The following is a 144,179-nucleotide window of genomic DNA, read 5'->3' as shown; positions in this document are numbered from 1 at the left end:
TTGAGCACATTTCCCCACAGCCATCTTATAAAAAAATTGCCCAAATTTTCCCGTAATCATAAATTGTTACTTTTATCTGCATATTTCTAATCCATTTGTAAATTATCTACTTTCTTGTATTTGGTATCTGAACCAGATCACATTTTAATTTTTCCATATGAATACCTAATTATATAAGATCTCTTAAAACATCTTTCATTTCCCTCCGATTTTTTTAAAAGATCTATTTATTTATTTCAGAGAGAGAGCATACATGTGTGAGAAGTGGGAGGCACCCGAGGGAGAGGTAGAGAGAGAATCCCAAGCAGACATCCTGCTGAGCGTAGAGCCCAACACAGAACTTGATCTCATGACCCTGCAACCATGACCTGAGCCAAAATCAAGAGTTCGATGCTTAACCAACTGAGTGACCCAGGTGTCCCTATTTCCCACTGATTTATTTGCTGTCCTTTCATATGTTAAGTGTTTACTTCAATCTACTTTTGAATATTCTATTGCTACTCATTTTATATGCTAATGAATTAATTTTCATTAAGGGGACTTTATAAAATATTTTAATATCTGTTATGTCTATCATTATTCAAGCACAGCATAGGTTTTTTTCACTCTTCAATTCCAGTTTTATATCATTTAGGAGTGTTTTATAGTTTTTCTACATATATATTTTAGACACTCTTGTTAAGTCTATCATGCAAAAACATTTTTAAATGCTCTCTGTGAATCTAATTTTTATTTTTAAAGATTTTATTTATTTGACAGAGAGAGATCACAAGTAGACAGAGAGAGAGAGGAGGAAGCAGGCTCCCTGCCTAGCAGAGAGCCCGATGTGGGACTCAATCCCAGGACCCTGAGATCATGATCTGAGCTGAAGGCAGAGGCTTAACCCACTGAGCCACCCAGGCAGCCCTCTGTGAATCTAATTTTATAGTTCAGGTAGAGACATACTCACCAGTCAACAGAGTTTTTTTGCAGAATTTGTGCTTAATGTTGAGGTATGTAGCAAATATTGAAGTCTAAGGTGAGTTAAAAGTGTAAAATTAGTGGGATTGTTATAAGTGCTAATATGAAGAAGTATAAAATTTTAATAAAGAAAAAAGTGAATCACAAAATTAGACTTGCTTTTAGCAAGATGGTGAGCCACAAGTTCAGAAAACAATGATTATGTTTACTATTAAGGCAGACTTGGGTCTTATTCATTGGTACAGTAATTGGCACAAATAGGCATTCAATAAATTTTTAAAAATCAGTTGTACAATATATGCAGATGTTGTATCTACATGACCAACATTAATAATCAAGAGAGGAAGAAAAATGATTGATAAAACTGAAAAACAAAGTTTTTGAGTGTATGACTATAGGGAAGGTCTTCAGTCCCCTGACCTGTAAGCTTTATGGTGGTTATAATAAAGGACAGAATAGGAACCCTAAGCATCATGAAAATAATATCATAATATATTTGTTATAAGCAAAGAGTGGTCTTATATAGTTCATGAAATTAGAAAGAGAGTAAAGAGTATGACTTCTCCACCGATCACAGAAATCTTTCTATAATAATAAAAAAAATCATATGGCAATGTATTTCTGTCCTAACTTCCTTCATCGCTGTGATAGTCTTCTGTAATTTGGCTTAGATAATACTCTAAATAACAGAAAACTGAGTTTAATACAGCATTAATTTGACCTAATAAGATTTTTCTTATTATCATATGATACAGCATGAAGAAGCAATGATGTAGCAAATAATTACTTACCAACAGTTATGCTAGGCTCTGAGGGTCCAAAGATGAATAAAATGAAAATCCCCTAAGAAGATCACAGTCTAATGTCAAGGCAGGCATATTTTTTCTGCAGATTTATTTTTAATAACATGAAACACTCTTTTCCCCCTAGCCCCAATAAATTCACTAAGAGGAAAGCTGTCTTCATTAAAAATATCAATGTTTACATAATTCCTCATTAATGCTTCACAAATAATAGAGAGAATTAATGGTGTGTTTTTCTGCATATTTCAGTTGTGAATGATAATCACACAAAACAAAGCAAACCAAAATAAACAAACAAAAGCAGCCAGTATGAAAAGTACGGATGAAATCAATTCACAGTTTGATAGCACTAGCTTTCCCTGCAGTCTTTTTGCATGTACTATAATATATTTATGGTAAGCACTTGTGATAACGCCAGCAAAATTTTTCCATCTTACTCCATGCTTAATTTCATCTAACTTGTTTTATGGCAGTGTGCTGAAACACAGTGAAGCTCTGTTTAAACCATTTGTCTCTGTTTCTCTTTGCAGAATGCCAACAGATTTGTTTAAACCAAAACAAAATGCATAAACAATCACGTCTTCTTTAAGCTAACTATACAACCTAAATTCTAGAACTTATTTTTATAATATACTGAAATTTAGTAATTAAAATTCTGATTCTGGTCCTAGCAACTTCCTTTTATATTCCTTTTTTCTCAAGGTGAAGAATGCTTACTCATTTTCTTTAGGTTGTTGTGCTGAATATTGTTTTGGCTTTATAAATTACATGATGCAAATATCCACATTATTGAAAATAAGGTAATTTCAGGTCAACAGCTAGTTAAACGTGGCATTTTTACCCTTTTTTGGAGTATCAAGACCTATGATGTGGTGACAGGTCCCTGATATATTTTTCGATTTTGAGAGCACCTGTAAAATTTTTCCTGTTTGAGTTACTAATACCAAATTATTTCCCACAACATTTAGTTGAGTCTACTCCCTTTCACGTCTGATTTGCTGACAAGCAGTGTCACCCTAAGAAATACAGAATCTCAGACCCCTCCATAATTACAGAATCAGAAACTGAAGATCCTAAGGTAACTAATACACACATGAAAGTGAGAGAAGCATGATTTACTGAGAATAAGGTGATGAAGGAGATATCATACAAGAATGGTTCATTCCTGTATTAGTTCTTACTGCTACTAGGTAGGGATGGAAAGGACTGGGTAATTGTTGCTTTTGCTTAAGAAGAAGAGCTCATAGAGTCATATTATTTGGGTTTAAAAAGACCATAGATATTAGATAATCAGTAATCTTATTTTTACATGAGAAAACAAAAGATATATTATTTTTTCACTTACTGGTACTGTCATTGGTATTTTGAGATAGCATAATGCTTACTTACAGATACCAATGTATATGGATTCATGTCAGAATTGTAAAAAACATATTTCTATAATGATGCTATAATTTGTCCCAAAAGGTTTTAAAGAATTTACAATGATACACAAAATATAACATCATATGTAAAATTAAAATAAAAGAAACAAGAAAAAAGAATGTAATGCCTGGACATACAAAAAAAATATAGCTAAGAAAAACATGTCATATTTAGGTATAAGATTTTTAGTTTCAAAGAAACAAAAGGAATCTGGTTAGTTAGATGAATTTACTGCAAAGATAAGATCAAGACAAACCATTTACTAATGAGAAGTATATTATTCTTTGTACAAATTGCAGACAAATTTCTCTGCTGTGTAATAAACAACCTCTTCAAATTATTCTTAACAGAGGCACAGGTAGAATGAGTTTCATGAGACTGTGTTTTTTTTCTTATAATGGCACTTAATATCAATTGGCAATATCATGTAGAATTACATTTTGAGTAAACAGTTCTGTTAGTAGGCCAGTGAGATCTGAATAACCGGATTTTGCTGATCTGACTGCAACCAATGAGTAAGTAAATTTCAACTATAGAATGCTTTATGGAAATTACTTTCTCTAAATATTGTTTGAATATAGCTATTGTTTTTGTCATCTCAAGTACAACTGGTGCACATAAAACTTTGTTTGCATACTTGTTCACTCTATTCCTCGGGTTTGCAGGGAAGAATAAATATTCCTGGCAACAAATCTTGCTACACACCCTAAAGGAGATAACAGAAACTTCGGAGAGAAACAAAATTCCCTCCAGTGATCTAAACCACAAATATTCCATTAAACATTTACTCACCTATTTTCTAAATTCCTCTGTTACAAATAGTAGAATTGCAAGATAATATTCTTCACTTGTAAAGGCAAGATCAGTTCTGATTGAGTATAATAGAGTCTCATTGATTAAGTATAATAGGTCTCATTGTATTGACTGTAGTTCCACTGGACTCTACCAAGATCCATGGGTCTCCTCACCTAGACCTAGACTAAAGCAGCGACTACTCTCCAGGCTTACTAGCCTCGTGGTAAAGAGGAGGAGCACAAGAGAGCCAGAGGAGAATCACACAATCATATTTACAGCATCCACTCTGATGGGGCAATGTTGTTCTATGACTGACCATCTTTTTGGCCAAAGTGTGTCATCTGACCAAGCCTAAAGTCAATGAAACAGGAACTCACAAACCTATAAGATGAATTATAGGTAGGGAAAACACACTTCTACCTAATTTCTACCTAACTTGTACATAACAGAGTGAAATATTTTCTATTCAAAGGAACAATAATTCCTGAAGCTCAGCAAGGCTGGCTGGGAGTCAGGCAGCATGGATTTGAACCCTTGATCAATTACTGTGTTAATTTGGCAGTTATTCAAAGTTATCTGAAGTTTAGCTTTCCTTCTGCAAAATGAAGATAATATTCATCCTATGAACACTTATGATGACAGTAAATCACTGATTTTTGTCTCCCTTCTTAACTTCATTCAAAAGTGATTAAAAGGTCTGAGTCTAAATTCATTGTTTTAGAATTGAGTTCATCACAAATGAAAACAATGCTTTCTCAAAGATGTGCCAAATGGTAAAGACATTGTAATCTCTGAGTACTTAGGATATACACTTTTTCAATCATGCCAACCAATTCCCGGTTTTTGTTATCATTGAAACTTGACTAGTGAATATCAACTAGTGAGTATCAATGCAAATCAGTGGTTTTTAAAAACTGATTGTAGAGTATTGGAGTATTATGCTAAAAATATACAAAACTGGTAGAATTCCTTGGTTAGAAGATTTTTTAGAAGATCAAAAAATATTTTCTGTGTCTTTCAAATGTTCAATTGTAGATTTCATAATATGTTTCTAAAATGCCCTCTCTGTTATATAAGGGTTATTCTTTGAAAACAGACTTATAATCTCTTTTGTTATCACACTCACACTGCAGAGCAGTTTTAAGTTTCATATTTTTTAATATTATGTTGCACTCTCACTGTTTATACTTTATAATCTTTGCTAACCAAGAGCTCTTTCTAGGGATAGTAGTGTTCAGCTTACTTTCTGTCACTGTTTCCTTTTGATTGCACTGTTCATATTTTCTCTAATCTATGTTTTTGTGCAGAGATATTTTTATGCTACTTTTCTTTTTGGTAATGTTAAGTTAAAAACTACATAATATAATTCATGACTCTACGTAGAGTATATAATATATGTATTTCATATCTTACATATATATTGCATGATTGTATGATTGCAGAACTTTAGCTATTTATGAATCAGAGGGTTTCTCATAGATAGGAGAAGAAGGGTGTGGTTGTTGCCCCCTGTCCTAGTTCAGGTTGCTATAATAAGATACCACAGATTGGGTAGCTTAGACAACAGATACTTGTTCTCACAGTTTTAGAGACTGGTAAGTCCCAAGATCAAGGTACTGGCCAACTTAGTTCCCAGCAATGGCCCTCTTTCTAGTGGAGATAGACTCCTTGCCTTAGATGGTGGGAAAAGAGATCCTCTCTCTCTTGTATTTTCTTTAAAGGGCAATAATACCACTTAGGAGGACTCCAATCCCATAACCTAATTAGCTCCCAAAGGTTCCAGCCAAATACCATTGCATTGGGGGTTAGATATTCAACGTATCAATGACACTAATCAGTCCATACCACCTACTTATTAAATATGAGTTAAGCTTAATTTTTAAATTTTAATTAAACATATACAAATAGATTGTCCAACTTTATCTTTCTATTTTTTATTATATTATGCTCTTCTAAAGTGCATGTAGGAGACCAATAGTTAAAGTACAAACACAAAGTGCTACGAGAAAAACAAACAAAACACAAGGGTAGTCAACAGTGGAAAGATGATCCGGAGACAACTCCATCCCAAAAGTCTGCTTATGCAGCATAATTTAGTTTGACCCAGTCTCCTGTTGCACAAGAATTTCACAGATGTTCTGATTTCCAACTTCCTAGGTAGTCTTCTATACACCTACGCTAACTATAAAGTAAATCAGCATCTCTTAAAAATTTAAGTTCGTCCATCAATGAACTGAAACTTTCATTTAAAAATCACTCTTTTCTATTTTTATAATAGTCTATTTGAGATAAAATCCTAATCCATAAAATATATCCATTTAAAGTATACAGTTCGGTGGCTTATAGTATACTCACAGAGATGTATAGCCATTACCACTGTCTACTTTTAGAACATTTTCAGCACCCCAGAATGGAACTCCATACTCATTTGCAATCACTTTCCATTATCCCCTCTCCCAGAACTTGACTATTTGCTTTTTTGTGTATTAACAATCTATTTTGCCCTTATTGATTTGCCTACTTTAGATATGATATCAATGGAATCATACAGAATGTAGGTTGCTTTTTTTTTTTTTTTTTGTATTTGGCTTTTTTCACTTAACATGTTTTCAAGGCTTGTTTATGTTATAGCAAATTTTGCTAGTATATTCCCTTTTTGCTGAATAATATTCTATTGTATGGATATACTGAATTTTTTAATCTATTCATCAGTTCATGGAAATTTGGGATTTTTACACTTTATGACTACTATTAATAATGATGTTGTGAATACCTGTATACCAGTTTTGGTATGTTCATGTCTTTAGATCTCTTGTTTATAATCCTTGGAGTGCAACTATTGGATTTTATGGTAACTTTCTGAGAAACTGCCAAACTGATTTCCAAAGTGGCTGCATCATTTTACATTCTCACCAATTATTTATGAAAGTAAAAATGTTTCCTTAATCTTGCTAACACTTGTTATTGTCCAGTTTTTTTATTATTATAGCAATCCTAGTGGATTTGAATTATATCTCATTATGGGTTTTTTTGCATGTCCCTAATGAATGACTAATGATGTTGAGCATCTGTTCATGCGCTCATTGACAATTTGTGTATCTTCTCTGGAGAAATATCTGTTCAAACCTTTGCCCAATTTTTAATGTTCAGCTGTAAGACTTTTTTATATATTCTAGAAACAAGTTACTTGTCATATATTTGACTTGCAAATATTGTCTCTGAATCAGTGGACTGTCTTTTCAGTTTATTAGTAGTATCTTTTAAAGCACAAAGATTTTTAACTTTGATGAAGTTTTAATTAATTATTATTATTATTTTTTTGCTTCTGCTGCTTTTGCTTTTGGTATTATATCTAAGAAACCATTGCCTAATCTAATGTTTCAAAGATTTATTCCTATGGTTTCTTTTAAGATGTTTATAGTTTTATATATTAAATACGGTCCATGATTAATTTTGAATTATACTTTGCATACATGTGCTGGGAATTTGGTTTTATTCTTTCGCATGTGGATATTCAGTTGTCCCAGCACTATTTGTTGAAAATACTTTACTTTCCCTTATTACATTGTCTTGACTCCCTGTCTAAAATCAACTGAGCATAAATATGAAGATTTATTTCTGAAATTTCCACCCATTTTTATTACTCTGTATGTCTATCCTTAGGCATGTACCTGACAGCCATGATTACTGTAGCTTAGTAGAGAGTTTGAAATTCCACAGGGTGAGTACTCAACTTCGTTCTTCCTTTTCAAAATTATTTTCACTATTTGGAGTTCCTTGAATTTTTATATAAAGACTAGAAAATTTCTGCAAAAAATATATATATAGCTGGGATTTGGATAGAGATAGTGTTGACTCTGTAGATTAATTTGGGGAGTATTGCCATCTTCATAATATCAAGTTTTCCAGTCCATGAAAAAAAATAGGTCTTTCCATTTTTAGGTCTTCTGTAATTTTTTTTCACAATGGTAAAAATTGTAGAAATTCAAATACTTTTCTATATTGACTTATATAATGTAAAATTACATTTAAAGGTTTTGGCTTCATACTAGTGATCTTCCTCATGGGCTATTACCTTTTGGAACATTTAATTTAAAAAATCTAATTAGGAAGACCATTTTAAAATCATTTCTCTTTATTAACAACAGAAATATATAAAAATTCAAATTTTTTTCATAGTTCAGTATTCTTGGTTCAGAACTCTTGATGAGAAAACCGCCAAACTGATATATTACTACTTAGAAAGCTGTTATAAGTAATATTTAAGATTAACTTTATAGTGCATTTAAAAAGAGGACTATATGGCAGGAAATTATATGTCTGATTATTTTAAATGAGTATTTTAATTATATTTTGTAGAATTTTAAATCACCACACTCAATCAAGACATACTCATGTAGGGGCATCTGGGTGGCTCAGTGGGTTAAGCCTCTGCTTTTGGCTCAGGTCATGATCTCAGGGTCCTGGGATCGAGCCCCGCATCGGGCTCTCTGCTCAGCGGAGAGCCTGCTTCCCCCTCTCTCTCTGCCTGCCTTTTTGCCTACTTGTGATCTCTCTCTCTCTCTCTGTCAAATAAATAAATAAAATCTTTACAAAGATAGTCATTTACAAATAATTTTTTGAATTACTATACTTTTTTCAGTAAATAAGGTGAACATGACCCATATAATTTAGATCGCTCCACTAATAGAAGGAGGAAAAAGGAGAATTGACAATCAGATTCATTTACTCTTGGCAATATTATGGCTCTTCTAATATTATCCTGCATTGTTTCTAAAATTTGGAAACTTTATGGTTAGGGCTGCCACATTTAGCTAATAAACATATATGAGACCCAGTTAAATTTGAATTTCAGATAAATGAGAAATAAGTTTTTAGTATAATTGTGTACTACTTCATGGGACAAAATTATACTAAAAAACATGTATTAAATTCTGAGATCCAAATATATCTGATCATTCTGTTTATTACCTGGCAATCCTATATACAGTATGTGTTCTAATATAGACTTGATAAGTAACTGGATAGATTTTAGAAACTCAATAATTATTCAAGATTGTTCTTTAATAACACACACTGACTTCCATTTATTGATTTCAAGACACATAAGAAAGTTTGTGAACTCCTACAGACCAAGATTTTATCTGCACAGTTCCCTTTAAGAAAATATTATATAAAATTATTTTCAATTCAAAGATCATTTAATGCCTTGCAATACCAAATGAAATTTGGCACTTTACAAGACATACTTTCTTAGTTAATTATATAATTTAGTCAATTCTTGTCAATTTTACATCATAATCTTCTTCATCTTTATTTAACTGAATGATACAAGTACTTTTTCCCTCATTAAACGGTGATGAAGAAACTGAAACTCAGATAATTCCTCAAGGCCTTATAGTTGCTGATACTACAATTAAATGCTGACCTGTCTTATTTTATATCCTATATGTTTCCCTTACATACTTTTTATGCTTTTAAATGTTTATATATGGCTACACACCTTTATCTAAATGTTATAAATATTCATCATGTCCTTCATTTTATGCATGCACACCTGCATTTCAAGATATTATCTAAAACTAAAATATACTGATTAATTTAACATTAAAAAAATTTTTATTAGTGAGTCCTGAAAAATACTATACATACTTTATATTTCACTAATAATGATTCAGTCAATTTTATTATGAAGAACACTAAAGAACAAAATTGCCTTGTTTATTATTTTAGCCCTTCTAGAGACATTTCAAAAGAATAATTTTTATTATTTATCCTATAATATGCAGTTATTCCTTGACATAAAGACATCTTAAATGATGGCAGATCACTAATTAAAGTAGAACCTTCAATTTATTGTATTTGGTATATTAATGCCTTTATGTTCTTTAGTATTGCTCCAAGGTAAAAGAAGCATTTATATTCAGGACAGTTTATAGATCCCAGCTCTCTGGTACCTAGCAAAGTGAAATATAAGTACTGCTCGTCATTTATTGGATACAGGGTTAGGTTTTACTAGGATGACACAAACTGCTTTTCTAACATAATTCCCCTGCAGTGATTTAACCAACCAAAAATATCAATAAATCATAAATGAAATTTTGCTTTAGGCTGAATCTAGTTTAATCATATTTTTGCCTGAAAAAAATCTTACTTATAAGATTTGGGGTTATCTACTATGCATATATTATTGGAAGGCATCACCTACTAACCTTCATGAATCTATAATACATTTTCAAAGTGTCAAAGTGGAAAATGAAGGCTTTTATTATCTCTTTATGAAATTGGCAGGTAACCAACATGACAGATAAATTATACATAAAAAAACTATAATAATCTATAACTATCTAGGCTCCTAGTAATTTATATTCCAAATTTCCAATACTTGCTACCATTTTTTGCTAAATCTAACAGTCTCAGCCTCAGGTTTAGCCAAAGGCAAAGCTGTGAGGTGTTTGAAATTTGCCTGTACAATTTTCAGCCTTCCTCTTTTATACTCTTCTCCCAGAGTAGCACATCTTCATTCAGCTCTATCATGTTTCCTAGGCTAAGTTTTTAAGACACTTTGCATACTATTTTCATTCTTTACTCAAAATTATGTGCTACACATTCCAGAATTATTTATAACTTGATGTCTGCTTTTTTCATTTATTCAACATAAATTGAGTAGACACTGGGTGCAAGTCACTAATGCCAAGTTCTAGGAACCAAAGCTCCTTTAAAGAGCTCATAGGCTATTGGCTACATAGAAACAAAGACAAATAAGAAACAGGAGATATCCAAGAATAATACAAACACCATATTTTTACCTAGCCCACAGGGTGCCATGCCTTCTTGGTTATATTGCTAATTCCCTGGTAACAGTTTCTCAGAGCTTGTGCTATTGCTTCTTGTCTTCCAGCAATTTGGAGAGTCCAGGGATCCATCGTGAGCTTTTTCTCATCTCTATCTACACCTTGATGCTCTCATACTTTCCAATGGATTCAAATAAGCTGATGGTCTTCCAGATTATCATCTCCATCCCTGAGCTCCTCTTTGAGTTCCAGACTAACATCTAAACTTCTACTTGGCATCCACATGTTTTGATGCTTAAGAAACATCTCACATTTAATATGTAAATTACAACTCTTAACCTCTTCCTTTGCCTCCTATTCCCTGCACCAGGCCTTCCCACCAAAGGTACTGTCATTGCCTTTATCCTAGATGCTCATGGCAAAAAGCTATTCCTCTTTTTATGTGCTACCTTTCAACCAATCCTTCAGCAAATACTACAAAACTGTACTGTTAACTCTATCAAGTTTAGTTCTTCCATTTCTGATTTGTTTTGTAAGCCATAATGATTTTTTTCCCCTCAACTATAGTAATGGAAACTACCCTAGACTCTCATTTCCACTCTGTTCTGTCTTCCTATAATGTATTCTCTACCACCTTGAATGTAAGATACTTAAAAGGAAAAGAGATCATGAGTTGCTTTCAACTCTCAGAATGTTAGGTCACACTTGGAATAACATTTGAAGTTTGTAGCATAGCCAAAACACCCTATGTGAGCAGACCTTTGCCAAAGTCTTTAAGTTCATTTCCTAAGGTCCTCTACCCTGCTCACCAATCCAATCACACTGCTCTTTTTGTCATGCCTTGAACACATCAAATATGTTTCTGCCTTAAAGCCTTTGCATGCACCATTACTTTTCCCTAGAATATCCTCTGTATAGTCACTTGGTTATAGCCTGGTATACTCAAACCATTTAGGTATATTCCTTCACCTATCACTTCCCTATTGAGGTCTTACTGGACCAGTAACAGTAAGAGACTTACTGTGTCTCTTCTGTAAATCAACTCTATTATCTCTGTCCTATATATTTTATTCCTCTTTATAACATTTATTCATGACATTAATATAAATAGTTATTTGATTATGTTCTCTGTCCCTGACAACAAAGTAAGTCCCCAAGAGGCAGAAACACTGCTGTTCTCTCAATACTTAGAGAATAATTGATAATATAAAATAACTCTCTCCTCTTTCCTATGGCATGTCACAAAGTAAATGTTTGTGTCCAATATTTCTATATTTCATCTCCCACTTTTTCAAATTCCAATCTGCATTTTGTCCCTCCACTCCATTAAAATACCTCTTGTTACTCTTTTTTTTAATTCAATTTAATTTAATTTTATTTATTTTTTTTTAAGATTTTATTTATTTATTTGACAGATCACAAGTAGGCAGAGAGGCAGGCAGAGAGAGAGCGAGGAGGAAGCAGGCTCCCTGTTGAGCAGAGAGCCCGATACGGGGCTTGATCCCAGGACCCTGGGATCATGACCTGAGCCAAAGGCAGAGGCTTTAACCCACTGAGCCACCCAGGCGCCCCTCCTCTTGTTACTCTTAATCTCACAAAACAAACTGGCTGCGGGGGTGGGGGGGATGTGAGGGGGGAAGGGAGGGGGTGATTGGGTTATGGACATTGGGGAGGGTATGTGCTATGGTGACTGCTGTGAAGTGTGTAAGCCTGAAGATTCACAGACTTGTACCCCTGGGGCTAATAATACATTATATGTTAATTAGAAAAATACCTCTTGTTCACATATAAGAGAATAGGAACTTTCAATCATTGTCAGTTATAGAGACAATTGGTAAAATCCTTCTGGAGACCATTTTTGCAATATCTTATCAAGTTTTCAGTGGATCTATGCTATAGCCAAGAAACTCCATATCTAGTTATATGCATCAGAGAACATGTAAGGAGTCATGTGCAAAACTGTTCAAAGCAGCATTATTTGTAATGAAGAAATACTGGATATAAGTGAGGTGCCCATAATTAGAAGATGAGAAAATACATTTTGGTATATTTCCATATTTATGTTTAGCTGTTATAACCCACTAAACAAATCTATATGTATCCTCATTAGTATCTAGGGAATTTAATATTGGGTGAAAAACTCAAATATAATAACTCATTATTATATTTATAGAAATTGATAAAAATTGAAAAACACCTAGTAAACAATATTATATGTGCAGTGTGTATGTGTGTGTGTGTGTGTGTAGTTAAAATATAGACATGAACTGGATAATATTTTCATGGTTAAACCACTGAGTGAAGAAAAGGACAAACCCAAAGTCTCTCTACCTCCCTCCCTTTTGTGCTCAGCAACAATTCATAAATCAATATTCAACTTCCAAGTCATTTTTAAATTTATTAAGCTAGAACTTCGTAGGAGTGCTTTACAACACTGACTCCATCTTTGGCCTTCCATCTTGTTGATGCCTGTGCAATGACCTTCCTTGGGTCTACATTTTCCAGACCCTGAGGAGGGTAAGGCATGCCCTGATTAGAATGTAGGAAGGCTTGTTCAGATCTTACCTAAAGTGGCACACAGAAGGCTCCACTTTAGATAACTAATAGAGATCCTAGTAGAGATCCTCTAGGACACAGATGGCGCTACTTTACATAACTACCCTGTGACCCCACCACCTTGCCCCCTTGCTGTGTAAAGGCTGGGGACTGATGTCCAGACTTGGAGGAGAACAGCTGTGTGGCACAGCTAAGTAGCATCTCATTGTTTGTCTGCTCCCCACCCCCCAAATCTTCATATTGAATATTTCAAATATTTTTGTTCTGATTTGTTGCCTAAGAAATCTATGTTTTGATTAAGTGTGTGTCATATAATAGCCCGTGCTGTGATCGCCCTTTAATGTCTATTGTATAAAGATAAGATGGGTCTCATAAAATGATTCAGATTATGTTCCCTTTGCTTCTATGAACTTCCTTAAAATTGCAAAATTCACTGGTGAACTACATAATTCTCAAAGTTTCACTGGGGGGGAGACTTTATTTTATTTTTTTAAAGATTTATTTATGTATTTTTAGAGCGAGACAGAACACACACATACACATGCAGGGTTGAGGGGCAGAAGGAGAAGGAAAGAGAGAATCTCAAGCAGAATCCCCACTGAGCACAGAGCCTCACGTGGGGCTTGATCTCACCAGCCTGAGATCATGACTTGAGCCAAAATCAAGAGTTGAACACTTAACTGACTGAGCCGCCCAGGTGCCCGTGGGGGGAGATTTTAAAATAATATTTCAATTACTTAACAGTTATAGAACTAATTAAATTTCCTATTGCTTTAGGTGTCTCTTTCAAAGTATTATATTTTCTAATATGAGTCAATTTAATTTGTAAATTTATTTTCATAAAAGCATTTATAATCTATGTATTTTGGAGTACAGTTGATCCTTAAACAATAGGAGTTTGAACTATACTGGTCCCTTATACACAGATTTTTTTTTTTTAATGCAGTAGAGTTCTGTAAATGTGTTTTCTCCTATGACTTTCTAATAACACTTTCTTTTCTCTAGTTTATTGTACAAATGCAGTCTCTAATACAAATAACATATAAAATGTGTTAATTGACTATGTTAGTAGTAAGGGCCCTGGCCAGCAGTGGGCTATTAGTAGTTAAATTTGGGGGGAGTCAAAAGTTATACATGTATTTTCAACTGTGTCAGGGGTGATAGTCCCTAAACCCCGCATTTTACAAGAGTAAATTGTATTTCTTTGTTTATTGATATAATATTTACATCCAGTAAGATCACAAAATTCAATATGTATAGCTATGTGTTTTACTCAGGCATACACGCATATAATCTCCTTAGACACTAACACACTGAGCATTGTCATCATTCCCAGAAGGGTCCCTTGTGCCCTTTGTCAGTAACCACTATTCTGACCTTTAAATTCATAGATTAGTTTTGTCTTTTCTTGCACTTCTTGAAAGTAGAAACATACCCTAATGTGTGTCTAGCATCTTCTGCTCAAAACAAAATTAAAAAAAAAAATCATTCATGTTGTGTGTCCTCCCTGATTTTTCTTTTACAATATTATTTCTGGTTTATGTAAGCCTCTTCTATTTTCATGAAAGAAGGAAAGAAAAGAAAACTTTCCTTCTTTTTCTTTAAAAGAAAAAAAGAAAAGAAAAAAAATCAAGAGGAAAAGGAAAAGGAAGGATGGAAGGGAGAGAAAGAGAAAAAGAGAAAGAAAGAAAGGAAAAGAAAGAAAAGATACAAAGTGAGATAATCTTCTGAGATGTTGAATGATATTGCTTCACACCTCAAAATACTGAGTCTTCTAATATAAGAAACATGGAATGAACCTCTGTTTATTTGGGAGTTATATAATATTTCTCAGCAATATTTTGTTTTCAGTACAGTTTTTCCAACATTAAGAAGATTTATTTCTAGGTTTATATTTATGTCATTATAAATGGAAATTTTAAACATTATCTTTGCCATTTGATCATTTGGTTGGATGGAAATACATATATTCTTATTATATAAATTAATAATTTTTTTCTACATAAAAAAATTTGAAGTATTAATAGAAATATTACTTTTTCTTTCACCCAATATAGCAACAATTGTCAATCATTTTTTAATTTTTCTCCTGTTTTTTTTTTCCATGTTACCCATTTCCCAAAATGCCTTGAGAGTCTTCATTCATTTTCCCTCTATTATTCACAATTTGAAATCCCCCTGGCTTAGATCTCTTCCCAAAACTATAATACCCACACTTTTCAATATGTCAGAAAAATGAAAGAGGCTTTTATTTAACAGGACCCATTTAGCTTAAAAGGAAGTTGTAGATGTAAATGGCATGCTTTCTAATACAATTAATGAAACAATATTGTGTCATATTTTACTAAAGTGATACTTTACTGAAATCTGTACTCCTCAGAAAATATCTATTATTATTATTATAATATTTTAAATTCCTGAAATATTTTTAAAAATACTGACAAAGAAGTATTACCAAAAAGATTTGAGAAATGTTTTTGTATAAGCAATCCCTTTTTTTTTCAATATACTTAACACACAATATTCCATTAGTTTCAGGTGTACAATATAGTGATTCAAATAGGTTATATATTATGCTATGTTCACCACAAATGTAGTTCCCATCTGTCACCATACAGTGCTACTACAGTATCATTGACTATATTCCCTATGCTGTATCTTTTATTCCCATGACTTATTCACTATGTAACTGGAACCCTATATCTCCTAAGGAACAGAAATTAGTGAAAGAGAAGTTAAGTGGAAAAAAAAAAAATCAAGGAGGTTGTAGAGAAAATTCTCCCATTGGGAAAGAGTTGGATAAAATGATTAGAAGCCAAGGGGTTATGGACATTACGGGAGGTGGGGTGTGCTGTGGTGAGTGCTGTGAAGTGTGTAAATCTGGCAATTCACAGACCTGTACCCCTGGGGCTAAAAATACATTATATGTTTATAAAAAAATAAAAAAATTGAAAGCAAAAAAAAAAAAAAGATTAGAAGCCAAACTAATTCTAAGATTTAAACATTCATGTCAGTCTTTTGTTTGTATGCTTACTTTTTCATGTCCCTCATTAGATAAGTTTATCACAGAAGGCAAATAGTCTTCAGTTTGCCACTGTACTATATTTTCTTAAATTTCATATTAGTGTTACATGAATCCAAGGAGTTTATTATATCTTGAGTGAGAAATCTTTTCTTAAAACAATCTATTCATCTGTTAGGGATTATCTATGCTTTTATAGAACCAGTGTACTAGTTCGTTAAATTAAATGCATGTTAAATAACATTACTAATTGTAACAAAAATTTGTTTTCCTCTAGGAATGAGCAATATACTTCATATTTTAGGTAATAACTTTTGTATGTAGATGATACTGTGGAGAATTCTCTTAGGTTGAAGTGTCACATGGGTGTCTCTACATGTTTTAATTACATTGCACAAATACTTTATTTTTTTTTTAAGATTTTATTTATTTATTTGACAGACAGAGATCACAAGTAGGCAGAGAGGCAGGCGGGAGGGCGGGGGGAAGCAGGCTCCCCGCTGAGCAGAGAGCCTGATGTGGGGCTCGATTCCAGGACCCTGGGATCATGACCTGACCCGAAGGCAGAGGCTTTAACCCACTGAGCCACTCAGGTGCCCCCAAATACTTTATTTTTAAATCATGACTGATATCACAATTCCTTTTTTTATTATCATCTTTGTGTGTAAGATCTGATTGTGTATGATTTTTCTAGTTCACTTGACATTCATATTAGCACAAATAAAGGCATCCTGAAAATGCTGCCTTCTTGTATACTTAATGTCTTTCAGATTTGAACACTGCTGATTTTCTAGAAATCCAATATTTTCTTATTATGCTTGATAATAAAACTCAATACTTAAACATATTGAATATAAGGTTTTAGAGGGCAAAAGCCACTTATGCTATGTATCACCCTGCATGCGTTTACACATGCAAACACACAATGTACTTGGAAACCACCCCCACCAAGATGTTTTTCCTTGTTTTTTTTTTTTTTTAAAGATTTTATTTATTTATTTGAGAGAGAGAGAGAGAGAGAGAGACCAAGAGAGCCAGCAAGAGAAAGAAAGCATGAGCAGGAGAGAGGGAGAAGCAAACTCCCCACTGAGCAGGGACCACCACATGGAGCTGGATCCCAAGACCCTGGGATAATGACCTGAGCCAACGGCAGATGCTTAACCTAACCGACTAAGCCACCCAAACACCCCTGTTTTTCCTTTTTTATGAAAGGAGAATCACTTCCTGTTTCAAATTCAATATCTTCCCATATGATTACCAGAATTTTGGGCTAATCATTCCAAGTTGAATGACCCTTCGCTAATGCTCACAAGTTTCCTTTTTCAGAAAGATTGTTTTTTTTAAATATGTGGACACAAGGGATTCAGACAAATATTACAGATTTAAAAATATTATTTCAGATTGGACGTAGATGTCCTTGATTCATTCCTCCTTTCATTTATATTTCATTTTATGTTCATAAAGTATATGGATATCTATACCTGCCCACCCATAATAGATTCAAGCAACAAATAAACTTTTTCATAACTTCTATAAGTGTATGTGTTTGTACATATATATTGTTGTGTTTAAGAGGCAAATTTTAGAGGAAAAGAAGTCACCCCATGTGTACACATACTCTAAAATTCTGCCTATATTCCATTTGCTTCTATTTCCTCTCCTCCTCTTCCTACCATTCTCCAAGAAGAATAACACTATTTCTAATAACTATATAGGAATTATTTACTAAATAATACCTTAAAGTAACATAACTGATTATAATTTTGTCCCATTTCTGCCTGAAATCAACTCTTCTAGCTTTCAAGTGATTAATCCTCATTAGATAGTAAGATTTATTCTAGCATTCATGGCGATGATCATATTATAAAATTTTTTAAAAGGTACTTTGTAACTTCAATGTTAATTCCATTTTGTTAGAAGGAGAAAAATAATCCAGATTTGAAGTGAAAGCCAATTGTCTACAATTGTTATATATGATTGCATGTTTGGTTTGAGGGTATTCATGAAGTATTTTATCATGATGATAAATAGTACAGATGATTTTGTTTAATTTCATTTTAATCCATTATAGACATTTAATCAAGGACATAAAAGTAAGGTGGAATTTGCCTCATTAAAATCATTTCAGAATTGTGCTTTTTTGGGAGGACTGATTCTTGGCAAATTTGTAATTATCACTTACTCAGACCTTATCATTATAGTCACAGTGATATGTGATGTAAACTTATCTGGATCATACAGGTTAATGTATAGAATAAAACTTTCTTTTCAGTATCAGTAATTTCAAGCACCCTATGAACATTTTTAGTTTCTGCATTACCATCTACATACTTCTAAGGAGTAAAAAAACAAGATCATTTATTATCTCTTGGGGAAAGTAGCCTTATAAAACTGACTTGATTGAAACAAAAGACAAAGCCCCAATTAAATTGTCCTCTCAGTATTCTCTAAAGTTGTTACACTTTTATTTTTTACTATAAATGACCCTTTCTGACATAAAATACTTCTTTCCTTTACTTATCTTCTATTAGTTATCGGTTGAGGTTTAATTTAAAATAAAGGAATACAGTAGATTCTAGTGTTAGATGGTAGAGAATTAGGGATGTAATACTCCACTTGTCTTTTCCCTGATGTGTGACAGAAATGCTCATGAAAATAAAAAGTATACAGATATACTGATTTTTTTAAATATTAAGTCTACATCAGTGTTGATAGTTTTCTTAAGATATTACCAAAACAGAGATGTATCCCTAAAACAAAATGACACAAATATAGAAGAATGTCTACTTTTCTTTGAAGAATTCCATCAGTTAAACACTAATGCCATTCTGTGCATTATTTTTTCCCTCAGGTGCAGATTCCGCATGTGGCTTAATTAAGCTTATTAATTATTCTGTTCATATGTGCACTTATTAATCTTTCTGCCTTTATCTATTAAATAACATATTGAGACCAAGTTCAGCATATGGAATGATTTTTTTTTAAATATCTGTCGCAGCAATACCTGTGTCCCATAGCTAAATAACCAGATAAGAGTGGCCTTATCCCCATGAACACTAGAATTTTCCATTACTCTTCAGATTAAATTCATGGTACATTATTTCCTTGGTCTCCAAGTTAATGAAAGTCTTTGGAAACCTTTACAGCAGAAAGAAAAGTCAAGAAGATTCCATGCATGAGAAGAATTCCAATTGCCATTGCTGATTCTAAGTTGCAGGGACCCATGTGCAAAGACTGGAAAGAAGCTTCTTGTAGCTAAGCGAGGTCTCTGGCTGACAGCCAGCAAGAAAATGGGGACATCAGTCCTGTAACTGCAAAGAACTGAACTTGGCTAACACACCTAAAAGATTTGCTTTTTCTCAGACCCTTCAGTATAGGTGCAGCCCTGCAGTATCTTGATTCTAGCCTGGTGAGCCCCATGTCAGATTTGAAAGCTACAATAATAAGTGGGTATTGTTTAAGCTGCCAAGTTCATACAGTTTGTACAGCAGTGATACAAAACCAATGTAGGCAAATTTAAAAGAAGCTCTAAGGAGAGTTTAACAGTATTTCTAATTGTCTTTCTACCTTTAAAGAAATGCACAAAATAAGTTCACTAGTAAGTTCCTATTCCCTTCCAAAATTCCCTTTTGGAGGAGTAATTGAAGTTTAACTGGTTTTATTTCTCATATTTTTTTGTCAACACGTCAAATTCATTTGGATTTTTGTTTTCTCTTCTGCGCTGTTCTCTATTGTTTAATCATTTTTCAGTTTGTACTGTTAAGATTTTTAAATTTTTTTCATTTATCCTCTAATGGTGGGCCCTTGAAATTGGCTGTTACAATGTAAGTGTTAGAAATAAGCTCTAAATTAAAACATTTTATCTTTTCTGTATATATCTGATAATATTAGCAACATAACTAGAATAAAATTTGTATATTATCAAATATGGATAACCAGTATTATTTAACTGTATTTATTTAATTTTTATATGGCTCGATTTTCATTCAGTATCTCACAGATGGAATAGCACCAATATGTGCTCTTACATTTATATTAATTTGGTGCCCATGACAGGGAAATTGAAATGAAAGTACAGAATATAAAACTCAAACTGTTGCTCATTGCCTTATGTGATTGTTATAGGAATGATTTTTCCTTTAGTGTATTTTGATACTTGAACAAGAAAAAGTGTAAAAGTGTATGGTTTATTGTTTTAAAGGAGTGTTTCACAGTGATCTGGTTTGTACATTAAGTCTTGTAGATGGTGACTTTATCTCCTATCACTTACAAAGACCTGTTATTTTTTAGCAAATATTTGAGATCTGAAATACTCTATAAGAAAGTACCAGGCTGACAGAAGACTCATCTATTCATGTATTCTCTTAAAATATAATATAATAAATGCACACAAAGCCTCTTGGTTATTTGTTGTCTTAGAAACAATCTCCATCACTTCAAAGAGAGTGGCAAATTTGTTATATAATGAGATATACTCCATTTCTCACTTCCTTCTATCAGCCAACCATAATTCTTTTCTCCATTACTACTTTATAAACACTTTCCTATTATTAATGAAACAAAAAAGACATACTAACTAGAAGAGAGGAAAGAAACTCAGATTTGCAATAATTGAATTTGTGCCACTACTGGCCTTTTAGAAAGTCATTTACCAGGTGAGAAAGTCATTTCTATTATGTGCTGTTACAATGCCTATGAGATTCATTTACATAGAATCCCTTGACACTATTATTACCCCTTCATCTTGATAATAGAAATGGTTCATTGTTATAGATAGTAGTGCAGAGATGAGTATTTACAGCTTCAGCATTTACTGAGTTGGTCTTCATATATACTATTAAACCATTCCTTGGAATTATGTGCTATATTTAAGTGAGTACATTTTTGTGTATTTGCTAATAAAGTTTTATCTGCTCTTATTTTAAGTTCCAGTTCTAGCAATTTCAGAATAATGGATGTAGCTGAGATTGCACTTTACACAGCAGTAAGCCAGCTGCTGCCACTTAAAGAAATATTTAATAATATAGAATATTATCATTTGGCATAATAAGAAAACATAGTTTACCATTCTACACAATAAGATTAAACTTGGTCCATATATTTAAAATACACTCTGCTTAAAAATGAATAAAATTATCTTACATTTACCCTCATAGATGTGAAATTTCTACTCATTGTGGGCAAGTAGATATTTTCATGGATGCTTAAATATTTCTATGTTTAGCCAATTATTTATTTAAAAAGCTGGAATTCTCAAACCTTAGTGCATATACACAAACTCTTTAAGTGATATTTATATTTTATGTCAAACTTCATGCTCTTCCAGAAAATGTGGCTAAAATGTGCTTATGCTTTTTAGTGCATAAATAAAAGATATCTGGGGGTGGGGGTTGGGGGTGGGGAGAAGCACTCATTGCATCAGTATGTTTTTTGCCAAGGACTCTCCCTGACTTGGGTTTAGTTAGGCTCCTCTGAGCCCTCTTCACTACTAGATCTTGACATTAGGCTTTTGTTTCCTAGACAAATCCAATTCTAGCAGGAATCCTATTTGTCAGTTTAACAAAAATTCCACCCACTCTTAATATCTAATCATCCAGTATGCTTTCAGGAAGAATCCTGTTAAGTTGGTTTAGGAAGAACCCCACCCACCCTTGGATGTCTCTTCTTAGTAATTTCCCATCCATTGAGTCCCTTACCCTCTCACACTACTCTTTGGCCATAAATTCCCATTTGTTCTTGTATCTGGAGTTGAGCCTCGGATGTCTCCTCTACTGCAACAGTCTTACATAAAGTCTTCCATTTTAACAAGTGTCAGAATATTTTTTCCTTTAAGACTAGTAAACAAAACAAAACAAAAACAAACAAACAAACAAAACCAGTGAGATGTAAATATATAGAGAGAAAGAGACTTAATTTAAGGAACTGGCTGATAAGATTCTGGGGGTTAACAAGTCAAAAATCTGAAGGGCAGGCTAGAAAGATGGAAATTCAGGAAAGGGCTGAAGTTGAGGTGTTGAATCCAAAATCTATATGGCAGATTGACAAAATGCAAATTTACGTAGGATTTCTACATTATAGTTCTGAGGTAGAATTCCTTTTTGTCCAGAAACCTCAATTTTTGCTTAGAAGGTCTTCAACTGATTAGATAAGGCCTACTCACATTACTGAACATAATCTCCTTTACTTAAAGTCAACTAACTATAAATGTTAGATCTATAAAACACCTTGATAGCAACATTTACATTACTGTTTGACCAAACAACTGGATACCATAGGCTAGCCAAGTTGACACATGAAATTTACAATTACAAGCTGTTGTGTTCCAAACATAAGGTCACTGTGCCAAAAAAAAGTGTATGAATAATTAAAAAGTATATCCCAATTCTATTTAAATATGGAATTAACATCCTTTCCCTTGTCCCTATCAATATTCCATTATTCATGGATATTTGACTAATTCTTAACTGAAAATGATCTTCAAATCCAGGGTATGACCTAGTATTTCAAAAAATTTCATGAGTAAACATTATATAAGACAGGAAGGTAGATGATTCATTCTTTCCAAAAATGTTGATAGACACACTGCTCTCATCTTATTCCCAAGTAAGCTGTGTTTTTATAGACAAAACACTCTACTGAAGCATTCTTAGGTTTTAATACTTGGAGTGTCTCAAATCTTTTAAGCAGTCCATGGGCACAATTTCTGGCAATATTTATACCACTCACAAATGCCTTAGGGAAAATCATGGATTGCAGGGGCTTTCTTGTCTGTGTTAAAGTTTCTGATTAATGCTTTATCATTCTAAAGAAAGATGGAAAATGATTATATAATCTGTGTCCAATGACTAGTAATTATTTTATCTACTTTAATATTTATTCTTGTGAAAGATTTATTTAGAGTCTGACAATTTCTATCTAAAAATTCAAGATATAGTAGAAATATATGACAAATAATTATTAAACTCTTCCTTCTTAGAAAGAATGCAAAATTTCAGATCAAAGAAATGATTATACTAGGAATATAAAGGTCATAAAACTCCACTCAATCAAAGTCAGAGCAAAGGCAGACACAAAGTGGCAGCTAGAGAATATGAGGGGTAAAACATGCAGAGAACGAGGGTGGGGGGAGTGCAGCAGGAAAGAACTCTGAAAGCTTTTCAGGAAGAGCAGACAGTTCCCATAGTAACAAAACATAATGTTCTCTCAATGTAAAAGATCCTATTTTGAATGTGTTATTGGTGATTCAAGTGAAAAAAAAAATGTAGTTTAGAGAAGCTGGCAGAAGAATTTACATACCACAAGTCCAGGAAGCTATGAGTTGTTAAGAATACACTTGTAATTTCTGCTTTTTAGATTTGTGTTCATATAAGATATTGATATTTAGCAGTGCAACTGATTCAGTCCATGGGGGCTTATCAGTATCAGAGTAAGAATGACAATTAAATTAGCAGTCACTTCACTTACCAAACCTTGTACATCACAAATGTGTCCATTCACAAAAAAGAACCCCTTTTTTTCTCATTTGCACATGGGCTTGTAGTAGCTCTGTGTGTGTACGTACACTTTTAAGCACGTGTATTTATTGAAAGAGAGAGACAGAGATATAAATGAAACTTTTATTTAAAAACATATATGCCAATATAGGAAAAGAAAGTTGTTACAGATTTGAAAATTATTCAAAAATATTTACTTTGGCTATCCTCCACCTATGGGCAGAAGATATATCTTAAAACTTGATCCTAAGAATAGTCATGCTGTTTGCATTTCTCAGTAGACTATGGCAGGTGTAAAGTGACAAAGGCTTAAAAATATGTGTAGTACTAATTCCTCTTAAACCTTTACCATCATTCTAAGAAAAACATGTACTGTCTAGCCTGTTGATACAAAAAGTATAAGAAAAATACAGATCAGATACATTTCAATTCAGCCCATCTTGGGTCAACTAACCTCCAGTTGAATTTGGGAGTGTTTTGTTATGTATCAATAGTCAACCATTACTAAAATTGGCAACTAGAAATGGAGAGCTGTGATAATAAAATCCTAAAATAGGTAGAACCGGCTTTGGAAGTGAGAACAAGTGAAGACAGGAAAAGCATAATAAAACTATTACTGGAGGCCTGAAAAACAGAAATCTGTCTGTTTCACCAACAGTAACTAAAAATGTACTTAAAGAATTGAGGTAGATTTTTGCCAGGCAGCATGTTGAAAGCACGAACTAGCTTCTTTTGGCCACATATTATTAGGTTCTATAAGATGGAAGTACACTCAAAAAAACAACAATAACAACAAAAACAGGCCAATTTACAAGCAGAATTTAGAAAGAAAACTGTTCAGTCTGTTTTCTATTTTCTCATTTAAAGACTTGAAAGTCAACACTGTATTCTAACAGAAAGGACAACAATGAGCAGACTGAAAAATCAATAACCTTCCTTGTATCCATAACATGAGAGAGAACACAGGACAACCCACTGCCCAAAAGACTAGAGAGATAGACAAGCAAATATAAGGACTCTTTGCTTACTGGAGCAGGGATTCACATGTGGAAACCAGAAACAGCCACAGGAATCAATGCCAGGTAAGGGATAACTAAACTTTAATCTGTATAGTGTTATTTGAGAGTAGACTTGGATGAGGTGTAAATTCATATGTATGGATCCCAAAAATCAAAAAAATTTTGAAAAAGAACAAAATTGGAAAATTCATACTTACTGATTTTAAAAAATATTTAAAATATACAGGAATCAAAATGGTGTATGACTTGCACAAAGACAGAAATCTAGACCAATAGAATAACATAGAAAGCCAAGAAATGAATCATTATATATATGGCCAAAAGACCTTCTACAAGGCTGTGAAATGTAGTCAATGGGAGAAAAAACAGTCTTTTCAACAAACAGTGTTGGGAAAACTGATTATCCACTTTCAAAATAATAAAGTTGGACCTTTAACTTACTTCATGTGCAAAAAGTAACTCAAAGAGAATTAATGACCTAAACATAAGAACTAAAACTATAAAACTCCTGAAAGAAAAGATAGAAGAAACCTTCATGATATTGGACTTAGCAATGATTTCTTGGACATGACATGAAAAACACAGACATAAAAAGTAAAAAAAAAAGAAAAACTAAGCTACATCAAACTTAAAAAAATATTATGCATTAAAAGACACAATCAACAGAATGAAAAGGAAACCTATAGATTTGGAGAAAGTATTTGCAAACCACATATTGGAAAAGAGGTTGAAAACCAGACTATATAAAGAACTCCTATAACCCTACAACAAAAAATGAAATAAACTGATTAAAAAAGTGTATGGGATTTAAACATACATTTCTCCAAAAATTGTATATAAATGGCTAAATGTATATGAAAAGATACTCAACATTACTAATCACTAGAGAAGTACAAATCAAAAGCACTATCAAATATCACCCAATACCCATTGGGTTGGCTACTGTTAAAAAAAAAACAAAACAGAAAATATCTGTTGGCAAGGATGTGGAGAAAATGGAAACTGCATGTGTTCATGGGATTGTAAAATGGTGCAACCATTTGGAAAATAGTATGAATTTCTTCAAAAAAATTAAAAATAGAACTACCTTATATTATAGCAATCCCATTTCTAGGTTTACATCTAAAATAATTGAAAGTAGTGTTACAGAGAGATATTTGTACATCTATGTTCATAGCAGTACTATTCACAATAGCCAAGAGATAGAAAAAAGCCCCAAATATTCCTCAGTGGATGAATGGATAAATAAAATGTAATATATATATATATTATATATATATATATTATATATATATTTTGGATATATATATTATATAAATTATATAAATAAAATGTAATATATATATTATGGCTATATATATTATATATATGGATATATATGGATAAATAAAATGTAATATATTTTATATATATATAAAACAGAGTAATATTCAGCCTTAAAAAGGAAGGAAATCTTGATATATGCTAACACATGGATGATCCTTGAGGACATTATGCTGAGTGTAATAAACCAGTCACAAAAAGACAAATACTATATGACTCCACTTATATGAAATATCAAAAATAGCCAAATTCATAGAAATGTAAAGTAGAATGTGGTCATCAAGGATTGGAGAAGAGGAGAAAAGGTGAATTGTTTAATGGGTACAGAATTTCAGATTTGCATGAAAAAACTCTGGATATCTGTTTCATAATAATGGGAATATACTTAATAATATGGAACAATGTACTTAAAAATGGCAAAAATGGCAAATTTGTGTTATGAGGGTTTTATTAACAAATATATATTTACATACTACTCTCAAATAACACTGTACAGATTAAAGTTTAGATATCCCTTACCTGGCATTGATTTCTGAGGCTATTTCTGGTTTTCACCTGTGACTCTCCGCTCTAGTAAGCAATGACTCCTTGTATTTGCCTGTCTATCTCTCCAATCTTTTGGGCAGTGGTTTGTCCTCTGTTCTTCTTTGTGTTATGGATCCAAGGAAGATTATCAATTTTTTCAGTCTGTTCAGATACACTACACACACAGGCTAGTAAGTTGGCCCTAGGACAGAGAGATGAACAGAGTAAGGCAGCTCCAACTAAGGCAGCCAAGATCAGCTGTCCCCAGCCAAACTGCTGGTTAGTTAGCAGTAATAAATAATTGTAATTTTAAGATGATAAATTTTAGAATGGTTTCTTATACAGAAATTATAATCCAATCCAGAAGGAAACAAATTGAGAATTACTTATGACACAGATTTACATAATCTCAGGCATATAAAAGAATTACATAGGAAATTACAGATTATATAAAAATAATTTATTTTTTTCTCTGCCAAATTAATCATCAAATTGATTACTTTTAGGTGTTTATGTACCTTTTATTCACTTAGGTATTTATGTACCTTTTATTCACTTTATTTTAAGATATTCAATTTCAAAATATGACAAATTTTTCTTATCTCAGTATTATTATCACGGTAGATTTATGAACTCCTTGGGATTTTTATGACTATTTGAAGTTTAATGAAATGAATATAGTTATCAACTAGACCCTGCATAAAGTTTTGGATATATATTTTTGAACAAACTGAATAAGCTTAATGGTTGTATGGGTCTTTCATTATGTTTGGTTAGACAATAAGTAAATGACACACAAATATATTATTAAAATATTGATAAATTCCACAGCAAAGGAAACAGTCAACAAAACTAAAAGACAACTGACGGAATGGGAGAAGATATTTGCAAACAACATATCAGGTAAAGGGCTAGTACCCACAATCTATAAAGAACTTCTCAAACTCCACACCCAAAGAACAAAGAATCCAATAAGAAATGGGCAGAGGACATGAACAGACATTTCTGCAAAGAAGACATCCAGATGACCAACAGACACATGAAAAAGTGCTCCACATCACTAGGCATCAGGGAAATACAAATCAAAACCACAATGAGATATCACCTTACACCAGTCAGAATGGCTACAATTAACAAGTCAGGAGATGACAGATGCTGGCGAGGATGTGGAGAAAGGGGAACCCTCCTACACTGTTGGTGGGAATGCAAGCTGGTGCAACTACTCTGGAAAACAGCATGGAGGTTCCTCAAAAAGTTGAAAATAGACCTACCCTATGACCCAGCAATCACACTACTAGGTATTTACCCTAAAGATACACATGTAGGGATCCAAAGGGGCACAAGCACCTGAATGTTTATAGCAGCAATGTCCACAATAGCCAAACTCTGGAAAGAACCTAGATGTCCATCAACAGATGAATGGATAAAGAAGATGTGGTATATATATATATAATGGAATACTATGCAGTCATCAAGAGAAATGAAATCTTGTCATTTGAGATGACGTGGATGGAACTAGAGGGTATTACACTGAATGAAATAAGTCAATCAGAGGAAGACAATTATGATATGATCTCCCTGATAGGAGAAATTTGAGAGGCAACGTTGGGGATTTGGGGGGTAGGGAAGGAAAAAAAGAAACAAGATGGGATCAGGAGGGAGAGGGAGACAAACCATAAGAGACTCTTAATCTCACAAAACAAACTGAGGGTTGCCAGGGGAAGGTAGGGGGAGAGGGTGGTGGGGTTATGGACATTGGGAGGGTATGTGCTATGGTGAGTGCTGTGAAATGTGTAAGCCTGATGATTCACAGACCTGTACCCATGGGGCTAATAATACATTATATGTCAATAAAAAATTAAAAATTAAAAAAATTAAAAATAAAAAATATTGATAAATTCTTCCAAGAAAAAAATAAGATTTTTGGAGACAATATAAGAAGGCAAGCCTAGGGATAGATGAGGAAGGCTATTCTGAGGACTGTTCTATTCTGTAATAGAATAATAATATATATTATTATTTTTTATCATCTAATAGTTATTACATATTGAACTCTCAGTATTCTTAGTATGTACTCAATATCATTCTAAGTATGAATTAAACTATTTAGTTTTTTAAATATTTTTATTTATTTATTTGAGAGAGAATATGAGAGAGAGAGTGAGAGAGTACAAGCAGGGGGGAGGGACAGAGGGAGAGGGAGAGGGAGAAGCAGACTCCCTCCCCTCTGAGCAGGGAGCCCCATGTGGGACTAGATCCCAGGACCCTGAGATCATGACCTGAGCCCACAGCAGATGTTTAACCAACTGAGCCACTCAGGCATCCCATAAACTATTTAGTTTTTAAAACCTATGAAATAGGTATATTACTGGTTTCATTTAACCAATAAGAAAACTGGGATAAAAATACAATAAATAACAGCCTAAACTCTCATAGTTAATAAGTGATAGAGCTTGGATTTGAACCCATGAAATTTGGATATGAAAGTTAAGATCTTAAGGGTTAATTGGTACTTTTGATTACTGAAACTGTGTGTGTGTGTAATATATATATATATATATATTACACATAAATGCATGTATATATACATAATACACATATACACCCTGATTAATTCAGACCTAATGAGAAGTTACCATGTATTGTACTAGGTATTAGAGATCTATAATTATAATTATATTATATTAGCTAGGCAAGGATGTGATGGAGAGTATTAAAGTAACATAATTCCAGCAAAAAGATAGTAACATGAGCAAATTCCCAATAAAGGAAGAACCATGGAGTGATTCTGAAAGTGAAATAAGGGCAGCATAGCTATGGAGCTATGGGAAGAAGAGTTCTATGAGATAAAGCAGAAAATACCAACAATTTCTACACCATTTACAAGGTCTGAAGCCATGTTTAGACTTTTGGTTCTTATACATATTATACAAAATGGAAAGCCATTAAAGGATTTTCAAAAAAATAGTGATAGTAATATATGTTTCTGCAAACTTTACAACAGGTGCTTTTAGTTCAACAAGTCTAACTTCAATGGAACTTCATGTCTTCAATATACAAATGTGATAACTTTTAACTATTTGTCACATTCCAATTTATTCAACATATTAATCATTCTTAAAGTAATTTTTTGGGTGGGGAGAAGAGGGAAGAGAGAGAGAAAGAGAAAATCCCAAACAGGCTCCATACCCAGTGTGGAGCCCAGTGCAGGGCTTGATCTCATAACCCTGATACGATGACTTGAGCCAAAATCAAGAGTTGGATGCTAAACAAATGAGCTACCCAGTTGTCCCTTAAAGTAATTTTTTACCATCTCTTTTATGTGTTACTTTTTAAATTATGACATAGTCAAAATTATACCACATAATTATGTGATATAAATTTTTATTTACTTCCTGAAAACTTTGCTCTTTCTGGAAAGTTAGGATTATATAATATGGGGCATATTTTTCCAAAATTTTCCTTTGTTCTTGGAAATACCACAATGAATTCTGAGCAAATTCTTACAACTTGATTTGACTCCTGACTCTTTCAAGGAGGGGGCAGGGACACCACTCAAAGCACCTTTTCTATCCACAAGAACAGGGAAGGATAACAGTAACAGAAAGCAACAAGATTAGCACAGGCATTCTTCTCAGACCGTCCAAGAGTTAAGGGCAAAAGCAGCGTCTACCCACCAAGGTTTCCCATTCCGCTTCAAGGTTTGAAATCTAGGAGAATTTGGGTTCTGGGCTAAACTAATGTTTGCAGAACACAATGGTTGTATTAAACCAGATCTTAAAGGCTCATCTCACCCATTTCCTTGGTTTTCTCTCCCCAGATAAGCCTTAGTGTCTGGCTATCAAGGATTTATATTCCACCATATACTCTCCAAAGTTAAAATAGTCTCAAAATCATGATTTTTGAATGAAAAGATCAAAGAATAACTGATTTGACTATTTCAAAAATGTAATACAGGAAATCATTTGTTTTAATGGTAACAGAAAGGACTTTGAAGGGTCTTGCTAATACTCTAGTTTAAATGGAAACAAAATCCTTTCTGAGTATTACCTGTTGGTTGGAATTAGTCACATGTTCCTGCCTAACACCACAGCAGGCTATAAAACTTATCTTCCCTTTGGCCCAATGAAACCATTGGCTAATTGAGGTTAAAAAGCATACTGTCCTCCTGCCTTATTCATCCATGTATACACATTGACTATATTGGAGACTGGCAGGAAATAGGTACTTACCAACTTTAGGTTGATTGAATAAATGTATGGATTAGTAAAAGAATCAGTCAGTCTAGACTCAGATTAGAGGCAAACTGCCATCGTCTTTCCCAGGTCTTACAGTGATTTATGAATGATTAAATTAATATATAAAAATTTCCTTGTCCAGTATAATAGAAAGTTGTATTGTTCTGTAATAGAAAAGTCAGAGCTTCCCAATTTGATAGTTCAAAATAAAAATGATGAATAATTGGGTTGGAATGGAACTGGTGTTATACAAAACTGGAGAAGTAACACATTGAAGAGTTCTTTCTTAGAAATTTAAGTGATCCCTCGGTCAGTAGGAACAGTAATAGCTTTTTAAAAACCCGCTGTGGTTGAGAATGAGTTGGCCATCCATGAGTGGTTACTAGTGGTCTTTCTCACAACTACATTGCACTGACATTAGCTATACCCTGTGGTGGTAGATTTTGCAGAGAGGTCATACATGGGACACATTTGGTAACTGAAAAATCCTACCACCTGTGGAGCTAATCTCTATGATGCAGGTTTAATTGTTAGATTGGCATTTCTTTTACAAGGTGCATCTTACCAAATGATCTTCCTTGTTTCAATATTGTTCTCATGCCTTTATTATTCATTTATTTTATTAAAAAATCCTATCAAGAAACATAAAATAACTATAATTATCTCATTTCAGTTTCAATACCTAAATGCAACATCTTTATCTTTAAAAAAACATATTTCCTAATGCATATTCATTTAATTTCCTTATTTTATGTTAGTAATATGGCATACATTAAATCAGTGTTTACTTTTCCCTGTTTAACTTGATTTCTTTCCTTATCCAATGATGTTCAAGACATGAACAATATTAACCTGAATTAGATCACATTGAGTCTCTAATTTCATTGTTTTTACTTCTCCTATAGTATCAAGTTACTTATGTAATGTCATTATCTGTGATTGTGATGGAAACACTTATCTCTTCATAGCAGAACAATCAGCATTTACAACCAGTCTCATAAGACAGCAGTGCTCAAAGTATATTCTCGGGGCCAGGAGTACCAGTGTTAGGAAGGCAAATTCTTGGGCCATACCTCAGACTGAAAGAATTTAAACATCTAGGGGTGATGTCCAGAAATCTGTATTTTAAAACATCCTCAGACACACTGAAGTGTGAGAACCACTGCACAAGGGGAATATAATTTTAGCATATTCTGTTTCAGCAAAATGTAGCAAATGCTTTCTATCCATTTTTTCCTCTTTTTTGGTGCTTTTAAATAATGTCACTTTATGTGGTTTTAAATAATATTATTAAAAGGCCAAAGCAGAATTCTTATAAAAGCAAGCAGAAGCAGTATTTGAATCATTAATGTTTAACTTAGGATACAACTAAAGTATTTTGGGGTGTCTAAAAAATGACATACATAGGTCTGTCTCTTCCTTTGTCAGAACAAAATCACTGTGTATTCCAACACATCAACTAAATCAGTACCTTAAGACATATTTGTAATGAATAAATACCTCCAATTGTATATTGGGAATGAGAGAAATGTTCCAGGCACTAATGAGGCAATTTTAAAGTTGACCTTCAATAGTATATTTTTGTTAAGAGTGATATGCACCACAACCTGAGAATGAGTCAGATATTAAATCAGAGTCACACAAAAGAAGAATGAGATAGATTACAGTTATTTATCTTCATTTGTGCTTTAGGTATTTCTGTTGCCCTTTAAGGCATTTATCTAATGGATATTCTCTAAATAATAATTAATAATGGTAACAAATTGTGCCTGAATTCACTGTAGATAACTGAGCCCATGCCATAATATTAATATTGTAGTGAAAGTAAAAGGTGTTCATTTGAGGGAACTCTATTCAAACGAATAGGACAGATCCATAGATGTGTAATTACCAAGGGTAAAGAAGTAGCCAGTTGCAGAGAATATTTGGAAAGGAATTGGCGGTATTGGTAAGGTACCCTAAAGAACTGTTATAAGCATTTTCTTTACCTCAAGCCCTTAAATCAATTTTATTTTCGTATAAAAAGATATGGAGCTCATAAAAAATTAAATCATTAATAATTTTACAGTGGCATACCTGACAGTTCTGACAGCCACATGTGGTAGCTTAGAACTATATTCCTTTGCTAGCTAAAATATTAATAGAACATTGACTAACTATCTCTTCCACGGTCTATAAGGCCCAGAAGTTTTTATGAAATCTGGGTTTGCCTTCAGGGGATTTGGTTTAGTTACTATACCAGCAGGTAGTTTTTGTATATTTGCTTTCTGAAGGATGGATAATTTTTGAAGCAAAGGCAGAGAAGTCCTAATAAATCATATCTTTATGAAATATTCATTACATCTGTATATTCTTTATAAGGCTTCTGTCAGAGAAATTAAAATAAAGAATGATTAAAAAAACATTTAGTAGCAAGTTGACAAGGTACTTTATAAACCTAGAGAAGTTTTGACTTCTAACTAGAAAAGTTTTCAAAAGAAATTCTGCCCCCTTTCATTAGACAAGTAGAGTAAAATGGAATCAAAAAGCAAAGGAGTCCTAGAAATAGCTAAATTGTCTTTTTTTTAGAGGTAAATTATCTTGTACTACTCTGACATTACCATTTTTACCAGAGGATTCATAATGTTCACTGCTTAAAACTAATGATTTGCTGAACACAAAAGATTAGTAAAGGTAGAGCAGAGATCCAAAAGACCCTCAGGTCAGGCCGAAAGAAGCAGGCTTATATGCTATATCCATGTGTAGTGTTAAGATATAGATTCTGGGGGCGCCTGGGTGGCTCAGCGGGTTAAAGCCTCTGCCTTCGGCTCAGGTCATGATCCCAGGGTCCTGGGATCGAGCCCCACGTCGGGCTCTCTGCTTGGCGGGGAGCCTGCTTCCCCCTCTCTCTCTGCCTGTCTCTCTGCCTGTCTCTCAAATAAATAAATAAAATCTTTAAAAAAAAAAAAATATATAGATTCTGGAGTCTGACTACTTGGGTCCAAATTTCTTCTCTCAGAAGTAACTTAATTTCTCTCTGCTTCAATTTCTCACTTGTTAAATGAGACTGTTATTAGATGCCTAGCTCACGTGGTTGTTTTGAGTATTAAATGAATTAATATATGCTAAGTGATAATAGAAGAACAAACATATTGCCATTTTTGGTTATTCTAAGGGATAAGAAGATACACAATCCAGGAATTCCAGATGAATTGATGACTATGCTTGTTTTGTTTTCATTTTGTTTATTTTAAGTCTTATAAGTAATCTCATATGTATATTTATAATATATAAATATATATATTATATACATATAATACATATATAGGCTTACAACACTCATGGCTTTTGGTTAGACAGAGATGAAATGCATTACACATGGGCCACTCCCACCCTTTGCTCTAAGATCATCTCAAATGGCGAACCTATGGCCTAAAGTCCCTAGCTGTGTGAAATAACACTATTTTTTGCTGGATGGTGCCAGTACATCATTGCCCAGCTTTTAGCCAGACCCTCTCAGAGGATATGTACTCTCACGGATGCAATTTTCACATTCTTAAGATTCATTTCTGGATAATTAATGACTGTCTTACCGCCACTCCAGTTTAAATAGCTCATGTGCAACCTGCTGAGAAACTCTTTATTTGGGCATAGAAATTAATGATGCAGGCCATTTTATTTCTCCCAAGTGCAAGGGTCTATGAGAAATAAAAGGATAATGCTGACAGACAAAGTAAGTTATAGTATCACACCATTGTGGAATATTTCAAAAAGCTCCCGTTGTCTTAGCAGTGTATTTGCTTCTGACAGTTCATTGTAACTGTAGCATAGTTAAAGGCAGGAAAAAGAGAACCATTCTATAGCTAAAAATTAAGAATATGCTTATTTAAAGCAGAATTTTATATTATACATAGAATTTGGCAAACATATAAAATAAATTCTCATCTCCTTAGAAAAAATGGAAAGGTAATTTAAGATAAAAATCCTCTATTTCATACTATTTCTCCAAATTTGACCCCAAATTATCTAAAGTTGAATCAAAAACATAGATGCTGCAGATAGGAAATTCTTTCCTCAGGTTCACAGCAAGCTGCAAGTATTAATGCATAATACCCTGAAATTATCACAATACAAAGTTATCACTTTGAGTGGCAAACAACATCCAATCTGAAGCAAATGAAAATACTATATCCTATATGCTATTTCAGTCTCGTTTTCTGGCCTTCTATTAGGCTTAAAGTAAAAGGTGAAGGAAGTGGGTTTTAATAGGAGCCATTATCCTAAATTATTAGGGAGGCATGATTGAGTGAAAAACACTGAAGCTGGGACATCTAGTTCTACACCATGATTCCTAACTCACTGCACTATATTAGACAAAACTTTTAGCCATAGTTATTTTATTCCAAAATGGTGACTTTATAACTTACAATACTGAGTCAGTAACATTTGTGTGGCTCCATTGTGTCTTAGGCATTGCCGTAAGTCCTTGTTAGACTATATTGAGTATTAAATAACTTATATCCATAACCTTTGATAATAAGGTCAACTATACATTCATTAGCCCAGACCTATGATTATCAATTGTCTTCTCCCATATCATCAGATCACATGAACATCGGTATGTTCATTTTGAACCTACATAGAACACACACTGAAGGAAGTATTTAACTATAGACAACCTGTGTTTCGGGATGGGGTTTATACCGATTCCTATACATAAATTTCTAACATAAATTTCTAACATTACTAATGACACGATCAGACTATTCTCTCATGTTAATTCTATGACTTGTTCAAAGGACTCAATTTTACAATTAGTCTCAATTTTTTTTTATTCGTGAGTTCTTAATGAAGAACAAAGTTATATCTAGAAAAGAATTTTAATATAAATTAAAGATCATTCATTTTTCAATGATGCTTAGAAATCTGACAGTTTAAATAAGAAACATTAAGGAAAGATATTGACAAAAGCATATTAATTAAATTTTAGTTCAGTTCTTAACATTTTCATAATCTAGTTCTTAAAAAATGAATATAGATTCTAACTTTATGAGAAAATCTTTCACACCTTGAACTATGCCAGTGTGAATGGCTTTCTCTTTATACCTCTGAACTTAGAGTAGGAAGAAAAAAAATATATATTTATATACATATAAAATTTCACTAGTTAAAAAATTAGCTTGTTAATATATAGCTTATGTTGCAGGTAAACTTATCACTGCTGCTTATTTTGATGGACAAAATGAGAAATTTTCACTGGCATTTTCATCTTAAGTTATCAAACACAATTTTAGACAACCCTGTTTTCCTAGATAAAATTCACGGGTCTCAGCACAGATATCTAAGAAATACTGGAGTTTTTCAAAGTTACATAGTTATATTTAAGACATACATATACACAGATGATTATTGACAATGGCCATTATATTTTAGGTAAAATAGGAAAGGATTCTGCTCCTTGTCTTCATAGTAAAAGATCAATCACAAGCAAGTAACTAAATTTTTATTATATAGAGTTTAATTTCCATTCTTTTATTTACTAATCTTTTAAAAAACAGGCCCAGGGCGCCTGGGTGGCTCAGTGGGTTAAGCCTCTGCCTTCGGCCCAGGTCATGATCTCAGGGTCCTGGGATCGAGCCCCGCATTGGGCTCTCTGCTCGGCAGGGAGCCTCCTTCTCCTCTCTCTCTGCCTGCCTCTCTGCCTACTTGTGATCTCTCTCTGTCAAATAAATAAATAAAATCTTAAAAAAAAATAAAATAAAATAAAAAACAGGCCCATAGGTAAGTATATTAATGCTCAAAAGAAACAGAATTTCAATTCAAGGGAAACAGATCTTTGTAATATCAATTATCAGTCATTATAAAGAACAGGTAATATAAAATGACAGTTTTTTAGTATTTACTTCTATGACTGTCAACATTCCTTCTAAAACACAGTGTGTACTGTAAGCATAAGTCCAGACGGCATCCAGCACATTTGGTTTAAGACCCAAGTTCATAGTGAGTCTATCTCTCACCAGCCAAAGGCTAGTTGCTGAGGTCTGCCATTGCGCATATGTTCTCCTCAGCTCCCAACTGAGAAAACATGCCCCAAAGCGTTTCCCTTCCTGAGATTATATTAAAATACCATACCTGTGCTACCAGCATGGGTTCAAGTTGATTATTGTTCTAGATCTGTGACTTCCCATTTATCCTCCTAAAGATATAAATGTGTGCTTTTCAACAGGCCACATAACACAGGAACTGAGAAAGACAAGATTTAGTAACAATAATATACATAATACTCTACTGAGATTGAATTGAAAAACCCACATTGAGCTCTCTTAAAATATATGGAGCAGAACATATAAGAGAGGCCAAAAGCCCAAGTGCACACAGGCACCGCCGCAGTGGTGTACCCATCTTTCCTAATACTGTCAACGTCAATAAAACCCAAGTTTCTGGGAAAGATTTGCCACATTATATCTTGATGTACATTTGTTTTTGTATTTTACTCTAAAAGGTAAAATAACACTCTGTGAGATTTAAAAAATAAGGGGGGAAACATGAAAAAAACCCTCAAAAATAATAAAAGTGGCTAAAGTTAATTGAAATGAAGGATTTTTTTTTTTCCTAAGTACTTGTACACCACTTCAAGCTGAAAAGCATCCGGGAAGTTAACAACACATTTACATTACTTGAATTGTGACTCTGACCAACATTTCCATGTTGGAAGACATATTTCATTTAGGAGGCAGCTTATTTGATTTTTGAGAACTACAACTGATAGAAAATTTAGACTTTATACTCAACCAGGATCCGAAGAGCTATCCATAAGTCTTAGTAGCCCATCTCAATATCCAACTGCTTTATCACATAACATGATTTCAAATGCCATATGACCAATATCATGTCACTGTACCACTCTTCTTTTTTAATTTTTATTTATTTATTTTAATTTGTACCACTCTTTTCAAAGCAATCTTTAATGAACTCCATTGTAGCCCATATTTCAGGGTTTCCAGATCTTTCACCAATTATCAATTGCATTTAATAAACTTAATTTGTCAAAGTTCATCTTATACTGTTTCAAAAATTGAATTTTCCCTCTTGTATTGGGAGATAAATATTCTTTCTATTATAGGGTAGTTTATTTTTTATTTATTACCAGCACATGTGCCCCCTAAATACCATCTAAAGCAATGAGTTCTCTAAAACTAGAAGTATTCTATAGATCTTGATATAAAGTTGGGTTCAACTTCAACTAATCGCTTTTAAGGTGTCTTTGGGTATCTGTACTGTCTAAATTATATGTATTAACAAAAAAGAAATGAAAAACAGAGCATGAAAGCTAAACAGTGTGGTTTGGGTTTCAAATGTATAGACACATAGATAGATAAATAGATAGATAGACTTTATTTATTTATTTGACACAGAGAGAGGGGGAGAGAGCAAGCACAAGCAGGGAAGTGGCAGGCCAGGGAGAAGCAGGCCCCACTGAGCAAGGAGCCCAATGTGGGGCCCAATCCCAGGACTCTGGGATCATGATCCAAGCCAAAGGCAGCCACTTGACTGATTAAGCCACCCAAGTGTCCCTATAAATATATTTTTTTTATCTAAAGGTATAGAATTAAATGTTTTGTTTGCCTGTAGCACTTTCAAAGCAAAACTCTCTTCAGAATCAGCTGAGCCAGCCTGAGGCTCCAGTCAGTATTTAGTAGCTAGCTAAACTCCCTTTTTTCAGGTTCAGGTATTATAGGCGCGTAAGACTTCTTAGATATTACTTTAGAATGAAAATATTTATTTCATATTCTATTATGATAATTAATGAGATAATTTATATGGACTACTTTTAGAAATTTGAATACCATATGCAGATATTATTTCATATCCTTTGTGGAACCAAAGAGGCATACATAAATAATACAACCACAGAAATATTATAGTTTCATATGTTTTTGTTCTCTGACTACACTGTCCAATGTTTTAGAAAGGAGGGAGGAGAAATGTAAATCCATTTTTTAAAAATGCACTTTTGGAATAATCAAGTTATAGAATAAATTTTCCACAGTTTATTCAGAAATGTAAAAGGAAAAAAAGTAAAGTCAATGATTGATTCTAGCTCACGGCATGATATAGTCTATATGTATTTTCTATAATTTAAGGATTTCTCATCATCTTTTTTTTTTTTAAGATTTCATTTATTTATGTGACACAGAGAGAGAGAGAGAAAGAAGAGAGCAGGGGAAGCAGTAGAGGGAGAGGGAGAAGCCAGCTCTCTACTTCAAGCAGAGAGCTTGATGCAGGGATTGATCCCAGGACCCTGGGATCATGACCTGAGCCAAAGGCAGATGCTTAACCCACTGAGCCACCCAGGTGCCCCTCTTCTCCTATTATAAGAGGGAGGTGAAATCAATGAATCAGTGATCAATGAATCAATCACTTACCAATCAAATGAGGTAAATGATCCGCAAGGAGACACACACCAGAGATACATGGGGATGCAGCAAGGTGTATGTCCATGGGCCAACCTTGTGAAGGAGAAAAGTGGGAGAGAAAGACATTCCATATTTACTCTTCCTGCTTTCTTCTCACTTTAAGAGTCTAGTTGAAAATAATTTCTCTATGTAAACTTTGAGGGAAAATCAGTTTTGGATTGTGTTACTAACATTTTACCAAGTGCTAAAGCTCTGTCTGAAATGAAATACCCAAAATAAAAGATACTATTTTTATAGTTTAATCTCATGAGGTCAATTAATGCCTTCCCTCCAGACTGACACTTTGAACATTAGCATTAACACTGCTGTCTTTAAACCACCCACATGTACAGCAGATTGTTGATGGCTAATAAAGCACAATGTTCAGCTGCTGCCTGAGGGCAGGATTCAGAATTGCCATATCAATGCATAATCACATTTTCATTTTTTAGAACAAGTTGCATTACTTAAAAATTAAATCACTTTCATTTCTGTCATTTTAATATCTACATTAGATTTATGGTTATTTAAAAACAATATATTATCCTGTTATATATGTTGTAAGTAATTAAAATTCTTGTAACGTGTATATAAAATTTAAGCTCAGAAGGATTATTGTTTAGGAAACAGCTAACAATTAATTATAGGAGTTGGCCAATACCTATTACTAAATGAAAGTTTACTTAAATTTATTGGTTTGTTTATAACCAAATCCTCCTTAAGAGAATAACACAGATAGGATCTGCCACTATTACACATATAGGATAGATATAGATAGATAGATGGATGGATAGATGGACGGGTGGATAGAACGATGAGAGGGAGAGATACAAAGTGTATATTGTATTAAAAATCCATAGTCCCAGGATCCCTGGTTGGCTCAGTCGGTTAAGCATCTGCCTTTGGCTCAGGTCAGGATGGCTGGGTGGCTCAATCAGTTAAGCATCTGCCTTTGGCTCAGGTCAAAATCCCAGGATCCTGGGATCAAGTACCGCATCAGTTTCCTTGCTCAATGGGGATCCTGCTTCTCCCACTGCCTGACCCTCCCCCAATGTTTGTGTTAGCTCACGCTACCCTCTCTCTCCCCGACAAATAAATAAATAAATAATTTTTTAAAAAATCCATAGGCCCTTCTTTTTACAGTGAGATGCCTTCTACTTGAAGGTCCAAGTTATATTTTCTCAGTAGTAACCATGAAATCTATTCTAAAAATATTATTTATATTAATGATAAATTTACTCAATACACAACAATCAATGTTCTCTGAATAATCTTTCAATACGTTGATGTCTTGGGAAATGTGAACGCACATACATACTCCTAAAAGAAGTAACTTTTGTGATATTTTAGGAAGTAGAAGTCATGGATAGCCAGTGAAGACAGACAGAACATTCTAATGCAAAGTCCACAGTTAGAGGAAAGGCATCTCTGGAAAAGAAACAGTTGAGTAATTGAAAAACAAAAAAACTTAAAGAAATCAAAGGGCAGACAACGAATAGTAATTATTACACAGAGCAACATAGAGAATAAATTGTTTTTGTCTTCTAATTGGAGTATGTTACCCATATTCATTCAATGTAATTATTAAAATATTAGGATTTTGACCTGGCATTTTATTATGTGGTTTCTATTTTTTTCACCTGGTCTATTTGTTTTTCTCTCCTGTTTTGTGTCCTTTCAGATGAGTCAAATATTTATTATTATTTCATTTCACTTTTACTTCTATAGCATGGTAGTATTACATTCTCTTGCTATTCTTTTAGTAGTTTTATTACTATACAACCTTGCCATAATAAATCTAACAAAAATTAGTATGTTTATCCCTTCTTGACAAAAAAAAAGATGGTTATAGGAGATACTTTAAAAATAAAGATACAGAAGGTTTAAAACTGAAAGAATAAATATGCCATCCAAACACTAACCAAAGGAAAGTTGATACAGTTATAATGGTTTCAGAATACTGATTATTCTGTGAAGGCAAGCGACTGTTGGAGGGCACAAATGGGTATCTGAGGTAATGGTAATGTTCTTTTCTTGAACTGGGTGCTATTTACATGAATGTGTTAGCTTTGTAATAATGCATGGAGCTATACTCCTAGGAGTTGTAGTATTTATATATAGATATAAAATATGTTTATAGAGATACAAAATACATACCTACATATGAAAAAGGTATAACATATGAATACATAATATATCTACATGTAAAACTGAAAAAATAAAGATAGATAATACCAACTTTGAAGAAAATGTAGGCCAAGTAGAAGTCTTTTATGCTGCTGGTGAAAATGTAATTTGGTGCACCTCATGAGAAAACAGCGTATAAAGTTAGTATAAAGCTGAACAGACACATATGTGATGACCCAGCAATTACATTCTTAGGTATGCTTGCATATATACACCATAAGATATGTAAAAGTGTGCGCTTGATGGCACTCCTTTTAATACTATCAAAATGGAAGCACCTCGGTGGCGCCTGGGTGGCTCAGTGGGTTAAAGCCTCTGCTTTCGGCTCAGGTCATGATCCCAGGGTCCTGGGATCGAGCCCCACATCGGGCTCTCTGCTCAGCAGGGAGCCTGCTTCCTCCTCTGACTGCTTCTCTGCCTACTTGTAATCTCTGTCTGTCAAATAAATAAATAAAAATCTTTAAAAAAAAAAAAAAAAAAATGGAAGCACCTAAAAAAAAAAAAAATCCACAGTATAGTAGATAAATAAATGTGATAAATTTAAATGCAATAACTATGGAATGTTGTAAATAAAAGAATGGCTAGAATCACTACTAAAATATCATGAATAAATCTCACAAATATAATGCTGCGTAAAAGATGATAGTCATTAAAGAGCCTGCAGTGTGTGATTCCATCTACATGGAGTTTAATAAGAGAAGTGAATCCATTGGTCTATCTCATTTTGAAGTGAAAATAGAGGTTTCTTTAGGGTGCAGGAATTTGTGATTGGAGGAAGGTAACTAGTAGAGGGAAGCTTTCATGACTCTGGTAAGTTTCTGTTTCCTGATCTGGAGGTTTCATGGAGATATTCACACTTTCTACTTCACTGAGTTTTATACTTATGATCTGTGTGTGTGTGTATCTTCAATATAATATTAATACCATCACAGTATAATTCAGAATTTCAAATACATTTGAATTAGCTATTCTTTTTGGAATAAGAAAATAGAGATGATAGAAGTATATATACTTATCTTTACTCAAAAAAGAAATTAAGCTTATATATCTAGGAAACAATATGGTGTAAAAAAAAAAAAAAGGTCATGGACACATCAAATCTGTATATTTATTTATTTTTATTTTATTTTTTGAGAGTGAAAGAGAGAGAAAATGAGTGTGGGGGAGGGTTCTGGTGGGAAAGTCCCAAGCAGACTCCCCACGGAGCCCAGAGCCCAGCATTGGCCTCAATCTCATGACCCTGAAATCATGACCTGAGCCAAAATCAAGAGTCTGACACTTAACCTACTGAGCCACGAAGGCGCCCTGAAATTTGTATATTTAAAGCAAGGAAGGAAAACAATGAATTTCTGGAAAGAGGACTTGCCATCATTTAACTATTAATGATATACAAAAAAAAAAAATTAAGTCATTAATCACAAGCATTTTTTAATACCTATAATATATTAGCATGCACTGGGAACATAAACACTTAAAATATGTTTGTGACTTCAAGAAAGAGTTCAGTAGGAAAACTGACACGTAAAGAAGCAATTATATCATGATGTTTCTATTGTTATTAAAACTAATATATACATGATTAAATATATATACATATAAATGCAGAATCATGGCTGTTGGGGCCTCAAGAAGTCAGAGGTGATTTGAGAGGGAAAGCAGTTTTCTTCCCCACATTTTGAAAAGAAGTAATCAGATATTAAAGCATTCCAGGAGTGAAGAATGGCAGAGAGTTTTGAGAAACCATGATGTGAGAAGATGTGTAAGAATTTTAATAAAATTACAACATAAATATGGATGTGAAGAAAAATAGTGAACATAATGTCAGTTTATATAACTTCTGAAACATTTATGTGAACAGATTTAACATCACTTTCTGTTTATCCATGCTCAAAACTAAATTACACTATTACAATGTGTATAGACTATTTCAGCCAGATTGTCTCTCTACAGTCAAAATAATCTAGGGAATTCTGTGATTTGTTGCACAATCCTGATAACTTATATAATGGAAGTAACTTTCTGGTTTTCTGAGAATCAGCAGAAAACTACAATTCAACTATTTTAATTAATGGTTTTCCATAATGACCTCCTTAATTGTAAATGGGAACCAGAACAAATACCTAATCCAAACTCAACAAATATTACTGAGACGATAAGGATGATGATGATGATGATGACTGATGATGACAATGGATATAAAAACAACTCTTACTGTGAGTTTACTGGAGTCCAACCACTCATTACTCTCATTACTCTCATTACTCTGCTGTGTGAGTGGTGGTTACAGATGCTGAACATCTTGCCCAAGTTCACACAGTTGTACAGGGACAATTTTGAATTTAGCTATTTTTGACCCCAGTGTCTATGCTCTGACTTACTACATTTCTCTATGCCAGACACTGCTAATTCTGCACTTGGAACACGATTTTCTAAAGGTCCCATCCCAGAACCTTAAGTATTTAAGATATTTCACTTAAACATTTCTTTTAAAACTAATGTTGGGAAATGCTGTATACTCTAAATTCTCCATTTGCATATTCACAATGCATCTTATCATATTAAAGCCTCAGTCATATCCTTATTTAAAAAGCCTTTTGAACAGTGTTTCACCGAGACCTCCCAAAATTATTTGATCATAGGATTATTTGTATTTTTTAAATATGGTGATGTCTTAAAACCCTGATGGTAGATGGTAGATGATAGAAATGGTATTCCCAAAGAACAGGGGAAAAGCTGTGTTTCAGAAGTCAAGGTAAAATGATTAAGCAATACTTCTATGGGGCGCCTGGGTGGCTCAGTGGGTTGAGCCTCTGCCTTTGCCTCAGGTCATGATCCCGGGGTCCTGGGATCGAGCCTCACATCGGGCTGTCTGCTCAGTGGGGAGCCTGCTTCCTCCTCTCTCTCTCTCTGCCTGCCTCTCTGCCTACTTGTGATCTCTCTCTCTCTCTGTCAAATAAATAAATAAAATCTTAAAAAAAAATGATTAAGCAATACTTCTAAGTAGAAATGTGCATGTTTCCAAACATAATTTATCCTTTACTCCAATTATGCAAAAAGCAAATATATATATATATATATATACATACATATATACACACATATATGTAATGTTTGTGTGTTTTGTGTGTATATGCATGTAGAAAAATAACAGTAAAAAATTATTAGCACTTAGTAGAGGCTAGAGCTATTTCATGAACTTTTATGTCAATATATTTAATAATTATAACAACCTGATAAGGTTATTATCACAATTTTATCCTAATTTATTATCATCCTAATTTTACAAATGAAGAAAGCACATAGCAGGGTCAGATTTGAATATAACCAATCAAGCACTAAAGCTATGCCTTTAAAATAAACCAACACTTTACCCTCATTTTATGTATTATAAACTTGTGGAAATTTACATATATTAAACCATCTAATTGGAAAAAAGTTGTGAGGAAAGATTAATAATAAATATGTGACATGAGCAATTTACAAAAAAAGAAAATGTCACTGAACAAATAAAAGTAATCTCTCTATATAAAATACAGAAAACTCAAGATATCTGATTTTATTTTATTTTTTTTTTTAAAGATTTTATTTATTTATTTGATAGAGAGATAGAGAGCACAAGTAAGCAGAGCGGCAGGCAGAGAGAGAGGGGGAAGCAGGCTCTCCACTGAGCAGGGAGCCCAATATGGGGCTCAATCCCAGGACCCTGGAATCATGACCTAAGCCGAAGGCAGCCACTTGACCAACTGAGCCACCCAGGTGCCCCAAGATACCCGATTTTAAACAGATTTTAAGAGCATTTTAAAAATTTAGACATAATAGCATACAGTAAAGTACACAAATATAAAGTTTAAAAAACATATGACCATATACTTGAAGGTGGACAGAATATATGACCCCCCCCAAAAAATATGCCTTTTTGGCATAAAGATTATGCTGAGCTAGTTGTTTTAAAGAAACTGCAGACACAGGAAAAGCTCTGAAAACTTAGTAGAAATTACTGTTTTATGAAAGACATTTACATTTATAAGGACAATCCCCATTTGTAAGGGTCTTCCTTTCTGTACCAGGAAGAGGAGATGATGCTAAATCTCTAGAAATTTATCCGTGAAGAAGGCAGGGTCTTAAATCTGTATAACTATATCTTCTTTTGCTTTATTGCCTGAAAACCTTCCATAACTGCCCCTCTGTTCTCTTGCCACCAACATCTATCGCTAGCTGGAGACAGTATCCAATGTGGTAATTTGAGCCATTTTGGAGAGTTACTCAGTTTCCTTGGTGCTCTCCCATGTATATAGCAACTATAAATGTTTTCACACTCTTGTCTATTTTTCTCCTGTTAATTTGTATTTTATTATGGGGTGGGGGGAGGGTCTCAGCCAAGAACCTAGAAGGGTAGAGGGGAAATTACTTTTCCTCCTCAACATACCCAACATCCCAGTAGAGTTATAGAGCATTAACAGCACCATAAAAGGTCTTCTTGCACCTTTCCCAGTCCCTTCCCTCCCCGACTATAGGCACCCACTATTCACTTTACAATTCTTATGGTGTAGTTTTACTTGTTCCCAAACTTTTTTTTTTTAAAAAATGGAATTGTAAACTATGTACTCTTTGGGGTCTGATTTATTTTCTTCAACATGATGTTTTAAAAAATGTTTCCATGTGTTTATGTATGCTGGTGCCTTTCTTACTTGCTATTGCAGAGAAGTATTCCTTGTGTGAATAACTCACAATTTGTTTACTCCTCTCTGGTTGATGTAAAGCTATCAAAAGCATCCTTGTATAAGTCTTTTAGCAAACATATGTTTTAATTTTTTGTATAAAATTATAGTTGCTAGAATTCAGACTTATATATATTTAACTGTTTTCCAAACTGTTTTCCACAGTGACTATAGAATTCACATTTCAACCAGTAATGTGTGAGAGATATAGTTGCTCTTTATCCTATTCATCATTTGGTATTGTTTTTATTTTAGAAATCCTACTAAAAGTGCAGTGGAATCTCATTCTAATTCTAATTCACATTTTCCTAATATGTAATTATATTGATCATCTTTTCATGAGCTCATTGACTATTCACATATCGTGTGTGTGTGTGTGTGTGTGTGTGAAAGTGTCAAAATAATTTTTCTCATTTTAAAATTGGGTGATGTGCCTTTTTATTATTGAGATTAGACATTCTTAAGTGGGACATGCACAATATTTTACCATTAAGTATGATGCTTGCTATAAGATTTTCCATGTCTTCTATCAAATTGAGGTAATTTCCTTCTATTCCTGGTATTCTGAGACTCTTTAATATGAAGAAGGGTTGATTATTGACAAATTTTTTCCTGTGTCTACTGAGATGAACATTTTTTTGCTTTTATATCATCAATGTCTCCAATTACAATGATTTTTTAATACAAACTAAGTCTTCCTGCAATAACCTCACTTAGTCAAAATTATTTTTCATTTTTACGTCTTTCTGGATTTAGTATGTTAATATATTCTTAAGGATATTTGTAACTAAATTCATGTAAATTATTTGTGATTTTCTTTTCTCTTAAGTTCTTGGCAATGTCTGGTATTAGTCTTATGGTGACTCATAATAAATTGGTAAATGGTTCCTCCTCAATTTTCTGAAATAAATAAAAATAATTTCTTTTCTAAACATTTAAAATAATTTTCTAGTGAAGATATCTTGGCCTGATATATTGTTTTTAAAACTGTTTTAAAAAAAAAAAAAAAAAAACTGTTTTCCAAAAAGATGAAAATACAAAATTAGAAAGGAAGATATTTCTATGTTCCACAATAGAATGAAAATAACCTAATAAAATATCTGAAATTAAAAGCACTTTATAAACTATAAATGCTCCATGAATGGATCAAAGAATAATCACAAAGAAAATTGGGTTAAGATTGAATTGAATGATACAGAATACACAATGTACCAATATACATAAAACACAGCTAACATACTGTTAAGAGGAAATTATATAGCTTTAAGTGTTTATATTAGTAGATAAAAGAAAGATTAAAAATTCCACTTAAGAAGCAATGAAAAAAGGGCATATTAAACTAAAGAAAGATGAAAATAAGAATGAGAGAAATCAGTGAAATAGGAAAAAAATAGAAAAAAATCACCATATTCATAAGTTGGTCCATTAAAAATTTAAGGAAACTGAAAACCACTTAAAAAGTTGGTAAAATCAGGGCACTTAGGTGGCTCAGTTGGTTAAGCATCTGCCTTTGGCTCAGTCATGGTCCCAGGATCCTAGGATGGAGATGTCCCATTTGGGTCCTTGCTCGGTAGGGAGCCTGCTTCTCCCTCTCCCTCTGCCTGCAGCTTGTGCTTGCTCTCTCTCTCTCTCTTGCTATCTCACTCTTTACATTTATTACATAAATAAATATATAAAGTTTTTAAAAAATTTTGGTAAAATCAAAGTCACACTTTAATATTATACAGATTTTTCTTGAACTTTACCCTTCTTTACCCATTCTCAACTGGAAATGGAAAGCTAATCTATTTTTCTCTGCTACCTTCTCCAGCACTTTGCAGAAACAGACATAAATACACATGCACACTCCATCCCAGAGCAAGTCTGAAGTGCATTTGCTTCCTTTTGGCTTCACATAATTTCAAATGTGCCACCCAAATTTCTCATTTGGAAAAATAATCTGTTTTCAATTCTTTATCCATCTTTCAACATTGAAATTTTTAATATTGAATTATCCTTTTATGTCAGCACTCTTGTAGATATATTGTACGATTTATATCTTAATAGACACATGAATCTGGGCTTTATTGACTGAAATAAGAATGATTTTATAATCCTTCAAAATTCATTTGACAATATTAAATAATAAAATGTCTATTTATTCTGTTTACCAAACTGCTTTTTCTTAGAATACCTACACATTTTCCCATATGAAGTTTACAGAAGTTTCAGACAATAATATTCTACACCAAATGGTGAATTCTTCCACTGAGAAATATGTTGATTAGATAAACAATAATGACATTAATTTTTTCAGAAGTTTTTAAAATATTTCAGGTAAATATTCAGATTTATTTTACTTATAAATTGCATTTTCTAGGGCATTTACATATTTGTAATGCCCCTTTAAACAAAATTTTGACTGATTTCATTTGGGAGCAGAGAAAAAAAATTTCACAAAATCCTTAATAGATTTTGCAGTTTTACAAAGTCCCATGTCTCTTTTTTTTTTTCTTAAGATTTTATTTATTTATTTGACACACAGAGAGAGATCACAAGTAGGCAGAGCAGCAGTCAGAGAGAGAGGGAGAAGCAGACTCCCTGCTGAGCAGAGAGCCTGATGCAGGACTCGATCCTAGGACCCTGAGATCATGACCTGAGCCAAAGGCAGAGCCTTAATCCACTGAGTCACCCAGGCACCCCCGTGTTTCTTTTTTACATAGCCTGTATTTACCCTGTTTTTACAAGGTATTTTATAGCAGTTGGTTTTTATATCAAATAAACTTTCTATATTCTGATAGGACAACAACCCAACCTTCATCTTTCTCTGTCTTCCTGCCTAGAACATATATATAATGGTTGAGGAAGATCATCCATTTTGTGACCATGAAGAAATAAACACAAATTGAATATGAGCAGAAAGATGGGATGATCAAGGGTGATGCTACTATCTTAAGAGGCACATACTGGCTCCAGACTATGTACAATAACCCTTTCTTGTAAGAAAAATCATAAGCCACCAGAAAGAAGAGTAGAGTGAAGAGGGTTAAAAAAGCGAAACATCACGGATTTTTTAGGAAATTGAAACTGTATGATATTGTAATGGTTGATACATGACATTATTCTTTTGTTGATATCCATAGAATTTCTGAGCATGAAGAGTAAACCTTCATTTATGTAGTTTTTAAAAATTATCAGTTAGGAAGTAGAGAGATTACAAAATATTGGAACGCAGAATGTGACAAAAAATATAACTCATAAAGTGTATGAAACAATCTCACTGAAGTGGATGAGGGAAATGTGCTTAATTAAGTAAGTTTGGAAATGATAGGAGACTATAAGATTATCGGCAAAGGAATTGTATATAAGCACAGTACTTCAGTTAATGAAGTTCCCCCTCCCAGGGGTACAGGCTAATCACTGTGATAACACAATACATGTACATTGCAGATGAACAAGTAACTGATGCCGGAGAGTGGAAGCCATATTTTTCACTGTTTGAGTGAGAATTTACAAACAAACAAGGTGAGGAGGTTAGAATGAACCACATGGTAATGTATCTAAGATAACGATATAAAGTATGAACTCATGTTTAGCTTAATGGAGATACGCATGGTTATTTATAGAAATATTTACAGTTGTGTGTATATGCACCGGCTATCTTTCCTTGCTCTGTCAGCTGAGCATGTGTGGGACCAGCAACTGTCTAGCAGCAGCAAGCAAACCTAGTTTCTGTATCTGGTGTTTAATACCATTCTCCAATAAAAGGTATTGCATTAACTACTTAAAATGTTGATTTCTTCATTCATTGTACAAAGGTCAAAATTATAATGCTATATTTTATATTGCTGAGGTTTCTACAAATATAGATTTAATTGTGTGGAGGGGTTTTTTTGAAGATTTTATTTATTTATTTTAGAGAGAGAGCACATGTGCATATGCAGGGAGGGGCAGAGGAGGGAGAGAGAGAATCTCTAGCAGATGCTTCACAGAGTATGGAGCCTGACACAGGCTTGATCTCATGACCCTATGATCATGACCTGAGCTGAAACTAATAGACGCTTAACCAACTGAGCCACCCAGAACCCCAATTGTTTTGTTAAAAGTAGAGTTTTAAAGGATAAAAGGATCATTTTTTCAAGAATGTTTCCAAATATTACCAATCTAGGGGCGCCTGGATGGCTCAGTGGGTTAAGCCTTTGCCTTCAGCTCAGGTCATGATCCCAGGATCCTGGGATTGAGCCCCGAGTCAGGCTCTCTGCTCAGTGGGGAGCCTGTTTCTCCTTCTCTCTCTGCCTGCCTCTCTGCCTACTTGTAATCTCTCTCTCTGTCAAATAAATAAATAAAATCTTAAAAAAAAAATTACCAATCTACAGAAACCCCTCCATATTCTCATTAAAGAAAGGATAAATAAAATGTCATATCGTGACTCTAAAGACTCTTGTTTTTAGTGAAATAAGTTTTGTTCAAATGAAAATACATGTAAATATCTTATTAAGTACGCTCTGCCTAAGGAATAACTAAATGAAGATTTTCTTTGAGTAAATTCTCATTTATTCAGTAGGCTATATTCAAATTTACAATCCCTTCCATAAATTTGCAGGATTTTTTTTCTTTTTAATTTGGCAGGATTTTTAAGGGAAAATGATTTCTCTAAGCTAGGGAACTCTTTTTATCTGGTGATTGATTTCTGGTTAATTATGGTTCTTCCCCAAATAACTGAAGTCAAATGGAAAAGTTTTGTAAAACATATAGGCATACGGAAGAATATGTAAAATTTGAAGGTAGAAGGAACTAAAACAAATCGCTTTCAAGATCTAGGTTTTAGTTAACTCACTACACAAATCAATCAAGAATTAATGACATATATGAGTAAAATGGAAGCTCTCACAGGCCAAAGAAAACAACCCCATTACCCCAATATGCAAGGTATTTTTTAATGGCTCTATTAAAAACCTTCTTACTTACCAATATAAATTTCAAAGGTCTGTAAAACAGGATAAGGCACTAAATTCCTATCATAAATTGACGGAACTAGTGTCTTAAACTAAGCTACCCAATTAGAAACTGATAAACTGAAGTGGAGAGAATAAGACAGAACTAGGCAATGCAGAAAAAGATCTATTCTTGGTCTGCTCACCAGATACAAAATATCAACACAAGTCAAGCCCACAGCCTGAAACCTAGCTTGTCAAGGAAACAGAACACAGGTAGCCATGCCATATGCTATTGTACTGAATAAATCAAATATTCAGTAAAAAAGTAAGAGGTTTTTATGAATCTGTTGCCAAAAATTAGTAATTTCTTTCTCATAGATAAAGTAGATAAAGGATATGAAGGACACTGCAAAAACACTTCATCTGGAGTTTGAGGTAGAAGTCTCTCTCCATTCAGGAAGTAACATGAAGAAAGAAATGGTCTCCCCTTCAGTGTACTGAGCCTAAATAGCAAAGGCTGTCATCAACCAATGTGTGGCTATTTGTTTTGGGATAAAGGAGATTGACATAGACAAAAACCATACTCACTCTTATAAGGTCTTTTCATTGATATATTCTCCTAATTCCTAAGCTCAAGGTTGCCATTGGAGGTTCTTAAAAGACCTGGATCAGCACCAAGGCCACACTGCCTCTTGGGATAAAAATGGTTCCCATGTTCAATATTCCTGCTCTAGTTTAAACATCTATGTTTGCATTTCCCTACTAAGTCTTCCAGGTTTACTTGGGTTCTGAATTTAGTATGAAATATGTCCATACCTCCATATTACCTTCATCTCTTGTAGGTAACTAACATTTATAACCGTTTCTTCTAACTTTGCCCATATCCCAACTGTTGCCTTTCTGTCTTTGTGTTCCAAGGCTCTCATATCAAAGGAAATCCCTTTGTCTTTTTCTCCATTTAATCACAAATACAGAATCACCTATAAAGCTTTTGGCTTCAAAATGTTATTGATAGTTTGTGGCCACAGATGCCCAGAAAGATCAGTATTTCCAGTGAACCTTGAAATCTTTCCTGCCCTCAGAGATAAGACTTTTTAGATCTTGAAAAACTTGTATCACTCTCATGCCAGCAGGGATACTCCTATCTGATTCTCTTTCTGCAGCAGTGGAAAGTGCTTCTCTGTTGTTTGCTAAGCCTTCAACTCTCTTCTATGTTTACTTCATTCTTTCTCTCACACGTGTAGGTCTAAAGTTACTCACTGGTCCAAAATGCTTTCATTTCTCCCCCTCTTCTTTTTTTTCCACTATGTTTGGGGCCTATATTTTCCCTAATATACTTCTATATACATATACAGATTACATATATTATACAGATTATTTCTTGTAGAGTCTTACACAATGAAAGATTAGAGGTCACTGGATTCTGAATCCATGTAAGAGGCCATTTTTACCCTCCCTGAACTATAGTCCTTCTCTTTTCCTTATTCATATGTGTCAAGCCACAACCTCAAATTCTCTCTCTCTCTCTCTTTTTTTTTTAATGTCTGACAAATTCTCCTTTAAAGAAAGGCTGATCTTCAAGCTTGACCACTATGTGTGAAGATCAAAAAGTATCTTTCAAATCCCCTTGTGTGTCTCTTTCTGACTGCTACATAGAGACAGTGAGTTTTAAACATTATAAATCTCTTATTATTTGATTTATAATTATTCAGTTTCATTTTTCTAATCCAACCCAAGAAAATGTACATTTATGCCCCTTCAGAAAATTCCGTTTATCTTTAACTATTTGTAAGTAAAACATGCTATTCTACAATGTTTCTTTCTTTTTTTTTTTTTTTAAGATTTTATTTATTCATTTGACAGAGAGAGAGAGCAGGAAAGAGGCAGAGAGAGAGGGAGAAGCAGGCCCCCGCCTCAAGCAGGGAGCCTGATGCAGGGCTTGATCCCAGGACCCACAGATCATGACCTGAGCCAAAGGCAGTTGCTTAACCAACTGAACCACCCAGGAGCCCCTCTACAATGTTTCTGTAATAATATAGATTTCTGAAGATGTAAATATTATCAGCTTATTAAACAAACTTAATACCCTGCCTTTTTTTTTTTTTTAAGATTTTATTTATTTATTTGGCAGACAGAGATCACAAGTAGGCAGAGGGGCAGGCAGAGAGAGAGGAAGGGAAGCAGGCTCCCCGCCAAGCAGAGAGTCCGATGCGGGGCTCGATCCCAGGATCTCGGGATCATGACCCAAGCCAAAGACAGAGGCTTTAACCCACTAAACCACCCAGGCACCCCAACACCCTGCTTTTTTTTAAGCAAGAAAGGAAAGAGGTAATAAAAAGGAATTTGGGGAGATGATCTATATATCTAATACTGTGTTTTTCCTTCTTTGGCCTAAAATGTAATTCCGAACAGGATAAATTGGGGTTGCTAATTTAATTCCTAGGTAACAGTGCCCAGACCTAACAAGCAAATGTCCAAATCTGTTATACTCAGATTAGTTTAAAACTTACCATCTGTTTTGGAATTATGGCTAAAAAAATATAATAAACACTAAAAGTAATCCAATGTAGCACAAACTACTGCAACAACATAGGCTGAAAATCTGCTATATAGCACTCCGCTTATTTGAATTGAACTTTAAAGATTTCCTTAGAAACAGTTACTTACTTCTGCATTGCTGTGATTCCAAGCAACTCCAGTGCACAGAGAACATCACATGTAGGAAACTCACTAACAGCCTTCACATGGGGGATGCTGTGCCTTCCATGCAGACATGTGCATCAGCTCCCAGCTAGTATGACATGTGGTAGATCTGCGTGCTTTTTTACCCTTTCCATCTCCTGGTTTAACCTGTAGAACGGACACAAAGGAAGTCAATGGGGAATCACTTACTAGCCTGAGAGTGGTACTCTAACTCAATACAGCTGATACTCCTCGTGGGACATGTCTTGTTGATATACAGTCATGGTCCAAGCCTGAAAGAGCACTGAGACACCTACTTGAGTTCCTGAGTTTGGACAGGTCGCACATTAAAAAAGGGGACTATAGTATTTGCATTACTCTGTGACAAAGGATGATCTTATCTGCCGTAAAAAAAGACAACAGTTTTGTATAAGGGGAAATTTTATCTATGGAATGTCTGCTAGAAATCAATTATACATTTCTTTCTGAAAGCACATTAACATAAGATCCAGGTTTATTTTTAAAAATTTTTTTTAATTTTTTTAATGAATCAGCTATAGAGAGGATCAGGAAGAGGACAAACAGAACCACAACGTCAGTGTAAAACATAAAAGTACTCTACTCTAGCCCTCCAAGATGGCTTTCAAATGCATTACTGCTAGTGAAAATGTTAAGTAATATATAGAAAATATGGGTTCTCCAAAAAGCTGATAGGATGTTGAGAGCGAAAACTGATACATTACAGTTCTTTAATGTGTTCTTTTTAAAAGTACAAATATTTATCTATATAATTTTCTATAATTTTTACACATTATTGGTCAGTCATAGCTGATATTCCTATTTGTTGACTTAAAGTGAAAAAATACAGGTTTGAGCTAGTGCTATATCCCTTACTGGGGCTACAAGTTTGTTAACTTTTTCTACAAGCCCTATTTCTTCCACCTATAAAATAAAATCTCTAGACTGAATAATTTCTAAATTCCTTCCCAGTTATACAATCCCCAAAACTTAATCTCCAATTTATTTTATTGGTAGGAAAATAAAAGATGAACTCCATCCATCAAATCACTGTTGTGTATTCTCAGAAAATTATACATTTCTTATTTACTGCTAGGTACTGACAATAATTTTCAGATATCTATAACATTTACAAGTAAAACAACAACAACAATGTGTAGAGAACAAAGATTACATGAGATCATTATTATCATAAAGACACATGACCTGACTCTGTTCTTCATTATATTCACAGATACAGAAACATGAAGAATGAACTTCTTTTATGTGCTTCCTATGTAACTCTTTCTTCTATGGCAATACAATATAAAATGCTTTCTTTTCCCTTAACCTAATAATGGCAAAGTAGCAATAACATAAACAAATATATCCTATTGTTGGAAGAAGGTGATTTATTCATCGTTTTATTTTATTATTTTATCCATTATTTTAAAGCTGGATATGAAGAAATAAATTATGAATTCTTATTTTTAATTGAATATTACTTTAAGATAAATGTATTTAAACCAAAATAACTACATTATTTTTAATTTTAAACCAAATATTCGCAAAAAATTTATTAAATGTATACTTTACTTCCAGCTTCTATATTATAATTTTATTTATTTGCATCCTTATCTGGCAAATATCATATTCCTTAAGATTTACATATTATGAAGGAAGGAACTTCCTCTTTTTTTTTTTTTTTAAAAGATTTTTATTTATTTATTTGTCAGAGAGAGAGAGGGAGAGAGAGCAAGCACAGGCAGACAGAATGGCAGGCAGAGGCAGAGGGAGAAGCAGGCTCCCTGATGAGCAAGGAGCCCGATGTGGGACTCGATCCCAGGACGCTGGGACCATGACCTGAGCCAAAGGCAGCTGCTCAACCAACTGAGCCAGCCAGGCGTCCTGGAACTTCCTCTTTTGTTCATGGTAGTATATCCAGTGTTTAATAATACACCAGTTATTCCAGATATTCCCTCCAATATTTGTTGAATTAATTAGTAAATTAAGGAGCAAGTCTCTAATAGACTTTTTAAGATTTATTTATTTTATTTACTTAACACAGAGAGAGAGAGAGCATGAGCACACAGCAGGGGGAGGAGCAGAGGGAGAAGCAGACTCCCCACTAAGCAAGGAGTCCAACTTCAGACTTGATCCTAGGACTTTGGGATCATGACCTGAGCCAAAGGCATATGTCTAACCAACTGAGCCACCCAGGCGCCCCTCTAATGGACTTTGAAACCTACTGAAGGAAATAAATATATACAAATGATTATTAATGGCCTGGGATAATAGAATGCTTAATATTATTATAAACAAAGGGTTAAGTGAGTACAGAATAAGGGGTTATTAATTGCAACTTATTTCTAAAAACTTCTTGGAATAGTTGATACTTTCACTTTACCTTAAAAAATAACCAGGAGTTAGCTATGTTGAAATGTGATACTTTCTATGTAGGAGAGGCGAAGACAAAGGCATGGAGGTCCAAAACTCCCAGGTTATGAAGTAAAGTTGGGAATAATGCAGGTTGCTGAAGGTAAAGTAACATGGTGCAGGACCTTTGAAATTGTGGAAAAACTACAAATTTTAATTTCTATTATGCCTGCTATGAAGAAAATGAGAAATGTAGATCAGTAATATGAGTCCTGGTTTCCTTATCTTTAAAAGAGAAATGATAATAATTATCCCATTAAGATAGTAGGAATTAAACAGGATGGGGCGCCTGGGTGGCTCAGTGGGTTAAGCCTCTGCCTTTGGTTCAGGCCATGATGTCAGGGTCTTGGGATCCAGCGGGGCATCAGGCTCTCTGCTCAGCAGGGAGCCTGCTTCCCCCTCTCTTTCTGCCTGCCTCTCTGCCTACTTGTGATCTCTGTCTGTCACATAAATAAATAAAATCTAAAAAAAAAAAAAAAAAGAATTAAACAGGACAATGAATGTAAAGTATATCATATGTATTGTGGCAAATAATATGTTCTCAATAAATGATAACAGTGATTATATATATTTTATAGATAGATACTATATACAAACATAGAATATATATTAAATATCTATATATAAAAATATATTTACAAGTATCTATTATATATATATATATATATATATATACACAGTTACAAATATATAGATATATACAGAATTGTGTATATTGTTAAAGAGAAAAAATGGAGGAAAAAGAGGAGTACTTTCATGGATCTCCAAATGGGATAATTTGTGTGAGTGTGTGTGAGAGAGAGAGGCAAGTTCCTAGCACAGGGTGTAACAAGGAGAAGAACTACAAAATACAATCCCAAAAACTAAGAGAAGGAAGAATGCCATCTGAGACTTAAGCTTTTTAAAGCAAACTAAGGGATTTAAAGCCAAGAAGTTGTGTAGTGTCGGGACTGCATTCATTAACGTACCTAAAGAAAGTCTTTCAATCACAGGAGAGTTAGTCATCTACAGAAACTGAGGTGCAGAGGAGCCCCTCAGGTATAAATCTGCATTCTCTTTGAGTGTTAATTCCTGAAGTCTTGAAATAGGGAGAAAGTCTAAGCAAAGGAAATTGTCAATTCCCTTGGCAAGAGTTAAAAAGTATGTGTCCATTTGTTTTTAGCTTGATGGCATAAAGTATTCTAGTTATCTAATTTTTTTTTTGATACAATATATACCCAGTTCTCATGAGACTATATTTTGTTTTCCCATCCAGGTGTGCCTTTGTACTGGTCATGCTGGAGTAAGATTTTTATTTCACATAACATAGTTCTTGTTATAAATTAATAAACTAACATTCTGATTGCATTTTTGTTGTTATAGGTTGAATTATATCTCCAAAAAGGTATGTTGAAATCCTAACCCCAGTACTTGTGAATGTGACCTTATTTGAAAAAAGGGTTTTAAGAGATGTAATCAAGTTAAGATGAGGTCATATTGGATTAGGGTGGGCCCTAATTGAATGACCAGTGACCTTATAAAAAGAGGAAATTTAGACACAGACAGAGAGATATAGGGAAAAATGCTTTGTGTTGATAATGTGATGACAGCGGCAGACGTACCTACAAATAAAACAATAAGGATTACTGGCATCCACAGGAAACTAGGAGAGAGGCATGGAGTGGACAGTCCCTGAGAATTCTCCAGAAAGAATTAACTTTGTCAACACTTGGTTTCAAAATTCTCCTCTCCAGAACTGTAAGATGATAAATTTTTATTGTTTTAAGACACCCATATTATGGCTGTTCTAGGAAATTAATGCAATAATCAAAGGAAATAATTTATCTTTCTATGTTCTACAACTTAAAAAAAAGACAATTTTTTTCATTTGTTGGTTTGGGTTTTATATATACTAGATCAAATATCTTTAGTGATACTTTTCTTGGACATTATTCTTATAAATACTTTAAAGAAGACTTATGAAAATCAATCTATTCTGATTGACTTCTTCTCTTTAAAGAATTTGATGTTTTTCACAGTTGATCATTAGTGGCTGCTCATTGTTTTGGATGCTGTGTATATCACTTGCAAAATAATCCCAACTCTTGTTAAAGTGGTAAATAACTCCTCTGTGGTTACTTTCAAACCAAGGCCTGTTTCTTAGTAGGACAGAGAAGTGTGCGTGTGTCTGTTACAGAAGTTATTGTACGGGAAATGTTCAGAGACTTTTTTTTATTTCAATTCTCCAGCTGTTAACTAAATTCGAGTTCTTATTGTTATTTTCCTAAGAAAATAATGAAATATATCATCAATAAAAGTTAAAGGAACAAGGTGAATCAATCTAATGGGAGAATCTAAATCTTCCCAAGGATCCATCTAAATCCATAAAAAGAGCACCCGTTGATAGGTAACAGCAGGGGATTAAAGACTGAAGCAGTTTACTGCAGGCTATGAATGACCTGATCCCTTAATCCATCTGTCTTTTTATATGAGAATGCTATGCTAATTAGCTGCGTAAATTGTTTCCTGATGACATTAATTTTGTGCCTTTTTGTTATTCTGGGCTTTGACTTTCACTGTGATAAAAATATACTAAGGGACATTTCCAATTTAGATAGTTTTGATCCTGATAAATTCCAACACAGAAGCAACGTTGTGGGGAAATATGCATAAATAGCAAACTTAATCAATCCTGGGGATAGACATAGAGGACTTTGGCTTTGGCTTCCTATATAATCGTTCCCTTTAGCTTCTAAAGCATTACATTAACACACTTGAAATGTTGAAACATAATTCAAAGAGAACTACTAGCAAATGCAATTTTCATTGCCCCATTTTCTTTGGAGAAAATCAAGACTTGAATATTAACATGGAGAAAGTAATGGAACAGATAGTCGTGATGTGAAATCTTATTAGTAAACAAGAACTGCATCTGAAAAAATATTGTCATTAAAAGCTATGTAGTAGTTAATTGAGTTTGATATGAAATTTAGTGCTGGAAAGTTAATGACTAATGCAGCTATTTCACAGAGCTTAGTTACTGCAGGCTCCATAATGATCTCCTTTTGCTTCCGAGCAACAATGAAATTAACCTCTCTTTTGTCCTGCAGGTGTTGTGTTCTGATAATGCATATCCCTTACAAGTTTGGGTAAATTATTTGCTTTGCATATAAATTAACCCTAAGGCTGAATCAATATTAGAATAATGAATATGTAGAAAATATTTTTATTCAAAGAAAACAAAGATTTATAGCAAACTATATCAAACACGAGGTCCAGATCCAATTTCAGGAGAATGGATTAACAAAGTATTTACAATGCTCAAAAGAAAGACAGAAAGAGAGAGAGAGAGAGAAAGAAGGAAAAGTTATATGATTGGGGAGAGGATAATTTTGGAAAATAAAATGTAATTTCATTATTTTTTACATTTAGGATAAAAATAATTGAGAATCAATACCTTTCCAGTATAAAAATACTAAGACGGTACTTACTTCACAATTCTTATGACATCTTCTTAGCTCCACTTTCTTAGGGATATATGTCCTTTAGGTAAACTCTAATTTCAAAATGTGAATCATTACAGCTATAAGGTAAAGACCCAAATTTCACTTTGTGCAGTAGATTAGTAGCTATATTTCACTGCCTATAAAAAATTTATTTTTCTTCTGTACCTCCAGAGACATTTTCCCCACATATTTTTCTCTGTATTTTTTCCTTTGCTATTTACTCTTTTAAAAATATGTGTGTGTATAAATTATTTACAAATATGACATTTTTCTTCTTTGAAATGATAGCTAAATTCAAATTGCTTTTATTATCTGACAAAATTCAGGATTCAGCCATGTCCTATTAAGTGTCTGATGGTGTGTCATAATTACTACATCAGGTGCACAGATTCTTGTGAATTGGAGGAGAAAGTTAGCACTTTCTCAGCTCTATATATTTGAAGGATATGTTTACCAATGGAAATATTGATCATAAAACTTATTGGTAATGTTCAGATGGTGAAATGGGTGAAGATTTTGTCTACTGATAAATTTAGTCCTTTGTTTACATCTGTTTAACTATTTATAGGAATAATCCTGTTTTAATCACTCCAAACATTCTTTATTCTCCTATCTCACAGTTGAGCATTGGGTATAGCTTTGATATTCTTGGTTGTTGCCAATTGGGTTTAATGTTCATTCTTTGTTTCTAAATTCTAAAAGGAATGTGGAATCTAAAGTACAATAATAATCATTAATAATTTATAGAATGTCCATCTCCAAAACAGAATCAAGGACGCTATAGAAAATAATAAGCACACATTAAACCAACTGGGCACCGTGCCCAGAAAATCTGCCAAGTACACACAATAGGAAAGAAAATAGCTTACGTGTGTTAGGAGAAATAAGTAAGGGAAAACAATGCATGAAAGACTTACAAACAGAACATCTAGGGAGTCAACAGATTTCTAAACTTCCATAGGAAACAAAAATATTTTGAAGTCCTTTCTCCTGGGTCTACTAACCGTCTTACAATGAAGAACAGATATGAACCCCATCAGAAGAGGCTTAAGCAAACTAAGTATATTCTACAAATTTTAAATTTGCTACATGTAATGGATTATTTTAGGTTTTGCAAATTACCAAGTGATGAATTCTGGGGTGACAACACAGCTACAGGTTTGTGAGGTTTTTCATTATTGGGTATGATGCAAACCATTTTTTTTTTTTTTCATATGATTTAGTTTGTAACTCTCTACTTGGGATGGCATGTGATTATGACAAGGGGAAACAAAGAGTCTTACATATAGTCTCACTCACAAACAGTACCTAGCCTTTCTCAGGTCAGGTCTCTCGGCAAATTAAAGCAAGAAAACACTCCTATGAACTGAAGAAATCTATGGAAATCAGTTTACTGAAAGATTGCCTGTGTTCATTTATGTGGGCTTTCATAGGCTGTACATCTGAAGAACAAGAGCAAACACAAAAATGCTAAAAACATTTTCTTTCTGAGGCCTAACTGCTCCAAAATTCTATTCTATGAAGGCCTGAGAGTTAAAAACAAATTTGCTTACCTTGCATTTATTATAAAGCAATAGTTAGGAAGGTGCAACCCAGCTGTAATTGATCAGAGGGCAACCAGGGATATACATTTAGTTTCGCTATTATATTCAAAGTAGGAGAAGAATAAATGGGAAGAGTCTTTAAAAAAAATTTAAGAAGTTAACACAATGATTTACTCTAATTCTACTCAGTACAAGTAACATTTGGCAGAGTTTTATGAACTTACTATATATTCTAGTCCTCAGCTTATAATCAAGAAAATCAATAGCATAAATCTTAGGATAGACCAGGTAAATTACTTTTTTGGAATATTTCTTTTTTTCCTGAAGTAATATTCAGAGAACTGATAAATCTGCTTTGTTTAATTGAAACCTAGATTTCAAGGATAATATACTCAAATGGATGGAATATTTACATCAGGAAAATGATTTCTAGTCCATGACACATTATTGTTTACTAGAAATGACTGTCATTAAAACTTATTTTCAAACCATGTAAAAGAGAATGATCCCTGTGCAAACTTGCTCTCATGCTGTGTTGTGAAATCTTATATTTAGAGAAGTATTTAGATATGAAATTCTGGAAACCTTTGAACATAAAGTTCTCAATTAGTTATATGTAATTAAATAAGTTTTATCTAATGTTGTGTTCATGTTAGCGGTGTATGGGCAGAGAGGCTGGAGGTAAATAACTCACTAAGTGGGATGGTATGTCCACTGTTGAAAATTTACTTCTCTTGTCGTGTCAGTTAATTGGACTAACATAACTTTATTGCTTAATAGCTTACATGTCTGGGTAATTCTCAATGAGTATAGGAAACAACAGCTTTTCTTTCTTTCTTTTTTTTCTTTCTTTCTTTCCTTTTTAAGATTTTATTTATTTGTTTGACAGAAAGAGAGATCACAAATAGGTACAGAGGCAGGCAGAGAGAGAGAGGGGAGGCTCCCCGCTGAGCAGAGAGCCCAATGTGGGGCTCAATCCCAGGACCCTGAGATCATGACCTGAGCTGAAAGCAGAGGTTTAACCCACTGAGCCACCCAGGTGCCCCAACAGCTTTTGTTTCTAAGGAAGACTATAGAAAGGGGTATAAACTTTCTTAAGCAGAGGCTGTTAAAAGAGAAATATTCTTTTCTTCTTAATGCATAGCTTAACCAAATTTAGCACTGTTTCTTGGAGAAACCGAATTATCTGAGTAATATAAATAGAGTCAGTCTTGATTAATAGAATCAAAGGGATTTAATTTTTTAAAATTATTTTACCAAGTACCTTCTATGATCTATTTGATGTTTTTTTGTAACAATTCCACTAACCCACTGCTTAGTGTAGGCATTCACAACACAAACAGTTAAGTTCTGAGGATTATTGTTGCAAACTGTGGAAAAGAAAAGATGTCAGATGACATTATTTTGAAAGTATTAAGTGATTTCCATGCAAAATATTCTATAACTGAATGCTCTTTTAGGATTATGTATACCACTAAGCTATGTTGATCTATTTCTATGCAACGTTGAATTTTCTTATCCATACATTCAAAAAGCACTGGATACCAGTTCTGTCTGAGGAATCAATGATCAATAAGATTCTTACCTCAACAAATGTATGGTTGGAGACTAAATAAAGAACACAAACTGAGGTAACTGTAATAGAATGCTTTGGTGATACATCAACATTAGGAACAGGAAGGAAAAAAAACAACACTGGAAGAACATCTAACTGCATCTTTGGGTACTTAAGAAAAGTTGTCATTTGAAAATGATCTCTAATCAGAGTTCTAAAGGACAAGTAGGAGTTAATCAGAAAAAGGAGAAAGAACATTCCAGGTATCAAAAGTTCAGGGGCCAGGAAGCAGATTATTAAAATGTTCAATAACATGCAAGTTGATTTTGTTTTACAATTTGAAAATAATATCATGTAGTCTATACCACAGTTCATATCAGAATCTTTTACACATATAACCCCTGTTCTGTGAGGTGCTGATAGGTATTTCTTGAATAAAAACGGAGGTGTGCAGGGTCCATGTTAAGGAAAAACAAACACTTCTTAAAATTTGGTTTATTTTTCCTACACAGTTTCTGTTTAATAAATTAATATACAATGTGAATAGCAATCAGTACTTTCTAAAATTATGTGACCAAGAAACCCTTTACTCATAGAAGAACTCTTAGCACTAGTTTCCTGAGGAATATGCTTTGAGAAATGCTGCTCTACATATGTGTGGGTATAAGATTTTCCAAATCCAGATTCTTTGTACTAGAAATTTCTGAAAAAGCATGGGGGAATATTATAAAGTTTGATAGAGAATTGTGGTAGTTTGAATGGTGTTCCCCCATAAGGTATATCCACCTGGAAATTTACACAGTGACCTTATATAGAATAAGTGTCTTTGAAGATGTGATTAAGGTAAGGATCTAAATTGTAATTATCTTGAATTGTAATGACTTCTAAATCCAATGATGAATGTTCTTACAAGAGATAGAATAGACAGAGACAGAAGGAAGAAGTCACGTGATGAGAGAGGCAGAGATTAAAGTGATATGCTTATAAAACCCAGGAACACCAAGAATTGCTGACAGCATGAAATGGGTTCTCTCTCAGAGCCTCCTATAAAGAACCAATACCACTAACACCTAGATTTCAGACCTCTGCCTCCTACAACTGCAAGATAATGAATGCATTTCTGTTAATTCAAGCCACAAGTCTCTGGTGATTTGTTATGACAACAGTAGGAACCAAATATAAGGATATACTGCTTTTATATACATGTTCCACTCCAACAAATTTTTTACCTTAACACATATTACCAAATGGTCCCCAGTGCGTAATGATGCCTCTTGAATTCATATCCTTGTAGTGACCTCCCAATCTGAACATAGGTTAGCCTAATGAATTACTTGATCCAAGAGAAAACAGCAGAAGTGACACTGCACAAGTTCCTGTTCTAGGTCTAAAGGAGGCTTTGTAGCTTCCATTACTCCCTCTTAGTTCTCAGCCACTGTGTAAAGATTTCCACATCAGCTTCCTTGAGGATGAGAAGCCCCATGGTGGAAAAGGGGAATGAAGGACCAGGAGAATGAAAGACCATGAGGGCAGAGAGGAAAGCCTGGTCAACATCAGTCAGTACAGGCTAACATATGAATGGCTCCATCTTGGATCCACCAGTTCCAGTGAAGCTGCTCACTGAATACAAACATATGGGAGAACCTCACCAGTACGATCTGGAGGAAAAACAAGCCGTACATCTGTATCCAGCTTAGATTATAGAACTGTGGGCAGATAAATGCTTGTTGCTTAGTTGTTTTAAGCTGTTATGTTCTGAAGTGGTTTCTTATGCGGCAATAGAAAGCTGTGGTCATCTAGTAATATCTTCAAGTATTTATTTATTTTTATTTATTTGACAGAGAGAGAAAGAGAGCACACAAGAATGGAATGCAGAAGGCAGAGAGAGACGGGGAAGCAGGCTCCCCTGCCGAGTAGGGAACTCGATGCAGGACTTGATCCCAGGATGCTGGGATCATGACCTAAGTTGAAGGCAGATGCCCAACCAACTGAACCACCCAGCCACCCTTCAACTATTTATTTTTAGAACAAGGACAGACAGAACAGATTCTGGATAGAATGTCAGGTGGTATGCAAAGGCATACTGAATTTCTGTTCAGCTATTCAGAATTTTGATCAACTCTCCTGTCTTTCATTAACGTTAAATCTTTGGGGGGAAAAAATGCATACTACTTGTATATAAATAGAGACAACTGTTCTTGAACACCCAAATAAAAATTTATATTTAAATTAGGCATAAGTATAGCCAGAGTACAAAGAGCTGAACTTGATTTTTAGTTTATTTTATACTCTCCTTTTATGAGAAACAGACAGATGACAACCTAATCTCTAGGATTTGTTTTAAAAGGTTGTATCATCGGGACGCCTGGGTGGCTCAGTTGGTTAAGCGGCTACCTTCGGCTCAGGTCATGATCCCAGCGTCCTGGGATCGAGTCCCACATCGGGCTCCTTGCTCATCAGGGAGCCTGCTTCTCCCTCTGCCTCTGCCTGCCATTCTGTCTGCCTGTGCTTGCTCTCTCTCCCTCTCTCTCTCTCTGACAAATAAATAAATAAAATCTTAAAAAAAAAAAAAAAGGTTGTATCATCAATACAGCATAGCATAGACTTAGCATAGACTAAGACCATCTCTTATCTTCAATCACTGGAGATAACTCGTATTCATAATGACCCTATATGTCTTGATATGGTGTCTGGATATTAACAATTACATTCTGATCAGTTGTTGCTGTAAACATTTAGCTATGTGCCAATTTTTAAAAATAGTTGCAATCCACATAAGATGTATAGTTAATCAGCAGGTGATCAGACATAGAATTAATGGATATCCTGTTTTCAGCCATTATTAGATATAATCTGTTTAAAGATACATTTGATACATTTGATACATTTAAAGACTATTGCAACACATGAACTCTCATGAAAAAATTATTCAAATCTCTCTTTCTGTCTCTCTCACACACACGCACTTATGCATGCATGCCTCTGGACAGTGAGAGTCCATAAATATGGAATTATATTAGATGTAGCAAATAAGCCAACAAGGGTACTGAGCTAATTTGGTAACTTAGTCTTGGTCTTATGAAGGACATTTTCTTTCTCTGTCCTAGTCTTTTCTATTAAATGAAGGCGGACGTACAGTGATCACTCATTTACTTTCTGTGAATATGTAGTATCTTGAATAAATTCATCTTCAGTGTTGTTATTTTTTCTTTTTTTCTTTCTGATTTTCTTTCCCCTACATATTTGATATCGTTTCTTTTCTTCTTCTCTATTTTTGGTCTTCCTTCTTTCCTCTTCTTCCTCCTTTGTTTTCATTATGAAATATAATACATAAACAGTAAGTACATACAGATATTGTTAGTAATCTCAAGGAAGCTGGGTCTGACAATGTTATTTCTGCTGCTTCTCCTTCCTGCTCTTTTTCTCTTACTCCTTTGTCTTCTATTTCTTTTCTTTTCAATAAATACTATATAACTCTGATTTTTACTCTGATTATATAGTTGACACTTAACGATAAAATCTATTTTAGTTACTTTTCATCAAAAAGAAATACAGCAAAACATTTTGCAAACAAAATTTATTATATATAAGTGAACAATAACCACTTCTAGACAGATAATATTATAACTGGTTTTCTTTCATCCTGTGCTACATTTTTATCTGACAAAGTCTCTGCTGTTTCTAAGTTCAATGTCCTGCATCAAGCATGGCCCGTAGTACTGAATACTTTCAATTAGTAGTTCTCTACTTCTCTGGTCACTAAGCAACTGGCCTATAGTGAGGAATATGTAACAATCTGTATAGATACTTAAGAGTGATGGAATATAGGCTTCGTAAGGTTTCATTTGCTCTCTTGTGCTCATCCCACAAGAAATAGTTAAATGCATGGCAATATTTGATATTAGTTTGCTACAATAAACTTAAAAGTTAAAATAAGCTCTGGACAAAGGTGTGGATAAACATAACACATAACACTAAGTTTGCCTTCTATGTATGTTATATTTTTTATGAAAATAATAAGTAATCAGGTTAATATACCTTTAAATGTACATATGCTAAACACTGGTGAAGGTAGAATTCAGACACGGCAGAAATGGTGAGACAATCAATGAGAAGAAATCTGGACAGAAATGGAAAAGCTGGAAGTGCAAATAAAATGAAAATTGTAAATGAAAACTATTATGTCTGATGTATACGTGAGTCTTTAGCAGAATGTCTTCCTATGTGAGACCACCAGAATAAGCAGAAAAGACTTGGCACTTGACCCTTGAATACTTTTCATTCCCCTCATTTATCATATTTTTATTGGTTTTTATTCCATTGACTACTACTTGCACTGACCCTTAGTTAATCCACTCAATCAACAGGAGAGATTTTATCTCCTCTTTATCAATAGAGTTGCTTAGAAAGATTTTTTCCCGTTTTTTTGTATGTATTTTGTCCAATTTGTCCATTGCATTTTACAAGCTCCTTTAGAATAACTTTCTTTTATACAGTATACTGCTTTTGATATATTTTGAAGAAATGAAAAATAAATTATTGCTTGAAACTTATGTCTCATAATGTAAATGCAATGGCAATAGTACCGATACTATTGGGATTAATGAAAATGGTAATCTCAAAATATATTCAAACTTGGAAAAAAGTGACTACTGAAAAGCAACAGACAACTAAAATTTCATGTTATACAATGAAAAATACTTGAGATCTTAAATAGGACTTCCATTTTTTATACCATTCCACACATTTTAAATTCTTCTATCATGATAACTAAGACTAAGCTTTTTTTTTTTTTTAAGATTTATTTATTTATTTATTTATTTGAGAGAGAGAGCAAGCTGGGAGGGGCAAAGGGAAAGGGAGAGAAGCAGACTAAGCATGGAGCCAGACACAGGGCTCAATCTCATGACACTAAGATCATGACCTGGGCCAAAATCAAGGGTTGGAGGCTTAACCTACCGAGCTACCCTGGTGCTCAAAGACAAAACTTTTCATTTCTTTTTTAAACAATACACTAAATGCATCTGTGAAAATGACCTATAAATATACACCATAACTTTAATTACATATCTTCAGTGGGGTCTACCTTTTTAGTTTAGCACATATTTATGCAAAACTATTCTACTTGGTAATGTGTAATAAAAAACAAAGACACCAAAACCCCACAAACTAGAATACGTCTGCATTGGTAGTACCTGAGAAAGTCCAGTGGGAATACAGGACTTTTCTTCCTACTCAGTGGTAACAATGTGCCCCTCTCTTTTCTCATCAGGGTGGTGCCATAGGAGACCAAGTAAGAAACTGGAACTTTCACTACCATCCAGTGGTAATAAGGTCCAAGGCAATACTTGCCCTCCCTTCAGCAAAGACCATATAGGAGCAAATTTAAGAAGCATCACTCTCCAAAGTAGGTTGAGTGGGGAACCAGGACTTTCAACACTAATCTCACAATAACAAGGCAGCCCCCACTTATACCCTGTGTCATGTCAGAAGAGGTTTACTAACTAAAATTTAAATAAAATACAGTCTCATAATATTCAAAATGCCCTGGATACATTGAAAATTATTCAGCATACCAACAAGTAGAAAAATCACATATATTTTTTTAAAGATTTTATTTATTTATTTGACAGAGAGAGATATCACAAGTAGGCAGAGAGAGGAAGGGAAGCAGGCTCCCTGCCTAGCAGAGAGCCCGATGTGGGGCTCGATCCCAGGACCCTGGGATCATGACCTGAGCCGAAGGCAGAGGTTTTAACCCACTGAGCCACCCAGGTGCCCAAAAAATCACATCTTTAATGAGAAGATAACACACAGCAACGTGCGGGTGACACATACATTAGATGTAACCAAAAAGGATTTTAAAGCCACCCATAAAAAAAAATTTAATAACCACTTATGAAAATGTTCAAAAAAAAAGGAAGCTTTACAAAGTAACAGAAGATACAAAAGAAAAAAATTTAGGCAGTGAAAATTATAATAACTAAAATTTTAAAAATTATGATAGTCTCAACAACACAATGGAGAGAACAGAGAAAAGAGTAAGTGAACTTGAAAATCAAACAATACAAGGGGCACTTTGGTGGCTCAGTTGGTTAAGCATCTGCCTTCAGCTCAGGTCATGATCTCACAGTCCTGGGATCAAGCCCTGTACAGGGCTCCCTGCTCACTGGGGCGTCCGCTTCTCCCTCTCCCTTTCCATCTGCCCCTCCCCCTGCTTATGTGCTCGCTCGCGCGCACTCTCTCTCTCAATCCTCTCAAATAAATAAAATCTTTTTTAAAAAGGAACAAATCACATTACCCAATCTGAAGAAAAGAGGAAAAATAGGGAGGGGGGTTGGGAGAGGGGGGTGGGATTATGGACATTGGGGAGGGTATGTGCTATGGTGAGTGCTGTAAAGTGTGTAAACCTGGCGATTCACAGACCTGTACCCCTGGGGATAAAAATATATCATATGTTTATAAAAAATAAAATTTAAAAAAATTTTTTTAATAAAAATAAATAAAAAAGAGGAAAAATAGACTACAAAACAAAAACAGAGCTCCAAGGAACTGTGGGACTATAATATTCATGTCCTCAGGGTCTGAGAAAGAAAGGACAAAGAGGGTGAGGCTGAAATATGTATTTAAAGAAATGACTAGAAAATTTCCAAGTCTGGTTAAAGACATAAGCTTACAGATTCAAGAACTGAGCAAACTCCAAAGGGATAAACCAAGAGATGTTCACACCAAAAGAGAATACAAACATACAACCTTGGAAAATAAAAGAGAGAAAAAAATCTTGAAAGAAGTGAGAATTAAAAAACACTTTATTTGTAGGGGACAATCTATTTGAATGACAGTGGATTTCTCATTAGAAACCATGAAGGAAAGAAATAAGTGACTGATTTTTCAAGTATTGAAAGGCAAAAACCGTCACCTCAGAATTCTGTTTTGGGCAAAACTGTCCTTTAGGAATGAAAGAAGATTAAAGACATTCTCAGAAGAGGGAAAAGAGAATTTATCGTCAGCAGACCTGTCGCCAAAAGAATGGCTAAAGGAAGTTCTTGAAACAGAAATACAATGATAAAAGAAGGTGTCTTAAATCACCAGGAAGAAAGCATAAAGCAAGAGCAAAAATATGAGTAAATAGATTTTTCCTCTTCTCATAAGTTTTCTAAATTTTTTGTTTGACTTGAAACAAACAAAAAAAAGTAACAATGCCTGATGTGGTTCTCTGTGTGTCTAAAGGAAATATTTGTAAGTATAATAAACAGGGATGGGTAAAGAGAAAGAGATTTTGAAAGAAGTGAGGACTTAATCTTTCACTAGAAGTATTCAGTATTTTAATAGCAGTGGTGATTACAGGAATCTATACATGTGATAAAATGACATAGAGTTAAATGTATATACTGACATACATATTAATGTCAATTTCCTGTTTTGACATTATACTATAGTTACTAAAAGTATAACCATTGGGGAAACAGAGTGAAGGATCTGAGGGACTTCTTTGTACAGTAGTGCAACGTTCTTTTAAATATATAATTATTTCAATATTGACAGTTAATAAAAATCTTAATAGAGGAGTGCCTAGGTGGCTCAGTTAGTTGGGGGTCTGCTTTCAGCTCAGGTCATGGTCCCAGCGCCCTGGGATTGAGCCCCGTGTCAGGTTCCCTGCTCACTGGGGAGCCTGCTTCTCCCTTTGTGTGTGCTCTCTCATCTCTCTCTCTCAGGTAAATAAATAAAATATTTTTAAAAAATCTTAATAGAAATATGATCAATAAAATGTTACATATGGAAGATAGAATGATAGAAAAATAAGATATTGTACTTATAAAATAAATGAAGGCATCCATGAAAGAATTATGCTTTGTAACTGAATAAGTACAATGCTAAAAGAACGGGAGGCAATAAAGAGTTTATGTTAGATACTTTAGAAAGCCAGTCGTCTCTGAAAAGTTCTACATTCATGATACCAAGTAACCCAAAAGTTCTCAATCTATAAAATTATCCTACTTCTAGGATATAAGTGAATAGTCTTTTCATCCTAAACCATTCAGACATTAAGACTATCCTTGATAATCTTTAACTACCAGGAAAAAAACGGAGATGAAAAGAAAATGTGGAGAAAGTAGAAAGAAGGATATCAAACTTTAAAAGCTTCCTCAGAGAGAGTTTCAGCTAAATATATTTTTACTGCAACTCTGGTGTGAACTTCTTACTCCTTGCTAATACTTATTGCTCTTTCTTCTGAGTGAATCTACTTTATGAACATAAGTAAAAAAGACTGTACCCATTATAGGTACGAAATTATTTTTTAAAAATCTTTATTTATATAAAAGTTTCAAGTAAAAATGAATCCATTTCTGTTGTTCTCACAGGGAGATGACTATTATTCTCTTTAATGAAAGGGCAAGGGTATTCACCTGGACTAGAAAATATTTATTTTAGCTAATGCTCATTAGCTGATATTAAATAATGCTATAATACTGTCTGCCACTATAAAAATGTGGAAACATTTAGAAAACTGTCTTTATGGTATCTGTAGGATTATTCAGTACAGTTGTAGAATTTGCTTTGAATCTTTTCTTTTATATTCCAGTACCGATGCCGTCCTTTTTAATAAAATATTTTCATGATTTGTCTGTTCCTTCCAAGGAGATGTGGTCCCCTATTTGTAATGTTTATCCCCTACTTAATTCTAAAATGGTCAGACTTTGAAATGTTTATAGAAAATCATTCAGATTTATAGTTCAGAGATATAAAAGCTACAGAAATTGCTAATAATGTTGTATGTGAAAATAAAAAATAACAACAATCATGACATCACTGCAGGTTGTTACTGATTCTTAAATATTCTCTACCAGGGGTTTCATGGCCTAATGATTTTAAATTATACATATCATTTCTTTAAATAACATTACAAAAGGTAATATCTAAGGCTGCACATTCACCATAGAAAACACATTATTAACTAATTTGTGGTGTTTAGTCATGCTCATACATGTGAATGAAAAGTACATCACTGTATGTCTTTTAAACCTATTAATATCTGCTTAACATTAAACCAAAAGATGGGTATGGGCATCATTGCCAAGGAGGGTCAACTGATTTCAAGTCAAAGGATTCTAAATATGTTACTTGAGTAAGAAACACCACAATGAGCAGAAGGCTGCAAGTAAAACTTTTCTGGTCCAAATAATATGGGCTAAATCATATGTTCTCTATATTGATGATGCCAGTTCTTCAATGGATAAATAGGAATTCTCTTACTGATCTTTTATTGATTTTTGACTACCATTTCTAAAACACTTTTAAAAAGGTGCTTTACACTTCCACAGTGGTTTACTGTCTACTGACTCATCAAATAAACTGTACTTAACTATTTAAATAATTGCTAATAATATTGTATGCTGAAAAATAACTTTAGATACTTTAGAAAGCCAGTCATCTCTGAAAAGTTCTACATTCATGATACCAAGTAACCCAAAAGTTCTCAATCTATAAAATTATCCTATTTCTAGGATATAAGTGAATAGTCTTTTCATTCTAAACCATTCAGACATTAAGACTATCATTGATAATCTTTAACTACCAGGAAAAAATGGAGATGAAAAGAAAATGTGGGGAAAGTAGAAAGAAGGTTATCAAACTTTAAAAGCTTCCTCAGAGAGAGTTTCAGCTAAATATATTTTTACTGCATCTCCGCTATACAAGGCAGCAAAAGTTGGAAGTCTGGAATGCCTTAGCCTGCTTGTAGCCAGGGATGCCCAAATTGATTTATGTAGTAAGAATGGACAAACAGCTGAAGATCTTGCTTGGACCTGTGGATTTCTAGAATGTGCCAAGTTTCTTACAATTAAATGTATGCAGACAATAAAATCAAGTGAAGCTTCAGAAGTGTAGAAAATGCGACTGGAAAAAGGAAGTCTTGATTCATGTTGGTTCTGAAAAGGTTTGAAGAAGGCCTTCACTCCGTGCAGATCTACTGCTCAGCTACAAGCTATGGTTTTTGGCTCACCAGGTGTATATCTCAGCTCCTTCTAAGAAGGAGGAAAACTTTCTTCTAAGTGAAGATAACAGTTCAGAATACATGTTTTTACATGCCTGTAATACTTTGGTTGTGCCTGCTTTGTCTTTTAAGTTATTAAAGAACGTCTAAAGAATGAAAAAAAAAATCATGTCATCACTATAGGGTGTTACTGATTCTTCAATATTCTCTACCATGGGTTTCGTGGCCTAATGATTTTAAGTTATATATATCATTTCTTTAAAAAAATCATAGAAGGCAACATCTAAGCCTGTATAAAATTTAGATACTTTATGTCTTTTGCTTTCTCGATTTTAGGGGGACTAAAATAGACTACTCTAAATGGCCTATTTTTAATAATGTCCTATAAAAATTTTATAAATCACCATGTATTCAATTTTCTGTCACTTTACAGTTCATTGTTCATGGCCTCTCTCTCTCTCTCTCCTGCTCTCTCTCTCTCCATATATATATATACATATACATTTCTTTTTCTTTTTCTTTTTTTAATATTTTGTTTGTCAAAGAGACAATGAGAGTGCACACACAAGCAGGGGGAGCGGCAGGCAGAAGGAGAAGCAGGCTCCCTGATGAGCAAGGAGCCAAATGTGGGACTCAATCCCAGGCCCTGGGATCATGACCTGAGCTGAAGGCAGATGCTTAACTGATTGAACCACCCAGGCATCTCCATATATATATTTCTTATATATAATCCAATAAGATATATTATAGTATAAATATGTACTTCTTATATATATATAGTATATATGAAATATAGTATATATATAATTTCTCGGAATATTATTTACCTCTTGCTTTCTGATAACTTACTCTTTTTAAGGGTACTACACTCAAGTGCAGGAGTGGGGGATAAATATGCTAAATGGCAGGAGTATTACACAGCTGGGTAAAATACCAAAATTGAACCAACATAAGATAAAAAGAGAGAAACTTTTAAAAAGTAGAAAATGAAAATACAACCTTGTGAAAAGTTTGCATGGTAGCATCCATACATGTAAATGAAAATAATAGACTAAACAGTTACTGAAAGACTTCAGTGGACAGTATTGCTTTATGCATATGCCAATAAAGAAATGGGGAATTCTCCAAGTTCAACATGAAGATTTTCCTGTATATAATTTTTACTTGGTGGTAAGACTTACTTGCGTAACACTTTGTGTGCTACCTTAAAAATAGGCCATACTACTGAGAAGCAATACATTACCCTTCATTCACGTTTTTCCACCTTATGTGGTGACTTTTAACAGCTTAAAGCTTATAAACAAAGATGTGATTCCAGATATGAAAGAAGGAGATTGGATTTAAAGTTGTGGTGAAAAGTTCAGTTTGGGTAACGAGGCTCTTAAAAATTCAAGAATGGATGAGGACCAAATAAAGGAAAACGTGAGAAAGGGAGAAATGCTGGTACATGAGGGAGCTGTCCACCAATGGTCATAACAAGGACTTTAGATAGAAACGAGTCCACGTTCCAAAATAAGGGAAGTGGATTAATTGGGACTCTATGGTTGTTGGGCAAGGCCTGAAGCATACCACGGAAGTAACAAATCAATCTTACTAATATTCATTCATTCAAGAATTGAGTTAGTCATATAATTTTTTTTAAAGATTTTATATATTTATTTGAGAGAGAGGGAGAGAGATCACAAGCAGGCAGAGAGGCAGGCAGAGAGTCAGGCAGCGAGAGAGGGAGAAGCAGGCTCCCCGCTGAGCAGAGAGTCCAATGCAGGACTCAATCCCAGGATGCTGAGACCATGACTTGAGCCAAAGGCAGAGGCTTACCCCACTGAGTCACCCAGGAGCCCCAAGTTAATCAAATAATTTTTAAAGAACACCCTTATCCTGGTGAGTAACATTTCTTAGTATTCATTTCTTCTAATTGCTTTTCTTGCCCTAATATCTCATCTATATTCTAGTTTCCCTCTGCCTTTCCCTCCCACTCCAATTACATTAATGTGTTTGTAGGCCTTCAAGATGTATGTATGTATTTTACAAAGTTTGGGGGAATTTCTCTTTGTTTATGGTTTGGGTTTTTTTACTTTTTTTCATTCAACATTGTATTATTGAGATCTAGCCTAGTTTTTGTATTATCTTTATTTTTTTATGCTACATAATTTTTCATATATATAAAGTTTTCATAGTGAGGTATTCTTTGGTTCTCTTGGACTCTTCACAACACATAAATTTTTAATGCAAGCCACTATGTACTTTTATAGATTTAGGTGGGAGTTTCTTTGGCAAAAAGATCAGGACTAGGATTGTTATTTCATAGCTCTAGGTTTAATTTCACTAAGTACTTCCAGATTGCTCTCCAGTATAGCTGTGTTAGTTTCTACTCTCACCAGCAGTACACATGTGTTCTAGTTTCCTGAAATTCTGATATTTGCTGGCTATCTGAATTTCACCTTTTGTCTTGCTAATGTGCCTCTCAAACTGATCCCTTCTATTTACACCATACATTTCATCCTTCATTTTAAGAGATAGGTTTTCATATTTGATACATGTCTTATGACTGTTTCTTTTTCAGTTTTCAAATACAGGCATACCTCAGTTTATTGAGTTTCATTTTATTGTACTTTGTAGATACTACAGATTTTACAAATTGAAGGTTTGTGGCAACCCTACAGTGAGCAAGGTTCGCTGGCACTATCTTCCTAACAGCATTTGCTCACTTTGGGTCTCTGCATCGCATTTTTGTAATTCTTACAATATTTCAAATTTTATTATTATTGTATTTGTTATGGTGATCTGTGATCAGTGATTCTGACTTGCTGAAAATTCAAATAATGGTTAGCATTTTCTAGCAATAAAGTATTTTTAAATTAAGGCATGTCATTGTTTTTTAGACATAATGGTATTGCACAGTTAATAGACTGTAGTACAGTGTAAAACATTAAGTTTTATATGTGCTGGGAATTTAAAAAAAACAAACAAACCTCATTTGACTTGTTCTTTGTAATACTCAGTTTACTGCGGTGGTCTGGACCTGAACCCACAGAATCTCTGAGGTAAGCCTGTATCTTCCTTCATGTCTTTGAGAACATTCGATATACATTTGTACATTGCTGACAATTTGGCTATATTTATTTTGCTTGTTTTGTTATATATTGACTTTCTTTTAACATAGTTGAATTCTGAGTTGTGTCTGTCTGTCTGTCTCTTTCTCTCTCTCTGTTTTTGGTGAGCTTTATTATGCTGAGGTAGAAAAGGAAACAAGGCAGAGGAAACTACAAGCCAGACAAAGCTTAGTCCCTTCATAGTGAGTTGAGAATGAGGGACACTTTAGGAAAATAGCTGGGCTGGCTTCTACCTTGCCTTCTTCTATAACCATTCCATTCTAAAATTTGATATATACAAGCCTCTTCATTACTGTTTTTTGCCCAGTGGTCTCCCTCAGTTATAATCAGCTACCCCACTCTGTGTGTGTGCAGTTGCAGGTTTAGAAAAGAATGCTCAGGGTTCAGACAGTTTATCTTCACCTGTCTTTACTCCCTCATTTTCAAGCAGGGTTGAGTTTCATCCTATTTGTAATATCCTGCCTGGACTCCAAAATGACTTTGAAGGAGTTGGCAGTGGTCTCTTTAAACTCCATTTCCACTAGAATGGCAGCTCCATTTGAGCAGGAGTTTGGTTTTTCCTTGTTTTTGTTGTTGTTGTTGTTGTTGTTGTTGTTGGGGTTTTTTTGTTTGTTTGTTTTGTCTTTGGTTGGTTGTTTTTTTGCTCTCTCACATAGTGAGGGCTCTAAATTTTGAATGAGCAGGAAAAAAATGAATGTACAGAAAAGAAATTGGTAAAACTAAAAACCTTAATCTCAGCCTACGTTGGTATTCTTAGAGCTTAGTTTTCTGCTCCCTCCTTTTCTCTCTACTTAGGACCTTATTATAGCTCCTAACTCTGAGGGCTTCTCAAATCGTCAGCATTAGGTGCATCAGCCTTTCTCTTATTTTTGTGACATATCCAGGGTTGTATTCATGGAAGGGAGTACATTTCATGTCACTTTTCCATCTTATCAAAGAAAGCTTAGTTTAGTTTACTTTAAAATTTTCATGGCATCCAAATCACTCATGTCTATTTTCTTGTTTAAGTTGCTCCCACTTATGCAAATTTCTTTGAATAATTTTAAAATTTCAAACACCTAATCAATTATTGATTCAACCAGGATTTATATTTGTCTTCTGTAGGAAGAACCTATGATGAATATCTTCTTTAGTGCCTATTTCTGAATTATCATTACAGCCAATGATAAAGCATAAGCAATTGGTAGTTTCCAGATCCTTATATCTGATCCCCAAAAATGGAGTTTGTCAATTACTTTGCTGTAAGAATACAAATATAAAAGTTGTGGACAATGGAATGAAATGAGTAGCCCCAAAAGTAAGAGTACCCTTAAGCCAAACAAAATGTGATATGAAAATATGATGACAATTGTTTTTGACTCTTGATTATTACAAAATTCTGGGGAGCACATTTCTTCTGCGTCTCAGTTTTATAGAGGTAAAATGGGGACAAAAATGACTTCTCTGCTTCCTTACAGAATTTCTATGAGAATAAAAGGCAAAGAATATTTATGAAAGTATTTTATAAATATTATAAAGTACTATAATTATAAATACAAGAGGAGTGCTCACATCATTTTGTACCCACTCTTCACTATAAATGCTTGGTTTTAAAATTTTAATATTGTTTTTGTGCTACACAGTGTTTGACCACTGACATTTTTATCTAAATGTCTTCTGCAAAAAAATGTTATATGGCTGTAGAATAATTTATGTGTTCAGTTTCTTAATTTAAAAAGATTCTATTCTGATTTCTTTGTAGAGAAAATAATTACATTCTAATTGAGATTTTGTGCAAATTATAACAATTACATATTTGGATTAAATAAAATAATTCATGAAGACTATATGTTGTTGTTGTACTACTAAAACTACTTTTCATTTATTCAAAGCTATTAATTGTTCCAAATCAGAAGTGAACCATTATCTGGGTAAAATAAAAGATTTGGTCTAGAAAACTTTGGTTTTTAAATTCATGCAGTGCTATCATTATCCTCTTTATGTTTTAGATAATTTATTCTAAATCACCTAGAAAAAAAGGGCTGATTTTACAGTTTTATATTGCACTCTTGAAGGCTCAGGCAAGAATAAAAGGAAAAGAGTAAGCAAGGAAAAACAAAGAAAAAGAAAATTATACTCAAGTCACATAGACATCTAAAGTCTCTGATTTATGTGAAATCTTCTGTTTGGTAGAGGATATAGAAGAAAGAAAGGGATATTGAATTTCTGACAACATACGTGCTTAGTGCTTTGTCTACAATGTGGTGAGCACATATTTATTTTTTTCCTCTGGGCTTTCTGCATTGAAAGCAGTACATTATAAGCTTATTATACAAAAGATGAAAAAAAAATACTTGTCATTTATTTTCTATTAGTTCTTTTTCTCCTGAGGTTACTGCCCTACACAGAGCCATTAACCTCCTCATGTCTTCGACAGTGGGAACATCTTGATATGACTCCAAATCCAATTCCAATGTGTTGAAAGAATAAAAAACACATTTACCTTAAAATTCTGAAGCATATTAATAATGCTGTAGAAATACATCTTGCTTAAAATGTCCGTTAGTTTTACCTTTGTTAACACGTTTCAGTGTAACTATGTGATTAAAGTTTTACTTTGTGCAGCCCCCAGCTGTAGCAACTGCAGCTGCCAAGAAAAACAGCAAAATACTTGAAAAGCCAAAGCAAACAGCAAGGCCGCCACACAAACCTTATTCATTCATCCTGTATATCTTGGTTTGTTGGACTTTTCTTTCTTACTTTATGTAATGAAATAGCATTATCATTGTCATCAACCCTAAATCAAAGCTCAGAAAAAGAAGTCAGACCTATACTAGTATTGATTTTCAGGTCATTGCACTCTGGAAGGTCAGCATCGAGGGGATTTTCATTGGCTTCATCATTGGAAGGAGACTGCTGTGCATCTCCAGAGAAGGTGGCGCCGGTCTCTGTTTGCATTCAGGCGTATTAGCAGAAAGGATCGGAAGTATTTACGCAGATCATTAGTGGGGCAAATCCTGTGGGCCTGACTTCCTGTCAGTTTTGTGCCCACCCACATTTTATCAAGGCCATACAAGGAATAAGCAATAGGAAAAAGCCCAGAACGGGCACTGCTTGAGCTGCAGACACATCTGACAGCTGCAAGCATATCGATCCTCTGATAACAATGCAGTGATAGTGACAAATAAAAAATTGCCTTTTGACCAAAATTTGAAACTCTGTGTATGTTACTGAAAGGGGACTTCCTTTTATTTATACCCTGTTGATTTGAGCTTGCTCTAGACCTATAGTGTAAACAAGCTAGAATAGTCCATTAGGATTTGCTTTTTTCTCTTTTTTTTCTTGGGACTGTAATTCGCTTACTGCAGTGTGGGATGTAGAGGCCATGACGTGTGAACTCATGGTGAAAAGCCACAAAAGAAGGGAAATTCACTAGTGAGAGGGCATGCTGAACTTACTGGCCTGCCTGACCTATATGGCAAGTACTACTCACAGAATCAGTAACATTCAAAATGCTGACAGAAAGATTGTAAGAGGTCAGCAAAGGGTGAACCTATACAGCATTTGGAACCAAACCCTTGAGAATTACAATAAACTATTAGTTATGCAGTGGCCACGATTGAAATGCAACTGTTCATTTTGTTTCCTTTTTGCTTTTTGACATGTGCCCAATCAATAGTAATTCCTCATTTGTTGTAGGAAAAAAATTTAAAAACCTCAGAAGAAATCAAGCCCTGGGGTGATTCATATTCAACTGACTATGAATAAAAATTACTTGAAAAAAGTATCAAAGGTCTTCCAGCTTTGCTCCTCTAACCCCTTGGGTTGATTATCTTTTACTGAGGATCACAGGGTCTCCTACCATTGAGGTCTTTACTTTATGTCCTAGGAAGATAGGAGGAGTTCCTGAGTCAGGGGCATTTTATAGATTTTCCATAAGCAGGGTAATGACAGGGCAGAGAAATGTTGACTCATCAATTTTTTTTTTTTTTTAAAGATTTTATTTATTTATTTGACACACAGAGATCACAAGTAGACAGAGAGGCAGGCAGAGAGAGAGAGAGGGAAGCAGGCTCCCTGCTGAGCAGAGAGTCCGATGTGGGACTCGATCCCAGGACCCTGAGATCACGACCCGAGCCGAAGGCAGCGGCTTAACCCACTGAGCCACCCAGGCGCCCTGACTCATCAATTTTGTACATATTTATTGTGCAGCTACTATATGCCAGCTCTGTGCTAAGGACTAGGCACACAACAGAATCATAATCAGCATGTCCCCATACACTATTACACTCAATCTAGTAGGGAGCATGCAGGCTCAGACACAATGTATACATATTATGCTTTAGGACACAAAATATTTTTTGGGTTTCAACCTCCACTTCCACTGGAGGAAGTTTAATGTGAAGTTCTGAGAACATTTTTCCATGTATTCATTTCATTTTAGGACTGCTCCACTTCTAATTTCCCAATTAAAATTTGTCTAGATCAGTTTTGAAGAGGAGAGAACCAAGCTTAGTAGGAACTGAAACTTATAAAATGTGGGGACCTTTCTTAGGAAAAAGAATACAAGGTCCTAACAGGAGAGAAGATCCATCTGTAAGAAGTGCCTAAAATTTTGGAAGCCAAACTCATCATGGTATATTCTGACTTCTTTTTTGAGTGGAAAGATACCTTATAATCCATACTAATTCCAAAGACAGTTAATTTTTTGTCTGGGTTTTCCAGAAAAAAAAAAAAAAAATGAATATATACCACAACCTCTAAATGTTTCCTTTAACCTTATAGTTTGAGTTCAGGATAATGGATGTATTTTTTAAAATGTTTTCTATTTACATGATAGTTTATACATAAAAATATAATGTCATGGGAAGTTACATTAAAGCGTAAGATATTTAAGTATATGTTGGATAAATGAAAGGACAGAAGAAAAGAAAAACAAAAGAACAAAGGAAAGTCAAACCTTTTGTTATAGTTTGGAATAAAAGTAGAAATTTAAAGGTTTCATTTTAAAAATGTCCAGTAAAGGCACATATGAAATAATTCAAATGTTATTATGCCTACTTTATTTGTAGAAACATTCCGGATATTAATATATGTAAGGCCCTAATTAAAGTAGGGAATGAAAAAAGAATATCATGTCCCAATATTATAACTTTCTTACACACTTTGATTACTTAGAACTTTTTAGAATTAGCAGAATAATTATGTAGATGATTTATTGTGCATTTTAATTTAGGTAGGAGGCCACCAAGTGTGGTATTGACTAGAACACTTTAAGCAAAAGTGGCATTTATATTTGGTTATGTTCCTTTAAATCCTATTTGAGATTGTTTTTCTTTAAAAGTTCTTTAAATCCAGGGCACTGGGTGGTTCAGTGTTAAGCATCTGCCTTGGGCTCGGTCATGATCCCAGGGTCAGGGGATCAAGCCCACATTGGGTTTCCTGCTCAGTGGGAAACCTGCTTCTCCCTCTCCCACTCCCCCTACTTGTGTTCCTTCTCTCACTGTGTCTCTGTCAAATAAATAAATAAAATCTTTAAAAATAAATAAATAAACAAATAAATAAAATAAAATAAAATAAAATAGAACTTCTTTAGATTCTATCTGAGATTTTCTTTCCTTACTCTTATTACCATAGGAAGATATTAAAAACATTCTACAATAGGTAATCAAGTGAAAATCTTTTCTTCCTCTTTTGGTAGTATTTTTCTTGAACTTTACTAAAGGATAATATACATACAGAAAAATAACCATACATACTGATCATAAATGCACAATGTGATGAAATTTCATCAAGTTAATGATACTTTTTGGTAATCAGAATGTAGATTAAGAAATAGAAAATTGAGACTTCTCATGAAGACCCCCCCAATTCTCCCTTCTTGTCACTATTTACTTCCAACTCTATTTCCGTCATCAAAGATACCAATTATCCTGAATTTTAACGTTCAGTTTTAACATTGATTCTAGATTCATTTTGCCTGGTTGTAGATATGCATGTACACGTGTGTATAATTCTTTGGTATAATTTTAAGCTAATAAAAAGTTGTAAGAATAGTAGAAGAAACTCCCATATATTCTCCATCCAGGTTCACTTTAAAAAAAAAATTATTTATTTTGGAGAGAAGAGTTGGGGGAGGGGTCCAAAGAGGGAGAGAATCTCAAGCAGACTCCCTACTAAGTGCAAAGACTGCCCTGGGCCCAATTTCAGGACCCTGAGATCATGACCTGAGTGACATCAAGAGTCGGTCACTCAACCAACTGAGACACCAGGCACCCCTCTCCAGATTCACTTTTTTTTTTTAGATTTTTAAAATTTGTTTATTTATTTGTCAGAGAGAGAGAACACGCACAAGCAGGCAGAGTGGCAGGCAGAGGCAGAGAGAGAAGCAGGCTCCCTGCCGAGCAAGAAGCCTGATGCAGGACTCGATCCCAAGACCCTGGGATCATGACCCGAGCCGAAGGCAGCAGCTTAACTGACTGAGTCACCCAGGTGTCCCTCCAGATTCACTTTTGATCACATTTTGACATACTGTCAGCTTTCTCTCATACTGTCCTTTCTGAACCATTTATGAGTTAACTAGAGATGTCAGGTACAGTTATTAGTATCAAGAAATTCTAGAGTACACTGTAGATTTTTTTTTTTAATTTTAAAATGTACCAGGTATCCATTATTTATTAATGGATTAAATATAGATTTGCAAAGAATGACCATAATCTGGAGCACTCTTTCTTTGTGGAAATTACTGACCTATTCTCAAAGAGAAAATATCAAATTCTAAGAGGCATGTCCTACAAATTCATTATTTAACGTAAGCTATAGCTCCCAGAAAAGCTGGGCTTTGCTTGGGTCTTTGGTGAGGTCCCTGGATTTTGACAATTTTAAGACTGATGGCAAATCTTGTCCCTTATTCTTTCTGTTTTTCTATTTTTTTCTTAATAGACTTGACTCCAGAGTCCATTAACATCTCCATGGAAAGTCGTCATCTTTCATCATCTATTCAGGTGTCAATTAGTTTGTTGGTGTAGATACCACTGATGCTATTTCATAATGTATAAATGAAACAACTCACTATTGAATAGTAACAACTTACATAATGAAACAACTTACTATTCCATTTTGAATTATTTTTTATTCTGTAAGGAAAATTTTTGAAAAAATGCAGTATCTAAAATAGTACCCTTCATATAATACTTTGAAAAACAAAGATAGATAAAAAACATCCTTATTCTTAAGGACCTTCAAAATCAATAAGAAGATAGTCCTCTTGTATAAGAAGATATCTTACGTGTAGAAGAGAGTACAAGTACCCCAGGGAATTTGATGAGGGAAAAATCATTTCTACTTGGGTGATCAGAGAAGGGTTTTTGAAAGAGCTGTCTTTTGAAATATGTCACAAAAGACATGTGTGATTTCTACAGGTGATAATCAATAGTTGGACAGAATATTGAAAAGAGTATTTGTGCAATGTTAAATGGGTAGAAAAATGCTAGGTAAATTTAAGGCATTGAAGAGTCTGATGAACAGTTGGTTTAGCATGGGTGATGAAGAAGAAATACTACTAGAACAATATGAAGAGCTAAAACAACTGGCTAAAGAAGTATAGGGGAAAATTGAACATTATTTTATATTTTGAATAGGTGATATATTTACATGATTCAAAATTAGAAAAAAACTCTCCATTCTTTCCTGGGCTCTCATCTGCTAAGTTGTTGCCTCTTAACCATAAGTGAATATTGATCTTGATATCTTACGAGTTCTATGTACATATAAGAAATGTGCAATATATGGGGCGCCTGGGTGGCTCAGTGGGTTAAAGCCTCTGTCTATGGCTCAGGTCATGATCTCAGGGTCCTGGGATGGAGCCCCGCATCGGGCTCTCTGCGCAGCAGGGAGCCTGCTTCCCCCTCTCTCTCTGCCTGCCTCTCTGCCTACTTGTGATCTCTCTCTCTCTCTGTCAAATAAATAAATAAAATCTTAAAAAAAAAAAAAAGAAATGTTCAATATAAATTATCAATCCCCCTCATTTTGGCAGCATATTACATGTCTTTTCTGCACCTTGCTTTTTTCATTAACAATACTTCTTGAAGAGTTTTAATGCAAATAGAGATTGTCTTTTTACTTTTGTACTTTTTACACTTTTGTACTGTACTTTTTACAGTTACAGAATGTTTCATCAAAGGGTAGTATGATTTATTTGAGTGACACTGTACTGATCTTATTTCTAGAATTTTGTAATATATCTTTTTCTGCTATGAATATATTTACATTTAAGTCATTTCACATGTAAGTTATTATTTAGGATAACTTACCTAAAGTCTAGTTAATTGGAAATACATATATGCATTTCTTACTTTGGTAGATATTATCAAGTTGCCAATAGACAGATGTGTACCAATTTATATTCCAACCATGGGTTCACAGAATAGAAACACCTGTTCCTCTATATGTTTACAGAAGCTTAGTTTACCAAATGATGTATCATTCTAACAGGCAGAAGAATATTATCAAACTACAGTTGTAATAACAGTTTTCTTACTTTGAGTGAACTTGAATATTCTTTCAAATGTTTAAAAGAATTTACTCTGCAGTCTACCCATCAGCTTCATCCTGCATCTGGTTCCCCTGGTAATAAGAGTTGCCACCAGTAAGTCAAGAGTACTAAAGGGTTTCACAAACAAAGCCAGGGAATAAAAGGTAAAGGGTATTATTCTTTTATGAATAAGTCTTCGATATAATTGAGATAAATTAAACTACCTACTTATCCCTGGATATCAATTGGACAAATTCACATCTGATTGACTTAGGTCTGATTTCTGAAGTAATCATGAGCAATGAAAAGAAATTGCCAGGATTGCCTTAGAGGAATTAGGTTCAATTCTGAATCTAGGGAATAAGGTCAGCCCTTCCCAAGTCACAGGGTCTATGCACACATCTGAATGAAGTTAGATCTTGTTAACAAAGAAATCTGCCCATGGGTTTAGGAAACCAGCATGTCCATTACACTTTGTTTTCTTAAGAATTCTATTAGAGGCATTCACTGAATGCTTCCACTCCATATTTGTGGCTGATCTACTTTACTATACCTATTAAAATTTATCTGTGTGAGAATTGGTTTTGTAGCTCTAATTTCTGTTTCCAAAATGGCAGTTAACTACTTGATAACCCAAGATTTTGAATACCTGATTAAACATATCTGTTGTAATTGTAGAAATGACTTGGAAAACCAATGACTTTATCATGGTGTAAAAGTGAAATGGGTCACTGTGTAAATCCACGTTTTGTGTTATGGTCTATATTATGGCACAGGTTTCTTAAGATTTGCTCAATTCAAAGCTGTAAATAAAATGGTGAACACTTTATCACAGAGGAATTACTGTTAGGAATACATTTGTTTTTAGAGGAAGAGATATTCTGGTAGCTCCCAAAAAATGAATTTTATGTTTTTACTACATATAAATTCAGGTTTAATTATAAATGAATTATTTTATATCACTTCAGAATTCTCTGGTGCTAAACATTCTTTGTTGTTTTAATATTGCCATTGAGAAGATTTAGCCTATCTGTATGTTTATCACTTCTAGTTGTCCTTTTGAAATTCCTCTATTCCATAGGATTTTGAAGCATTTGGAGTAAGAGATAAGAAGCAGGTCTCCCAGCCATGTTCTTCCTTTATCTGGGGACACCTAGGAAATTAAAAAAAGGTTGTATCCTTAAAAAAAAAAAAAAAGTTGTACCTTTGTTGCTATGGACTGAATAGTGCTTTCCCCCTCCAAATTCATATGTTGAAGCCCTAATTACCATGTGACTATTTGAAGATAAGGCCTTTAAAGAGGTAAGATTAAATGAGGTCATAAGAATAGACTCCCTAATCCAATAGGACTGTTTTACTTATAAAAAGAGGAAGAAATGACCGGGTGGACACGTACAGAGAAAAGGCCCTATGAGGACACAGTGAGGAGATGGTCACCTACAAGCCAAGGAGAGAGGCCTCAGGAGAAACGGAATCTGCTGACACTTTGATCTTGGATTTCCCTCTCCAGGACGTGACAAAATAAGCTTCCCTTCTTCAAGCCACCCAGTCTGTCATACTTTGCTATGGCAGCTTAGCAGACTAATATGTTCATAAATATATTAATAACAGGCTTCTTGGCAAGTAAGCTAACAGTATTAGCTGGTAGAAGAGTTCTTACCTTGGGGGTGATTTTAGCAGATGCACCTGATTGCCTAGCATTACTTATATTAAGCAAACCTATAATCTATGTACACATGAGGCATAGATTCCTGGAAAATAGGTTATGTGCCTATATGCATATAAAACGGAAAATGTTTTGCAACTGATACGGTTTACTTTTTGTATAAAGTAATGTACCAGAGTCTATTCAATGCGGTAAGGAAAGACCCAGTGAGTCATGATCTCTCTCTGCTTCTCCCAGGGCCGCCAGATCCTAGTCTTTTTTGTCATCAGAATGATTAGTAAAATCCCTGGGTCATAGGAGTCTGGTTTGACATTTTGATTCTTTAAATTATCACACTGATAAAATATAGGAGTTATTTCATATAGAAAATGTAGTTTCCTAGGTGAGTGCGTTGGGAGTTTCTGTATGGTAAGTTTATTTGGAAAGGAATATATGCCACACTTAGGTAATGATGAAACACAAAGCAGTGACTTTTCTACATACCCAAGGCATTAAAAGTGTTTACATGTGGTAATTAGACAAAGTGACTAGACTTCAACAATACACATCAGCCTAACTGGTAGGAATATCCAATGAAGTAGAAACACTTTGATGTCATGATATAATCTACCAAGGGTAAAACACGAATCACGTTCAATTTTATTTTTTTAAACTACTTTCAACTTTATTTATCAAATAATTGTGTTGGAAGTGAGCCTGAGAGACCATATTTAAATAGTTCTCTATTTCAAGAGCTTCTGATCAGGAAGAGAAAATTACTTAAACATAGAACATATCCAAAGGAAGCTTCTAAACATCCTGCAGTCACATATCATAAGGTCTAACAACCTTAACCATCAAAATAATATACTTAACATCTCAATGTTAACTGTTCTTACTGTAAATGGAAAACATTCCTACTCTCTTGGTTATCAGTAGATAGAAACAACAGCTGCTCACTATTTGAAGTCCCCTCCTGTATTTATTTGTATTCTATGCCAGCGAATTTTATATGCACACGTGTGCGCGCGTGTGTGTGTACTTTTAATAATAAAAGAGTAAAAGTTATTCCATTATGGTGCCAGTTCACCTTGGTTCTTGTAAACTACTTTTATGAGGTTACAGAAAGCATTACTTGCCTTTACAACTATACTCATGACATTCACAGAGATTTTGGAAACAGTTTAATGAAATATACAAAGTGATTATCTGTATGAAAAAAGAACCATATCAGTTGGAAAGAACTATATAGTGTTTGGATTTGTCATTAAGGATTTTTATCTTGCCCACATTTCTATCCTTACCACCTTAGCCAGCTGTGAAGCTGTACTATTCTTAAAAATTGTCATGGGAAGGCAATTCCACAACTTCCCCTGGCATTATAGGTAATGTTATTTACATTCAGAATACTCTCTTTATGTCTAAACTAAAATATTTAGCTGTAATTCAGGACAGTTTTTTCCAATTCTCTTTTCCTTCCCTCCCTCAATCACCTATAACAGCCTGCAGAGTTGTTATATTATCTACCTTCCCCTAATTTTACTCTGTATGTAATGAAGATGTCATAGATGCAGTATCTTAAACCAAAGGTTTTGTTTTAATGGTGAAAATGTCAAACACTGTAGAAGGCTATTAAACGAGATATTTTTCATATTGAGAGTCATTTTAGCATGAATCGAATCACATGGCAGTCAGTTTTATTCTGATTACACATGCATATGCAATGAACTTGATCCGTTGGAGAACCTCTCTCCCATGCCTTACTCTTTTTTCCCCTCAATTTTTACATTCTTATTTTCACTTTCTTCCCAAAGAGATTTTTGAGTAATAATTGTTAGTCAGGTTGAAGAAAATGAACTTTAGTTTATTAGAAGAAATTTCACATAAAAACCTCTTGAGCCCTCTCTAAACATCTGCATGAGGGAGAAAATATGTGAACCACCCAAACCTGTTTTATTGGAGCCAAAGTTAGTTGTGGGTTTGTGTATTCATGTGATATAAAGTATTGTCTTTCCAAGTCAGTATGAAATTATATGCTGATCTAAACTAAAAAATACATGTTATTCTAATAAACTCTAGTAAGTATTTTAATTTTTTTCCTGATGGTGGCATCACTGTAAAATTAAAAAAAAAATACATTGCAGTGAGAGGAAAAAATTTAATTGTGCAACTAACTTAGCATGTGAACTTGACCACACTGATGAAACTCTGGTTGATTTTTTTGTCCTAGTCTACTACATGAGAAAAGCAGCAGGTGAAAATATAATTCTTGACCATAAACATTATCATATTGTAGGAGTCAAGGGCAAGCTGCCCCAAGATGAGTAACTCTGGCATGAAAATTATTCTGAGCTAAGGGTGATTAAGACCCTATGGGCTCAAGAGAAACTTCTGTCCTTCCCCTAAGTAGAAGAATCTATAGTGGTGGGCAGGGGAGTCTTTTACAGAAGAAGTGTAATTACCAGAGATAAATTTTATCTGAGTGACCTATCTATATGGCCAGGCAAACATCTAATTACCAAACATCTGCTCTTTTAATTGCCCTATGAATTCCATTTCTTTCCTCTGAAGTCCCAGACCCCAACCACCTTCTCTTTCAGGATGTTCAGGATGACATATGTACCTTTTTTTTCCTCAGTGTCTTTAGAATTTCCATGTCTATGGGGATTCTCCATATATACACTATTAAACTTGATTTTCTCCTGTTAATCTGCCTGATGTCAACTTGATTCTTAGTCCAGCTAGAAGGAAGGACCTTGGAAGGGACAGAGATTCTTGCTCCCTGCCAATATCACACTCTTAAGTGTTTTAATATGGAGGCACTTAATATTCCTTTTTTTGTTCTGGATATAAAATTTGTATTTCAAAATGGATAAAAATAAAACTTTTTTTCCAAAAAAAAATTTACTGTGGGAATCATGCAGATCAATGTTATTGTTTGGAAAGGGAAAAGAATTTGTTACCCCTAAATATGTCACTTTGGCATGAGCATTTTTTTGAGCTAAAGACTATCAAAACCCAGCAGATTCATGAAAAGAGCTTTGCCTCCCCCTTCAACTACCTAAATTAACATTGCAAAAGGGGCCTTTACCAGGAAGAGAGTTACTACCACATACTCCTTTTTACCTAAGAAAGTTTTTATATTACAAAGCAATCTTTATTTTCGAAACATCTCCTCTCTCCTTACTACGAATGCCCTCAGGTGTCCAAACCTTTAAATATATTTTATAAACTTTCTAAAATCAAATTCTAAACATCTAAATGAAGTCCTTTTTACCTTCAACCAGCTTTGGAATTTTCCAGAGGGTCCATGGGACATAGCAAAATGTGTGCTTTCTCTTTATAAGAAGGAAGATGTTACACTAGGTTTATTTAGTATGCTTAATTACATGGGAAGCACTGTCAAATAAGAAGTAATGCTAAGCCTTTTTTATGTTGTATATTACAGGTATGTATGTGTTTTGTAAATTGTGAAATTCTTAAAATTCTGTTATGTCCTGGTATAAAGTTAAAACTTGTATTTCTAGTTTTCTTAAAATATGGTATGTCACAGACATAACCACATTTTTTATCACTAGCATTATCATGTCAAATGTGTCACCTGGTCTTTAACAATTGACATTTTAAAGTATCTTGTCATCGTTTGTAGTTATTGTTTTACTCTGACGCCTATGCAAAAGTACTCCTATAAAAGTGCTTCATTCAAGGGGATTCATGGAAAGGGCCAGCACAGGTTTCTGATAACTTTAAGATTAGAAAACTAAGCCGGGTAAGGATTTTTCAGAACTAATGGAAAAACTGGATTCAAGAATAAGAATGAAGGGTAACTGGGTGGCTCAGTCAGTTGAACAGTCAACTCTTTTTTTTTTTTTAAAGATTATTTATTTATTTATTTATTTATTTGACAGACAGAGATACAAGTAGGCAGAGAGGCAGGCAGAGAGAGAGGAAGCAAAGCAGGCTCCCCGACGAGCAGAGAGCCCAATGCGGGGCTTGATCCTAGGACCCCAGGATCATGACCCAAGCCGAAGGCTTTAACCCACTGAGCCACCCAGGCGCCCCGAGCAGTCAACTCTTGATTTTGGCTCACATCATGTTCTCATGAGTCATGGAACAGAGCCCTGCCTCAGGCTCCACACTCAGTGTGGCGTCTGCTTGGGAGTCTCTCCCTCAGCCCTTCCCCCCACTCTCAAGCGCCTGTGCCCCCTCTCAAATAAATACATACACTTAAGAAAAAAATAAAAAGAACAATATTGAATTAATGGTACTGAAAGAACTGACAAGATGGTTATAATTTTTATGACCTTTTTTGTTTGAAACATTGTTGATTCTTTAATGTTTCTCTTTTCCAGACTTAAGTAAACTTTTTCTCTTAAGCTACATATGTTTTAAAGCAACTTGGTTAAGTGTACCTTTGTAAACAAAAATGAAACAATTTATCTCCCTACCTGATCCCTCCAGAATTTGGAAAATCTTAGTAAATATTCTTATTTCACAGCAATATATTTATTTGCATAAGTTCAGTAAGAATCTGTTCTCCTTGTAACAGGACAAAATTGGAAAAAACAGTTATATTACCAAAGCTTGATGGAATGTAATATTTGAGAGAGATGAGCACAGAAGCAGATATGCCACAACGTTAGGTAACTAAGGCTGACTTTACGGGGCCAATAAAGTCCCTTGCTTACAGAGTTTCTGACAACCTGGCCAGGTGAGTAAGAAAGGTCACTTTCTGGCAGGTGCAAGAAACTTGGGATACATTTGGGAACTCGAAGAGAGGAATTCACACAAATCGACAGGTATTGCAGGTAAAGTTTGATAGCAAGTCCTTGGCTTGTCTTCCTGGTCTCAAGAGGTTTGAAAGTTCAATCCAAGATTCTTTGTGAAAAATTCCAGCAAAGGAAATTTTGAGTCTATCTGGCCACTCACTAGTCTTGCTACATGTATTAGATAATCAGGCCTAGTTTATCAAAACCAGATTTATTTTACAAACAAATTAGTGTTAATTTGGCTATTTCTGGTCAAAATGAAGGTATTTTAATGAGAAAAATATGTGTCAGCTGCACATCTTGTGGCTTTTAGGATCTAGAACTGTTATTGGCTTTGAGGTTTTGCTATTTACCTATAAACTGGCTAGATCCTGAATTCTTCCAGTTTCTTCCAATAACGGGCTATGACACTTCAAACTAATGTCCCCAGTTTCCAACCCCATCCTTTTGGCTTAGAATCATTGGGAACTACGACTGCCTTTTTTTTCCCCCTGCATCACTGCAAACTGAAGCTAAAAGCTTAATATAAACTTCAGAGAAAACGCCACAATAACTTATGTTCACACAATCTTCTTTGGGCCAGTCAGAAAGTTTACAGTATACTGAAAGAAATCATCAGAGACATTTAAACTGTGACTAGAAAAATCTGTCAGATTGCCACTGCCTGCCCTCACTCCATTTGAAGATGCTTTGGACGTGACACCTAGAAATCTTGACTGGCAGCTCTCAGGGCTGTCACTGGGTTTTAATTTGCCCCAACCATTACCCTTTGTGTCTCTTTTATTTCCATAGAAATTCCACTTATTACCTGACTGCTTATACAATAGAGGCCTGATTTTGAGAGACCAGTGGCATCACTTCCTTCTGAAATGAAACACAACTTAACTGACCTATTCTCAACACAGGCTGGTCTAATGAGATATGGAGCAATCTCTCAATTTAGATTCAGTACTGTGAAACTTATTTGAAGTTCAAAGGCAGGACTGAAGGGGAGAGAACTTGTCACCTCATCATAGGTGACTTTGGCATGAGCATTATTTTGAGCAAAAGGCAAGCAAAAGCCAGCAGATTCAGGAAAAGCTCTTTACCCCCCCCCAACCCCCCAACCCTTTCCAATGCCTAAATTTACATTAGAAAAGGGTCCTGAACCTTGAAGAGTGCAGTTGCCAGAGATTCTCTTTTACATAAGAAACTTATCTGAAGAGAGCAACCTTTGTTTTCCAAACATCTCCTCTGACCTCCTGTAAATGGCCTTCCTCCCCTTTCTATTCCCAGACCCCTACCTCTTTCCTAAACTCAGGATGTTCTGTAAGTCTCAATTACCTGGCAGCCTATTGGGTCTCATATTTTTTGAGGCTCATGTACATACAAAATGTTTTTTCTTGTTAATCTTACTTCTGTTTAATAATAATTAGAACTAGCCAAATAAGTTAGAAGGGAAGAAGGGAAAATTTTTCTGCCCCTCTGCTTTTTTGAAAGACACCGGCCATATCACACAGCTTCCTGCCTTAAGAATCTTTCCACTTGTTAAGTAAAATAAAACAATTATAGGTAACTGCCATAGGAAGCATTACATGCCCTAAACAACAGACAGCAAGAGAACTAAGAAGAATCCATGCAAATGCTAAAATGCTAACAAGGCTCAGATCTCAGGTGGTGGTGATGGGAGTAAATAAATGAACAAGTTTTTAAATGAATTAAAATGAATAGGAATCGGGTGGATTGAATGGATTTAGGGGAGTTTCATGAAATAAGCCTGTATTCATGGGATCTTTCAATTTTTGAGAACATAATACATTTAAATCTCTTTCCTTACTGGTGTGTGATTAATCTTCCCTTTAATTACAATAAAACTTTCATTAAAATCTTAGATTTTGTTCATCATAGAAGACAACAGCAGAATTTTATGTCCTGTGAATAACTGTGTAATTCTGGAAACAAGATTCAAGGAAAGAGATTCTCTGAGCTCTGAGAAACAAAGAATATCTTTTTCCTTCTTTCTTCCCTTATTTCCATTAATGTTGTCTTTTCTCCTTTAAAGTTATGAGAAATATTCTGAATACTAATGTGACAAAATCAGATGCAATCCCCAAATACCATATTTGCTTAATGATAAATACCTAGTCCTTACCTTTAAGAAAATTTAGACAATTCTGTTTGTCCTGTAGCCTTGGGGTAGTCAGGAAAGTTAGGCACAGTATTTTAATGTTCATTCCTCCTCTTTCGCTGTTAGCTATCATTAATCCCTAATGCCTGGAACGGCATAAATTTCTTCTACAAAGGAAGCCCACAGGTCGTTTTTATTTGGAGCACTTTTTTTTTATATGCGCCACAATATATTCCATTATGTATTACCTCGTCTGAATGCAAAACTGTTTTATATGCAGATTTAAGGTAATGAGCACTCAAGTTTAAAAAATGGTTCTGGTATCCTGTAGCTTCTCAATAATAATATACTCTTACATTCCAACAGAGAAGGATGGATTATGGGTTTTTCAATTTGCATCAGGCATATTAATTGCAGAGTAGGGCTTCCACATAAAATATCAATGTACTGGAACAAACTGTTAATGTACCAGAATATGAACACTTACACTCATTTCTGGAACTTTAAAAGGAATCATCCTTTTTTTTTTTTTTTTCTTCTCTCTCTTTCTCTCTCTCTCTCGCTCTCTGTTTTTGTTTTGTTTTGTTTTGTTTTTTGTTTCTGTACCTCTGGAGATGGTACAGTTTTTTAGTTAGTTAATGAGAACTATGTAACCTCTGTTTCTCTGAAAATCCCTAATTAGATTAAGTGCAGTGGGGCTTTTCTAGTCATTCTGCTGGGGAACAATACAACAAGCCATTAGGGAAAAAGAATAATTTAGAGGATCTGGAGGAAACTTATTTTAGAGTTGCTTTTAAGAAACATGACATGGAAGATCAACTTTATGTTGTAGTTGGAGGCAGAGAAGCACACTCAAGTTTTATTTGCATTATATTTCTCAACTGTGAAGAAAATACCTAAACTAGTAAAACTGTAATTGGAAGTTTTATAAATAATTTTCAGCTGAACTTTTGCACTGTAAGTTTAATTATAGAGAACTGTGTATTATGGTACTTTATTGTATGGAAGTACTTGAATTATGGATTGTCTCATAGGCATAAAATTATGAATGTCCATTTTAAAAAAATTTGTAAAAAACAAAATCCTTGTGCTTTATCTTTTTAAAAAGATCTGATAACTAATATAAATTACGGATACAGATTGGTTAGATTACAATACAGATCTGAATATTTAAAGTATGTGTTCTATATTTTATAATGTGGATGTTTTCCTGTGCTGAAAAGATAAAGCAGCAGGAAAAAATATTTTGAGGTTTAAACACACAGACTATATTTTTTTTTCCTGTAGTCTGTACATAATACACAAATTCTAAGTAATTGATGAATATTCATTGAATACAATTCTTATCTATAGTATCCTAAATTGTCAATTATTTTACATTGTTATTTTATTCCATATTCTTTTTGATGCTTAATGAAATTTGTGATTTTATTATGCCCAAACAACAGTAAAATGGACTTTTCAAAATCACTCTGAGAAAGACAATATCTGAGTTTGCATGCCACAGCTATAAGCAAAGAATTATTTCACTAGGGAAGAGAAGAAATACCACCCATATAACCTAACAGGAGACCTGATTCATTTTGTGTCTGGAACAATCCATGCAATGTTACAAACTGAAATGAATTTCCTTTTCAACCTTCAGGTGAAAAAAATAGTGAGAATGCCCTGCTTTCCCTGTCAATGTAAAATTTTCTTCTTACCTCTAAAGAAATGTGTATTTGTTTTATTTTGCAATGGTCGCTTTGACCTCATAATGCTATTATAAGGCTAAGTGTGTCATGGGTCAAAAATGAAGGTAAGATAGACTTTTCTCAGCACTAAAACACAATCTAATCTATGGTAAAAGTAATTTTGATACTGTTTAAAGAAATAGCCCTGGGCAACATGAATGGTCTTTGCTGTAGCATGCTGGCTGGAAAACAGGCATAGATAGATATGCTCAATGAAGAGACCAGGGTAGATCACTAGCATGTAAACTGTGTTGGCATCTGTTGGGTGCTAACATTTTGAGAAATGATGAAAGTGTGTTATTCTCATTTTGTACTACATATTGTGGGTGTATTTTAAACTCAAGGAATTTGATTTCTAGTAAGAAAGCCAAAGAAAGTGTTGCAATTTTTTTATTTATGGGCAGTTCTTCAAACTGAACTTTTATTTCCCAACATGGTTTTTTCTCCTTGTTTGAAATGCCATATAACACAATATGCTGCCTGTTTTGTGTGCCTTTTTATATTGTGAACAAAGAGTGAAAGTAGTTCAAGTACCTCATTCAAAAATCTTTTACTTAATTCCATCAGTTGATGAGATAACATCATGTTTTCAGAATTTGCTTTTCTTGGTAAACATCCTAAAAAAGGTTTAATCCTTAGGAAGAATGCCATAAATCTTAATTTGATACATATAGCGGTTTTAGATTTTTATGAACTTTTAGTATTGAATGAAAATTGCTTTGGGATCATAATACTTTTAGAGGTGGTGATTAAATGCACTTACCCCTCCTCCTGATACATCTACCTTCTATGTCCTTAGATAAAAATCAAATGAAAATTAATCTCACATTCAAAGTGATGGTAACTGAATTCAGGAATCTTATGATGTCCTTACTTCCTCTGAAGCATCATTTGGCAACACAAGTACAATTCCAGCATAGCTGCTGATTTTTAGTTGCCGTTTTTATTTTTTAATTCTTGTGGGGAGAGGGATTTAATCTCTCAAACTTCGTTGGTAAATTACATTGATGAATGCATTCTGACAGGATGCTTTACCGAAATGAAAAGGACTCATGTGTAAGGGTGGGAATAACTATTCTAAGAGCTTTTTCATGGTGCTCGTTGCCAAGGAAACCACTGCTTTGTCTGTACGTGTTTGGAATGGCTGCCTCATTAGAACTCAGGCTCCCAGACAGTCACTTTGTGGTCCTGATGAAATGAAAGGGATGAACATATTTTAGTTGATTAACTCCAAATTAAGAAAAATAGCATACTCAAAAGACAGACTTCCAAAAGCTAAACATATAGAATTAGGGGAAACTATAAAGGTAATATTGATGAGCCCTTTTTAGTCACTTGTGTGACTAAAAGAGTACTTTCATTTTTTTTTCTTTTACTTTGCCTATTTACAAATTCATGGAAGAGTAAGCAATGGAATATTATATATTAACAGCTGCCAAATAAATGCTGGATATGATAGATCCTGGTAGTTGCACAAATATGTACATATTTCTTTTATTAACAATTCATTTTTTCCTTGCAGTGACTGGTCTATGTCACGGCTACAATATTATCGCAGCAGACTGAATTCATTGACTCAGACATAAAGGTATTGAAAACCTGTGTTAGAAACACATATTGGGGTAGTCATTTTTCTTTAAACAAAGCAGTGTCATATTCAGAAATTATATGGGTTAATATTAAAGGCAAAGAGGGCAATATAACTTTTATGATTGTTCTAAACTTAAAATATTTTTTTAAAAGATAGCAAGCAGACATGAAAACCTCTCAAGTTCAAGGAAGCTCAAACTCACAATACTATTTCTTGCATCTTATTTTGGATCAAATTTCCTTTGGCAATTCATTGGCACTTAAAACTTCTGTGCCTGACTCATGATAAAGAGATGAAGCAGCAGATTTATAGGCTCTTTTCTTTCAAAAACAATTTATATAAATTTCTTGTTCCGTCATTCTATATAAGTATACTCAAGGTACTAGAATCTTAAATATTTTTATCTAACAATTTATCCTGGGCAGGGGGTGGGGGGGGGGGGGGGAGAAGATACAAAAACTAAAAAGAAAATTTCCACACTGATGAAATTCTAGAACATAGGTGAGGTCCGGAGCCGATGACCAAGAAAGAATTCTTGAGACATCTTTGGTGCAAAATGGTGGTTTATTAAAGCATGGGAACAGGACCCATGGGCAGGAAGAGCTGCTGCTCTGGGGATGTGAGGGGTGGTCTATTATATACTTGCAAGTTGGGGAGGGGATTAGGGATGATGAAATCTCTAAGGAATTTTGGAAGCAAGGTTTCTAGGACCTTGAGGGGCTAGCTATTGTCTGGGGAAAAGGTTATTCATTACCAGTAATAAAACCTTCTTGTGAGACCCTTTAGATGTGTATCAGTGGGCCATATGCTTGGGTATGATTGTCAACACTATCTTGGAGGTTTAGAGATAAAGTTTCCAGAGGAATTGTTAAAGTAGACTTACAGGATCCTGGTTGGGGGTAGGGGGTCACTCAGGCTAGGATTGTCCTTTGCCCTTAGCAAAGCCTCAAGGTGAGGGTAGTTGAGTCCCTAGAGGATAGTACTCTGCCTGTTTCAAGGGCTTGTCAGTAGGTAAGGAAATTTAATAATTTTTCTTCTGCCTCTGTTTTCCACATCAACGCAGATTTTTTTTAATCCCTATTATTCAAATAACTTAGCTTTAATCAAATTAACAGTATGGATTTTTTTTTTTCCTGTAGTACCATTTCAGGAAGAGTAATATCAAAATGATCTTCCGAACTTTGCAAGCTTAGTTTTAATTGGCAATCATCAAAAATTTGGTTTTATACAGGTTAAACATAAAATAGCTATTAGACATTTGAAAGATGTTTTTAAGGAACCTTTTACAAGGGTAGAATGCACAAGACTTGGTTTTTAATTGAGTGTAGAATGAGAGGAAGGTGGAGATAAATTCAGAGTTTATCCTGACTCTCAGGCCTGAATGAGTACAAGTTACTAACTTTATAGTCATTCATTGAGATTGGAACTACTACAGCAATGGTTCTCAATCTTGGGTACCCATGAACATCATCTGGGGAGCTTCTAAAAATACTAATGCCTTGAAATGACATTGAAATAACATATTGTGTCAACTGTATTTCAGTTAAAAAAAAAATACTAATGCCTGAGATACAACATCGGGGATTTTTATTCAAGTGCTAAGGGGTTGGGTCTAGAATGGTATTTAAAATCTTTTTTTTTTAAGATTTTATTTAATTATTTGACAGACAGAGATCACAAGTAGGCAGAGAGAGAGAGAGGGAGAAGCAGGCTCCCCGCTGAGCAGAAAGCCCGATGTAGGGCTCGATGTAGGGCTCGATGTAGGGCTCGATGTAGGGCTCGATCCCAGTACTCTGAGATCATGACCTGAGCCGAAAGCAGAGGCTTTAACCCTCTGAGCCACCCAGGTGCCCCTAGAATGTTATTTAAAAATTGCTTCCCTGCCAATTCTAATATGAAGCTAGACTTCAGGACCTTGATATTAGAATCATTATGGTACTTCTTAACTTCACTTGAATATTAGAAACACCTGAAACTTTTTAAATTACTCCAATACACAGGTAGCACTCCAGATTGATTAAGTCAACACCTGCAAAAGTGGATTCCAGAATTTTAAGTTTCCCCAGGTGATTCTCATGGAATTCAAGGTTGAGAGTCTTGAAACTAGGAGAAGAGTAGTTTAGGTGAAGGAACTGATGTTAGAAAGAAACATTGAATTTGAATAGGCTCTGGGATGGCCAGCTGGAAGTACTTAGTATACACTTGACTATGAATCTGAAGCTATAGAGCACAAGTCTGGATATAAAATGTCAATTACAGAAACATATTTATAATAATGGAATACTGAAGACAGAAGGGAATCATTGGGACCCTTACATAGAAGGAAGAAAAGGGCCAAGAGCAAAAGCTTAGGAAACACATTTGAGAGGAGGAACGAGGACAAAGGATCATAACTAAAAACTGAGAAAAACAAAGGAAGGGATTTGGAAAGCTAAGACATCATGTACTCGGGTTATTCATATTCTCTTATCTCCCTCCCTTTGCATTTCTTCTCCCCCTCTCTACCTCTCTGCTCCTTTCCTTCCTTCTTCATTCATCCCCCCTTCTCTCATTCCTTCCCTCTCCCTGTCTCTCTCATTGTATAACTACTCTCTCTTTCCAATCTAAATATTGCTTTTATCATGGATAATATTTAGGTTGATAAACCTGGATAATATTTAGGTTGATTTTAAATACCTTGACTTGTATTTTTCCCATACTTCAGAACAGAGAACCAACCTCTTGGTTTATAGTATCCATGGCCATTCTTGGATATTACTTCATACAAAACAAATTCAGGGGTCCCTGAGTGGCTCAGTCAGTTAAGTATCTGCCTTTGGCTTAGGTCATGATCCTGGGGCTTATGTCATGGTCCTGGGATTGAGCTCTGAGCAGAAAGCCTCCTTCTCCCTCTTTCTCTATACCCTCCCTGCCCACCCTGCCTATGCTCACGTTCTCTGTCTCTGTCTCTCTCAAATAAATAAAATCTTTATTTTAAAAAATTCAAATTTGAAACTTCAGCATTCCATCTACTGAAACAATCATCTATTTCAAATAACTTCATACCAGTATTCTCAATACTTAAATCTCTTGTCCTTGTGTCATGTTTCCCCTGACATGAACAAGTATTGGATCTCTCCAACCAATCTCTTTCTCCTCTAACATCCTGCTATTAGAGTGATATTAGAGAAAATGTCATATATTTATGTAGATTATGATGCTCTAAATCTCACCTGGTCAGTATGTGCTACTTGAAAATTATCTTAATTGGTTACCTTTCCCCATGTAAATTATTCCAAAGTTTTACCAATCTGTTCAAATCCCTCACCTTATTGCCACTACTGCAAAAGGTGAATATATTCTTAGGGAAAATTGTGGCTATCAGTAAAATTCCCTCAATTTCTTATCCTGATTTCTTTATATAACACATAAAGAAAAACAACAGGATTATAACTATAGTCACTTTCACACCTTTGTTACCAGTCACAGAGGATGAGCTGTTCATCATTTTCTTTTTAAGAATGATTTCTCCACCAATGACCTTGATCTCTGTACTTCTAGTTATTCCATAACCTATTACTAACCTCCTGTATTTTCAACTTCTTTTCAGACACAGTTGCCTCTCTCATATTTTGTATTGTCAAGTCTCTTACCTTCCTCTTTCAGTGTCCTCTCTTTTCACCTACTGTGAAGTTCCTGAAAAGAATACTCTATGCAATGGTTTTCAAACCTGACTATATATTAGAATCACATGGGGCACTTTGGGAACATATTGATGCCCAATTCCCTACCCCAGAAATTCTGATTCAGTTTGCCTAGAGTAGAGCACAGGCATTGGTATTTTATTTGCAAACTCCCATGTGATTCTAATAGATTGGCCAGATTTGAAATCACTGTTCTACTAACCCAGACTACAGCTGCTTATGCCCCACTCTTTCACTCCAATTTGTTTCTACTTTTGAGTAGAAACTATTCTTTAAAAGAACACCAGTATCCCTTCATTTCAAGTCCAGTTACCTATTTTCAGTTTTTGTATTAACTTTCCATATGGAGCCCTTATCAAAATTCATCACCCTACTTTTCTTTAAAAGACTTTGATTTCTATTCTTTGCATTCTTGAAGTGAAATCTTATTACTTAGCTTTTTTGCTGATCTCATCTGAGCAATGTAAAAACAAAACCAAAATGGCTAGACAGTTTTTTTAATGTTTTGTAAATATTTAAAAAATGACTGTCTGTGTATGTGTTTTACATGGTAGTGGGATATTTCCTTAAAGTGGAAGCTTCCTTAAGCAGACAGAGTGATTCTTTGTTTAGCAAGTTTAGGGTCATGATAAAATTGTAAGAAATAATATAAATGTTGAAGAAATTATTATAATAGAACTCTAGGAAACCAAATTTAATAAGCTGTCTTTAAAAAGTGTGTCTAAAGGGGCGCCTGGGTGGCTCAGTGGGTTAAAGCCTCTGCCTTCGGCTCTGGTCATGATCCCAGAGTCCTGGGATCGAGCCCCGCATCGGGCTCTCTGCTCGGCGGGGAGCCTGCTTCCTCCTCTCTCTCTCTGCCTGCCTCTCTGCCTCCTTGTGATTTCTGTCTGTCAAATAAATGAATAAAATCTTTAAAAAAAAAAGTGTGTCTAAAATATAACACATTTTATTGTTTAGAATCATTGTCCTAAGTTTTTTGCCCAAAAAATAAAAATTTGAAAGCAATCAAAAGCATACTGACAGAAATACTGACAATTTTATAAGACGTAGGCTTGAAGGCAGAATTTGGATCTAGGAAGACTAATTGGAAGATAATTTTATTAATAAAAATGTTGGAGACAAAGGCCTTGGATAAAAATCTTGAAAGTAAAAGTGGCTAAGACGAGACAAATGTGAAAGAGGTTAAAGTGATAAGTGGAAGAACTCATAGATTAAATTTTAGAGTGAAGAATAAAGAATAAAGAGAATTGGGGCACCTGTGTGGTTAAGCTTCTGCCTTTGGCTCAGTCATGATCCCAGAGTCCTGGGATCGAGCCCTGCATCAGGCTCACTGTTTAGCAGGAAGCCTGCTTCTTCTTCTCCCTCTCCCCTGACTTGTGTTCCCCCCCTTGCTCTCTGTCAAATAAGTAAAATCTTAAAAAAAGAAAGAGAGAGAATAAAGAGAATGAAATCTCAGATTTCAAGTTATACTGCTAAGCTGCAATGATCAAAACAGTGGGGGCGCCTGGGTGGCTCAGTGGGTTAAAGTTTCTGCCTAGAGCTTGGGTCATGATTCCAGGGTCCTGATATTGAGCCCCACATCGGGCTTTCTGCTCAGTAGGGAGCCTGCTTCCTCCTCTCTCTCTGCCTGCCTCTCTGCCTACTTGTGATCTCTGTCAAATAAATAAATAAAATCTCTAAAAAAAATAATCAAAACAGTGGCACTGGCATAAAACTAGCCACATGGATCCATGCAACAGAGTAGAGAGCTCAGAAATAAACACATAATTATATACTCAATTAATCTATGACCACAGAGGCAAAAATATACAATAGGGAAAAGACAGCTTCTTCAACAAATGGTGCTGGGAAAACTGGAGAGCCACATGCATAAGAATGAAACTGAACCACTTTCCTATACTCTACACACACACACACAAAAAACACAGAATGGATTAAAGAACTAAATGTGAGATATGAAACCATAAAGCCCCTACAAGAAAATAGGCAATAATTTATTTGACATTGGTTGTTGAAACATCTTTCTATCTATGTCTCCACAGGCAAGAGAAACAAAAGCAAAATTAAACTATTGGGACTACACCAGAATTCAAAGCATTTGCACAGTGATAGAAACCATCAAAAGTGTGACAAGACAAACTACTGAATGGGAAAAGATATTTGCAAATGATATATCCAAGGGGTTAATATCTAAAATGTATAAATAACCTATACGAACCATCAGCCCACCCCCAAATCCAACTAAAAATTGTCAGAGGACCTGAATAAGACGTTTTCCCAAAGACATACAAAATGGCCAATAGGCACATGAAAAGATGTTCAATATCACTAATCAGGGAAATTTAAATCAAAACCACAATACAGTATCACTTTATACTTGCCAGAATGGCTAAAATAAAAAACAGAAGAAATAACAAGTATTGATGAGGATGTGGAGAGAAAGGAATATCGTACACTGTTGGTGGGAATGCAAACCGGTGCAGCCACTGTGGAAAACAGTATGGAAGTATGAAAGCTCAAAAAATTAAAACTAGCTTACCATATAATCTGGGTATTTACCCAAAAAATATAAAAACATTAATTTGAAAAGATACATGCACTCCTATGTTTATTGCAACACTATTTACAAGAGCCAAGATATGGAACCAACCCTTTATATATAATGGGATGTTACTCAACCACAAAACCAACCCAATATATATAGAATGGAACCAACTGTATAACATATACATATATATGTATATATATATATATTTGCATATATATATTTGTGTATATATGTATATATATGGAGAGATAGAGAATAGAATAATACTCAGCCACAAAAAGAATGAGATCTTGCCATTTGCAAAAACATGGAAGGACCTAGAGGGTATAATGATCAGTGAAATAAGTCAAACAGAGGAAGACAAATACCAGATTTCACTAATGTGAAATTTAAGAGGTAAAATATTAGAATAAACAAAGAAAAAAAAAGAGAAACAAACAAACAGAAACAGACTTTTGCATACAGAGAACAAACTGGTAATTGCCAGAGGGGAGGTAGGTGAAATACATAAAGGGGATCAAGAATACAATTATCTTGGGGTGCCTGGGTGGCTCAGTGGATTAAGCCTCTGCCTCCAGCTCAGGTCATGATCTCAGGGTCCTGGGATCGAGCCCCACATCGGGCTCTCCGCTCAGCGGGGAGCCTGCTTCCCCCTTTCTCTGCCTGCTGCTCTGCCTAGTCGTGATCTTTCTCTCTCTCTCTGCATCAAATAAAAATAAAATCTTAAAAAAAAAAAAAAGAATACAATTATCTTGATGAGCACCAAGTGAGGTACAGAATTGTTGAATCACTGTATTTTACACCTGAAACTAACATAACACTATATGTTAATTTTAAAAAAGTAACAAATAATTTTAAAAGAACTGAATAATAAATTTTACAGTGAAGAACGATGAGGAAAGAAAAAAGTTTCAAAATATTTACCCTGACTGATGGGAAGATTTGTGTAACAAGTGCTTCAGGATTGTTGGGGGAAAATGATTTGGGATGATTTCCAGTTAAGACAAAATAATTTTGAACTTAATGGCTGGCCATTTCTATGACTCTTGAGAGTCGGTGCACTTGTCACTGTGAGGCTGCAATATATGGGAAATGCCATGACTGAAGATATGACTTTCAGTGTCATTCATAGAAAAGTGGACATTCAAATCTTAAGAGTGGATGAGATTCCTAAAAGGGCAATTACAAATGATGACAGTAAGAATGTTGAGAAATGCCATCCCTTAAAGGAGGATGCAGGGTGGTATTATGAGAGAACATAGTCCTTGAAATCAGACCAAATTGTGTTTGTGTTTGGCTTCACTACATGCTATGTGATCTCAGACTGTCCTCTCAGTCAGCTTCATTATAGTCATCAACGAATTGGGGGTAATATTTTCTCCTTTAAAGGATTATGGGTGTCTGTGTGGGTGTGCATGTTTATGTATATTTGGGCAGAGAGAGACAGAGAATGCAAATTATTACTCAATGAGTATTTCTATTTTGTTGTAGATTACAAATATAAATAAAATAAAAAGTCAAGTCAAAGTAGTGTAAAGGATTAGAAGGTCTAAGAAAGATACAGTGTTTTAGAAACCAAAGGAAGATAGTTTAACAACAGTGGATAAACCACGGATTGAAAAATCACTAAGAAATCTTATTTTTAGAAGAGAAGTGAATAAATCTATTATAATGATAATAACAAGCTAATCGCATGTCTTTTAATTTATTAACATCTCAAAATTGAAACAGGAAGTATTTGTATGCATATTACTTTATTTACTTTAATATGTAAAAAAAGGGAAGCAATTGATGTTCAGATTTCCAGAGACATGTTGTTTTTATTAAAAATCCAATTTTTGATTGGACAAGTGATGCATGAATGAGATAAAAAATACAATAGTGCCAAATGAGTGGCCAGGAAAAGGAAGGCTTTCTCTGAATATGAGTAAAGATTTCTCCTCAGCAGCAACTGCCTTTGCTTTCTTGTTTTAACTTCTCGCATTTTTGTGTGCATGTACACACACATCTGAATGTAGTCATTATCTCTTTTAAAAAAAAAGGGGAGTGTGTTTGTGTGAGCATGTACACATACCTCTCCCTTTCCCTGTATTTCTCCATGTTTGGGGCTCATTCCCAAGACATATGTAGATTTTATTTCTTGTCTGCTGCCTCCTCTTCTTTCTTCAAATTGCCTAATATTTCATTCCATAATATGCCAAAATTTATTTAGCTAGTTCTTTGTTGATAGGCACTGAGGGTCATATAATTTCTGTTAAACCTCTGTGAAATGTACTGAGTCTTATAATTAACATAAAGTTTTCATATTCTAATTGGACTTGTGTAAGAAAATTGCATTTTTTTCCAGCTGTGCCCACAAGCTTAAAGCTGAAGACATTCTAGAACTATCAGGGCATTTCTGGATTTTCATACATCGAATTCCAACTCAAAAAGTGAAGGATTTTTGAACATAGTATATGCTAAAACTTTCAAATTCAGTATAGCAACATAGAATTTGTATTGGGAGACTTATTAGAATCTTTCTGGAGTGGTTTGGCAGGAAAAACAAATAAATAAAAAAACCCTGTGATACATGGAAACCCCTATGGCTAACCAAAGTACACCTGTATCTTTTGGACAGTAAGGCATTTCAAAGCCTTGTGTACAGTGGATACACTTATATAGTCACATAGGAAGGCCCGTGTGCAGTCCTGTATGTTAAGGCAGATGAAAACCCCATGAAATAGGTGGTCTGGTTTGTTTTAGTTTTATTTCCTGTACAATAAAGGTATGATTTGCTTATCTCCAACTCCAACATTTAGGGATCTCAAATACAAGCAAATAACTGCATAAGTCTCTGTCTTCAGCAAATTGAGACACAGAGGATCACAGGATTGACAGAGAATGATTTGCATTTATACAATTTACAGATATGGCCTCCAAAATATTGATAATTAGTTGATTGTAGTTTCATCTTTTTACCTTCAGAAGAACAGATTATTACTTTTTTTTTTTTTAATGGGAAGTATTAATTACAGATTTAAGTTGAATGAAGTTAAAGAGAAACTGCAGTGTCAAATTCCCTGCCAGGGAAGAATTACATTTACACAAGTAGAAAATTTTTTGCAATTCCCACTAAGCTATAATATTATTTCTAGTTGTGTTTGTGGATTTGCATCATTCTGAAAACAACCACTTCCTAGGTCCTTATTTTCCATGTTTTCTGGGAGTAAATTTCTTCCTAAGATTCAATTTCTGAATATTCAACAAGGTGAAAATCCTGTTCCTCTCTTTTCAAATGGAAATTCTCTGAACTGCAATTGGGTGGCTATTTTATACACTTAACCTCAAACAAAACATACCACTTTTATTTATTTATTTTTTTGAAGATTTTATTTACTTATTTGACAGAGAGAGAGAGAGAGAGATCACAAGTAGGCAACCAGGCAGCCCGGTGGGGGAGGGAGCAGGCTCCCTGCTGAGCAGAGAGCCTAATCCAGGGCTCAATGCCAGGACCCTGGGATCATGACCTGAGCCAAAGGCAGAGGCTTAACCCACTGAGCCACCCAGGTGCCCCCAAACATACCACTTTTAAATGATATATTGTAAAAGTTTGTGTAAACATGTGTATGTGGCGTGTGTCAGTGTTCCCTGGAAGCTATGTGAATGGATAAATATAAAACTTAAAACCAAATGCATACATAACATGACTTTTAAATAATTAAAAATGAGATAATTAAAAATGAGATTGTATCTTCACTGGGAAATAATACAAAGCAAATTTTTAAATGTCTTTAAAATTTTTATATCTGATAATTTCTACCATTTTTTCAGTTGTTTCAGGAGAGCTTCTAAAAACTACAAGTAGCTACAAATATGTTAGAAGTTTCACTTGCATGTTGATATTTGAATGTTGCATAATTTATATATTTCCCAGTAGGATTTATATTAAATCAAGAATCTTGGTTTTTTAGATAATTTTTTAGAAAAGATTTTATTTATTTGAGAGAGAGAGAGAATGGCAGAAAAGAGAGAGAGAAAGATAGAGCACAGGTGGGGAGGGTCTGAGGGAGAAGCAGACTCCCTGCTGAGCAGAGAGCCCAATTCAGGACTCAGTCTTAGGACTCCAGGATCATGACTTGAGCCGAAGGCAGTCACTCAACCGACTGAGCCACCCAGGCGCCCAAGAATCTTGTGTTTTAACAAGAATACATCCTTGAGGATAACAAGGTGTTAAATCATCACCATTATTTATAACATAAACACATTTTAAACAACCTAAATGTGCACTACCAAAGAAAATAGGTAAATAATGATACATCCTTGCTTTGAAATAACCGACAAACCATTGAAAATAATGACATAGATTTATATATGCTGACACAGAAGGGGTATCTGATAAATTGATAAATTTTTTCTTTGATTGAATTTCATTCTATTTGTATAAATAAATTAATATACTTGCAGAACTATAGCATTATGCAACAGGAGCAGGTATATTATTCAGTAATGCTATTATATATGCATTATAGATATTTCTGCATACAAGTACATAGTGAAGAGGAATTGTTACCATTTAAAAATATATTTAAAAAATATATACATATATGCATATGTATATATTTTTCTGTATTTATGTAGAAATTCTCTATCTATGTAAAAAAAAAGTTATGGTAGTAAAAACTGCAAATTTTAAACAGTAGAAATCCTCCTGGTAGGATGATGGAAAAAAGATGAGCTTAATTTTGCTTTTCATTCTGCTTTAAACCTTTATACTGCTTGTATTTTTCAACTTAATGTGCATTACCTCCATAGTATTTTTCATAAAAATATAACTATAATTGGAATTCTACTTTGGAATTGTATGTCTCTTTTAACTCATGTCCTTTCTCCTTAATGATCAGTTTCTGCACTGATTTTGCAAAAACATCAGAATCCCACCAATTTAAGAAACCAAAAAATTTTAAGAAAGGAAAATTAATTAGTAAGCAAACTAAAACCACACCTTCTCTTAAGGACATCACCTTTTATATCAAGCCTTGAAATAAGATAGCATGAACTATGTTTGGATCTTTCCTGCTCCTAAAGATGTGTGTGTGGGGTTTTTTTTTTGCTAATTTTTAAATTTTTTTATAAACATATAATGTATTTTTATCCCCAGGGGTACAGGTCTCTGAATCGCCAGGTTTACACATTTCACAGCACTCAGCATAGTATATACTATCCCCAATGTCCATAACCCCACCACCCTCTCCTGACCTCTCTCCCCTCAGCAACCCTCAGTTTGTTTTGTGAGATTAAGAGTCTTTTATGGTTTCTCTCCCTCCCGATCCCATCTTCTTTCATTTATTCTTTTCCTATCCCCCAAGCCTCCCATGTTGCATCTCTACTTCCTCATATCAGGGAGATCATATGATAGTTGTCTTTCTCCTATTGACTTATTTCACTAAGCATAATACCCTCTAGTTCCATCCATATCATCGCAAATGGCAAGATTTCATTTCTTTTGATGGCTGCATAGTATTCCATTGTATATATATATATACCACCCCATCTTTATCCATTCATCTGTTGATGAACATCTAGGTTCTTTCCATAGTTTGGCTATTGTGGACATTGCTGCTATAAACATTTGGATGCACGTGCCCCTTCGGATCACTATGTTTGTATCTTTAGGGTAAATACCCAGCAGTGCAATTGCTGGGTTGTAAGGTAGCTCTATTTTCAACTTTTTGAGGAACCTCCATGCTGACTTCCAGAGTGGTTGCACCAGCTTGCATTCCCACCAACAATGTAGGAGGGTTCCCCTTTCTCCGCATCCTCACCAACATCTGTCATTTCCTGACTTGTTACTTTTAGCCATTCTGACTAGTGTGAGGTGGTATCTCATTGTGGTTTTGATTTGTATTTCCCTGATGCCAAGTGATATTCAGCATTTTTTCATGTGTCTGTTGGCTATCTGGATGTCTTCTTTGCAGAAATGTCTGTTCATGTCCTCTGCCCATTTCTGATTGGATTATTTGTTCTTTGGGTGTTGAGTTTGCTAAGGTCTTTATAGATTTTGGATACTAGCCCTTTATCTGATATGTCATTTGCAAATATTTTCTCCCATTCTGTCAGTTGTCTTTTGATTTTGTTAACTGTTTCCTTTGCTGTGCAAAAGCTTTTGATCTTGATGAAATCCCAATAGTTCATTTTTGCCCTTGCTTCCCTTGCCTTTGGCGATGTTCTTAGGAAGATGTTGCTGCGGCTGAGGTCAAAGAGATTGCTGCCTGTGTTCTCAAGGATTTTGATGGATTCCTTTCTCACATTGAGGTCCTTAATCCATTTTGAGTCTATTTTTGTGTGTGGTGTAAGGAAATGATCCAATTTCATTTTTCTGCATGTGGCTGTCCAATTTTCCCAACACCGTCTGTTGAAGAGACTGTCTTTTTTCCATTGGACATTCTTTCCTGCTTTGTCAAAGATTAGTTGACCATAGAGTTGAGGGTCTATTTCTGGGCTCTCTATTTTGTTCCATTGATCTATGTGTTTGTTTTTGTGCCAGTACCATACTGTCTTGATGATGACAGCTTTGTAATAGAGCTTGAAGTCCGGAATTGTGATGCCACCAACTTTGGCTTTCTTTTTCAATATTCCTTTGGCTATTCGAGGTCTTTTCTGGTTCCATATAAATTTTAGGATTATTTGTTCCATTTCTTTGAAAAAAAATGGGTGGGACTTTGATAGGGATTGCATTAAATGTGTAGATTGCTTTAGGTAGCATAGACATTTTCACAATATTTGTTCTTCCAATCCATGAGCATGGAACATTTTTCCATTTCTTTGTGTCTTCCTCAATTTCTTTCAGGAGTACTTTATAGTTTTCTGAGTGTAGATTCTTTGCCTCTTTGGTTAGGTTTATTCCTAGGTATCTTATGGTTTTCGGTGCAATTGTAAATGGGATTGACTCCTTAATTTCTCTTTCTTCTGTCTTGTTGTTGGTGTAGAGAAATGCAACTGATTTCTGTGCATTGATTTTATATGCTGACACTTTACTGAATTCCTATACAAGTTCTAGCAGTTTTGGAGTGGAGTCTTTTGGGTTTTCCACATATAGTATCATATCATCTGCAAAGAGTGATAGTTTGACTTCTTCTTTGCCGATTTGGATACCTTTAATTTCCTTTTGTTGTCTGATTGCTGAGGCTAGGAGTTCTAGTACTATGTTGACTAGCAGTGGTGATAACGGACATCCCTGCCGTGTTCCTGACCTTAGCGGAAAAGCTTTCAGTTTTTCTCCATTGAGAATGATATTTGCAGTGGGTTTTTCATAGATGGCTTTGATAATATTGAGGTATGTGCCCTCTATCCCTACACTTTGAAGAGTTTTAATCAGGAAGGGATGCTGTATTTTGTCAAATGCTTTTTCAGCATCTGTTGTATTTTGTCAAATGCTTTTTCAGCATCTGTTGAGAGTATCATATGGTTCTTGTTCTTTCTTTTATTAAAGTAGTGTATCACATTGATTGATTTGTGGATGTTGAACCAACCTTGCAGCCCTGGAATAAATCCCAGTTGGTCGTGGTGAATAATCCTTTGAATGTACTATTGGATCCTATTGGCTAGTATTTTGGTGAGAATTTTTGCATCTGTGTTCATCAAGGATATTGGTCGGTAATTCTCTTTTTTGATGAGATCCTCGTCTGGTTTTGGGATCAAGGTGGTGCTAGCCTCATGAGTTTGGAAGTTTTCCTTCCATTTCTACTTTTTGGAACAGTTTCAGGAGAATAGGAATTAATTCTTCTTTAAATGTTTGGTAGAATTCCCCTGGGAAGCTGTCTGGCTCTGGGCTCTTGTTCTTTGGGAGATTTTTGATGACTGCTTCAATCTCCTTACTGGTTATGGGTCTGTTCGGGTTATCTATTTCTTCCTGGTTCAGTTGTGGTAGTTTATATGTCTCTAGGAATGCATCCATTTCTTCCAGATTGTCGAATTTGTTGGCGTAGAGTTGCTCATAGTATGTTCTTATAATTGTTTGTATTTCTTTTGTGTTGGTTGTGATCTCTCCTCTTCATTCATGATTTTATTTATTTGGGTCCTTTCTCTTTACTTTTTGATAAGTCTGGCCAGGTGTTTATCAATCTTATTAATTCTTTCAAAGAACTAGCTCCTAGTTTCATTGATTTTTTCTATTGTTTTTTTTAGTTTCTATTTCATAGATTTCTGCTCTGATCTTTATGATTTCTCTTCTCCTGCTAGGTTTAGGCTTTCTTTGTTGTTCTTTCTCCAGCTCCTTTAGGTGTAGGGTTAGGTTGTGTATTTGAGACCTTTCTTGTTTCTTGAGAAAGGCTTGTATTGCTATATACTTTCCTCTCAGGACTGCCTTTGCTGTGTCCCACAGGTTTTGAACCAATATGTTTTCATTATCATTTGTTTCCATGAATTTTTTCAATTCTTCTTTAATTTCCTGGTTGACCCATTCATTCTTTAGAAGGATGCTGTTTAGTCTCCATGTATTTGGGTTCTTTCCAACTTTCCTCTTGTGATTGAGTTCTAGCTTCAGAGCATTGTGGTCTGAAAATATGCAGGGAATGATCCTAATCTTTTGATACTGGTTGAGACCTGATTTATGACCCAGGATGTGATCTATTCTGGAGAATGTTCCATGTGCACTAGAGAAGAATGTGTATTCTGTTGCTTTGGGATGGAATGTTCTGAATATATCTGTGATGTCCATTTGGTCCATTGTGTCTTTTAAGGCCTTTATTTCCTTATTGATCTTTTGCTTGGATGATCTATCCATTTCAGTGAGGGGAGTGTTAAAGTCCCCTACTATTATTGTATTATTGTCAATGTGTTTCTTTGATTCTGTTATTAATTGGTTTATATAGTTGGCTGCTGTCATGTTAGGGGCATAGATATTTAAAATTATTAGATCTTCTTGTTGGACAGACCCTTTGAGTATGATATAGTGTCCTTCCTCATCTCTTATTATAGTCTTTGGTTTAAAATCTAATTGATCTGATAAAAGGATTGCCACCCCAGCTTCCTTTTGATGTCCATTAGCATGGTAAATTGTTTTCTACCCCCTCACTTTAAATCTGGAGGTGTCTTTGGGTCTAAAATGAGTTTCTTATAGGCAGCATATTGATGGGTTTTGTTTTTTTATGCATTCTGATACCCTGTGTCTTTTGATTGGGGCATTTAGCCCATTTACATTCATGGTAACTATTGAGAGACATGAATTTAGTGCCATTGTATTGCCTGTAAGGTGACTGTTACTGTGTATTGTCTCTGTTCCTTTCTGATCTACTCCCGTTAGGGCCTCTCTTTGCTTAGAGGACCCCTTTCAATATTTCCTGTAGAACTGGTTTGGTGTTTGCAAATTCTTTTAATTTTTGTTTGTCCTGCAAGCTTTTTATATCTCCTTCTATTTTTAATGATAGCCTAGCTGGATATAGTATTCTTGGCTGCATGTTTTTCTCATTTAGTGCTCTGAATATGTCATGCCAGTTCTTTCTGGCCTGCCAGGTCTCTGTGGATAAGTCCACTGCCAATCTACTATTTTTACCATTGTATGTTACCGACTTCTTGTCCCAGGCTGCTTTTAGGATTTTCTCTTTGTCGCTAAGACTTGTAAATTTTACTCTTAGGTGACGGAGTGTGGACCTATTCTTATTGATTCTGAGGGGGGTTCTCTGCATCTCCTGGATTTTGATGCTTCTTCCCTTTGTCATATTAGGGAAATTCTCTACAATAATTCTCCCCAATATACCTTCTGCTCCCCTCTCTCTTTCTTCTTCTTCTGGAATCCCAATTATTCTAATGTTGTTTTGTCTTGTGGTGTCACTTCTATCTCGAAGTCTCTCTTCATGGTCCAGTATTCGTTTGTCTCTCTTTTGCTCAGCTTCTTTATTCTCTGTCATTTGGTCTTCTATATCACTAATTCTTTCTTCTGCCTCATTTATCCTAGTGGTAAGAGCCTCTCTTTTTTATTGCAGCTCATTAATAGCTTTTTTATTTCAACTTGGTTAGATTTTAGTTCTTTTACTTCTCCAGAAAGGGCTTTTCTCTCTCCAGAGAGGCTTTCTCTAATATCTCCTGTGCCTTTTTCGAGCCCGGTTAGAACCTTGAGAATCATCATTCTGAACTCAAGATCTGACATATTACCTATGTCCATATTGATTAGGTCCCTAGCCATTGGTACTGCCTCTTGTTCTTTTTTTTGTGGTGAGTTTTTCCACCTTGTCATTTTGTCCAGATAAGAGTATATGAAGGTGCAAATAAAATACTAAAGGGGTGGAAAAGACCCCAGAAAAATGTGCTTCAACCAAATCAGAAGAGACCCCAAATCGTGGGAGGGAGAAAGGGGATAACAATAAGTTCAGGGAAAAAAGTTAAAAAAAATAAAGAAAAAATATTAAAAAAGAAAAAATATATATATATATTTTAGACTGGTGACTAGAACAGGGTCACCCACTTAATTTTGGGAATATTTTGTTCTTTTAGAAGAAACTACCTCCGAAAATTTTAAAGAATGAAAAACATATTTAAGGGTAAACACAATGAAGGGATGTAATATTCCTATAAAGATGAGAAATTTTTTCTTTTTTTTAATTTCTAAAAAAGGAGTTGATAAAGTAAGTTGGTTGTGAGAATAAAGAAAAAGAAAGTGGAGAGAATTTGCTCAGGCTAGAGACTAGAACAAGCCCGGAGCTAGATTTAGGGTATATTTTGATATATTAGGAGAAGTTGTACCCCAAATTTTTTAGAAGAAAAAACCCTATGTGTATACAAAAAATAAAGTTAGATACAATGAAGGATAAAATATGACTATAATAATGAAGGTTCAAAAAAGATTATTTTTTTTTGAAAGGTATTTTTAAGATAAACTAGTTTAAAAAAAACGTTAAAAGAGGAAAGGGTAAAAGTTAAAAAAAGTTTAGCAGAAGGAAAAAAAAATTAATTAACTCCAAGACTAAAGAATCATGGGGAGAAAGCCATGAATTCCATGCTTTGCTCTCTCCTCCTCTGGAATTCTGCTGTTCTCCTTGGTAAGTGAACTTGGTCTTGGCTGGATTTCTTGTTGATCTTCTGGGGGAGGGGCTTGTTGTAGTGATTCTCAAGTGTCTTTGCCCTCGGTGGAATTGCACCGCCCTTACCAGGGGCCAGGCTAAGTAATCCGCTCGGGTTCACCTTTGAGAGCTTTTGTTCCCTGAACGCTTTCTGTAGAGTTCTGGAGGATGGGAATGATATTGGCGGCCTCCCAATCTCCAGCCTGGAGGAGCCAAGAGCTCAGGGCCCACCCCTCAGTGTGCCCTCAGAGAAAAGCGCTCAATCACTCCCGTCTCCCTCTCCTCCCTGGCTGCACTCCTAGCTCATGCAGCCTGTGACCGGTTCAAGGTAACCCCGAGTTGAGAGCTCACTCCTCAGCTCTGTCTCTGTAGCCAGCTTCCCCGCTCTAATACCTGGGAGTTCTGCAACACTCAGACACCGCGTTCCTTCTGTGACCCTGTGGGACCTGGGGCCACACTGATCCCGCATGGGCTTCACCCCGGTTTAGCCTCTGGAGCAATGTCCCTCAGTGAAGCAGACTTTTAAAAGTCCTGATTTTGTGCTCCGTCACTCCACTGCTTGCCTGGAGCTGGCCCCTCACCCCATGGTCTGTCTTCCCGACACTTTGGATTCACTTCTCTGCCCGCCCTACCCTTCAGAAAGTGGTTGATTTTCTGTTTCTGGAATTGTTGCTCTTCTTCTCTTCGATCTCCTGTTGGATTTGTAGGTGTTCGCAATGGTTTGATAAGCTGTCTAGCTGATATTCTGCTACCTAATGTCATCTCAGCCTGCTACTCCTCTGCCGTCTTGACTCCTCCCCACCCCCGCTCCTAAAGATGTTTAACTTAAATAATCAACTCCAAACTCTGTGCTGTCCCACAAAGATACTGTTAACCTTACTTTTAAATCACTAGCTTGATTCAGGCTACTGGTATCTTGCTTGGATTATAGTTAGTAGCTCCTACACTGGTTTTCCTGCCTCTAATTTCTTACCCTAGCAGTCACCCTGTCATGGGGTTTGCTTCCTGAGGCATAGATGAAATCATGTTGATTTACCCATCAAAATATCTGTGGGCTCCACAGAATAGTTTTAAATTTCTAAGCATAACATCGAGGACCCTTCTCTCTTGGTACCAGATCACCTATTAGCATCACTTTAAACTGCAACTTTCCAATCACTCTGAAACTTCCATGAATGTAATATGCTATTTCATACCTCTGGTCTTTTTAACTATGTCATTTACTTCTTTTATTCTCCTCATCCTTCAACTCTCACCACAAATACCACTGTTTCCAGAAAATGGTTTATTTTACCTAACCATGGAATATTCTTGTTCTCCCAGAGCACTATGCTTAATCTATAATAGAGATCTTTCTTCATCTGTATTTACCTTAGTTGGTTTTTTATTTGTTTTGCTCTTCAGTGAATAATTTGTTTCTGGAAATCAGGACCTACCTTCAGTTGATCAATGAATTCTCAATTCCTAATAAAATTGTGTTTGATGAATTTGTTTGCCTTGCTTTCAGCCAATATACTTAGAATTCCTTTAGCCATACACTTACTTGGTAACACTGTTGATGAGGTTGCTACATATGGGCATGGCTAAGCAAATGTAAGTGTCCTCTTCATTCTATTTGAAAATAAGTGTATGTCCTATCCATTTGTTTCAATACATTTGGTATATTATATTTACAACTACTTATGGATCTGCATCTTTGTCTTATTGATGTTTTAAAGATGTGCTATTCGGCAAGATAACCACTAGACACATGCACCTATTTACATTTATATTTAATCAAAATTAAATGAAATAAAAAATGTCCTTCTCCCACACTAGCTATATTTAAAAGGCTCTGTCTATATTATAAAAATTTCCATCATCAAAGACTTTTCAATTAACTTGCTGCTCCCAAGTTTAAACTCAAAATAGAAATTATCTACATGCTCAACTGGTGACAACCTGATATAGAAATGTATTTTACAACTGAATCTTAGCATTGCTTTGACCTAAGTTATATATATCTATACTACTAGCTTACTAAGCAACTGATATAATTTCTTCAAAACCTCAAAATTTACCTCGATAACATAGTTGATTGCATATATCCCTTTACACATCTGGGTCACATGGATCACACACATCAGCTACTTTGTGAAAAGGAGGGCTGGACTATGCATACTTGTGGAATGCATAATAATCCAACTCCCTCTAACAGAAGATCTAAACACTTTGTTGGCCAATCTAGTGAAGTAATGTCAATGAAGGGACCTAGAGAGGATGGAAATTTAGGGTCCAGGATATAAAAGTCCACTTGTTCTCATCTTTAGTGTAGAAATGTCCCACTCTTACACAAAGGTCACATAAAATATCATGTTTTTAAGCCTTTAGGTAATGGTATTGACTTCACTCACTGTCCTCATCTTTCAAGGCTTAATTTAACTATTTTCCCTCTCTTTTTCTCCACTCTGGTTGAGAAGTCTCTAAGTACAGAAAGAAATGCAAAAAGAAAATTCTGCTACTTGGGATAAGGACTTGCTTCTTTTTGATATATTGTGTTGGATCCTTTAATAATAGCTTTTTTAATGCAGAGTAGATACATATTTGATCATCTAACATAGTAGTTGGAACTTTGGCATCTGCTTAACAAGCACCACTTTGCTGACTCCATTTCACACCTATAAAAGAACTTGCTGCCCTTTTTGTTAACTAGATGAGCTATATTTTTCACTTGGAAAAGACACGCCCCTGATGCTTTGATGGTGAGAGACTTCCTCACCACATTCTTTCTCTGTTATTAAGGTACTGTGGTTTTGATTTCATAATTTCAACAGAGATTCATTTAACAAAGGAGTGAATGAAAGTCTAACAAAGGATCAAATTGTTATCACTGGGGACATAATAACCTCTGCCAACTGATCTTCAGTAATGGAGGGACTCCTCAGTAGGAAGAAGACTTTCATGTTGACACTTACTGGATAGAGAACTCTTTGCACATACAACCAGTGAAGTATTTGATATAAAGAGGAAAAAGAAAAAGTCTTAGCAAGCTAAAGAATTAAGTAGTACTGTTAGCTTTTTTCAAAAGTGGCAGTAAAAACGATGTAGGGGAAAATAATCTCCTCAAAATTTTAGTCTAATCAATTTCCACAAGAATAACTGAAAAATATTCATCCCACGAAATTAATTTTCACTAATTACATTTACGAATTTCTTCTCTGTAATTCTCTTTTTACATGAACAATGTTTCTGGGAGTGAATTATATAAAATACCAGGTATATGGAAAGTACTGTTGAATTGATTTGAGAAAAAGCTATTCATTCAATATTATTCAATATATACGTATTAATGCCAACCACCACCACAAAACAAAAACCCACGCTGCCTTTTCTGTACTTAGATTACCCATAACTTCTGTCATAAACTTGCTTTTATATAACTACTCAAATATATCTATATTTTGCATAACTGCAAAACTTAATTTTAATCAAGGAACCAAATAAACATATTCCCTATCATTTTAAACCTCTTTATTTTCCTATCTTTTTTCCCCTACATTCATGATTTTGTAAGTTACCATAACATGAAATCTCAAAAGATTTCTCTGGGCAAAGTCTAAAGATCACTACGTTAGAATTGCTAAACAAATATATTCACATTCATTCTCATGGCTGAATTTTTATTAAATAAGTTCAGTGTTTACTTTTTCCTTGCTTATGTGAAAACTGTTATAGGATTTTTCTGAAAATAGCATCATCCAGATAAAAATGTTGAAAATATCCCCAAACACATAGGGCTCATAGAGTGAAAGAAGCAAGTGTGTCAACTAATCTAGTTCACCATCCTCATAAAGGGCAATGGTGGCACTTTAGAGCCAGTACATCTATTCATTTCCATGGTAATAAAACCATTCCTGAAAGTGACTTTGTCCAGAGTAAATAGCTCTGTGTTATAACACGATGTACTTCAGAGGTGACTTGTCGTAGATCACCAAATAATGTGACCATCTTATACCTTAATAAAAAGTTCTCTGTTCATTCAAGTATCTTTTTGCTAACTGAGACTGTATTACCACATTTCTAAAATTTAGCCCATTGTTTCAAAAGAAAGAGGCATAATATAAATGCTAGCATGGCCAACGAATGGAAAGGGATGCAGAGGAGGCAAGTGGGTACTTCCCTGTTCTCTGTCTCTGTCTCTGTCTCTCACTCACACACACACACACACACACACACACACACACGTTAAATTTTTGCATTTAAACAGCAAAAAAAAAAGCTGACATGCTATAAAAGATAGATTCTGCTGTGAAGATTACTGGTTAAAAATGAAAATTATGAAAGTGATAGTTATGTATTCAGTGGATATTATTGGCTCATTTTAGAAGAGACAGTTTTTTTAAAGTATATCGAATTTACAGCAACTTTAAAAATGCATTTATTTTGTTAACTACATCATCCTCATTAAGCTGAGTCACTGAAATACAAAAGAAATTGATTTCATTTTTAACATATGCTTATAAATGAATTCCTATATGGACCACAAATGTCATGTAGACTGATGTTTAACATAAACATATTAAAGAATTGCATTTGCTGATTATAATTATATAGAAGGGTTATGCATTTGTACTCTCTAGCATATTTTATTACAAATCATAATCACCCATTCCACCAGAAATGAATGAGAAAGAGCAAATAACTACAAAGGGAAAGACCAGGAAAGAGAGACAGTAAGGGAAAGACAGTAATATGCCTAATTTCTGCATCAAAATTTTAATTCTGCTCTTACTGCTGACTTAAAACAATGGGAGTCTGTACACTTGCAGTCTGAGTCTATTGTTACCTTGTCTTAGCTTGGATTTAAAAGAGGCAAGGACAGAAAAATCATTCACTGGCATGAGAATGCTTCTGATCAGGTCAAAGTTTTACCACATTGTTTCCAATATATAATTCTCATAGTTAACTGAAACACAGTGCTAATTGAGCTCAGTATTGCTAGGTGGTTCAGAGACTAAGCTGGTATAGTTCTGCAGAGTGGGTTAAGAACAGCCACTCCTCTTCCTCTTCCACCAGCATGTATAGGAGAGAACAGCAAAAGGCCATTACTCTATTTCTCAATCACATTTCTCTCATATAAATTATCCAGAGTATAGACTATTGGCCTGTATAGAACGACACTGATAGCTTTTCTCATCTAAAAGTCGTTTATGTTAAAGAGTTAGAAAATGATCTTTGTGTTGATTTGGTTCAAATGCTCAGACATTTCAAAATTTATTAATATAAAGAATTCTTAACAGACACAATAATATTCTCCAATTACGCTGAATACTGTACAGGTGCCTAATATTTTATCATTGGACAGTCCCAATGATTGTATGATTTTGATATATTCATCATTAAAAATTTTCAAATTGTTTTAGATTTCTATCTGAAACAATACTGCTAAAATACAGCTTCTATCTTTTTTTAAGATTTTATTTATTTATTTGACAGAGAGAGAGATCACAAGTAGGCGGCGGTGGGGGCGGGGAGCAGGCTCCCTGCTGAGCAGAGAGCCCGATGTGGGGCTCGATCCCAGGACCCTGAGATCGTGACCTAACCCAAAGGCAGAGGCTTAACCCACTGAGCCACACAGATGTACTATTGCTTCTATTTTTAACAAGTCTAACAATCTTTTAGATATTTGGAGATAATTAAATTCTGTGGTGGATCATGGTAGCTATGGTCATACTACACCACTAGCTTCTTCACCTTGCCTTCCTCTAAGATTTCCTTTGGAGATAAAATGCCAATGCCAGGTGGTATAGACCAGGTTTTCTCAACCTCAGCACTACTGGTATTTCAGGCCAGAAATTATTTGTTGTTGGAGGATGTTCTGCATTTGATAAAATGTTTAGCAGCATCCCTGGTCTCTATCCACTAGATTCCAGTGGCACCCCCTGCACATTTGTGACATAAGATATTTCTCCGGATATTGCCAAATGTCCCCTGACAGGGTAATCAAAGAACGTTCTTCCCCATATCCATGCAAAAATAATTCCCTGTCAACAAGGAAATTTATGAAGAAGCCTATTTGAGTCAACAATGACTGTGATAGACATTACCAGATGTCTCCCCAATCAATTCTTTTTTTTCTATTAAGAGAAGCCTGATTATGTTTGTTGTAGTGTGAAAGTGTAAAAAAAAAAAAAATCACTTCCCAATCACATAGGCAGTTAGGAGGAGCTACCTGATGTTGTTGTGACAAATGAAAAGCAAATAAAAGGTAACTTTATTTGGCAATATCTCTAGGAAAGTTCTTCAAAAGGAAATAAAATTATCCATCATAGTTTGCCCTGTGTCCCTCTGTCTTCTTATTGCCTCGTCTACAGATGCAATGTAAACTGATGTAAACTGAGGACTAAGTACGACTCCGAGAATACTGGAGTGAGATTTCAAGAGTCTTGGTCCTTGAGCATGTCCCTACTCATCCCTGAACCAGTTCTGGACTAGAAATTCCAAACATCTTTTTCAGGGGTAAGAAGAATGAAGAAGGGAAGTTATTTTTTTTAATCCACTAGTTTTATTCTGTTTTTTTTTTTTAATGAGGTAATTTAAATTAACACAATCTCTAACTAATAGAAATAGCTTTGCTTTAAGAAAAAATAAAACAGATGTCAATATAATATATATATCCTAAGTCTCTTCTCATGTTCAAGCTGTTTTAAAATTTGCTCCTTTTTTTTTTAAAACGGGCATTCCAAATTTATTATATTTCAACTACAATGAACAAGGCATCCTACTTGGCCCTAAATGTAAACATTAGAAAAAAAAAAAAACAATATTTCCCATAGAGGGTTTTGCAGAATAGAGAGAACAAAATACAGGACTATTAGCGTTCTCTTATAATCATGTGTAAATTATCGGAAGAATAGGAAACTATTAGCCAACATAGGAGATGAACTTCAATAAGAAAGAAGAAAGATAGAAACAATACAATGTCAATGTTGTATCATTCAAAATGTATGATAAAGGTAAAAGTGGCTATTTCTGAAAAATTTATAATTTTTTATTCATCACTTCACCATTATATATAAGAGGACAAAAAATGAAATCTGAGTTTTAAATATCCAAACCCTGTCTGCTGGCAATCCATTTGATTTGTCTTTATCTGTATTTCAAGACCTGTGTATTTTCAAATGCTATTAGACTCAATTTTTTTGTGTTTCATGATATATAATATCTTTCACTCCAAAGACCTCTCCTGAGAAACAAAACAAATTGTTTTCCACGGATACACCATTACGAACAAGCTTTCTGTTGAAGAATTCCCTGCCACACATGTGGATGTGCTTCTGTCTTCCCTGTGCACACCTCCTAGCTTACTGATTACATTCCTCTCCCTCCCATCAGCAGATTTGCTTCATGAACACTAGACTGTGTCATTAGTTATGACTCATCAGTTGTGGCATAATCATATCAATTTCTGCCCAATGTCTTCTTTCCTCATTTAAATACAAAGTTTTCTTCTATTGCCAAGCTATCAAATATGTTTTATTCACTGAGTCTTGTAATAAAAGGTGAAACAGCACATTCTGCACTCACTGCAAGATTTAAAAAAATAAAAAGAAAGGTTGTGACATTCAAATTACTGCATACATTTTTCTAATGTATCTATTTTTGAAAAATCTAACTATGCAATCACATACACACACACACACACACACACATATATATATATGAATATATATATGATGACTACAGTTAGTAATCGAAGTGAATACTTATGGAAGAAATTAGGGAATTATCAATCTATCAATTTTTTTTTTAATCAGTTGGCCAGCCCCCTTGGAATTTATATAGAATGTAAAGATCCAGATAATTCTCTCAGTCAATAAGGCTGAATATCAACTAACTGAAAAAAAAAAAAAAGAAAGAAAGAAACTCCAACTTTCTGAACCTGAAAGTCCAATACACTCAATACTGGAATTTTCTTACTTGTAATGAAATAAAATGACGGATAAACATACATTCTTGGCCTTGTTTATAATTCTCTTTCACTCTTACCCACTTAAGAACCACCATTTCTGTTTATTATGTTTTCTGTTGATTTTAAAAAAGATTTTATTGGTACCATTTCCCCTTATTGTTATTTTAGTGTTGAACTACAATTGCTCAGGGGTCTGTGCTGTATACATAAGTAATACATTTCAGTTACCGCAAAAACCCACAGTAGTGGCAGAAAATAAAAAACAACTGAATATTAAAATCACCCAAAGAAAGTAAAAAATCTACATATAACTTTTGACTCTCCCAAAACTTAATAATACCTCGTTGTTGACCAGAAGCCTTACTAATAATATGAGCCGTGAGTTAACACATACTTTTGTTGTATGCATTACATACTGTATTGTTATATACAGTAAGCTAGAGAAAGTAAGCTAGAGAAAAGAAAATGTTATTAAGAAAACCATATGGAAGAGAAAATACTTTTACCATACTGTATTGTATTTGTCAAAAACAGTCTGCATGTAAGTGGACCTGTGCAGTTGAAACCCGTGTTGTTGAAGGGTTAGCTGTATATCAGTTTGAAAAGACAGAAGTACAGGGGTGCTTGGGTGGCTCAGTGGGTTAAGCCTCTGCCTTTGGCTCAGGTCATGATCTCAGGGTCTTGGGATTGAGCCCCGCATCGGGGGGGGGGGGGTCTCTGCTCAGCGGGGAGCCTGCTTTCCCCTCTCTCTCTGCTTGCTTCTCTGCCTACTTGTGCTCTCTCTCTGTCAAATAATTAAATAAGATCTTTATAAAAAAAAAAAGACAGAAGTACAATTGTGTTGTAACAGTTTTGTTATAATTCCACATTACAGTTATATGTTGATATTTCTCAATACCATTACTAATAATTCTCTGATATCTTGGCTACATCTCAGAACTTATATTTCTACATAACAAAAATAGAAAGAAGTCAGGAAATTAAAATTGGTAAAACTTAACAGACCAATGATACAATTTTTTCAAAGAAACTAACCAGTCTTTGTGATGTCACTCAATGCAACTTCTTTTTTGTCTTTCATGATTCTATAAAATCTTTTCAAAAAAGACTCCCTAGGGGTGCCTGGGTGGCTCAGTTGGTTAAGCCTCCAACTGTGCTCAGGTCATGATCTCAGGGTCCTGGCAATGAGCCTTGCATGAGCTGGGGCTCTCAGCAGGGAGTCTGCTTCTCCCTCTCCCTCTGCCCTCCAACTCATGCACGTGCATGCGCTCTCTCTCTCTCAGATAAATAAAATCTTAAAAAAAAGAAAGTTTCCCTAATCTACTAGATGAAAATCCTAGTATTCCTATAATTTCAATTTTTTTAAAATTTTACCCTCTTTATTTTTTTGGTCTTGAATTACCTTTTTCTTTGAACAATCATAAACTAAGATTTAACTCTCCACTTGAGAAAAACTGTATTAAAAATATGTATGGGGGTGTCAAAAACATACCAAGCCATTAAAGATTGCAGGGCTAAAATACTGAAGGAAAGGTCACTTCAGAGAGGAGATAGCACTGTTGATTATCCTTTGCACCTTGAAGGATTTTTCCCATCTATAAATGTCTATTGACAGGCTGAGAAGCTAAGCAGAAATGTTGATAGTCTTACAGTGCTGAGAGGAATAAAAAATATGGTTCAGAACTCAGAAGGAGGAAGGCCCCTTTTAAATACCTAAGAATTTCATCAGAAACACCAAAGATCTAAGAGCAAGGATAGAAAAGAAACAAATTATTCTTCACAAGAACTGCAACCCAACTAAAATCAGCTTAATTGCTACTTGCTTGAAAGTGTTCATTCCCCCAAAACAAAATTAGTTCAGAGAAAAATAAACCAGATAATACTACCTTATGAAACAATTTCTCATAAGCAATTGGCATCATTTAAATATGTGTGTGTATATATGGGAATGTAATATGTATATATACAATAAAATAATAAAAGGTGAGTTTGACTAAAACCTAAGAAAAAATATTGACAGTAGTAACAAGTGCAGATCCAAATACTGGGGTTAGCCGACTTAGACTTTAAGTAACTGTGATTCAATAAGAAATATATAGAAATCCTAAGCTTAAAATAATATTAAGAAATGAAAAGATAGGCCTAATGGCATTTATATACAGAAACATATGTTTCGAGTTAACCAGCATTAACTAGTAAGTAGAATTCCAGAAGGAGGTAAGAGATATAACGAGCAAAAGCAGCATTTAAATAGGTAAAGACTTAGAATTTTCTGAAGTGATAAAAAACTTAGTCACAAATTCAAGAAATACCACAATGAAGTAGGATAAAAACAGAGATAATTACATAGTTACTATTACAAAACTAAAAAAAACTAATGACAAAGAGACTATCTTAAAAGTAGTTCTAAAAACAAAAGTAGTTCTAGAAAAAGATGTTACTTTCAAAGGAGTAACAATATGACTTCGAAATGACTTCTCAGATGGAAGCCAAATGCCAACTAGAATTCTATACACAATGAAAATGTCCTTTATAAAGGAAAAAAAAAGACATTTCAGGGAAAAAAATTGTGGGATTTGTCTACATTAGATACACACTACATTAAAGGCAATAGGAGTATTCTTCAGGTTAAAAAAAAAATTCTTAGTATAGACATAGAAATTCAGAAACAAATGCCATGCACAGGAAGGATAAAATGGGTGGATAAAGTCAAATGAATATTGATCATATAAACAAAAAAATGCTACAATGCAAAATTTTAAATAAAAACAACCTAATAAAACACATCAAAAGTATTGTGGATCTTTATAGTTTAAAACAAGTCATTAAAATCTTACTTTATATTAGACATTAATAAGTGAAGGAGTCATATACAATATCTGGGGTAAAATAAAAGCTACTAAACTGGTAGGTTAATAAAAGGGCAAATGGAAGAATAAAAATGCTTGATAAAAAAGAAGGTAAGGGGTACCTGGCTGGCTCAGTCAATAGAGGATGTAACTCTTGATCTCGGGGTGGTGAGCTTCAGCCCCATGTTGGGTGTGGAGATTGTTTACATAAAAAAAAACTTAAAAAAAAAAGGCAAGTAAGAAAAAAGAATAAGAAGAACATATAATGGGTAAAATAACAAGGCAATAGATTAAAATCTAAGTAACTTTAGCTAAATATAAATGATTTTAATACTCCAATTAAGGCGAATTTCCAAAATCAGTTTTAAAAATATTTCAACACTTTTCACACAATATTTTTATATATACAAAATGTGAATATACAGAAAGTCTGGGGAAAAAAGATAAAAAATTCTTTACCATGCTAACACAACCAAAGAAAATTGAGAGTAGCTATACTAATAAAAGATAAAAATAAATTTTATGGCAAGAATGAGTACTAAGGATAAAGAAATATTTTCCATAATGATAAAGGAGCAGTATATCAGGAAGACATGGCACTTTAAAATTTGTATGCATGTAACAGTGAGGGAAATATATGAATCCATAATCATATTAGAAATTTTAATCTTTTTCTCTTATTAACCACTGAAGGAAATAAAAAAAAATTATCAGTAAGAATTTAGATTTATATAATGCTATTAGAACTCTGATATAATTAACGTATATAGAACATTGTATTCGATCATTGCAAAATGCATTCTTTGATGTGCACATTTAATATTTATTCAAATGCACCATATGCTGTCCCATAAAGCAAGTCTTGACAAATTTTAAAGAATTGAAATAATATATTTTCTGGCACCAACTGAATTAAGCTAGAAATCAATTATAAATGACAACATAAAAATCCCCCCAATGTGTTAAAGTCAGGCAGTCTATTTCTAAATGATCTGTAAGTCACAAAATAAATCTCAATGAAAATTAACAAAAAAAAAAAAACATTTTGAACGAATGAGAATGAAAATATGATATTGAAACTCAAGAAAATTTATAACCTTAATGGTATATATTAAAAAGGAAAAAGAAAGGTGAAATTCAATAATCTAAATACTTAAATGAACAGTGAAAAACAGAATAAGTTCAAAAATCTTAAAGAAGTTAGGAGCCAAATAGTAAATCAAATCCAATGAAAATAGAAGCCATTTAAAAGACTAAGATAGGGGGCGCCTGGGTGGCTCAGTGGATTAAGCCTCTGCCTTCGTCTCAGGTCATGATCTCAGGGTCCTGGGATCAAGCTCCCCCACCGGAGGCTCTCTGCTCAGCGGGGAGCCTGCATCTCCCTCTCTGCCTGCCTCTCTGCCTACTTGTGATTTCTCTCTCTGTCAAATAAATAAAATAAATTCTTAAAAAAAAAAAAAAAGTCTAAGATGGGGCGCCTGGGTGGCTCAGTGGGTTAAAGCCTCGGCCTTCGACTCAGGTCCTGATCCCAGGGTCATAGGATCAAGCCCCGCATGGTGCTCTCTGCTCAGCAGGGAGTGTGCTTCGCGCCCCCCCCACCTGCTTCTCTGCCTACTTGTGGTCTCTCTCTGTCAAATGAATAAATAAAATCTTAAAAAAAATAAAAAAATTAAAAAAAAAAGACTAAGATAGTAACAGAAATGGGTACATTATGAATCACACAATCAAGGATTTTTTTAAAAGTTGTTCACTTGTAAAGAAAATAAAATTATTAATCTTCTGCAAAACTTGGGATAGGGTGGTGAGGGAGCAGCAGGACAGGAGAATGTGCAGTAATTTTAAAAACACAGTATAACTACAGATCCTATAGAATTAAGGAATTCATAAGATATGAGATGCTTTATGTTAACATGTGCAACAATTTAAATTAAATGGAAAAATTTTTTGAAAATTACCATTTATCAAAACTGACTTTGGAAGATGTGAAAATTAAAGTATTCCTACCCCTATTAAAATAATTAATATACAATAAATAATTTTGTCATACATATGCAAAAATTCTAGGTCCAGATGCTTCAATAGGAAATTCTTCAAAACATTTAAGAAAGCCATAAAACCAATCTGATACACATATTTCCAGAGATAAGAAGGAAACACTTCACAGCTAGTTTAATGAATCTAACATAACTTTAATATGGAAACCTGAGAAGAACATTACAAGGAAGATAATTATGACCAGTTCCTCTTAGAAATATAGATAGAAATATCCTAAATCAAATATTATACATCTAATCCAGCAACATATAAACCATCAACATTGTTACACTCTATAGGAATGGATGTGTTCATCACCTTAACTGTATAAAGACAAAAATCCTATGAAATTCTCCATAAGCAAATAACTCTTAATAAATTCCAAAGTTTTTCATGACAAAAACTATTACCAAACTGTAAGTGGGAAGAAAACATCCCTAATTCATTAAAGGCTATCTATAAAACGGCTGTAACAAACATCTTTTGTAATGGTGACATGTTGAAACTTCCTCCTGATATTGAGAACAAAAAAATTATACCCTCTATCATCAATTTTTTTCAACATTATACTTGACAATATAGGTTGTGAAAAAGGCAAGAAGAAAAAAAGATATAAGAACTTGAAAGGAAGAAATGGTTGTTTTTCATAGAAAATCTTAAATAATTTACAGATAAACTTTAAATACATGAATAAATTTACAAGGTAGTTATAATATGGAAAATTAATTGCACTTCCATTTATCAGGAAAAAAGAGCTTACAAAAATAAAGTTTGAAAATATTATGGTACTAAAAATAAAATCAGAAACATCAACTATCCAGGAATTTATGTATTAATAGAGTACATGTTCTCAAAATAGAAACCTACAAAGCATTATATAAATATTTTTGAGATTCAGAATGTTATTTACCCAGAAAAGGTAGGAGCAAATTATCCTGGGAAAGAGTTAGAGGGAGTCTTGGTTGCTAGTCATGTTTAATTTCCCAGCTTAGGTAGTTGTTACTTAGGTTTGTTGCAAAATTCTAGTCTGCTTTTATTTTTATTTTGCGATATCCATGGAAATATTTATTATACAGTATCCATTAAGGTATATATTTATAGCTTGTGTGTATTTTTCTATGCATGTGAAACATCAATAAAACATTTATTAAAAAGAAATTAAGTAACAATGAATTTTTTCAAGACATTTTATGATTTGTACATCTTATGTCTCTTGGCATGCTATCTATATTTGATTTCCTTATTTGAATACTTTAAAATATTTTTGGTATATGTTTTGTATACTAAACCAATTGAGGCTGAATGTGTCTGAGAATATTTTTTAATACTGTCAGTGTTCACTAGCATTTTAGTTGTATATAAAATTCTACATCAGAGTTATTTTCCTTCAATACTTCAAAAATACCCCATTATCTACTTGCATCCAGGTTGCAAGTATTAAAACCTGATATAAAGCTCATTTTCAGCCCTCTGTAGGTGATCAGCTCTTGTTTTTTTGTAGTTAGAATTTTGTTTTGACTTAAAAACTGACATAAGTAAAGAAGGTACATTCTGTTCAAGAACATACAGGATGCTTACAAAATAAAATGACCATATGCTGGCCACATAGCAAATGTAAATTAATTTCAAGGTATTTAAATTATTCAGATATGCTCTCTGACCAAAATATCTAGAGAAAAGCATTTTATTTTACTTCTCTGTTGCAAATTCTGCAGAGTATAGAGATAGACTATCCTGTTCTTTCTGATTAATGTCAGATAGTATTAAATTGGTCTAACTCTTTTCTGTCCTCTCTATGATAGCCCTTACTATTTTGTTTTTGTTTGTGGTTTTTTATTGTTCTGTTTGTTTTTTGGTGCAAGTCTATTATTTCCCTCAGGGTTTGAAGTTTACTTGTTTCTTATTGATACTGATCAAGCTAATACACTTAGTGATTATATACACCTCTGATCATTTCCCCAAACTTAGGTTAAAAATTTCCAAAGTTGACATTGGTAGTTAATTTCTTCCAGTGGTTATATTTTCTCTGTCTTAAAGTGCAGTCTAGAATTTGGCAATTCAGGAATAAAGTAATAAGGTTTGAAAGAGTCAGGGACCACAGAAATGTAGGTAAGCATGATAATTGTCAATATAGTGCTTCTTTACAATTTGGTTGATTAGATAAGGCATATGAAAGGAGCAATGGAAAAAGGAGAAATTAAAAGAAAATGGGTTTAATCATCAGTGGGACATGGGATTTCAAAACCAAAGATAGTATCACTTAGTATAATGGAAGAGTGGAGAAGAAATTAACTTGGGTGGGTGAAACGAATTAACAGTGAAAATGGAAAGACAGAACCCTAGGGAATGTCCCCGGACTCAGATTACAGACATAAAATGAGCCAGTGAAGAGAACACAATAAAAACTTCAAAAAATAAAAACAAAACTGGAAAGCTGCAATGTCACAGAAGACAAAAAAGATTTCAATGAGTATTGACTATAGGACATAAATCAATACTTAAATACATATAAAAAATTAATTTTGTATAACACTAATTATTTCCTAGCTTATTGACTGTATTTGACCAAAGAATCAATTGTTATATTTTTGGTAAATCCTTTCTTTTCTAATTCTACTTTATGTTTAGGTATTTTGTGTTTGTATTTTTTAGTATTTTAATTTCAGTGAGACAGTTATAACAATTTTTAAATAACCTATTATTTCCTGGCTACTTAGATTATTTTTAAAGTCAAACCTCTTTTCATTGAGTTCTATGTATGGATATCACCTAATTATTTCTAGGAGCATCCATGTAACTATTGATAACCCTATTATAAATCATCTCTATAGAGTCTGCTAGAACACATTCATGGATATTATTTCTTCCTGTTAATACATCACACTTCTGAAATTATATAGCAATAGACAGAGTTTTGCATACATAAATAAGAAAGCAATGTATTAGCATTAGAAGGAAATTTAAGAAATATCTGTACCTAAAATTATTCTTTATTGGAACAAGAGAATTAAAAACTATACTAAATTTAATAAAATCCCCATTATATATTAGGATAAGATTGAGAAGGAAAAGGATTTGAAAAATGGATTTATAATTTTAAGCTAGGCTATATTACTAGATTGGGAAAAGGTCAATTATCAACAAAAAAAATTAGTGCATTTTTTAAAAAAAGATTTTATTTATTTATTTATTTGTCAGAGAGAGAGAGAGGGAAAAATAAGCAGGCAGAGCGTCAGGCAGAGGCAGAGAGAGAAGCAGGCTCCCTGCTGAGCAAGGAACCCCATGCAGAACTTGATCCCAGGACCCTGCGATCATGACCTGAGCCGAAGGCAGTGGCTTAACCAATTGAGCCACCCAGGTGTCCCAAAAGATTTTAAAAATAAGTGAATTTTTAAAAATTGAAATGAGATACCACAAAAAAAGTCAAGAAAAAAAAACACAGGAAAATGTAGGTAATAAATGAAAATTATACAATTGAAAGTAAAATGAAACTTGGATATTGATTCTAGGTAAGCGGGATAGAATTATATGATTTGGAGAATAGAATGCAACAAGAACAGACAAAACAGGCACACACTAGCCTACAGTTTAGTATCATATGGAAGAGAAAGAGAAAAAAAATTAAAAGAAAGAAAGAAATATTCTTATAAGACCTCTTTATAGGCCAGGAAAAGAAAATATGTCAGAAAAATTTCTGCCAGGTGGTTGGTCTTATGTTTTAGTCCCACTGCTCAACAAGAACTCTAAAAGAATATTCTGGGCAAGAAACTGCACAAGTCATTTAATATAAAAACTCAGCTTATAGTTACTGATGGGTTTTCTTTAGAAAAAAGAAGTTTAGAGTAATAGAAAATTCATATAAGTATGTTTGTTGCCAAAATGCCAAAGAAGTAGACCATACTTTGATAATTTCAATAAATTGCTTCAGCACACAATTTTTTATGTAGGAAAATAAAAAATAAAGGAACTAAAATAGTAAAATTTGAAATGCAAAAACAGAATTGCATGTGAACAGGTATAAAGAGGAAATAAATAAATTCATCCAGCAAGTGGGGAGGGAGGCAATTTGATAAAGATATTTTTTAAAAACTGATAATACATGGATCAGGAGAGAGGAAATTCAGGTTAGAAAGAAATCTAAAACAAAACAACAACAACAACAAAAACCCCAGATTTATAAAAAAATAAATAAATAAGAAAAATATGGAAGGAATAATACTACAACTGAAACCATAACTCAAATATAAAATACACAATCATTTTCAAAATGTAAGTGTATATGTTATCACCAACTCTGCATTTTAGCATATTTGAAATTATTAGCATAGGGAATAGTAGGAAACAAACTCATGACAAATATACAATTACATATTTGGTTTAAAATATGTGTAAAAATTAACAATGATTACACAGATTCCATTCCCTTTCCATTCCATTCCATTTTCTATTGCTCCATAACAAATTACCACAAACTTAGGGTCTTAAAATAATATCCAATTATTATATCACTGTTTTGTAGATGAGAAGTCTAGGCAGGTCCTACTGGATTCTTAGGAACTCGCAAGGCCCAAATTCAAGCTATCAGTAAGGCTAATACTTATCTGGAAGCTCTGGGGAGAAAGTAACCTTTAAGTTCATTCAGGTTCCTGGAAGTATTCAGTTCCTAATGGTTGTAACCCTAAGGATCTCATTTCCTTTCTGGTTGTCACCTGGGGATCAGTCTCAGCAGCTAGAGGACACTCCCTGATCCTTGCATGAAGTCCTTTCCGTCTTTAAAACAGCACCTATGCGCTAAATCCTTAGGTTTCAGATCTCTGTGACTATTCCTACTGCAAGCCAGAGAAAGCTCTGCTTTTAAAGAATTCATGTGGCTGCTGGGATGTCAAGCCTCTCGGATGCAGCTGGAGGTGTATGTGTACAAGGAGCCCCTGAACAGCTGTTCTTCTCTCTACTCTTTACCTGCCTGCACCCCTATAACTTCTCAATGTTTCTTTGGTGCTCTGCCCAGTGATCTACAAATAGAAGGTATTCAACAACAAATGGCCTTCTGACTTTGACTGAGATTTATACCACTGGCCTTCCAATTCTCAGGCCTTCAGACTCAAATTAGTAAACTAATTGGTAAACTAGCTTTCCTGGTTCTCCAGTTTGCAGATGGCAGATCATGGGACTTCCCAGCCTCCATCATCATGCCTAGGAGCAGCAATATCTTTTCAATACTGCTGTTACTGGGTGCCTTAAGGTCTCATGTTGGTTTCCATAAGCCTGAATACACTCATCATAAAAGGCCTTTTCTGACATCCACTCAGAAGCCAGGTGAGCATGGAGTGTGGCCAAAGACTAGGAAGACAGGAGGGATTGACTCCTTTCTCTCAAGGTATACAGAGGATTGGGGCCCTGAGCTTTCGGCTCCTATGGGACAGAGATTTGGAGGCCGCCATCCTCATTCCCATCCTCCAAAGCTGAACTGAAAGCATTGAGGGAACAAAAGCTCCCAAGAGTGAACTCCAGCAGATTACTTAGCCTGGCCCTGGTAAGGGTGGTGCAATTCCACCTCAGGCAAAGACCTTTCAGAATCACTGAAAGAAGCCCCTCCTCCAGAAGAACAGCAAGAACATCCAGCCAAGACCAAGTTCATCAATCAATGTGAACGATGGAACTCCAGAGCTAGGGGAAGGCAACACATAGTTGCTCATGGTTTTTTCCCATGATCCTTTAGTCTTTCAAAGTTTTCTTTCTTTTCCCAACCAACTTCTCATCTTATCAATTCCTTTTATAGAATCTTCTTAATTTTCTTTTTAATTTTCATTTTTAATTTTTTTAACTTTTTAAAAATTTTTAATTTTTAAATTTTCTTCTCTTTTTATTTATTTTATTTTCTATTTTCTTTTGTTTTTCTTTTCTTCTTTTTAATTTTCTTTTTAAATTTTTAAAAATTTTCATCTTTACAGTCATTTTCCATCCCTTCATCATGTTTACACTTATTTTTTTGTGTATATATTTTTTTTTCTTTAAAATTTTGAGAGATAGTTTCTCCTAAAAAACCAAAATACACCCAAAATTAAGTGGGTGGCTCTGTTCTATTCATGAGCTTAATATATATATGTTTATTATTTTTCATTTTTAAATTTTTTCCCCCATTCTCCCCCTGCTTTCAGGTCTCTTCTGATTTGGTTAGCATATATTTTTCTGGGGTCTTTGCCATCCTTTTAGCATTTTGTTCACTCACTCATCTATTCCTATCTGGACAAAATGACAAGGCAGAAAAACTACACACACACACACACACACACACACACACACACACACACAACAAGAGGCAGTACCAATGGCTAGGGACCTAATCAATATGGACATTAGTAATATGTCAGAACTAGAGTTCAGAATAATGATTATCAAGGTGCTAGCTGGGATCAAAAAAAGCATGAAAGATGTTAGAGAATCCCTTTCTGGAAAAATAAAATCCCTCTCTGGAGAAATAAAAGAACTAAAGTCTAACCAAGTTGAAATTAAAAAAGCTATTAATGAGGTGCAATAAAAAGGCTCTTACTGCTAGGATAAATGAGACAGAAGAGAGAATTAGTGATATAGAAGACCAAATGATGGAGAATAAAGAAGCTGAGCAAAAGAGAGACAAACAACAACTGGACCACAAGGGGAGAATTCAAGAGATAAATGATACCATAAGATGAAACAATATTAGAATAATTGGGATGCCAGAAGAAGAAAAAAGAGAAAGAGGGGGAGAAGGTATATTGGAGCAAATTATAGTAAAGAATTTCCCTAATATGGTAAATGGAACAAGCATCGAAATCCAGGAGGCATAGAGAATTCCCCTCAAAATCAATAAAAATAGGTCCACACCCTGCCGTCTAATAGTAAAACATACAAGTCTCAGTGACAAAGAGAAAATCCTGAAAGCAGCTCAGGACAAGAGGTTGGTAACTTACAATGGTAGAAATATTAGATTGGCAGCAGACCTATCTGCAGAGACCTGGCAGGCCAGAAAGGACAGCCATGATATATTCAGAGCTCTAAATGAGAAAAATATGCAGCCAAGAATACTATATCCTGCTAGGCTGTCACTGAAAATACAAGGAGAGGTAAAAAGCTTCCAGGACAAACAAAAATTAAAAAAATTTGCAAACACCAAACCAGTCCAACAGGAATTATTGAAAGGGGTCCTCTAAGCAAGAGAGAGCCTAAAAGTAACAGACCAGAAAGGAAGACAGACAATATACAGTAACAGTCACCTTATAGGCAATAAAATGACACTAAATTCATATCTTTCAATAGTTAACCTGAATGTAAATGGGCTAAGTGCCCCAATCAAAAGACCAGGGTATCAGAATGGATAAAAAAAATAAGACCCATCATTATGCTGTCATTTTAGACCCAAAAACACATCCAGATTTAAAGTGAGTGGTGAGAAACAATTTACCATACCAATGGACATCAAAAGAAAGCTGGGGTGGCAATCCTTAGATCAATTAGATTTTAAGATAAAGACCATAATAAGAGATGAGGAAGGACTATATCATACTTAAAGAGTCTGTCCAACAAGAAGATCTAACAATTTTAAATATCTATGCCCCTAACATGGGAGCAGCCAACTATATAAACCAATTAATAATGAAATCAAAGAAACACACAGACAATAATACAATAAGATTAGGGGACTTTAACACTTCCCTCACTGAAATGGACAGATCATCTAAGCAAAAGATCAACAAGGAAAAAATGGCTTTAAATGACACACTGGACCAGATGGACATCACAGATATATTTAGAACATTCCATCCCAAAGCAACAGAATAACATATTCTCTAGTGCGCATGGAATATTCTCCAGAATAGATCACATCCTGGGTCACAAATCAGGTCTCAACCAGTACCAAAACAATGGGATCATTCCCTGCATATATTCAGACCACAATGCTTTGAAACTAGAACTCAACCACAAGAGGAAAGTTGGAAAGAACTCAAATATATAGAGGTTAAAGAGCATCCTACTAAAGAATTAATGGGTCAACCAGGAAATTAAAGAAGAATTGAAAAAATTCATGGAAACAAATGATAATGAAAATACGACTGTTCAAAATCTGTGGGACACAGCAAAGGCAGTCCTGAGAAGAATGTATATAGCAATACAAGCCTTTCTCAAGAAACAAGGTCTCCGGTACACAACCTAACCCTACACCTAAAGGAGCCAGAGAAAGAAAAGCAAAGAAAGCCTAGCAGGAGAAGAGAAATCATAAAGATCAGAGCAGAAATCAATGAAATAGAAACCAAAAGAACAGTAGAACAAATCAACAAAACCAAGAGCTGGTTCTTTGAAAGAATTAATAACACTTATCAAAAAGACTTATCAAAAAGAAAAGAGAAAGGTCCCAAATAAATAAAATCATGAATGAAAGAGGAGAGATCACAACCAACACCAAAGAAATACAAACAATTAGAAGAACATATTATGAACAACTATATGGCAGCAAATTTGACAACCTGGAAGAAATGGATATATTCCCAGAGGCATATGAACTACCAAAACTGAACCAGGAAGAAATAGAAAACCTGAAAAGACCCATAACCAGTAAGGAGATTGAAGCAGTCATCAAAAATCTCCCAACAAACAAGAGCCCAGGGCCAGAGAGCTTCCCAGGGGAACTCTACCAAACACTTAAAGAAGAATTAATACCTATTCTCCTGAAATGGTTCCAAAAAATAGAATATAGAAGGAAAACTTCCAAACTCATGAGGCCAGCATTACCTAGATCCCCAAAACCAAAGACTCCAGCAAAAAAGGAAACTACAAACAAATATTCTTGATGAACACAGATGCAAAAATTCTCACCAAAATACTAGCCAATAGGATCCAACAGTACATTCAAAGGATTATTCACCACGACCAAGTGGGATTCATTCCTAGGCTGCAAGTTTGGTTCACCATCGGCAAATCAAAGTGATACACTACTTTAATAAAAGAAAGAACAAGAACTATATGATACTCTTAATAGATGCTAAAAAAGCATTTGACAAAGTACACCATCCTATGTTGATCAAAACTCTTCGAAGTGTAGGGATAGAGGGTACATACCTCAGTATCATCAAAGCCACCTATGAAAAACCCCCAGCGAATATTGTTCTCAATGGGGAAAACTGAGAGCTTTCCCTGTAAGGTCAGGAACACAGGAGGGCTGTCCACTATCACCACTGCCATTCATTATAGTACTAGAAGTCCTAGCCTCAGCAATCAGACAATAAAAAGAAATAATAGGCATCTGAATCAGAAAAGAAGAAGTCAAACTCTCACTCTTTGCAGATGATATGATGATATATGTGGAAAACCCAAAAGACCCCATTCCAAAACTGCTGGAACTCATACAGGAATTCAGTAAAGTGTCAGGATATACAATCAATGCAAGGAAATCAATTGCATTTCTATACACCAACAGCAAGACAGAAGAAAGAAAAATTAAGGAGTTGATCCCATTTACAATTGCACCCAAAACCATAAGATATCTAGGAATAAACCTAACCAAAGGGGCAAAGAATCTGTACTCAGAAAACTATAAAGTACTCATGACAGAAATTGAGGAAGACACAAAGAAATGGAAAAACGTTCCATGCTCATGGCTTGGAAGAACAAATATTGTGAAATATCTATGCTACCTAAAGCAATCTACACATTTAATGTAATCCCTATCAAAATACCATCAATTTTTTGCAAAGAAATAGAACAAATAATCCTAAAATTTATACAGAACCAGAAAAGACCCCAAATAGCCAGAGGAATGTTGAAAAAGAAAACCAAAGTTGGTGGCATCACAACTCTGGACTTTGAGCTCTATTACAAAGCTGTAATCATCAAGACAGTATGGCTCTTGCACAAAACATACACATAGATCAATGGAACAGAATACAGAGCCCAAAAAGGGAACCTCAACTCTGTGGTCAACTAATCTTCGACAAAACAGGAAAGAATGTCTAAAGGAAAAAAGATAATCTCTTCAACAAATGGTGTTGGGAAAATTGGACAGCCACATGCAGAAACATGAAACTGGACCATTTCCTTACACCACACACAAAAATAGACTCAAAATGGTTGAAAGACCTCAATGTGAGAGAAGAATCCACCAAAATCCTTGAGGAGAACACCAGCAGCAACCTCTTCGACTTCAGCCGCAGCAACTTCTTCCTAAATACCGCCAAAGGCAAGGGAAGCAAAGGCAAAAATGAACGATTGGGATTTCATCAAGATCAAAAGCTTTTTGCACACTAATGGAAATAGTCAACAAAACCAAAGACAACTGCCAAAATGGGAGAAGATATTTTCAAATGACATATCAGATAAAGGGCTAGTATCTATAAAGAACTATAAAACCTATAAAGAACTTACCAACTCAACACCCAAAGAACAAATAAACCAATCACGAAATGGGCAGAAGCCATGAACAGACATTTCTGCAAAGAAGACATCCAGATGGCCAACAGACAGATGAAAAAGTGCTCCACATCACTTGACATCAGGGAAATACAAATCAAAACCATAGTGAGATACCACCTCACACCAGTCAGAATGGCTAAAATTAAGCAGGAAATGACAGATGTTGGCAAGGATGCAGAGAAAGGGGAACCCTCTTACAGTGTTGGTGGGAATACAGGCTGGTGCAGCCACTGTGGAAAACAGCATGGAGGTTCCTCAAAAAGTTGAAAATAGAGCTACCCTACGTCCCAGCAATCACACTACTGGGTATTTACCCTAAAGATACAAATGTAGTGATCTGAAGGGGCATGTGCACCCGAATGTTTATAGCAGCAATGTCCACAATAGCCAAACTATGGAAAGAACCTAGATGTCCATCAACAGATGAATGGATAAAGAAGATGTGGTGTATATATACACAATGGAATACTATGCAGCCATCAAAAGAAATGAAATCTTGCCATTTGCAACAACATGGATGGAACTAGAGGGTATTATGCTTAGCAAAATAAGTCACTCGGAGAAAGACAATTATCAAATGATTTCTCTGATATGAGGAATTTGAAAGGCATGGCAGGGGTGTTGTGGAAGGTAGGGAAGGAAAAAATGAAACAAGATGGGATCAGGAGGGAGACAAACCTCAAGAAACTCTTAATCTCATGAAACAAACTGAGGGTTGCTGAACGGTTGGGGGTGGGGATAGGGTGGCTGGGTTATGGAAATTTGGGAGGTTATGTGCTATGGTGAGTGGTGTGAAATAGGTTAGCCTGATGATTCACAGACCTGTACTCCTGGAGCAAATAGCAAATAATACATTATATGTTAAAAAAAAAAAAATTCATGTGATTAGGCTAGGCCTTCCTGTATAGAAAGTAAGATTCCTGCCTATTTTCCAAGACATAATTTAAGATGGCATACCTAATCAATGAATTGTGATTATGAAGATGCTTTCATATCTGTACTTAAATTATTTCAGTTTCCTTGGCCCTCAATGGTTCTTTCACTCTGAGAGATTCTGTCCTGCTAGGAACAAGGAACTACTGTTGAAAGGAAATAATAAATGAAGTGAATTACTGGTGGTGCCTCTAGGAAATAGGAAAATAACAAATAAAGTTCTCTTTTTGAACAACTCCTGGTGCCAGAAATTGATGCTCATTCTTGACTCTCTAAATCTGAATGTTTAAACTCATATATGCTGACATTTTGCTTTATTTGGCTCTTTGATCTTACAAAATTGTTTCAAAAGCTCAGAAAAACACATCTATTTTAAAACATTGAAAATAACTGTTCCTCAGTAGAATATAGTTCCCCATTTCTATTTGGAAAAGCATAGTTTCAACTAGGAAAGATCAGAGATTAAGCTAGAGTTTCAAGTCTGTTAAATATGAATAAGGAGATTGAAAAGATAAAAAAAATAACCATCATATATAAATTTTAAAGAAATTAGTTTTCCTTTTCCTTCTAATTACAGCCCTTCCACTAGCTAGCTGTTTGGTTTCTCTTTCTCTGCCTGTTCATGAAATATGGAACTTCTTCAAATATGTTTTCTTCATCCATCCTGCCACTGGATAATCTTATTACCATTCTCTTAGAAGTGATTCTTCTTGAGTATTCTTCTGAGGCCTGTACCTAAATGACCATCTATCCTTTTACAGATTCTAAAACAGTGGAAAATCCCACCATTTGCAAATGGACCTAAGAAGACATGCTAAATGAAATAAACCAGTCACACAAGTACAAATATTTATATGTTTTGTCTAAAACAGTCAAACTTATAGAAGCAGAGAATAGAAAGGTGGTTGCCAGGTGATGGGGAGAGGGAGAAATGAGAAGTTATGCAATGGTATCAAGTTACCGTTATACAAGATGAGTAAGACCTGTGCTGTACAACATAATGCCTGTAGTTAATACTGTATTGTATACTTCAAATTTTGTTAGAGTTAGGTCTCATGTAAAGTGTTCTTAGAGCAAAAAAACAAAGAGACATAAGGAATTTTTGGAAGTGATGGATATGTTTATTATTTTGATCATGGTATCACGAGTATATGCATATACCCAAACTCATCAAGCTGTATTCATTAAATATGTACAGTGTTTTGTGAATCAGTTTATACCTCAATAACATTTTGAAAAAGTGAAAATAAAAGATATTTTCAGAAAAAAGAAAAGACTCTTTTGGTGGCAATTAACATAAATGAGAAAAATAATTGACTTATATAACAAAGCCGAGGGATGATCTGGATTCAGGTAAAGGTTTTGTCAGGGTCCAAAAGAAGTAATCAGAATTCAGTTTATTTTGTTATCTATCCTCCATGTGGTTGGACCCATTTTCATAGAAACCTTTCCCTCATGTACAAGACCATATAATATTTCACTTTGATTTTACTGCTAAAAAAAACTTTTCATCCTTACAATTAAAACCAAACTTTTGCACCAGATTCTCTTTAGCCTGTATTGGATTCTCATGTTGGATGCTCTATTCCAAAGAGCACAATCAAATAGATAAACAGTAATTTGTTTCCCATCTTGGGGGAAGCCTGGGGTACAATTTAGGTGCTTTGATTGTGAAGGAAGAATTTGAGTTATATAGACCAGGATTTCTTTGAGATCACCTATTGTAGAATCATTCTGCACTCTAATAGCCCATTACTTCTTGGATAGACTATGATTGAATCAATGTACTTAATAAAGCATATCAGTAGTATTTTAATTGTTCTACTCCTTGTATTATGGCTTGGAAGTACAATGGTCTGAGATAAGATATCTGGTGTAAATTGGCTTGCATTCATATTAATTTGTTTTCTGTGCTCATTTTATCTCCTGGGAGTTTCCAGACTATTCCAATGAGGCCTAGAATAAATTGAACTGGCCCTAACTTGCCTTCAGATTATAGCACATTCATTCAGGAAGGAATTTAAGACTCTCTACCCACTGGTTTCATCCTATCCTTTTCTAGTCCTTACTATTATTTTCCCTTTCATGCTCCAGTCACAAGAGAATTCTTTTTTCCCCCTTCTAGATGAATGAGTGAGTGAATGACTATTTCCTGAAGTAGTTACTCATTTTATGTTCCTTCTATACTTCAGATTATTTTAGGCCTTTCAAGTTTAAAGGATTTCTTTCACCCTAAGCCCAAATTAAGTGCAATTTCATCAAAGACTTATCACTTCCCCAAAGAAATATTTTTCAGTTTTTGCATGTATATTCTTCATGCTTTATTTGATTCTACCTTTTTTTTTTTTTGCTTTTTGTTTTTTCATTATCCTTCCCCAAAGAGTAAAATCCACACTTGTTTCATTTCCTTATTCCTGCAGCACCTAACACAGTTGTCGCTCAAAAAAATGTTACTTCATGAAAAAAAAAGTTGTATAATTTATATTGTTCATATATTATTTCCTACATAGAAGCAGCAATTTTGTTCCCTAACTATTCTTAGTTGGAAACCATTAAAAGGGATAGAACTGTATTTATTGGATAGATTCAGGCATGCAATGGACACAAATAAGTAATTTTTCACTTAACACTTATTAGAATCCTGACCTACAGGGCACCTGGGTGGCTCAGTTGGTTAAGTGACTGCCTTCAGCTCAGGTCATGATCCTGGAGTCCTGGGATCGAGTCCCGCATCGGGCTCCCAGCTTCACGGGGAGTCTGCTTCTCTCTCTGACCTTCTCTAGCTCATACTCTCTCTCACTTCTCTCTCAAATAAATAAATAAAATATTAAAAAAAAAAAAAAAAAGAATCCTGACCTACAAATTATCCAGATTTATATAGGTCTTAATGTTACTGGAAAATATCTCTGTGTGTGTGTGTGTGTGTGTGTTTTAAGTTAATATACAGTGGGATGCCTGGGTGGCTCAGATGATTAAGCATCTGCCTTCAGCTCAGGTCATAATCAGGGGTCCTGGGATTGAGTTTCCCGCTGGCGTCCTTGCTTGGCAGGGAACCTGCTTCTCTTTCTGATTGCTACTCTCCCTACTTGTGCTCTCTCTTTCTCTCTCTTTCTAATAAGTAAACAAATAGGATCTTTAAAACAATAAATATATAAATTAACATACAGTATTATATTAATTTCAGGTGTACAATATAGTGATTCAACAATATCTTTTCCCTACAACTTAGAATATATGTTTATATACCTGAAGTACCTTAAACCCTGCTGAACAACAATACAATATATATTCAAGTATAATTTTTCCAGATACCATTTAGAAATAAGTATTTGTATTTTTACATAAAGTAAATCAATTTCTACTTACAAGAATGGAAGGAATAGATACTCGAAAAGGAGAGAAATAAAATAATGCCTTCAAAGCATTCCTCCCAACAAATTCAATTTATCTTTTGCATTGGAGATGTTCAATTTTTATTATATAATGAGACAAAAATATATTTTAAGTCAAATTGCTAATATTTTGGTAGCATACCTATATCAGAAGTGTAGTTTAAAATCTTTGTTTATTTTTATTTCTTTGAATCAAAATACTCATTGAATTACACTTATTTGTTATCCAAAATGTATAAAACTCCCAAGATACATAATGTCTTCACTTGTGGGAAATAACTTGCTTTTCTTGTACTGCTAATTAAAGGTTGTTGCAACTGTTGAGAAAAATGACAGATTTTTTGGCAATAGTTAGTTATCTTTTATAGCAATGGAAACTTTAATTTGCTACTCTAAAGCATTAGAACAGCAAAGGGCAAGATCAAATCAAGCTGGCCTTTTTTAGAATACAACATTTAAATTCACTAAGTGCTTTATATTTTTTCCTGAATCCTATCTCAATCTTTTTTTTTTTTTTTTAAGATTTTATTTATTTGACAGACAGAGATCACAAGCAGGCAGAGAGGCAGGCAGAGAGAGAGGAGGAAGCAGGCTCCCTGCTGAGCAGAGAGCCCGATGTGGGGCTTGATCCCAGGACCCTGAGATCATGACCCGAGCCGAAGGCAGAGGCTCAACCCACTGAGCCACCCAGGCGCCCCTCCTATCTCAATCTTAAGAATCTATGAAGACAGTATACAAATCAAAATATGGCTTTTGTTCTATCTTTGTCAAGTGGTCAAATATACTTAGCAAAATGTAAAATAATGCAGATTTCACAAGCAAAATTTATTTTCATATGTAGAAAAAATTTCATATAAATGATGTTTCTTCTGTATAAAATCACTGCAAAAATGAGAAAACTAGTTTTAATATTCTCCATTGAATGATAGCCCCATCCTAGGATTCCAAGTTGATTGAAATTCAGATTATTATATGACCAAGAAATTCAATAGAAGGAATGGTCTTTCTGTTTCCGGCATGAACTTTGACTCTTCATTCTCAGTTAACTATGTGGGTCGATGTAGAATTTCAATGTAATTAGTTCATATGTGGTTACTATGGGTGATGTGTTTGGCTTTTATTTCTAAATAAATTAAAGAAAAAATCCATAATAATATTTAAGGTTTGTCAAATGTTCTTTCCAATTACCTATTTTTTTCTAGATGTCATGGTTATTGTATCAATTTTTACATAAGTTTGCCAAAATTGAGGAAAAAATGAACTTTCAGCTACTTCTTTTAACTTTTGGTTTATTTTCTACCCGGGTATTAATCTGCATTCTGTGAGAGACCAATGACAACTATAAACTGCAGATCACTCCATGGATCTGCAATAAAAGCATCCTTCTCTCCCAGAAAGTTCTAATTGCTCAAAAGGAGGTCAATAAAGAAACTTGCATAGAGAGGACATGTACTGAAGCATGCTTTTCCTAAAAAAATGGTTTCTAGTACGGAAATCAGCTGATGTTCTTCATAAAAACACCAACGAAGTCAAACATCAACTGGGAGACTTGGGCACTCCAGCAGACTTCAGGGCCAAGTTCTATACTCTGTCACCTATGTGTTTCCTCTTATGGTCTATGACTAAGGGTCCTTTTTCTTATTTCCATCACACAATATTCCATTGGCTCAATAATCATCATATCTAGGAGACAATAATGTGAATGCTTTGTAAAAGTGTGAATCAGACACACTGGTGTGCCTGTAGATTTAGGGTGCTATTAACTTTTTTTTTTAACTATAAAGAAGAGATCGATCTATTCCTTATCATTACTACTTAGAAACACAAAACATTTCTATTATTTCTACACCATCATTTCTGGCACAGAAGACTACTTCATCCTAATAAAATTCACCCACGATTGAGCATAGAATAATAAGTAGGTTTCAAAATTACTAGTTGCACATTAACTAATTCCATATTTTCCAACATATCTCTCTTCAATAAACTATCCCTCATATTCCTTCTGTCACATTACTTTCTGTCATTCTTATGTTAAAAGTATTTACTTAATAATAAAAATTTAAAAAGCAGAAAGGGGCCAGTTGACCAGTTTTCTATATGTGCACTGTGGTCACTCAAACTTTGTTGAATAAATGCCTTGTGAAATAAATAAATTACCCTCACTTGATACAGAAACCATGGGTCAGTGCTAAACATGAGGGAAAAAATATAAAAATAATGTGCAGTTCTTGTAAAAGAAAGTATAAACAAAAATATAGAATTTCATATTTTAAAGGCTCAGAGTTTCTTAAAGTTTATGTGATTTTTCTAATACTAACTCTCTCTAGAATTTGTTATAGAATAGTAAGTAAAAATTAGATATGTAGAAATTTTTAGGGATAAATTTTATTTTTACCTTAATATGAATATGTTTACATTTTTTTTTCAATCCATGAATGTCATGAAATTTTAGTAGGGAAGAGACTATTTAAAGTAAGCTCTCATCAGATAGCCACAAGAAAGACTACTGTGTCATATATATGTTGTGCTTTTAAATGTGAAAGATCAGTTGTATATATATCACTGAACTATATAAGACAAAGTACATTCATCAACATGAGATTTTATTTTAAATTTTGGAATTAGACTTGAAATGATGTTTAGGTTTATTAAATAAATAAAGGGAAACCTGTCAATTAGATGTTGGGTCTTATATTTTTATTTGTTCTGAAAATATCTTTCAGTTGGTATATTTTGACTATGTACATTTAAAGTGACTATTGATGAACTCAGATTGAGATCTACCATGTTTGTAGCTGTTCTCTATTAATATCATTATTTCTGTCCCTTCCCCTGTTTTTTCTGCCTCGTCTGGTTTCAACTGACATTTTACATGATTTCACTGTATCTCCTCCCTTAGAATGCTAATATACATAAAAAAAATTGGTGGTCACCC

Source organism: Enhydra lutris, unplaced genomic scaffold, assembly GCF_002288905.1.
Source record: "Enhydra lutris kenyoni isolate GAN:26980312 unplaced genomic scaffold, ASM228890v2 scaffoldscaffold4, whole genome shotgun sequence".
NCBI lineage: Eukaryota > Metazoa > Chordata > Mammalia > Carnivora > Mustelidae > Enhydra > Enhydra lutris.
This window is presented reverse-complemented; position numbering follows the sequence as displayed.